General features: G+C 34.8%; 10 protein-coding genes across 12 annotated transcripts; 6 read left to right on the top strand and 4 right to left on the bottom strand.

The window, feature by feature from the left end:
- The first annotated feature begins 22,498 nt into the window (after positions 1 to 22,498).
- On the top strand, positions 22,499 to 24,113 carry LOC131605785 (MYB-like transcription factor ODO1). The gene is made up of 2 exons (XM_058878098.1): positions 22,499 to 22,938; positions 23,217 to 24,113. Exons 1-2 carry the CDS (start codon positions 22,676 to 22,678, stop codon positions 23,761 to 23,763), a joined length of 810 nt encoding a protein of 269 aa, XP_058734081.1. The 5' UTR covers positions 22,499 to 22,675; the 3' UTR covers positions 23,764 to 24,113.
- A 2,518-nt stretch (positions 24,114 to 26,631) lies between these two features.
- On the top strand, positions 26,632 to 30,391 carry LOC131632184 (uncharacterized). Its single transcript, XM_058902991.1, has 2 exons — positions 26,632 to 26,778; positions 29,822 to 30,391. The coding sequence occupies exons 1-2, from the start codon at positions 26,632 to 26,634 to the stop codon at positions 30,389 to 30,391; spliced, it is 717 nt and encodes a 238-aa protein (XP_058758974.1).
- A 6,658-nt stretch (positions 30,392 to 37,049) lies between these two features.
- On the top strand, positions 37,050 to 38,821 carry LOC131605796 (uncharacterized). Its single transcript, XM_058878108.1, has 4 exons — positions 37,050 to 37,204; positions 37,543 to 37,766; positions 37,860 to 37,975; positions 38,170 to 38,821. The coding sequence occupies exons 2-4, from the start codon at positions 37,647 to 37,649 to the stop codon at positions 38,651 to 38,653; spliced, it is 720 nt and encodes a 239-aa protein (XP_058734091.1). The 5' UTR covers positions 37,050 to 37,204; positions 37,543 to 37,646; the 3' UTR covers positions 38,654 to 38,821.
- A 6,015-nt stretch (positions 38,822 to 44,836) lies between these two features.
- On the top strand, positions 44,837 to 49,332 carry LOC131637274 (uncharacterized). 3 transcript variants are annotated; one of them, XM_058907859.1, is made up of 2 exons: positions 44,837 to 44,993; positions 48,621 to 49,332. In XM_058907859.1, exon 2 carries the CDS (start codon positions 48,651 to 48,653, stop codon positions 49,155 to 49,157), a length of 507 nt encoding a protein of 168 aa, XP_058763842.1. In that variant the 5' UTR covers positions 44,837 to 44,993; positions 48,621 to 48,650; the 3' UTR covers positions 49,158 to 49,332. The 3 variants fall into 3 exon arrangements, with proteins under 3 accessions (XP_058763842.1, XP_058763855.1, XP_058763849.1); XM_058907872.1 differs by lacking the exon at positions 44,837 to 44,993 and adding an exon at positions 45,019 to 45,143; XM_058907866.1 differs by lacking the exon at positions 44,837 to 44,993 and adding an exon at positions 45,612 to 47,096.
- An 8,701-nt stretch (positions 49,333 to 58,033) lies between these two features.
- On the top strand, positions 58,034 to 60,264 carry LOC131637263 (flavonoid 3'-monooxygenase CYP75B137-like). The gene is made up of 2 exons (XM_058907847.1): positions 58,034 to 59,260; positions 59,338 to 60,264. Exons 1-2 carry the CDS (start codon positions 58,349 to 58,351, stop codon positions 59,962 to 59,964), a joined length of 1,539 nt encoding a protein of 512 aa, XP_058763830.1. The 5' UTR covers positions 58,034 to 58,348; the 3' UTR covers positions 59,965 to 60,264.
- Positions 60,265 to 60,442: 178 nt separating this feature from the next.
- LOC131632268 (uncharacterized) lies at positions 60,443 to 80,135 on the bottom strand. Its single transcript, XM_058903072.1, has 6 exons — positions 80,108 to 80,135; positions 79,294 to 80,042; positions 61,954 to 62,354; positions 61,446 to 61,828; positions 60,707 to 60,795; positions 60,443 to 60,613 (listed from the first exon to the last, which is right to left on the bottom strand). The coding sequence occupies exons 1-6, from the start codon at positions 80,133 to 80,135 to the stop codon at positions 60,443 to 60,445; spliced, it is 1,821 nt and encodes a 606-aa protein (XP_058759055.1).
- A 16,021-nt stretch (positions 80,136 to 96,156) lies between these two features.
- LOC131637296 (UDP-glucuronate 4-epimerase 5-like) lies at positions 96,157 to 97,749 on the top strand. The gene has a single exon (XM_058907881.1). The coding sequence runs from the start codon at positions 96,289 to 96,291 to the stop codon at positions 97,597 to 97,599; it is 1,311 nt and encodes a 436-aa protein (XP_058763864.1). The 5' UTR covers positions 96,157 to 96,288; the 3' UTR covers positions 97,600 to 97,749.
- Positions 97,750 to 109,695: 11,946 nt separating this feature from the next.
- LOC131632445 (uncharacterized) lies at positions 109,696 to 115,529 on the bottom strand. The gene is made up of 8 exons (XM_058903218.1): positions 114,839 to 115,529; positions 114,316 to 114,757; positions 113,317 to 114,233; positions 112,001 to 113,221; positions 111,504 to 111,722; positions 110,566 to 111,423; positions 110,224 to 110,481; positions 109,696 to 109,799 (listed from the first exon to the last, which is right to left on the bottom strand). The coding sequence occupies exons 1-8, from the start codon at positions 115,527 to 115,529 to the stop codon at positions 109,696 to 109,698; spliced, it is 4,710 nt and encodes a 1,569-aa protein (XP_058759201.1).
- A 1,312-nt stretch (positions 115,530 to 116,841) lies between these two features.
- LOC131632531 (uncharacterized) lies at positions 116,842 to 119,789 on the bottom strand. Its single transcript, XM_058903298.1, has 12 exons — positions 119,652 to 119,789; positions 118,885 to 119,152; positions 118,708 to 118,798; positions 118,500 to 118,627; positions 118,327 to 118,417; positions 118,112 to 118,241; positions 117,847 to 118,004; positions 117,618 to 117,738; positions 117,363 to 117,533; positions 117,236 to 117,277; positions 117,089 to 117,148; positions 116,842 to 116,997 (listed from the first exon to the last, which is right to left on the bottom strand). Exons 1-12 carry the CDS (start codon positions 119,787 to 119,789, stop codon positions 116,842 to 116,844), a joined length of 1,554 nt encoding a protein of 517 aa, XP_058759281.1.
- A 1,569-nt stretch (positions 119,790 to 121,358) lies between these two features.
- LOC131632615 (uncharacterized) lies at positions 121,359 to 122,702 on the bottom strand. The gene has a single exon (XM_058903387.1). It carries the CDS (start codon positions 122,700 to 122,702, stop codon positions 121,359 to 121,361), a length of 1,344 nt encoding a protein of 447 aa, XP_058759370.1.
- Between the last annotated feature and the right edge of the window lie 5,417 nt (positions 122,703 to 128,119).

A 128,119-nucleotide genomic window follows, 5' to 3' on the forward strand; every position in this document is an offset into this window, starting at 1 on the left:
AAAAATATTTAAATCATTAATAAATTTTTTAGCCTATGCCATTTTTAAATAAATAATATTTGTATCATATATAGCATTTTTGGTATATAAAATATATAAATCTATAATAGATAATTTCCCGTATACATACTTCATTTTTGTTTACGTATCATTTACAAAAATATTTGGATCAATAGTAAATTTCGTATATAAAAATATTTAGATCAATAGTAAATTTTTTCCGGTATACTATTTTAGAATAAAAAAATATTTGGATCATAAATACCATTTTTCGTAAATAATAAATTTTTTCCGTATGTAAATATTGTTTTTGTTTAGGCATCATTTACAAAAAATATTTGTATCAACAGTAAATTTCATATATGAAAATATTTAGATCAATAGTAAATTTTTTTTCGTATACCATTTTTATATAAAAAATATTTGAGTAATAAATACTATTTTTCGTAAATAATAGATTTTTTCCCTAATTGAAGAAGAAAGAAGTGAGAAAGTGATGAAAGAGAAAAAAAAATAGAGAATGGAGAAAGATTTTGTAAGATTGAAAAAAATATGAGAATTATATTATTTTAATAATAAAATTAAGAATTTTATTGTGTAAAAACTACAAAAAAAAAATAATAAAATTATTGTAGATTTTTTCACATTTATTAATTTTCTTATATTATAAGTTTATTAGTTTGGATATTTAACTCTTATACTTTTATGTTCGTCCTTTAAATTTCAAATCAACATCATAATATAGGTATTGAAGACTCAAACTATAGGAGTAGCCTTGTTACAAATTTCCATGCTTCATGAATGCGATTGCCCTTCTTTTCTAACCACCAATTATTTGTGTTGAAGTTTTTGGTGTTATGGTCTGGACTCTAATCGAACCCTTGAAGAAATATGTACTATTAGAAAACCTTCTCAAGCATGCACAGGACTATAAGAGGGTGCACTAACACCTCAAGCAATTAGCACTAAGTGCAACTTTAATTAGTCACGTCACTTTTCTTGAAAGTTCCCTTAATGACAACTACATTACCCACTAATTACGCACTTACCTCTCTATATGTAAGTTAAATCACAATACGAGAAGTGTTAACAACACTCTCTTTTCAACACTCTCTCAAACACCCATTTTCTTATTGGTTGAAACATGTGTGGGTCCCTCACTTTAAAAATAGGTCTCACATAAAGTGGTAGGACCCACACATGTTTCAACCAATAAGAAAATGAGTGTTTGAGAGAGTGTTGAAAAGAGATTGTTCTTAGCATTTTTCATCACAACATATATAGGAAAGTGAATAATTTAAAAACAAAATGTATTTCCTTGTCTTACAAAATTATATGCCTAAATTAATGAATAAAATGTTAACTGAAATGAAGAAATTAACAATGTTTTAAGTCACCGACAACTACTTGTAGTTCTTCTCGGCCACACAAATTTTTAAGAAATCGTTTAGTTATATTTTAGGGATTTGGTATTGTTTTTAGTCTTACTCTATTTGCTTTGACTAAGTCAATTACCAATAGCCTTAATAAAGTCGTTGACTAAGTCATTTTATTGTGGTGGATCCTAGCAATCAGTGCCACTAAACCTATACTTATCTTTACTTGAAAGGGTTAATGTTATGAAGATAATTAAGCCCAAGAGAATTAAGAAGCAGCCCATGTGGCTGAAAGACTTTATCGTAGAATAAAGGGGTGCGATTAGTAGTATTTTAATTTATAATTGTAATATTAGAATCTGGCTGGCCCATAAGCCCATTTAGGGGATATAAACCCTACTATATAAACTGTATGCTGCAGCCTTTAATGAACAAGAAGAAAAGTTGTTTTGTTTAATTGTCTTTTTATGCAATTCTAGATCTAGGGTTCCTAACATTAATCTATCATTGGTGCTTTCATCAATATTACTCAATCCCTCCATGGCTCCACCAAAACCTCCAAACCCTTCTTCCAAAGAAATTTTGGAAGAGGCTATCCAAATGTCTACCCAACACTTTAACAATGCTATGGCTGAAACTCAAGAACAAATAGATGTAAGGTTTGCACAAATTTCTGCATCTATTGCTCAACAAATGAGTGAGATCCATACAAGGCTGAATTCCGAAAGAGAAGATGAAGATGCTAAGTATGAAGCTCTCATTGTTGCTATTCAAAAGGCTGGGTTAAACCGTGAGAAACAGCCCATGACAGCAGCAGCTACCCATTCAGCGTCACACTCAGCGTCACACTCAGGTACTGCACAGCATTCTGCTACTGTTTCTTTTGGTTCTACTCCATTCACACAAACCCTTACATCTGCACATACCCCTCTTCGAAACTCACCAAACCATATACACAGCACCCCCCAGCCTTCAGTTTTTACTACCCCCACACTAACAGCAGCACCCCCACCGCCCCCTTTTCACACATATTCCCCTTACAGTCAGCCACAAACTACTTTCATACCACCCCACACCATTCCCCACCCTTTCCCACAACCAGATTTTTACCAACAACAACCCCATATTCCTATCTTACCCCCCCCCCCCCCACGCTCCCCTAAACTCGAATTGCCTTTATTTGATGGATCTAATCCGTTAGAGTGGCTTTTTCAAGCAGACCAGTATTTTAGTTTCTATAACCTACCACCTGAAAATCGCATGTCGCTTATTTCTTTCTATATGAAAGGCGACGCATTAAGTTGGTACAAATGGATGCACCAAAATCGTTTGTTGACAAATTGGTTTAATTTCACACGTGAATTGGAACTCAGATTTGGTCCTTCTACCTTTGAGAATCACCAAGCGGAATTATTCAAATTAAAACAAATCGGTTCGGTTATGGAGTATCAAACTAAATTTGAGCAACTTGGTAACAAAGTGGTTGGGTTACCAGCTGATGCAATACTGAATTGTTTCATTTCCGGATTACAAATAGATATTCAAAATGAGTTAGCCATTCACAAGCCCACCTCCATATCTCAAGCAATTGGCTTAGCTAAGTTGATTGAATCTAAAATTAAGGATGCTAAACCCAAATTCTCCCCACACAGCAGCCTAAAGCCCACCCTCTACACAAAACCACCACTAGCCACTACTGTCCCGTCCCATTTAAAGACCCAGAATTCTGCCCCACAAAACAGCAGCCCCACACAAAAACCTTTCAACTCACAGCAGTCAAAAACCCCCATTCGGAAACTCACTCAAGCACAGTTACAAGAAAGACGTGCACAAGGTCCTTGTTTTAATTGCGACGAAAATTTTTTTACGGGTCACAAATGTTCTACGGGCAGATTTCTCATTCTCGTGGCAGATGATGAGATGGGTATTGAACATGTGGAGGTGGAAGAGAACACAGATTGTGATCATGAACAAGACTTGAACGATACTTATTTTCAACTTTCCCCTCAAGCTGTCACGGGGCAGTTCTCACCACAAACCCTCAAATTCAAAGGATCCATTGCTGGCTTACAAGTGATGGTTCTCGTTGACACAGGCAGTACACACAACATCATGCAGCCAAGGATTGCCCAACACTTAAACCTCAAACCTACTCCTATTAATCACTTTTCGGTTATGGTGGGTAACGGATCGCATTTACAATGCGAAGGAATTTGCCAACAAGTTGAACTCTCACTTCAAAATAAATCATTCACTCTTCCTTTCTATTTGTTACCAATTGAAGGAGCTGATATTGTTTTGGGTATGGCGTGGCTAAGGACATTAGGACCCATTCAAGCAGATTTTTCTATCCCTTCCCTCACATTTCATCATCAAGAAAAACCCATGACATTGACCGGTGATCCTAGTTCAAAACCTATGCATACTACTTTCCATCAGCTGAGACAACTTATACACACAGACTCTGTCGCATCTTTTCATTTATTATTTTTAGAACCCACCCAACCCACTTGCCCAACCAATGAAAAACCATCGCCTATTTTACCAAGCCAAATCACCAAGCTTTTAACCAAATTCCAATCTATTTTCCAACAGCCCAAAGGCCTCCCACCACCTAGACCACAAGACCATCATATTAACCTTCTCCCAAACACTCCTCCCATCAATGTTAAGCCATATCGATACCCTCACTCAAAAAAAGACGCCATGACTACCCTAATCCAACAGATGCTTCAGGATGGTACAATTATTCCTAGCACAAGCCCATTCTCCTCCCCGGTCCTACTTGTGAAAAAGAAAGATGGAACATGGCGTTTTTGTGTAGACTATCGCGCACTAAACGCAGTTACTATCAAAGACAGATTCCCCATCCCAACTATTGATGAATTATTAGATGAGCTAGGCTCAGCTACCATTTTTTCCAAGATAGATTTATGTTCTGGTTACCACCAGATCCGGGTTGCATCGAAAGACACATATAAAACAGCTTTTCGCACTTTTGACGGACACTATGAATTCCTAGTTATGCCATTTGGTTTGACTAACGGCCCTTCTACGTTCCAGTCGGCAATGAATGACTTATTAAGACCGTTCCTGAGACGATTTGTCCTAGTTTTTTTTTTATGACATTTTGATTTATAGTTCAAATTTTAGTGACCATGTTGACCATTTGCAGGTGGTGTTTAACTTACTACAACAACATTCTTTCTTTGTTAAGTTATCTAAGTGTGTGTTTGCAGCTAAACAGATTGATTACTTGGGGCACATAATTTCGGCGAGTGGCGTTGCACCCGATTCAGAAAAAGTAAAAGCAATAATGGAATGGCCGCAGCCACGTTCTCTCTCGACTCTCCGTGGATTTTTGGGACTCACCGGTTTTTATCGCCGCTTTGTTCAAAACTACGCCACACTCGCCGCTCCGCTCACCGATTTACTTCGTTCCACTAGATTTTCATGGAGTACAGAGGCTGACAGCGCTTTTACAATGCTCAAAAATAAAATGACCAACATGCCGGTCTTAGCGCTGCCAGATTTTACAAAGATATTTAATATTGATACAGATGCGTCGGGAGTAGCCATTGGCGCGGTGCTGTCGCAGGAAGGTCATCCCATAGCATTCTTCAGCAAGAAGTTGTGTCCTCGCATGCAAGCAGCGTCAGTGTACGTTCGGGAGATGTTTGCCATTACAGAAGCTGTAAAAAAATGGCGTCAGTATTTAATTGGTCATAAATTTCACATCTATACAGATCAGAAGAGTCTACGTGATTTACTACTACAAAGGATTCAAACACCAGAACAACAAAGATGGACGGCTAAACTTCAAGGTTTTGATTTCGATATTTCGTACAAACCTGGAAAATCCAACATGGTTGCAGATGCCCTGAGTAGAAAATTTGACAAAGCAGAACTGTTCCTTTTGACTATATCATCCCCCATTCCGGATCTGTTTCGCACCTTGCAAGAGTTTTACCGCATAGATCACAGGGGACGGCAAATATTAGAATTGGCAAATCATAAGAGTGGAGACTATTCAGTGTCACAAGGTATCCTACACTACAAGAACAGAGTATACATACCAGATTTGGAAAACTTGCGACAGCAGCTTCTGGAGGAATACCATCATACACCTGAGGGGGGACATTCGGGAGTAAAAGCATCACTCGCTCGTCTGCGCGCTTCCTTTTGTTGGCCGGGTATTTACCTTGCAGTCAAAACTTTGGTTAAGAAGTGCTTGGTATGTCAACAAAACAAGTACGAAACACAAAAACAAAAGGGTCTGCTACAACCTTTGCCAATTCCAGAAAGAGTATGGGAGGACATTACAATGGATTTCATAACAAACTTACCCAACTCTAGCGGCCACACAATAGTTTGGGTCCTGTGCGATCGTCTCAGCAAGTTTGTCCACTTTATCCCGCTGCCAACACATTTCACAGCTCGAGATCTGGCTACTCGTTTCACAGTGGAGATTTTTCGCCTTCATGGTATTCCCCGATCCATAATCTCTGACCGAGATCCCCTATTTTTGAGCAAGTTCTGGAAACATTTCTTCAAGCTACAAGGAACACAACTGAAATATAGCACATCATATCACCCAGAGACCGATGGACAAACAGAAGTGGTTAATCGTTCATTAGAAACGTACCTGCGTTGTTTTGTCGGCGACCATCCGCGCAAGTGGCATCAGTTCTTGCATTTGGCAGAGTATTGGTACAACACTTCGTTTCACACAGCAATCCATATGTCTCCGTTCAGGGCCTTGTATGGTCGCGATCCCCCGAAGCTTATTGACTATGTCACTGACGCAGCTACTGAGGAAGGGTTGAATCACACCTTGCAACAACAACACACGGTTTTAACAGAGTTAAAAGAACATCTGAAGCGGAGCAGAATCACGATGGAAAAACAAGCGAATCTCAAAAGAAGAAGTTTTACCTTTAACGAAGGAGACCTTGTTCTGTTGAAACTACAGCCGTATCGTCAAACCACGGTGGTCAAACGTCACTCCCAGAAATTGGCTAAACGGTATTTTGGCCCCTATCGGGTCATTAAAAGAGTTGGAGCTGTCGACTATCTGCTAGATCTCCCATCGTCCTCTCGTGTTCACCCAGTTATCCATGTTTCGTTACTGAAACCATATCACGGTGCAGATCCGGCATCAGAATTTCACCCCCTTCCACGCCCAGATCTGGTTGAGTTCTCCAACACACATGAACAACAGATCCTACAAAACACAGATCAAAGCTCAGATACCGTTACATTTCAACCACAGAATCTACTTACAGAGGTTGCACCGAGAGACATGACGAATATACCTCTTCAAGACCCCAGCATCGCATATCCATCATCAGAGGAAGAACAGGGAACTAGTTTGAGTGAAGTCAGTTTGAAAAAGGTGTGCGTTGGAAGCCCAGAGATTGTTCGAAACGCTGTGGAAAAACAGAGAGGAAAGAACCAAATGGTGGAAAGTGCAAAGAACGTGGTACTTAACTCTTCAGCAAAGTTAGTAAGTACACCTTCTTGTTTTGACCATCCTACCCTTGGGGTCTCCAACGACTCTTTGTCCTTTTTCAAAGAAGCCAGCAAATGTGTAACTCCAGCCAGCTGTAACGCACGCGTACGCGTGCCCCGAGGATCTCCCACTGCCCAAAGTTTTTCTTCTAATTCCAACACGCAATCTCAGCCGTTGCCTCAGATTTTCCCTTATCCTTCTGCGATTTCCCAATCCCCAACGTTATCTCCTCACCTGCCCACGCAAATCCTCCCCATTAGCTGTCCGGTTTCTCATAATGGGCCCAATACCAGTACTGTTTCTATGGACCCAACACCTTTGAACCTTGAGGACAAGGTTCCTTATGGGGCCCGGAGTAATGTTATGAAGATAACTAAGCCCAAGAGAATTAAGAAGCAGCCCATGTGGCTGAAAGACTTTATCGTAGAATAAAGGGGTGCGATTAGTAGTATTTTAATTTATAATTGTAATATTAGAATCTGGCTGGCCCATAAGCCCATTTAGGGGATATAAACCCTACTATATAAACTGTATGCTGCAGCCTTTAATGAACAAGAAGAAAAGTTGTTTTGTTTAATTGTCTTTTTATGCAATTCTAGATCTAGGGTTCCTAACATTAATCTATCAGTTAGAGTTTGGGTCATCCGAGAAAGTGTTAGAGTTTGGGTCATCCGAGTGCAGTTTGTGTTTTAATTAGGAGATTTTATTAGAGAAGCATATTATGCAACAGAAAAATGTTTGATAAGTGCACATCTTGTTGGAGAATTTTTAAAATATATTTGGAAAGTTATAATGGTTAAAAAAAGATCTTTTATAAAAAAGTATAATGGTTTATAATTGAAGCAATGTAACTATTCATGAACAAATTCTTTGGAAGGGTTGTTTCTCTTCACCAAGAGACATGACTTTCTCTATAAATAGTAAAAACACACGCTTTGGAATTTATTTTGTGCAACTTTTATCGTCTCGTTTTCATCTTCTTGTCCATGTTTTGCAGCAAACCTCAACACAAGTTCTAACACATCTCCCATATTTTCAATTAATGTTAGAAGTTTCGGATGGTGTTATTATATAAAAAGGGTTTTTTAATTTTCGTATAAGGTAAATGAGTCATATGGTGTGAAGCACGACTATCAAGTATTCAAGTGATGGTGTTTAGTAATTTACCACTCATTTTATCACGTGGACTAACTTGATTCCTTACTTGAATTCCATGCTTAGCGTGGCCTGAAAATGATCCCTCCGTAGCATTCTTTTTCTCTTCTTCTTGTGTAAAATTTGCACAATGGCCTCCTGTTCTGCCCTCTGCGTTGAGCTCTTCTAGGTTCCCAATTAACTGGATAACCAACAATCTCAAAGTACTTTATTTTGATATGCCCATTTTTTTCACAGTGATCACATTACAATTTGGAGTCATCTTTCTAGTTTGATTTCTCTTTCTTGGATGACAAGAAAGCATAACTCATTTCAATCTTGGTGTTTTTTCCTTATTTTTTATATGATGGGATTCCTTTATTCGTGTTTGATTAAAAATATGGCGTAAGGAAGAAAGAGGACCAGAGTTAAGGGTTGTTCCCTTTATTTGAGCAAATTGCTCATTGTCAAGACCTCAAAGAAACAAACAAACATGATGATCTTCTTCCCTTTGTATCAATTTCTTGGAAGCTCCACAATTACATTCCGGTAGAGGTTTCAATTCATAAAGTTCATCAAACAGAATTTTGAAGTTCGTATAATAATAAATGACACTCATATCCAATTATTTTCCCATCATGCAGACAATACGCCATACCTGATCAATTCTTGGTGCGTTGAACTAACCAAATCGTTCTTCAAGATTGAGCCAGATATCGCGAGCAGGAGATGCGTGTGAGAGGCTTCCTGGAAATTTCGGATTGGTAGCTTTGATTATCCAAGCCATCACCATTGAATCAACCTTTCCCAAATTTGTGAAATCTGCTGGTTCCTTTCTAGGTTTCTTGATACACTCATCGATAAAACCAATCTTTATCTTCACTCACAGAGAAATTTTCATTTATATTGCTCATGTACGGTAATGTGTATTATCATCATCATCATTATTATTTAGCATATTATTACTATTATTATTATTATTATTATTATTATTATCATCATGTTAAGAGTCTCACATCAGACAATATATTGCATAAAAATATGTTTATAAGTAAAGATAATCTTCACCCTACAAGTTGATTTTGTAGGGATGAGTTAGACACAACCATATTTCTTAGCATGGTATTAAAATCTCGTTTAATATCCGATGGATCACCAGGTAGGTTAGTTTTGTAGAAGTTGGTTAGGAAATTGTTTCTTTGTGGCCCTTTTATCTCCGCTTCTTACTTAAGAGGATATATTTTGGAGACAACGGGTCAAAACATTCTGGATGATAGATGGTGGCATAAACTCATTTACTCATTAATTACTTCTAGAATGAAGATAAACATGATTTCCTAGTTAAGAGATGATGATAATAATAAGATTTATACACAAGTAGGCCATTATTATTTAAGCTTTAATTACTTTTATGAGTTGTTTACTACTTCTAATAATTATTGTGAATCGGCTATCAATACCATGAAACCATGCTTATATGACTAATAGGATACGTCTCCCAATTGTTACAGTTTAGATGATGAGTTTAGGAAAATCATTTTCAAACAAATTCTAATAAAAGTTTTGGTCCTCATGGTTCAAACATGAGATTATTTAAGCATTTATGGGATCTTTATGGAGTTGGCATCTCTTTGGCTTTATGAATCTATGAATGATATTTACTCCATTTATTAGTTATACAATGTGGTATGTACTATTTTGGAAAATGTTTTAATTAATAGACGCTGTTGTGAAAAACGATGTCAATAATAGAGTATAATAAGGAACACAATGGGAAGTAAGAAGAACAATAATGATGGATTATAGTTGTTATTCTTTACTTTCTCTTTCAAGCAAGATTATAAGTGTTACAAGAATAACAAATAACTCTCTCACCCTAATTAGGATTTGCAATGAGTGTGCAATGATGACAGACTATTATGTTATTTATAATAAACCTAACATACTAAACTAATGGGGGTTTTTCATAAATACCCATTACAAGCTAACTTAGGGTACAAGCTAACTTAAGAAATTAGATATAACAAACATACCCAATTCGAAATACTAACAACCCTAGCATTTCGACCCCCCACATACTAGAACACTTTTCAACTACAGTATGTGGTTCTTTGACAACAGCATGCGAACAAGCTTCAACCTCATTCATATTCTCTATCGAACCAGAAACTACCCTTCGATCTAATACAGTTTTATACAATTCTCACAAATCTCCACCTTGGAAAAAACTCTATAGTATCAAAGACCAAACTAGCTTTCTTCGTGCAACTTTATCAACTGCATACAATGGAAATTTTGCAACTTGACAATTCCTTGGTAATCATATCAGCAACATTATGATATGTCGACACCTTCATCACTTGGAATTCTCCACGCTCGATTACTCCTCTGAAAAAATGCAGTCTTACATCGATGTGTTTGGTTCGCTCATGATATGTTGAGTTCTTAGACAGGTGTATAAAACTTTTTCTATCACATTTAACAGTGATACCTCGACCTTGAAGTTTCAGCTCCTTCGCAAAGCCTTCAAGCCACAATGCTTCTTTCATAACTTTAGTGAGGGAAATATATTCCGCTTCAGTGCTTGATAAAGCGACAACCTTATGAAGTGTTGCTTTCCAACTAGCAGTTGTGCCAAACATAATGAAAACATATATAAAAACATATTTTCTGGAATACCCATACAACATGCATAATCAGAATCAACATATCCTTCGATTACTGCTTTACTATTTTCACCCAAAGCTCCACCCTAAATTAGGACTCTGTTCAGAGACTCATTTATGTATCTTAGAATCCACTTCAATGCTTGTCAGTGAGCATTTCCAGGATTCGCCATGTACCTACTTACAAGACTTACTGCATATGCTATGTCGGATCTAGTACATATATACCATATCATACATAAAAAACCTACTATATTAGCATATGGAATTCTATTCATATAAGCTCTTTCGACATCAGTACTGGGACAATGATCTATACGCAGCTTGAATTGAAGGTTTGTCGGAGTCACAACAGGCTTCGAATTCAACATACCAAAATTTTCGAGAATCTTTCGTAGGTATGCCTCTCGAGATAAGCATAATTTCGACTGCTTTCTATCCCTTCGAATTTCAATCCCAAGAATCATGGATGCAGATCCTAGATCCTTCATATTGAACTCCTTATTGAGTTCAACCTTCAACCTCATCACATCTTTGACATTGTTGCTTGCTATGAGATTATCATCCATATAAAGCAACAAAATAACAAATGAATTACCAGGTCGAAATCGAAAGTAAACACAATGGTTGAACTGGCTTCTAACAAAACTTATGTGTGCCATGAACTTGTCGAATCTCCTATTCCACTATCGATAGATTGTTTCAATCCATATAAGGATCTATTCAGCTTGCACACATATTCTTCCTTCCCCTTTTCGACATACCCTTCAGGTTGTCTCATCAAGATTGTTTCATCTAGATCACCCTACAAGAACACAATATTCACATCTGTAACACCCCAATTCTATCCGCGAAATTTAAATAAAATCAGAGTATAAAAAATCACAAAAATAAGCAATTGATGTATCACATATTCATTCTCAATGACAAATCACCTCGTCGCATAAGCGGATACATAGCATTCACCAATTACGGAAGAACCGACAACATCAAAATAATAGACTTTACCATGAATCAACTTCCATACAAGTGCAACGGAAACTCAACAATTAATTCAAGGATTCACAACATCTTAATTCAACAATTAACACAATTAAAGTGGCAATCTCAAATAAACAACTCAAGTATTCGCCAAAACATAATAAATCAATAGCAAGTAAATTAACGCGTTCGTCCCCCCGAGTGCTACGTATCAGAGCGACAATGATTCAAGACCAACTCGGCTAACCTCCTCTCAATGCGAATCACCTGCACGTTACCAATATAAAGGCAACGGCGAAACAAAGAAAGGGTGAGATATCAATTCATATAATCGAGCGCATGATAAATTATATATTACAAATTAGACATATTCGGTTAATCGCATTCACAAGTATTAATATAGTCATTCTATCATTAAGTCACAAATTCACATCTTCACATAATCCCATCATTTAATAAGTCACAAAAATACAAATCACAACAAAGTCACAAACGTCACGCTATGAATCACATAGAAATATATGGGACATTACTCATGTATATGCATGTGGTACCAATCGGAGCTTCAGCCCCCGTCACCAATTGCCCAATTTAGAGGCACAAGGCATAAGCCTTCGTCACTAATTTGCCAATCCAGGCCGTCACAATAAATATGCAAATGCATGCGACTCGATGAACCGAACATCACACAACACCATCATCATCATTTACTTCACAAAAATATTTGTCACAAGGCACACGCCCATATCACAATTATTACCGATTATTAAAGGTAATACACTTCACACATAATACAACAACTTCATACAACAACGAAACAATTCCAACAATTCATCAAATCAACGGACGATGCCATCAGCAAAAGAATCACAAAGATATTCACAACAATCACATTCACGGTCAAATTCGCAAGATACCCTAATTTACCGCTAAACCGAATAGTTAATCTAAGTTCAATTTATTCTAACTAAATAGGCTTATTAAAAATTAATTCAACTATTCATTTAATCGACCGATTAATATCTCAATTTCGAAAAAGAACACCACCACGTTAATGTACTAATTAAACTTAACTACCACGTAAATTTTCATCAAATTCCGGACAACTAATTATACCGCTTAATTCGGCTATTTCGATCAAACGGGACTGTTGTCGTCAATTTTCATTAATCATTTATCATGATGCTAGCTTACAGTACCAAGATCTTAGCCCATTTCCAATTAATCTAGTTCCGCTACAGTAACAATGCAATTGGTATTTCTGCTATTCCTAAATTCATTTCAATTCTACCATGGTTATCCAATTATTAATATACCACAAGATATAGTTAGTTCATTTGTCAACCTGCTGTACCAAATTATAGTAACCAATTTAATATCACATTGTATTACTAAATGATTTTTAATTATATTATTACCCTGTAATAATACTACCTAGTATACTAGTATTTTCCCACTGTTTCCAATATATTATCCATTATATAATTACCTCATTTAATAGTATGCACATGACACATAAAGAAAAGAAACAGCACCCACAACAAGAACAAAGGAACAATTCACATTGGAAATGAAACGAAAAGGGGATCTAACTAAATGAGGTGACGCCACTCTCACATATTTTAATCCCAATTTCACGTTAATAGCACCATAGTGACAAACAGAATTATACATTCATATATTAATAGGAACGACAACAACATAATTTCATTTTCCAGAAAAACAGTCTACACGGCAATTTCAAACAACACCCATAAACATATTCAACACAACAAACTAATAACCTAAATTCTTAATTCCCAACATATAAGATTTCATAAACCCCATTATAGGAGGAGAACCCCACCCTTACCTTGTTTGGATTGAAGAAAACTCTACAATCTTGGCACTTGATTGGGACCTCTCTAAGCTTGCTTCTCCTCTTCAAGACCTAACCCCCTTTCTCTCCAAATGGTTCTATATTTCTTTTCTGGTTTTCTCTACTCTTCTTTAAACCTCTTTCTACACTAAAAACCTATTTTTCCATTTAATAACATATTTGGGCTTAATATACTAACACCACATTTCTATTCCTCACTTACATAAAATAGGCCCAATATTCTCCTCAACATAAAATAAATAAGTCAAATTACTACTTCTAATAATATTCCACTATTATTCCATATAAAAATAATATCTGATTATTTATTATACCGGGTTAATACTCAATAATTCATATTTACGGTCTAATCTCAAATACTCAGAAAATTCTCAAAACGCTACATATTAGCTTAATAATATTTCTAATACTAAAAATATTAAAATTTTCGATCAAATGTCGATCCGCTATCCCGAACTAATACCTACTAAATCGCTTCAAAACGCAAAAATTCAATAAACATCACAAACGTCTAAATTAAGCGAATAAATAAATTCCCGGGCGTTACAACATCCATTTGTTCCAATTCAAGATCGAATTGTGCCATCATGGAAAGAAACATTCAAATGGAATTATACTTCACAACGGGAGAAAACACATCATTAAAGTCGACACCTTCTTTCTGAGTGAAACCCCTTGCGATCAACCTTACCTTGTATCTTTTCAACGCCACTCCTTCGATTTCCTTCCATAACTTTGAAAATCAATTTATAGATGACTAACCTTGCTCTGGCAGTTTTCTTGATCAGTTCCCAAGTTAGATTGTCACGAAGAGATTTCATCTCATCATTCATGGCCTTCATCCATTGAGTCTTATTTCGAATCTTTATAACTTCCTTAAAGTATTTAGGTTCTTCGTCTAGAACCTCACTTGTAGAGATTAAGGTATAATCCATAAGATCTACATACCCAAGTATCTCAGGTAGCTTGAAAACTCTTCTCGACCAATCTCTTAACAATAGATAGTCATCGACAGTTTCCTCAACTTCCTCAGCATCTTCTACTTCTTCTTCGACTTCATCTGGGATATGAAATTCAACATCAACATGCTCCACATCAACATGAATCTCTACCTGTTCGAGCTCTTTGTCAGATATTTCTGCACTTCGACCACTTTCATCAGTTTTCTTAAAAGTCATTTCAGGTTCATTGAAAACTACATCTCGACTAGTGATACTCCTCCTGTGACCTGGCTCTAGGCATCATAGCCTATGAACTTTGACTCCTTTAGTGTATTTCATGAACATGTATTTTAGAGCTCTAGGTTCGACCTTGTCTTGCCTAATATGAGTATAGGCTACGCAGCCAAATACCCTCAATTTGTCGAGATCTGGTGGATGTCTCAATCATACGTCTTCAGGTATCTTCATATCTAACACAGTCAAAGGACATTTATTTATCAGATATGTTATTGTCGAAACAGCCTCAGCCCAAAACACCTTCTTTAACTCAGCACTATTCAACATGCATCTAACTCTCTCCAAAATCATTTTGTTGTGAAGTACTTACAGTAGTTCTACGCCTTGCAATACCCGAGATAGCAAAAAAGCTGTCGAACGCCTCATTGCAAAATTCAAGGCCATTATCGATTCTCAACCTCTTGACCTTTATGCGAGTTGGATTTTCGACCAAAGTCTTCCAACTTTTGAAATTATCAAAAGTTTTATCCTTAGTCTTCTGGATGAATACCCATAATTTTCTTGAATAGGCACCTACTATGGATAGAAAATACCTTGCTCCTGAATATGATGGACACCTTGCATGCCCCCAAAGATCAACATGGATGTAATCAAGGGATCCATATGTTCTTTGTTTGCCTTTGTTGAATTTCACTCTGCTAGATTTTCCAAGTACACATGGTTCACAAAACTTCAGCTTTTCGACTTTGTCTCCACCAAACTGTTTTTTTCCCAATTCGACCAGACCCCTTTCACTAACATTGCCCAATCTCATGTGCCAAATTTCTGTCTTCGACAAAGGTTTCATGGATGAAACATTGTCGAACCACTTACAACTTCAGCCTCAAGAGTATACAAGCCTTGTTTCTTCACGCCTCTCAAGACTTTCTTCGACCCCTTCATGACTCTTAGGACACTTTTCTCTCCTTAGAAAACATTTCCTTTCTTGTCGAATTCACCAAGAAAAATCAAGTTTCTCTTCAAATCAGGAAAATACCTGACTTCAATCAACAACCTTGTTGACCCATCATGGAGCTTGAATCTCACAGATCCAACACTATCAATCTTACAAGCTTTGTTATTTCCGAGCAATACAAATCCACCATCTTGATCACATAATTCCTTGAACAAGTCTTTCTTTGAAGTCATGTGTCAAGTGCAACTTGAGTCCATAATCCACTACTTACTATAGTCACTGCTCGAAACCACCAGAACATCAGATGAGTCAAAATTATCTTGAACAATGGTTACGTTGCCATTATCCATACCTTCATGATCTTTCAGGCGTTTAGGGAACAAATTTCTTATGTGACCCTCATTCTTACAATGATAGCATCAAATACCAAATGCTTCGCCACTGTAAGACTTCTGCTGACTTTTACCTTTCTTCTTGTCGAACTTACCATCCATCTACAAGAATTTTCCCTTAACGAACAAACATTCACAAATCATCGAAGGTTTATGCCCCTTTCGTTCGTTCAAATCCTTAAAAATACAAGGTTGGTTGAACTTCTTCTAAGGTGAGGGACTCCCTTCCATATAAGGGAGTTTCTTTAAATGAGCATGTGACCTAGGCAAAGCGCACAACAGTAACAACGCTTGATCTTCACATCAATATTTTCAAGGTTAAGAGTCAACTTGTTGAGCATATCCATTTGCTCAGCCAACATTTTGTCTTCAATCATATTGCTTCAAATAGAGTCGTTTTACCAACGATTTGGTCATGTATAAAATTTCAAGTTCACCCATAACCCTGATGCCACCGTCTCATTTGATACCTGTCAAAGAACCTTATCACCAAGGCTCAACAGAACTGCGTTGTAGGCTTTCTTGATCATGGCCGTCTTTTCTTATTCCATTAACGCAACGTCCAAAGTTTCTGCTCCCTTCAACGCTTCCAAACAACCCTGCTGAACCATTAGGGCTTTCATCTTCAGGCGCCATAGACCGAAATCGTCCACTCTAGTAAACTTTTCAATCTCATACTTTTTGAAGGAACCATGCTCACCGCACCAATTTATTATAAAAAACGATGCCAAGAACAGTGTATAATAGGGAACACAGTGGGAAGCAAGAAGAACAACAAAGATTGATTATAACTACTATTCTTTACTTTCTCTTTCAAGCAAGATTACAAGTGTTACAAGAATAACAAATAACCCTCTCACCCTAAATTAGGATTTGCAGTGTGCAATAATGAGAGACTAGTATGCTATTTCACAAATACTCATTACAAGCTAACTTAAACAATTGGACACAACAAACAGGTCCAATTCGAAATACTAACAACCCTAGCATTTCGACCCCCACATACTAGAACACTCTTTGACTACAGTATGTAGGTCTTCGACAGCACCATGTAGACAAGCTTCGATCTCATGCATATTCTCTACCAAACCAGAAGCTACCCTTCGACCTAATATAGTCTGATCCAATTCTCATAGACACCAACAAGTAATTCAGAAACTTGTTTCTATTGAATAACTAGGTTTTGGAGCAAGTCGCTTAATTCTAGAAAATATAATGATAACTTCAGAAGTTTTTCATTATTTTAAATGCAAGACAAGAGGAAATAAGGGAGGATAATCATTAAAGATAGACATTATCAAGGCGCACAGTCGAGTATAGTTTAATGATCTTTTTTTCTTTTTGAATCCTACGTGTGTTTTAGAAATAAAAATTCAGTTAAATCAGAATGTTTGTTACAACTGTTAGCTAAGTATTATGTAGGCCATATCACTTCACGAATGGGATGAGACACAATGGACCCATTATATCCTTGTTCACCATAAAAATTGACAAACAAGTGATAGTCTTCCTTAATGGCTACTTGCAAGATTGACTAAATGATCCTAAGACATTTGTGCATAAAATTTATGATGTTTCTCTTGATTTTATGTAAAATGATGTAGATTTCGGCATAGGCGGAATCTCTAAAATACAATAAAAGGACAGAAATATGAATGCAGAAAATGTAAACACTTCGACAGGAAGTAAAAATATAGAAAATGACTTAACATAAAGGACCTTGTATAAATAAAAGGTGATGTTTGAACACATACATTGCACTTAGTTGAACTTTTTCTCATTTTCGCTCAAATATTTTGAGTATATTAAGTTTTTGTATTAATTACAACACACGAAATCTCACTAAAATTTCCTATTTATAACAAAATTTAATTAACTTTCGCAAATGCTCCTTTCTTCAGATGCTGACATGTCAACGCGTGGATGTGTTTCGTCCTTAACTTGCTTCCACGCGTCCTTCAAATGCAGATAAGGTAAAAAAAATGGTTACATAGCCATGTTTTATATCTCAACTTCCTCAGTCCAAATACTCTTCAAAAAGATACATAACACATTTCCGGATGAATCGACACCATTTTCAACATAGTCCTCAAACTTCAATTTTTATTATTACAGCGGAAAAGAAATCATGTTCATCATTCAACATCATAACCAACATTTACCAAATAAAAGAGAGTTTACACACTCTCACAATTCTTCAAACAAAAAAAAACAACTAAGCAAAACAAGCAAGCGTTCATCCCGCCGACGTTATGTATTAGATCACAACACCGACTCAAGATAAACAACGGATAACTTCATCTAGTGTGAATCACCTGCATGTTACCCACGTAAAGGTAACATTCGAACAGAAAGGGTGATATATCTTAATAATATAAACGAAAGTATGATAATAAGTATATAAGATATAATAGGCATAATTATATTATTCATCTTTCACGCATCAACGCTGATCAACAACACACATCATATACACAATATTTACAACAAGTAATCATACAATTCTCATCTTATACATCAACAACATCATAAATTCCATGAGACCGACTACACTGACTCTATACATGTGGTACCATTACCATTAAGACCACATTGTCATTTTTCATTAAGGTCACGTCGACATTTGCTATTAAGGCCACATCGTCATTTGCCATTAAGGCCACATCGTCATTTTAAATGCATGCAACACCGACATGCTACAACAACTTATGCAATGACAATACATGCATATCAAGAAGACTCATTAATACCGACTACCATTCACATCGCCAGTTATATCACATCGCAAACATCATCACATCACAAACCTCGTCAATTCAAGTATCATTTTCACAAGTACACGTTATATTAAAGCATCAGAATCATATGGTTATTTCAGAAAAGTCATTCCCTACTATAATTTTTCTACTTAGAAAATTCTTTCCCATGACACCAAAATAGTTTTCTCACTCGTATGATTTGAACATAAACATTACTCAACCTTCTCATTCATTAATTAACCACAATATCATCGATTCCAAAGGATTTAACACAAGATATTCATCAACATTCACAATATCACATACACATAAAAAATCCAATTTCACACAAACATGAACATACAATTATATTAGCTATCTTTATCATAACTCATCATCATACAATCCCTCATAGTGTTAGAACCCCACTCTTATCTTTGTTGATGGTTCTCTAAGCAATCTTCTTGCCCTAGCTTGGTGTTCTCCCTTTTTCCTCGTTCTCCCTCTTCTCTGGTTTTCACGATCGTATAACAATTGTGATCTCTCTTCCCTCACTTATCCCAATATTAACCCTTAGACCTCTAAATCATAGTGCCTAACTTGTCCTTCATTATTTTTAAATAATTATTTAATAAAATTCATATTATTTAATTACTATTATTACTTGAATAATAATAATAGTAGTAATGATCCCAATAATACTATTATATATATGGTCTTCTACTAACGTCTTTTACTCTAGAAATCACATTATAGCACACACAACACACAACATCACATATTTTTTAATTATAAAAATAAATATGATAAAAAAAGAACGTTACATCAATATTAAGTAATGTGTTAAAAAGTTTGATGAATGTTTCCAGAAATCACGCTAATTATCTTTCTCCAAATAGAAGTCGCTCATGTTAGGGGGAGAACAATCAGGTTTGGATCATTTCTAAGAATTTTACAACAAACTTTGAGTCAGATTCGACGTCATGGGGTGAGAGTACTTGCAAATACCTCAAACACCCAAATTAGTAACAAGAAGAAAAGGGAGGTAATTTTAGTTGGAAAAAATATGTGCGTTGATTTGTGTATTCACTTTCTTTTTTTAGTCATAGGGTTTTGGAGGCCTAGATGAATATAAAAATGATATTGCTTAATTTTACTTTTGTAATAAAAGTTGTCTATCGTGTGTTTTTTAAGGCAATAATCCTTTGAGTAAAAAAACTCAATTACTTGTATATTGTGCAACCAAAAGCTATTTAGACAGGTAGAACCAAAGTTAATTGAAAGAGTAAGAAACTCGCAGTAACAACCGTGTTAGTGAATTTGACAATGAACTCCCAACTGCTACAGTATGGTTTCAAACATCTCCAACTTGCAAGCAATATCCAATATGTCCATGACACACACATTTAATTAGTTTATACATAATTGCTACATGCATGTATAACACACTACTACATCGTACCTAACTCCTAACATGAGTACTAAGTGACCACTATGTAACTCAATGCTGTCTTAATTTGTGTTCCAATTTTTCAATTGTTTAATTTTGAACTTCTACGTTTTTTATTTTTTATTGATTTGATCATCACAACAAGATATGTCGTGGTTTTGCACGACGCAATGGAGTATGATATGGTTTAGCTGAGGAACATTATACGACAATGTTGTTTCAAGGTTACTTTAAACTTTGTTGAAAAAATTTACCTTAAACTATTCGTATTCTTCAATATGGGGTAATTATACGTGTATAGTTTCTAGTGATCATGACTTTAGTGCCTTCCAAGTCAATGTATATAGTATTCGATTGGATGTTGGGATAAGATTAGACCCAATTATTCTATTTTGAAGATTGAATTATAGAATTTGATAATGAGAGAACAAAATTGTAGTACAATGTAAGGCAATGATTGAATTTTACAATACAGTTATTTTAATTGGGTAAAATTAAAAATAATTCTTTGGAGGCTAGCTAGCTTTAGGCTTGAAGCTTAGCAAATACAGTATTAGTTTTAACTTTAGGTCGGTTTGTTTCAGTTTAAAAAAAAAAATTCTTTAAATAAATTTTTTAAAACTATTTTTTAAAATATTACAAATTTTTTATTATTCGTTTTTTCTAAAATGAAACATTAATTTTGAAATCCTATAACATAAATATACATTATTGAAGACTAAAATTTAGGCAAAATTATTATTTTTTCAAAAAATTGTATTTTAAAAATAATTTTTATGAAAATCTATTTAAAATAGCTTCAAAATTAAATGATTTTTTGAAATTTAGAGATCCATGAAATTTACCCCACTTATTTGATGCCTTTTCTAACAAAACCATGTTAGCGATCCATGAAGGTTTTTTTACCTTTGTTGTGAAACTAGCGCTTATCTACTTCTAAACTTCCTCGTCAATGGTTGTTATCTTTTCATTGCGAACCTTGTGTTTTCTTTGAGACACTGGCTTAAGTGATGGAATGATGGCGGCTAGGCGATGACACACCAATCTAGTATCTATGATAGGCATATTTGAGGGAACCCATGCGAATAATGCGATGTTCTTCCTGAGTAGGTCGATCAAATATTCTTCTTGTTCTTCATATTTTGGATAATGAGATGCCTAATTTCGTGACGCAGTGGCTAAATCTAGACTTCTTTCAAATCTTTGATTGGGGTAAGCCTTTCATTTTCTGCCGCCAACATTTGGTCCCAGCTTATTGTATTAGCGTTATCCATTTCGGGACAAGGAATGGCAGCCAGGGTGAGGGGTTCCCTCATTACTTCCAAACTATTCAGGTAACATTCTTGGATGATCACCTGATCCCCTATGATCATATCCACACGCCCGTTAGGTAATGGATATTTTAGGCTTAATTGAATGGTAGAGAAGATCTCTCCAAACAGGTTGAGAGCGAGCCTTCCTAAAATAACGTGATAGGGAGATAAGTCTACTACAAGGTAATGCAGATTGATGGTTCTAACACCTCACCCCTGAGCTTAATGTTGTTTCCAAGACGAGCATAATCGTTTCTAATGAATAAATAAGAAAGTATAGGGAAGTTAGAGAAAGAAAATGAAAAGGATAACCAGTTTTTTAAATATAATACTGATAATTAAATTTTATGAGTTAGACTCTTAAAAATAAACCAAAACAATATATTAATATTGGCTAAAAATGAGGCATTTACACAAATAATATAAATATACTCCATGTCTCAAATATAATTACTCCTTAAAAAGGCCAACCTATGAAATAAACAAAAAATCTTTGTCATTATAAACTCCTTTAGTTCACCACTGTAGGATGAGTTATTTTGGTGCATCAAACCGCTATGGTTTCATCAAATCAAAGGGTCACCTTGTTGATCAAGATCATGAATAGAGTTCCAACAATCGCCTTCACCATAACATGAAGTAGACACATACGTAGTGATGACGCAATGATTGAGTAAGAGTGAAATCATGGCAGTGTCTGTAATGGGAAAAAAAATGTTAAAAAGCATAATCATTTTACGCATTATTATAACACATTTTTCACTTTACAAGATATAAATATAAATAACCTTACACAAATCTTTGCTATTGGGTCACACACCTTTCAGCATCACCAATTTTGCTCAGCTAGTAAACACCAGAATACCCTATATTAGCTCCCACATACCTTTCACAACCCATTATGGACCCCTCCAACCTTCTCCTGTTTCTCACTGTCTCCTAAAAAAAACTTTATAATTTTTAATTATGCACATTTTTATTTCTTATGATTTAATTAATTACAATACAAAAAGGTGAGGGCTATATATAAAGGCAGTGTTGGTGAGACTTTTACTTTTGCATTAGTTTGAAAGACTTTACAGTATTGTTGTGTGAGTTATTATGGGGAGACAACCTTGTTGTGACAAACTTGGTGTGAAGAAAGGTCCTTGGACTGCTGAGGAAGATAAGAAACTCATCAATTTCATTCTTACAAACGGACAATGTTGTTGGCGCGCTGTGCCTAAACTCGCTGGGCTTAGACGTTGTGGGAAGAGTTGTCGGCTTCGTTGGACTAATTATCTTCGTCCTGATTTAAAGAGAGGCCTCCTCAATGAAGCAGAGGAGCAGCTTGTTATTGATCTTCATGCCCGTCTTGGCAACAGGTAATACAGACACCAGACACGTATCTGATGATGCAATATATATATATTTATCTCTGTTTCTCTTATTCTAATTTCAAAATTTCATTATTATTTTGTATTTCAATATGCAAATCCTTTAACCAGCATGGTTTTCTTGAGGTGTAAGCAATTGAATATTTGCATTCTTTTCAATATATTAATAATATATATTTTTTAATATGATATTCTCTGTGTGTAAATGTAGAGATGATACGTTAATCTAATAATGGTTTTTGATATATGATTGATTGTTTTCACAGGTGGTCGAAGATTGCTTCGAGATTACCAGGAAGAACAGATAACGAGATTAAAAATCACTGGAACACTCACATCAAGAAAAAGCTAATTAAGATGGGAATTGATCCCATCACTCATGAGCCTCTGAACAAACAAGCATCATCCAATGATACTTCATCCCCTGCAGAGAATTTGTCACAGCCTGACAATAACCATGAAGTGAAGGAAACTGATGCAGCTGTGAACTCAGAAATGAATTCAAGCTCACCCCCTACAGAAAATTCTTCTGGAGAAGAATCTCTTTTGCTAGATAGTCTCTGTAGTGATGATTCTCTAATGAATAGCCTATGGTTAGATGAAACACCATTGGTGGAAGCACTTTGGGAAATGGACATAACACCTATAGCAAAGACAGAGACAGAGCATACAAAAACTGATATGAATTTTGTGCCTACTTGGGAGGATAATTGTGCTTGGTTATTGGATTGTCAAGACTTTGGTATTCATGATTTTGGATTTAATTATTTCAATGAGATAGAAACTCTAGGGACAAAGGAAAATCAACATTAGAATTATATGATGAATAAGTAAGTATATTTGGCATGTGACAAGAAATACCATGAGCTCAAATTGAAGCTTGAGTTTTATTTAGTTAGTATTTCAATGAATTGTTCTTGGTGAGCAAAATCTAAGAAAAAATTGATAGCAGACCAAAAATCTTGGAAATGCTACATAGTAAATATTTAATTTGTTTTAATTGGTGTAATTTTATGTGTATTCTAGTGACCAAAAGAAACGTGGGCAAGTGTCAAAGTGATATTAGAGGATTCTAAGTCTAACACCTATATATTGTACAAAGATGATTACTTTGAAAATAATGGTAAAATCTTATGTGATTATTTATTCTGCTATCTGTTCTGTTGTGTTATCTTCATTTTTCTATTCTCTGTCACATTAGATGTTGAGGTGCATTTGCTGATGACATGATAATATTTTGAGATGTTATTGAAATGAAATACAGGCTAGGTAGTGCCATACATACTGATTTATAAAAGTGATAAGCCATGTGCGCATCATCTGCTCTAAAATATCTTAGTGTATGGTTGGTTCCATTCTACAAGATTCAAAATCAATTTTAAAATTGATTTGGAATGATTTTGAGGTGTTTGATTTTTAAAATTGATCTACTTAAAATTAAAATTTATAATTTTTGTGTTTAAAATTGATTTTAGTTGACCAATTTACATATATTGAGTAAATTATATAAAGGAAGGGAAGAAAATAGTTTTTTTTTTTGGCATAAAGGAGGGCTGTCTAAAAGTTTAAAGAAAACTGAAATTATCTTTTAAGAAACTCTAACAAATTTAAGAAACGAGATTCTACATTATTATCAACAATTAAAATATTTTTATTCATTTTTATGAATTTGAGAAAACGAAGAATTTATATAGTAATTGCTACAATTTTCTTTTGTCTCTTATCTATATTTCAGGATTCATTTTAGTCTCTTACCTTTTAAAACGATCAAGTTGATTCCTTATTTCTTCAAACCGTATTATGCATATCTGAATTCCTCTGCCTCGTCATATACATTTGACAATCAAGGACCATTTTGATGATTTTAATGGTTTAGATATATGAAAATTGAAAATAAACTCAATTTTTTATTTATTAAAAAATACAAAAGCTCCTCTAGGAGTCATCACTACTGGTGTTATTGGTGGGTTTCCTTTCTTGACTTTAATTACACCATAGTTACAAGTTGGAAGAAGTGCACTGATGATAGTCGAAGTTGGCAGAACTCATGATGCAACATTGCTTAAACATATCAACAAATTCCTCATTTCTAAAGTTCTGCACAAAACCAGATATAACAGAAGTCCATGACGCCACATCAGGCTTAACGCCATCTTCAATCATCAACCCGAAAATTTGAGATACCATTGTTCTATCACATTTCTTAGCAAACCTAGAAATCAATGCATTCCAAGTCACCACATTCAGAATCGCACCCATCGACATCATATTTTTAACCAAACCCATCGCCTCATTTGGAAACCCTTGTTAATCATATCCAAAAACAACAACATTTAGAGACACCAAATCCTTCATATCCATTCCATCAAACACCTTATGTGCATCTTCAACTTTAGCATTCTTATAATACATAACAATCAACGCACTTGAAACAAAATCGTCAATCTCAAACGAACACTTTAAGATCAAGCCATTTATTTGCTCTTCGTAGATTTCATAAAAGCTGCAGCGAGCACATGTACCGATGAGGGCGATCCTACAACGAACATTTGTCGAAGGAATTTTGTCAAACAATTTTTGGGCAATGAGGAGTTAGCCACAATATGCGTATTAAATTCATATTCATAGGTTCCTCACAATGCACTTCTTTATAAAACAAATCTTTAATTTCAAACAAACAATCACATTGGATGATGTCTCCTTGCTTTTCCATATTTTGCTGGCAGGTAGTGTCTTCACCGCTCCTATCATTAGTCAAGAGACCGCATGTATGACAGTTGTACAATACTTGGGGTTTATTAAGGAGAAGGTAATAGAGGATTTTAAGACTATGAGGGGTGCTCGACTTCACCTATCTTAGTTGTGTTATAGGTACGATGAGCTAGTGCAACATAGTATGTATAAGGCAGCCGCTAAGGTATACATGCTACATCTAGTAGGATGTACTATCTTAGTAAATAAGTCTCATGTATATATCAATGTGAAGTACATGTGGCTGTTTAACAACCTAATGCATTGCAGCTAGGCATGAGGGTGTGTTGCATTGACAATTCTATATCCTGCACTTAGAGGGGCAACCATTTTTTTAGAACAAACAGCTTGCTAGTTATATGAGTTTGTTTCAGGTATAACTAAATTATCATTCTTATTATGTTAGTTCTGTTTATGACACTATTTTTGGTTATGTGAGTCTTTGTTATTATGTAGTGCTGGATATACGAGCATTTCTCGTCCATTTGTGATAGGTGGGTTATCGCTACCACTGCTGGGTCCCCATGGGCCAAGAGATTGAGGGACAGACATGCACACCCATAAGGTGTTGTAGTGTACATGTGGAGGGTTAATGCACTGATTGTAGACTATGTCATCTGGACACCCTACACTGGCCATAGAATGGGTGAGGAGGTTGATGACACTAATTTTTTCTAGTTACCTATGATAAAAAGGGTTAATGGCTAGACATTTACCTGAGAGGTGTCTGCGCCAGTATGGATATGTCCATGACATCCCGCGACCAGTCCCTACTATTCCATAGGAAGGCATTGATAAATGGTTTCGTGGTAACATTATGAGTTCTACACATGTCATTAAAGATCGTGCAATGGTGGTTCAGTTCCCTATGGAGTGTGTGGATGGGTATTTGGAGTGGTTTGAGACTGTATCACACCCATTATCCCACCTATGCAGCATAGAGATGATGTTAGACCATCTCATGTTGGATATTCACATGATGGATCTTCTCATGTTGATATTGGAGTACCTTCTGATAACATGGCGTCGCTTCCACATGGTGGAGATGACGCTTTGTGCTTGCAGTTTGGCACGCAGGTTTGTAGTTTGGCACGCAGGAAACACACATAGCCTGTGGGGGACCTATTTAGACATTATTATTCTTTTTATGTATTATTTGTATATTATGTGTAGTACTACTCATACATTTCCACAAAATTGTTTATTATATAATATTTTTCCACTTCCATTGATGCATGATGGACAAAACTTAACATTTGACAAATTGTTACATAATTTAGGGTATGTTTGGATAAATAAAACTAAGGAGCGGAATGGAACGGAACGGAATATAAACCTCATTCCATTGTTTGGATATTTTAAAACGGAACGGAACTAATATCTCACTCCACTGTTTGGAAATTAGACGGAGCGGAAAGCATTATAATTTTTTTATTTCATGTTTACCCTTATAAACACTTAACAAAAAGGAATTAATAAATACAATGTAATGTTCTATGCTCGTTCAATTGAAGCACTAGATATGACAGTATCATATACTAGTAAACTATACAATGTAATGTTCTTTCTCAGAATTTTAATAGTAAATCAACAATAATATACTAGTAATATAATAATAGTAAATCAATTCAGAATTTCAACATCTTAATTATGCCGTCCACATCTCTAAAAATTGTCGCATCAAATTTGATTGGTCCTTTAGTTAGTCTACGGTGATATGATTTACACATAGCTTTTAAGTCTTCATCTATCTCCAACTTAATAAAGTTGTATTTCACTCTTCCATCAGTATCAATCTAGTCTTTAGAAAACTTGATCTTTCTCACCTTTCTTTTATCTGTGTCGAGCAACAAATCGTTCAATTTTGATATCAAGACGGCAAGACATGCGGTGTCTGTCGGAACCCAAAACTCTACGGGAGTTTTCTCTCTGTTGAAGTACACTTTTATCTTAGACAAAAAACTAAGGAAGATGCATCGTAAGATGTTATTTTGAAGAACACCACATAACCCCTATTTATACAACTTTGGAGTCAACCAGATTTTTCAAGTATAGACTAAATATCCGGTAATTTCAACAACAAAAATTAAAAACCGATGTCATTGAAAAAATTCAAATATTTTTAAAATTCCGATGCATCGGATATTTCGCAACTATCCAATATTTCATCTAGATTTTTTACCTTAACTAGTCAGAGACCCGTGCTGTCGCCCGGGTGCATTATTTATGGTGTAATAATTTTTGAACGATATGAAAAATTTGAAGTAAAGAAGTTTGATCAAATTGCATATATAAAATAAAAATTAAATAAAGAAATTTGACCAAATTGCATATATAAAATAATGATCCACAAAAAAAGATTTTAAGATAGTCGTACTCCCGCACAAGCGAATTTATTTGCTACAATATAAAATATATTTAGACGTAAATTTGAAATGAGATATTTAATTGTAAAATAAAACATTATCGTAAAATTTAATTGTATTAAATAATCATATAAAATAAAAAGAAAAAAAGGGAAATTTGAAAATAAAGATTTTAGTTTTCAAATAAAAGTTATTGTTGATTAAAATAAAATAGATATTGTGTTGAAAGTGACCCGTAAGAGCAATCATTTTATTATCGTATTCATGTGTTGATTTTGTGTGTAATAGGTAATTTGGTCAATTAAATAGTAATTCTTTGGTCAATTAATAGGCAACTATCCAATATTTCATCTAGATTTTTTACCTTAACTTATCACAAAGACAACCTAGACATTATTGAAATATGGAGGATGCCAACTTTAAAAATAATAGTGGCAAAAAGATTCTTCTTATTGCAACGGCCGAAACAGAGGTGCGCAATCCAGCAGCCCAGGTCAAGAGCTAAGGGTTCATGTGTCCTGCTGAGAGAAACTATCAAATGCAATATCAATATAAAAATATTTAAAAATTGTGCATTGACAGTCAGTGTAAAACAATTATACACATATATTTAATAATTTTTTTTATATTTTTCATGTTATTTCAATATTTTATAAATAAAATTAAGATTTATTATAATACATGTCTCTCATCAATTAACAGTGTAAAAATATTATATAATTACACTACATTTTTTTTCCTCATGTTTAAATTTTAAATAGCGTAATTGTTAAGGTGCGTGTATATTTTTGAGAAATGATAAATTTAATTTCATAGAGGTCTTTTTGTTTTTTAGCTTATTTTTATATGGATATAAATAAGATGGAGATACGACACTCCACTATCCCATGAAGTAGAAGCTTGAAAACTAAAGCAATAGACTGTTTGATTATGGAATTGAAATATTTTAATGTGTCTGAAGAACTAGATTATAAATTAGTGGTTGCCGGCATCGCATTCGCCGATAATTCAAATCTTTAATTATATACATGTAGCTAATCTGTTAGCAAGAGTGACATATATTTGTTAGTCCTTAAAAGTCATATCTAATCATGAATTAAAATTATTTTGATAAATAAAATATTTAAGTTTGTTGTTGTAAAATGAAAGACTTAGTTAGAGAGTGATAGATAAGACTACGGTGTATTTTTATTTTTATTTTTTTATTAAAAGTAAAGTTTTAAAAATTGAGTTGAAATTGATGGTTCAACCAATTGAGTAAAAAAATGAGCATTTTCTATAATTATACTAGTACTACTCTAGTCTTAAATATAGGCAAAAATGATTTTAAAAAGTCACGACAAATAACAAGATATGCCATAATAGTTCAACCAAGATGGTAGTATTGTATGCCACAAAGTACGATTGTGCAAGGGCGTCTATCACTGATAATGCTCTCGTCGCAATGGAGTGCTTCCATTGAATGATGAAGAAGAAGAAAGGAAATAAAGGGGATCATGGTCATCAAACTGGATATGTCAAAAGCCTACGATAGACTATAGTGGGGATTTGTTATCAAGGTGCTCTCTTCGATGGGTTTCCCCGCCTTTTTGGTAAATCTCATTGAAAGATGCATAACTTCTGTGTCCTACAGGATCCTGCTCAATGGACAGCCTAGTCCAAATTTTCTCCCGGAAAAGGGGCTCCGTCTAGGAGACCCACTCTAACCCTATCTTTTCATTTTATGTGCTGATGTTCTTTTAGGTATTTTAAAGCGGGAGGTCAACACTAAGAAGATTCAAGGCATTCAAGTGGCGCGGAAAGCACCTGTTATCTCGCATCTGTTTTTCGCGGACGACTGTCTACTTTTTGCAAAGGCCAATCAAGGGAAAGCTGGTCGTATCATGGCTACACTTAAGGTTTACGAGGAGGCCTCTGGGCAAGTGATTAATTTGGACAAAACTGAAGTGTCTCTTAGCCGTAATCTCATGGAGGAAGAAAAGCTTTCTATTTGTTCTCATCTGGGAGTTGCCTCGGTGTTGAGCCACACTAAATACCTTGGTTTGCCGGTTATATTTGGAAGATCGAAAAAAGAGGTGTTTACTTTGGTTGTAGAGAGAGTCTGGAAAAAGATCAAGGGCTGGAGGGAGAACTTTCTCTCGAGAGCTGGTAAAGAGATACTAATCAAGGTTGTCGCTCAAGCAATCCCTAACTATATAATGTCCTGCTATAAGCTACCTGAGGGTATGTGCCAAGAGCTTCAATCTATGCTGGATGCGTTTTGGTGGGGGTCTAAAAACGGAGAAAAAAAAGGTTCATTGGATGAGCTGGGACAAGCTGTCTAGAGCTAAGGGGAGGGAGGTTTAGGCTTCAGAGGTATTAGTGAGTTCAACACTAGCCTCTTAGGTAAACATTATTGGCGGCTGCTTAATAGGGAAGACACCTTGGTTGGGAAGGTATTCAAAGGGAGATACTATCCTAATTGTTCTCTAGAGGAGAGTGGCGTTGGTTACGCTCCCAACTACGCGTGGAGAAGTATTTTAAGTGCGCGAGAGGTGGTCAGGAGCTCGATGGAGAGTTAGAAATGGTGAGTCCATAAAAGTCCTAACTAATAGATGGATTCCTAACAGCCCTGGTTTCAAAGTTGTAGGGGCTGCGAGAGGTATTGGCCCGGATACAAAAGTTTGCGATTTGATTGATCAGGACCTTGGTTCTTGGAAGAGGGAAACAATTACTGCTGTCTTTGATCCCGTTGTGGCTAAGAAAATAGTTAGCATCCCTATCCCTCTCACAAAACTAATTAATTTAGCACCACGAGAAGGACGAAAACTATCCGGTTTGTTCTGTTTATCATTATTGCGTGAATAAAAAATTTGCAAGTCTACCGGACCGTCGGTGTTCGGTATATATTGGATTTGTTTTTAAACAATCAATGAATCTTTTAATAAGATACTTTAATTAATTTGGTAAACTTTTATACCAAATTTTTTGATGACATGCTGGATTTTTCGCGACTGAATAATTTATTTTGTAAAATATGGTTAAGAAAAAAATGACAGAAATATTTTTAATATTATGAAAATACGCGGAATGTCGGGTCTAATAGAGAGAAGTCAGATATATTTCTTGTTTAAGCCTGATTGTTTATAAGCTATTATTCAGGGCCCATTAACAGTGGCCCAGCTAAGCATGATTAACACGTGAGAAGAGAGCCATTTGATTGAGAACACTTGGTAGGCCTTCACCGTCCTTTCCGCCGTTTCTCCTCCTTGCAACGATGCAGCTTACCTTGATTCTCTAATACATTGTTACTCCAAATTCGTCGTCATATAGTTATATTCGTGCATTTCTTAAACTTCCATGCTCAAATTTCTAGGGTTTGTTTCATTTCATTTATCTCTGGCTGAGCTTTGAATTTTCCAATTTTAGTTCCATAGAAAAATCAAATTGTTCTCAAGCTACTCACAACGGTGACAGTAGCACTCCAACTATCTAGTAGAGAAGACAAAAGTATCAATTCCCGTACCTCATCGTCAAACTCGATTCCAACTAAACTTAACTAGGTTGTGACGATGCTGAGTTTATTGAGATGTTGAGTAGTTGAAGCGCCTTCTCCCATCCGTAACATAAACAACACTCTCATCAAATGAACTTTATCTGACGATGATGGCTTTTCATACATGCTAGTGAGAGCTGTCATAAGACTCCCGGTGGTATTTTCCTTTGGAAATTTAAATGCAACGTTATGAGACAACTACAATCAGATAACACCGAGAGCTTATCTGTCGAGAAGCGTCCATTCATCATCTTTCATTCCGTTTGGTTTCTTTCATGTGAGAGGTTGATAGAGCTTTTTCTAACACAAATAATCCTCTATCTGCATCTTTTAAAAGCCAAAGTCAGCACCATCGAACTGTTGAATTCTCACATTTCCTTCGTTTGTGGTCATCACTCCCATTTGAATCTGACTTCCTTAGGATCGTTGTAACAAACCAAATCTCTTGATATCAGTTGTTAGGAAACTTTGTCGAATTTCCCCAAAGTCAGATTAGTGAAAAGTGATAAATGCAGAATAATAAAACATAAAGATAGATAACAGAGTTTGACCAAAATAACCTACGTCTCCGGGTTGCTGCAGATCTTTCTATTTAAAAGAAAAATTTACACAACGTGTTTACGAAAACTCACAATCTCTCACTACCCAAAACCCAATTACACCTAAGAATTTCTCTAACTAGAAATCTCTCTAATTCTCTTAAAACTCTCTCAAGTTGTAATGTTTTTCTCTCTCAATGTTGGAGTACTCTTGTGATGTTTCTTGAATCCTTTGCTCATGGTCCTATTTATAGGAGGAGTAAGCCAAAGGTGCCTTAAATGCATGAAAACACTTGTCCTTTGTCTTTCTTGCAAAGCACCAAGTATTTTTTGCAAAGCATGCATCATAACAAGTGTTACTCATGCACTATACCATCTTTTATCTTCCATGCAAAACACCAAGTATCCCTTACAAATCATGCATCATAACAAATTTTACTCATACACCTTGCTTTTTAGTTAATATTGCTTTCACAATAATATTATTCACTAACCAGAACTACTGCTACTTTAAAGATAAAATCACAATTTTTATAACAATTATATGAGTGTATTTAGAAAATAAGACATTAGAAATTATGGAACGATGTTGAACTTAACATGATTCTTTAATTTACTTTCTCTAATGGTCAATTTGGGAGTTGGTTTTTAGAGTTTTGGTAGGAAAGACTTTGGAGGGCTACGTTAATATCTTGAAATGTGTTTGATATTTTAAAATACAATATACTAATATTAGTATATAAAATCATATTATTTTTTATACTTTTCAAAAATATCAATCATATTTCAAAATATAGACATAATCCTGTAAAGTCTTTCCTTCAAAATCCTCCAAAAACCATCTCTCAAAAAGACCCTAAGTATAATGGAAACAGATTCGATGACTTTATTGCGGGAAAGTCACCATAACTTTAGTTACAATTTTGTTATTATGATAGGAAAAATATATAAAAAATAATATATAAATGTATCAAATGGTAACATAAGTGAAATAATGAACTAAAGTCATGGTGACTTTAGAGAGGCAAAGTCACTGAAACCTTACCCAAGTATAATGACTTTAGACATTTTTATAATAAAAAACGTGAAAAAAATTAGATAAAAAGCGGAAAGTACTAGTACATAATAAGAGAGGTAAAAGGGAAAGTTAGAGGAGGGTATCCCTTTTTTAAAGTTAAATGGTCCCTATTCATATTGAACAATGTATCATTTCAATTGATGTGAATCGTTAATATCATTGGTTGATCGTTAAGGGCTAATGATTTTTTTTTTTTAATAAATTGGTCTCCTTCCTTCCGTATCGGTTAATCTATCCAAGAGAATTACTGTCCTCCGTAGTCTCCGAAAATTGGTCCTAAACTCCTTCGATCTCAGGACCTCGAGGGGAACATATCCTTCAGACCCAAGCATCCTCCCACTAGACAATCAAATACAATATATATAGATGCAATAATATTTAAAGATCAAAAAACACAATTGTTAAGGTGCATGTATATTTTTTTAGAGATGATAGATTTATTTTTCTATAAATATTTTTGTTTTTTTCTAATTATTTTTACATGGATATAAATAAGATGAAGATACGGCATTCCACTGTTCCATGAAACGGAAGCCTGAAAATTAAAGCATACATTTGATTATATTTGATTATGGAATTTGAATTTCTTTTTAATGTGTTTTGGAACTAAATTATAAATTGGTACTTTTATAAAATCACTTCAATTGATAGTTATGTAATATACGAAGCGTGAGTTTGAACTCGCAAATTTTAACTATTAAATTATGAGAAAAGGGGTGATACACTGACAGTGTAAAATATTTTTACACTGTCAACCAATCATCACCATGTATCCAATTAAATTACTCTTTTATTTAAAAAATAATTTAATGACATGGCTAATTGATAGCTTTCTATTGGATGACAGTGTAAAACTATTTTACACTGTCAGTGCACTACCTTTTAACTCTTAAATTATTTGAAAATAAATAAATTGTAAATTAGTGATTGATGGCATCGCTGATAATTTAAATATCTAATCTAAATTTGATATTAGTTTATATGTATGTAGCTAATTTGTTAGCAAGAATGTTAGTTATTTGATAGTCCATAAAACTCATATCTCACTATGTATTCATGAATAAAATATTTAAGTTATTGTTGTAAAAAGAAAGACTTAGTTAGAGAGTGATTTATAACTCAAAGACTATATTTTATATATTTTATTTTATTTTTTCTTAAAAGTTAAGTTTCAAAAATTGAATTGAAATCGATGGTTCAACCAATTGAATAAAAAAATGAGCATTTTCTATAATTATTCTACTCTAGTCTTGAATATAGACAAAAGAACTTTAAAAAGTTGAAATATTAAATCTAAGTTTTAAGTTAGGAGTAATCTCCTTTAGTTATTGGACTAGAGAAATAACGCTATAATCCACAATAGTTCAACCAAGATGGTATTGTGTTTTGAGAGAGATAAAATTTTGAGTTTATAAAATAATGCTACTTGCACCCCGCCATTGGAACAGGTACCCAAAGTATTTCCTAATTTAATTATAATACTTTTATAGTTAAAAAATGTAATTTCTACTGTTGACAATATTATTTTTCGGAGTTTCTAAAAACACAGATTTATATTGACAAATTTGATAAGATATCGGATATTTTATAAAAACTATATTTTTTATCAAATTTTTGAAATATTAGTATCATATTTATGAATTTATAGCTACAATTTTAAAATTTTGTTTGTATTTTTATCCTTAATTTATGAGCAATTTCAAAATTGCCGGTAAAGTTACAGACATATTTAATTTTTAAAATAGTTGGTATACATAGTGTGACCAAATAATTTAAAGATTTTATAGATGAATTTTTTTTTTTTCACTCAGGGTTACGACCATTCAAAAATAACACTATCTGATATTTAATAGATGTGAGAAATATATGACTTATTGAGTTGTTTGAAACATTAGGTAAATCTTTTGATATGCACCAGATATTTTAACTAATATTGGAAATTTTGATACCAAATTTTTAGTAAAAATCAAAAAAAAATTTACCTAACTTTTTAAATCACCGATAACAAAATTATGAATTTATGCCAACAATTTTAAAATATCAAATAAAATAATATATTTTATTAGAATCTTTATCAACAATTTTGAAATATGTTGTATGCTTGTATGAGTTTTTATCAACAATTTATAATTTTTAGCGAAAAGACATACAACCCATTGAAAAATAATCAATAAAAATCTATACAAGCATACTAAATTTTTAAAATTATCAATATAGGTATATATGTAAGGGGTGGTCAAGTATTAAAAAAAAATTAGTTGGTCAATTTTTTTATTTTTCTTTTGTATGCATGGATATGGTCATTAAAAAAAATGGTCAATTTTTTATTTTTCTTTTAAAAAAAATGTTCAGAAATATTTGATATATTGGATTATTTGAAATACTCAATAAATTTTTTTGATACTTCAAAAAATTTGGTAAAAATCTATACCAAAATTTTTGTATAATTTACCAAATTTTTTATGTATGATATTTTTTTAATAAAATGTGATTAATGAGAAAAATAAGAAAAATATCTCTGTTATTATGAAACGAAGTGGGGTGTCAGCTTTATTCGAAGGATGTTAGTTAGATTACCCATTTAAGCCCAATTAGTTACAAACTACTGAAAATTATATTTCGTATCCCTACCATTATCCTTCTACCCTATATTTTTTTTAAAATATTCCAATTCTATCCTTTTAATTTATAAAATAGTTTTATTATTTAATATTTACCATTTTACACCCCTACAAAAGTGCATCTGATAACTTATAGTCAAGTTATCTGGTTTGTAATTTTTCTTTACCGGATAACTTGCACAAGTTATCCAGTTTGTAATTTTTCTTCACCGGATAACTTGCAGTCAAGTTATCCGGTTTGTAATATTATAGATAACGATTTTATTTATTTTTGGCAACGGTTTTTCCTTGTTGCCTTTTTTATTTTTTATTTTATTTATTTTTTGCCACGGTTGTTCCTTGTTGCCTTTTTTTTTAATTTTCGAATTAGTTAAAATCTATGCACCATCATCATTTTTAAATGGTTTTAAATTTTTTCCTAACAAACCTTTCATGTTTTCATTATATTTTGACTTCATTCAAGATTATTGACTGACCCAACAACATATGATGAAAAGACTCGTGTTGGTTTGTGGGGTTAGTCTGTAATCCTGAAAGTAGTTTGGGGCGTTGCAGACACTACATTTAATCTTGATGAAGTCAAGATATGATGGAAACACAAAAGGGTTGTTAGGAAAAAAAATCTAAAACCATTTAAAAATGATTATGGTGCATAGTTTTTAACTAACCCGGAAATTAAAGAAAAAAATAAAAAGTTTAGACAACAAGGAACAACCGCGGTCAAAAGTAAATAAAATAAAAAATAAAAAAGTTTAGGCAACAAGGAAAAACCGTTGCCAAAAGTAAATAAAATCGTTATCTATAATATTACAAACCGGATAACTTGACTGCAAGTTATCCGGTGAAGAAAAATTACAAACCGGATAATTTGACTGCAAGTTATCCGGTGTAGAAAAATTACAAACCGAATAACTTGACAATAAGTTATCTGGTGAAGAAAAATTACAAACTGTATAACTTGACTGCAAGTTATCCGATAAAGAAAAATTACAAACCCGATAACTTGACTGCAAGTTATCCGATGCACTTTGGTAGGGATGTAAAATAGTAAATATTAAATAATAAAATTATTTTATAATTTAAAAGGATAGAATTGGAATATTTATATAAAAAAAATGTAGGGGTATAGGGATAATGGTAGGGATACGTTGTATAATTTTCAGTTTGGCCCATTAACAGTGGCCCAACTAATCATCACTGTGACGTGAGAAGAGAGCCATTTGATTGAGAATGCTTGACGGAGGTGATTGCTTCACTTTACCTTACCGTCTTGCTCCGCCGTGTCTCCTTCTTGCAACGACGCAGCTTACCTTCATTCTCCGATACATCATTACTCCATGTTCGTCGTCATATAGTTATATTCGGTACGTTTCTTAAACTTCTATGCTCAAATTTCTAGGGTTTGTTTCATTTCATTTATCTTTGGTTGAGCTTTGAATTATCCAATTTTAATTCCACAGAAAAATCAAATTGTTCTCAAGTTTGCATATATGAATTGCATCGTATATCTATTAGACTTTTCGTTCCATTCATGGATTTTCAATTTTCTCCTTGTTATGGTAGAACTCAATGCTGTAATAAGTTACCAATTCATAAAGTTTTGGTAGAACTATAAGAGTTTGCATCATCAAAATTAACTGGAATATATAAGCACCAATATTTTTCCAGCATTATTATGACTTATTTTTGGTTCATTGTGCAGGAGTTACCATATCTGTAGCAGAAGGAGAGGGTTTTGACTGGTTGCAGTGAAGCAAGTAGAAAGAAGGGTCAGTTTATTTGTGCTACAACGCAGGGCTGTGGTTAATGGGAAGTAATGGACAAGGAGAAGTTGTGGTTGGCAAAGAAGAGGTTATTGCTAAACTCAAGGATGATGGCGACTTCGATAAGCTTCGTTTAAAGATCATTCGGAAGCTCAAGGACAATGTAGGCTTGACTCCATTTAGTTTATGAGTTTGGGGATTTTCTAATTTAAAAAAAAAAAAAAATATAATTTCTGAAACTGATTATTCATGACAGGAAGAACTACGACAACATATTATTTCAACTGTGAAACAGTCACAGGCGCTAAATCGTGCTGGAGCAGAAAATATGAAACCTAGACAGCTTTCTGATGTCATATATGAAGAGGTTGGGTAAGTTTTTCCCTTACCTAGTGTCATTGTTAATTGCATTTCCACACCTGTTCTCTTGATTCTTATGTTTCTACGAAAATTGCATTTTATTTTCAACCATGCTGTGAATCTGTGCACACCTTCCTTCGAAGTAGTTGGGTCAATTGAGGTTATGTGGGAACTGTATTTTTATTTTGCTTATAATTTTTTTTCAGGGAGAATATAATGAGCCGCATATCAGATAGTTTATGGCAAATAATCAGATCAGATGACGAGATGAAAGGCGAAATCACAGAAACGGTGCAATCTGTCTATAATAAACTGGTAAACCCCAAAGGGAAAGATGAAGTTCTGTTACCAACATCTGATGCAATGCCTAGTCAGACTCAAGGTGAAACAGCTTCAGCTATGGAGAATGATGGCTCTTTGCGTGAAAATGAGCCACAAGAGCCGCCAGGTTTCACTCTCTTACTGAATCATCCTAATAATAACAGCCACGCCGATCAGGATAAAGAGAAGGCACAAGTTCAGAAGCAAAGATCCACTGCAGAGTGCAAGGAAGATTCCCACCCTTCCCAGGATACACGTGTTGAAGATGATCATAACTTTACGCCTCCTGGATTTTCAAAAGACACGGAGCATAGTCCGCTAGCTGATAGTAGTGATGAAGACCCTGAAGTACCGCCTGGTTTTGGTTGATGAATGGGGAGGTGATTTTTTTCTTCTTCCTGTTATGGGTGTCTCTTTACATCCCAATCTAACTTAGGATGTATCATTTTTTTCTGATTCTCACAGGTCAACAATTATCTGTAATTTTTGTACAAACTCATCCCAATTTTTTCTGAAATAGATGCTGAATTTTCATAATGAATTGTGTTAAAAGCAATTAACCAATGAAAGCCCTTTCAATGAAGAGTGTCTGGTTTTCTACATAAGGGTAAACTAGGACATAAGATTGACAGATGAAATCCTTTTGATCTATAAAACATAACTCAGTGAATCCCGTACAGAATTTAGTTAGTCAGGTCATTTAGGTAATGTCTTGGAAGAACTTTTTGAAGTGAATTCAACTAGTTCGAGGTAGATTAGCATTTTTGCAATAAAAATTCCCAAACTAAATAAACCACATTCCCCATTATGATAGCTTGAGAGTTAGTGCTTATGCATGCACAAATTAGCTTTTGAAAATTTTAACCCTAATCGAAGGACACTTGATATTTTTCAATCTAACTTATGTGTATTCATTACTTTTCTAAAGCAGTGTCTCCACTCAGTAAACCACAAATTGCGAATCAAGGATTCTAAATCATGATAGATTAGGAGTAAATGCGTTCCATTCATTTGTGATGCTCAATAATTAACACTCCAAGAAGAAAACAACAAGATTAGGTAGCAAACTAAACTCAAGGCTTAATAACACTCATATGGATTGTATTTTTCGTTCCACTTGTCTATGATTGACTGTTATAGATTTATATATCTGTTGCCATGAATTTTCTTGTGATACACGTTGACAGACATTGAAACTCAAAAGTGGTCACCAACTAAATCTTGTGGCAAACCGAATAATGTCTTAATACATAAATAAATTAATAATAGAATCCATGGAAATAATGAAGTGTCGATTTGTTTAGCATTATCTAGTACTTATAGAGATTGACACATTGGTTGCCACAAAATACACATAAGGAAAAAGGTGGCAGAGGATCCAACAACTATAATTGTTTGGATTGACAATGTATAAAATTGATTTTGAGATTGTTTAATTTGATAGAATTGGTTTTGAAAGAATTGAGATTAGCAAAATGGTTGAAAATTTTACATTTATATAAAAATGGTTGAAAAATTAATTTCAGGGTAAAAATCACATTTTAACTCAAAAGTTACAAATTCTAACTAGTAGAACCAATTTTAGAGACAGAATCAATTCTACTTTATAAAAACCAAACATCTCAAATCACTTCAGAATCTATTCTATACCTCTAGAATTGTTTTTAACTCTTTTAAAAGCTAAATTAAACATACACTAAGGCTCTGTTTGATAAGTTTTATTTTGAGCTTATAGCATATAAGCTCGTATGATAATAAAAGATCTGTTTGGTAACACAAACTTTTCATCACGAACTTATAGCTTATTTTTCAGACGATATTTTAAATAGCATTTTAGCTTATAGCTTATCATTTTATCTTTCATTATTACCGTTATAAATTTTAATTATTTTAAATATACATTTAATTATTAATTAAAAAATATTTTTTTTATGTCATTTTACATTTATTAGCTAGTTAAACCGCTAATTTTAGCAAACACTTTAATTAGCTTATAAGCTATTAGTTATCATCCATCAACTATAAGTTATAAGCTATATGCCATCAATCATAAGTTATAAGCTATCAACTAGTTTATCAACCAAGCACTAATTTTACCAAAAAAGAGTCTAAGACTATTTGAAAGTTTGGAGGGGAAGGAAATACTTTCGAAAATGAATTTTTTTAAAATTATTAAAAAAAAATTGACATTAAAAAAAATAATTTTATATAAAATGATAAAAGAGTGTTTATCCTTACTATATTTTTAATTTTCATAATACTACAAACATAAAAGATATTTTGAAAATTTATGTAAGCCCTGCAAAATTCTCATTCGATAAAAAATTTGAATTCTTTCAAATTAAAAAGTTTTTGATGTTATGAATAAAAATATATCCTCCAAAATTTTTTCAATTCTTTTCACTTAATCCTATTCAATTTTTAAACCCTCACCTCCAAACTCCAAAATAGATATTAAGCCGGTCATCTTTTAATGTTTGCTAAAAAAACAAATAGTCACTTATAACCCCCAAGTCTAAGCAATATAAGCATCTCTTTGCAGCATCTCTTTGCCCAACACTTTCGAAGGATGAATTTTGACAAAGTTGAAATCCGGGTAGATTCAAGCAAGCTGGTGCAAGATGTGAAGGAGAAGAAGAGAATTATGATGCATGGGAGGAATTTGATTACTAAGATCCGAAGTATCTGGGATCTGGATTAGGAGATTGAGATTAACCATGTGTATAGTGAAGAGAATAATCTAGCTCACGCTATGGGTAGCTATAGTTTCGTCTTGAAGAAGGATTTTTCCTTCTTTGAGGACTGTTTTAAGGATATTCTTAGAAATGATGAGAGTGAGATTAGCATCCCCAAAGTTTTATGTGGGTAGTTCTGTTTGTTTAGGCTTTAGCGCTCTGTAATAAAAAAAACACATAGTCAAACTAATCCATTTGATAGCTTAATTCATTTGTAGAGATTCTTATGAATCCTTCTTAAATTTAATAAGGAAAATTCATTTTAATTGAATTTAAATTTAAGTTTAGATTTTAATTTTTCTCAATTACAAAATACAACAGATTGAATAATGAAAATAATAGTACCCGTCTCATTTGATTCATTATGTATTTTATTATTTTATTTAATTTTAGTAATTTATATGTTTATAATTTAACATAAAAACTATAATGCTATAATTATCTTAGGAGAAAAAACTAATATCACAGTGGATCAATGACTTTAATTTACGGAGGTCAAAATCGCTTTCAGTAATAAGAATAATAATGCATGTTTAATTATAAAAATACAATTCTTTTATTGTCTATAAATATATAATTTTATTGACAAAATACACTAACTATATAGTTGTATTATTATTAAATTGATTGACAAATAATATTGTTTTATTGTTTTACAAGTTTGCAAATTACTCAAGAATTTTGTTTATAATTGTAGGTAAATGTATAATAAAATTAAAGGTATGTTGGATGCTAGGAATCTAATATCTGAACCTCTTTTGTAGAGTCAACTTCCAAATTGCGATGTTCGATATGGAAGGAGCTATTCTCTAGGATTTGGTTCTGACAATAAAGATCGTCCATGGCAGCACGCATCTATGCTATGGCATTTTCCTCGTTGTCGGATTCCTTGCTAGCCAAGGTTATTGTTTTTTTGTTCACCATGCCAGATAGAGAGGGTGAACGTGGAACAATAATTTGGGTGACTGTTATAATTGTGGTCTAGGTAAATTTTACAACACTCTATGGTGAGCGTCAATTGTACTTGCCAAAAATATAATATGTGACAACTCTTAGTGATTAAGAGTTGTCAGAGGCTTTATGGTTTATTGTCGGGTTTAGAGTCAGTTCACGTATAAAAGGGAGAAGCTATATGTATCTGGTATTTGTGTGAATATGAGATTGTCCTTCTAAAACTTCAATTTGAGGTATTTATAGGAACTTTTGGGCCTGGATCTCCGGTGTCTAGGAAGTAACAACTACCTCTTAAAGAATGTGGGATCAAACACTTAATCTCCTATTACGAAGGAGAGTGTGACTAATTTTTTTCATTGACTTCTTCCACACCGTTGTGAATTAGAGACACATCATTTATCATGTTTTAGTGCTTCGGGTGAGCTATCCCAAAGGTAGGCGACAAATTTGAAAAGGGGCGCCACATCTAGTAAAAGGGCGATCATTCTAACTTACGAGAAATCAAGACAATATTGAGGGCAAGACGTCGCACCTCTTGCTTCCCACACTGTTCCTTATGAGTTATTTACAAATATACCAATACAAGTTTAATTCTAAGAAATTCGTACTCATAGGTCAATGTGGTCATTCTACTCTTTTTTACATTGGTTATACCTTTATGACTGACTTGAAGTGTGTCCCACATTTCTTTTGAAGAATTACGATGAGAAACACGAAAAAAATCATCAATACCGAGTGCGACAATGATAATAGGTTTATGTTTTTTGTAACAATGATAATAGGTTTAGCTTTTAAGTTGTACTACACATTTTCTTTATCCTCTTTGATCCAAATATCTCTAGGTTTATTTTTCATAACACCACCAACTTGATGTGTGGGAACAAAAGGACATTTTTTTTAATAATACCTAGATATCACAATTCGTCTCATCTATAAAGATTTTCATCTTCTCTTTTCAATAAGTATACCACTCTCCATTAAAAGATGTGGATTTGTTTAGTGAATTTTTTGAAACCATCCTACCTCTAAGACGATTAATCTTATAACATGAGTTAGACTCTCATGTCACTTATTGACTAAGTGACTTTAGACACAAGAATGCGGTGAATTGTGTTATTTGGTTTTAAAAAAAAATTTGCTAAAAATTAATGTTAAGGTTGGTCGATTTTAAAAAATAAGGTGAAATATATAATTACGAGCAAATGATAAATTACACAAATATAAAAGAGAATAGATAGAGATATCACACCGGTGTTTATAATAGTTTAGCCTTAGACCTCACAAACCTATTCTAGTCTCCACGAGTTTCTCCTTGACGATTCCAATAATAATTTAAGCTTTTACACCGGGTTTAACCCACTACCTCCTTACATCAAGCTTTCACATAGGTTCAACTTGCAACCATTATACCACTTACAATGCTACAAGAGAACAAAGCTCTTGAATTACAACTACAACACGATCTGATTAGAACAATGGATTTACACAAATCTACTTTGAGCTCTTCACTCTCTCAACACTAATATAATGACAAGTGTATAAAGAATTTATATGAAGATAGTTAATAAGGAAGTAAAGTAATAAATTAGATTTTTGTGCTTTGGAATTGGAAGAGTGCAAAAGACTTCTTAAGGAGAAAATTTTTTACTAAAAAGGAAATAATCCATGGAATATGGTCACTCTCTAATCGATTAGCCTATGATGCTAATTGATTATACCTAGCAAATATGAAAACAATTAAATCATGTTCGCTTCCTAATAGATTAAAAGGCTTCCTATTCAATTATGTGACGAGTTTACTCCTTAATCGATCATATACAAGTTCTAATATATTAGAATGCGAGATTTCACATTTTGAATTGGTATAAGATGCTTCCTAATCGATTAGTCAGAGGGCCAGAAGCAATTTTCAGAAAGATATAAAATGTTGTAAAACATTTTTGTGTATGTGTGCGCACTCCTTTAATTCCTTGAGAGCTAGTTTTGCTTAATTACATATTATTGATTCAAAAAAGGTATACAAATAAAGCATTTGATCAGACAAACTTTAACAATTTTATCTCCTTTCAATGTTGATCTTTGCATTTGACTATTTTTCTCTCAATACTAGAACTTTCGTAGTTCCGCTCTTTGATTGCTTCTACATTGATGATGTTCATGATTATTTTAGTTTTGTTCTTTTGTCATCAAAACGACATATGATAACATTATAACTTACACAACACATAGAGTCACAACCCCTGTCGACGATGATGCTTATGAGACCCAACCTTCCTTGTTGACGCATTTGATGAAAAGAAATAAAAATACCTATCCTAGGCTTGATATCCATACACTAACACATAATCTGAAAACATCCTAATGAAAAGCCAATTGTTTAAATGAAGTTGAGAGAAGGTGACGTTGACGCTTTAAAAAAATAATCAATTTTAAAATTATAAAATTAAAATGAATTTAAATACAAAATACACGAAATTAGAAAATTTTAAAAAACTTAACCTTTATTTTTCATGTTCACTTAAAATTTTATAAATGTATATAGTTTTTCACACCCTATCTATTAAAATTAAATTTTAAATTTTAATAGTCTTTTGAGAACTTCAAAGTCATTAAAATTTTATATGATATTTTAGAATTTATATATATTTTTTAAAATTCTAATCTAATATACCTCACAATTCTATATTTTATTGTTAAAGATTAAAAGAATGCTTACGAGAAGATTATATAACCTCAAATCACATTTAATTTTTTCAAAACATTTTTTAAACAAAAATCCCTATCCAAAATCCTTTTGCAAAATAGACCTAAAAACTAAAATAACAAAACTAAGCATCTAAGCCAAATAAAAAAAACAAAAATAAAAAAAGCCAAATAAAAAAACAAAAATAAACAAAATTCAGGAGCTGAAGCATTGCCCTTGTGTCAGATAGAAGTTGGAGTCGCACTGATCTCAACGCAGCCGGAGTTCGGCGTCGTGGGAAGGAAGACAGTCGGAACCAGTGCCAAATCAATCGAAGGTTTTCCTCTTTCTTTCTTCTTCTTTTTTCATCCTTTTCAGATTTATCTTCCCCTCTCCCAGTACGGCCCACGCGAGGCTGAGATTCCATCGCAATTTGCATACGGCACCACACCGCTGCATAGCTCCCGCTCTGCACTGCGAATCCGCGGTAATGCGATTGGCAACATATGAAAATTCTTTTCTACGCTTACGGATATACTTTTGAGAATGTATTGTGTAGTTCAATGTGTTTTAGGTTTTCTAATGGCACATACACATGTTAGATTTTTCATAAACGTAACTGCTTATGTACATTGCGCAAGATTTATAAGTCTGAATGCTTAATTAGGTGTAGCAAGTAAAGGGATTAAGTATGATTGGTGAGGGTTAAGTGTGAATTAGGATTTGTTATGCCAAATTCAAGATTGAATCACTTTAAATTTTGAAAGCTAGTTTTTATTTGACTTTTTAAAGTTGAAATAACTCGAAAAGAATTCTGTTACCAGGTTAGTTTTAAGCTTCAAGTTTGTTACTGGATCTAAGAACTGTTTACTTTTCAAGAATTATTTTTTTCTTTTTTCGTTTCCTCTCTTGTAGTATGAAAGAGAAAACAGGAAATGAAATAGAGAACATTTTCTCAAGGTAAACGGAAATTTTCGATTTTATCACACCACAACTATTGTCTCAATTTACATAATGATAACGTCATAGTTAGAATGAAAAGAATTGACAGATATAGAATACAATGCTTTGTGTTGTAAGTGATTTCAATCAAAATTTTAAGCAAATTAAATGTTTTAGAGCTAGTTCAGGGGATAACCTACTGAAAAGATATATTAGCCTAGGTAGCGACATAGTTAGGTCCATTGGTGGTTGCGGAGAGGAAGAACCAGGGAGACATTTGTTCTTTGAATGTTCTATAATTTTGGACGTATGGAGAGGAATGTTAAGATGGATGGGGATTTGTGCTGTTATGTACGCCAATCAATAAACACATTTCTATCAAGTTAATGGTTTATTGTGTGTGGGTATGGTGTGTTTGGTAAATACGTTAAGTGGTGAATAGGAGGGTGTTTCAGAATAATTTTTGTGAGCTGTAAGCCTGTAAAACGTAGTGGAAGAAGTCAAGAGGCTTTCTTGGAACTGGGTCTGGCTGATCTTTAGAACAAAAGGATTCCAATACTCCTTCTTCAAGTGGGAGGCCAATCCCATTGCGTGCTTTGGCATGCCTTCATTTATAAAGATTAGAGGAATTGTTTGATACTAAAAGTTTGTTGGCATGGAGGTTGTATGTGCTGATTACTGTTGGACATCTTTGCAGTATAATTGATGCAGCGAGTGAATGTATTAGGTGCAGAACTGGGTTGCTTACTGATAGCAGAAGGTGAGTTGTTGCCAGATATGTGGGATGGTTATGCTACTTGATGACCTGCAAAGGGTCTGTAACTCTATTGCCAAATTAATCTCTCCAAGTATATAAGGGGATATATGGGAGGGATTGGATGGTTTGGAGCTGAGCCAGTGTTGTTAAATATCGGTTATATCGCCGATATACCGGTTTTTCATATCGGAATTTGCCTATCCGATACGATATCCGATATTCCGTTTCAATTTCGCGACGCTCCGCATTTCGGCCGTTTTCTAGTATACCGGTATACCGGTTTTGAAGTTCATATCAGAATTTATATTTTTCTGATCATTTTTTTAATAAGTTATATTAAAAAATAACTGAAATATTGAATGTGAAGAGGTGGAAGGAAAAAGTAGGCTACGAAGAGGTGGAGAGGTGGCCAGTAATAATTAGTAAGTAGGCTGTGAAGTGTGAAGAGGTGAAGAGGTGCAGACTAATCAAGTGAAAATATGAAGAGGTAAAGTAATATTCCCTCCGTCTCAAAATTGCAAAGAGGACACCTATTGTGAGATGGAGGGAGTAATAAAGTGGAGAGTTGTATGGATATTAACATAATCTTGGTAGTCTCGAAAATAGAAGTGAATGTGAAGAGGTATATTAATTGGTGTGATTATATATAGGACTAATAGGAGTCATAGTCCATCACCATAAATTTCTCTTCACTATTTTCTTTCTTCACATTCATTCTTCCTGGTCATTCATCTCGTCTAGGTAATTCTTATTTATTTTATGTTTTCTTCTCAATTTTGTTTTTTGGTTTCATTTCTTCTAGTTTTCTCAAACTAGTTTCTTTTCATTCCATTCCATTGGGTTCTCTGTTTTCAAGTCCTTAAACCCTCTGTTTTTATACATTTGTTATAGTATGGAAAGTGGCGGGAAGCATCAAAACTTTTTTAATAATTGTTTATGTTAGAAGCTTTTATATGTGTTCTATGTTTTATTTTATATATAAATATTTATTTTAACCGCCTTTATGGTTTCCGCTATTTGCCCGTTATGATATCCGATATTTCTCATATCGGGTTTTAGGTGATCCGATATTTTCCGCGATCCGATATTAACAACACTGAGCTGAGCTTCTTTTGGTGAATATTAGTCATTTTAATACAATTGAATGGGTGTCTTGCTTTGAAATTTGATCAATTAATTTGTTGTTTATGATGTTATAGTTGCAGAATTAGTATGCTGCTTATAAACTTGTGCTTAGTTCATAGTTGAATCTCGTGTTGTGTATGTTTTGGGTTAATTGGTTTTAATGAAGGCTTGGATTCGCAAAGATAATAGCTATTGTGATGGGGAGTGCTGTCAATGATTATTAGGGAGTATTGTCAGGCTTGTAAAGGCTGGTGCAGATATTATAGTGGGAAGATTTTTGGTTTTCATGTGAGGATGAGCTGTCTTGCGAGTTGGGTGGGACAAAAATTTCAAAAAGCATATGATTGAGGTATTATATAAAATGAAATGTAGGTGTCACTTGCTGAATTTGTGGTCATTTGGCGGTGATGGGATGAAGGTTCACCAAACACCTCGTTTAAAAGTATTTTATGAGGGCTGAGAAAAACTAACTGGACCTGAAGTGATGAGTTTCTCTGCATAATGCCTTTCCTTTTCTAGGGTATCTCTGCTAACACAATGGCAATATTTGTTACTTTCCATTAGAAATTCTTTCTTGACGTGAATTGAAGTTAATTGTCACCCAATTTCACTTTTCTCCTCTTTATTTAGGAACTTAATGAAGGAACTAGTTACTAATTTACAGTATAAAGATAATCTGTACCTCTTATGTAAAGCAAAGAGTCTGAATCTATGTAAGGTTTGAAAGATATCTAGAAAGTTTGAAAGAAGAAAGAATCTAACACAGCCAATGGCTGGTTCCCGTGTAAAAACAAGGAAAGAATAAGATCTCTTGATGATTCTGGCTTCAATAGTAAGTGAGGATCTGCCATACACAGGTTAAGTTTTAGCTTCTAACATCCTTGAAACAATTAACCTGAAATCTAGTTGCAAGAAAACAACTCCCAAAACGTTATGCTCGACTCTCACTACTAACCCTAGCTCATCAAGAGTCCCCGGCCTTTAAAATTTGACACTTGAACACTTGTCATAAATCTGGCATAAAATGTCAGAATATCTTGAATGTATAAATATCAAACCCCTATTTGGTTTAAAATATTTTCTACTGTATAGTACCAATATATCTCTAGCTTTATCACTTATGTCTGGTAAATTGTGCAGGAGTTACTGTATTGATATCTTTCTAGCATTATGGGTGAATTCACAATTCAGATTAGCAATGACCTTGTTAATAAGCTTGTTGATGCTCCAGTGATAAAGAAGAAAACTAGAAGGGTCAAACGTAAGGTGGCAAAAGAAACTGAAAAGCCCCAATATAATGTAGCTGAAAAAACCAAGATTGCACCTGCTCCAGCATGGCCAGTGCAGGCCCCTTTGTTTGTACCTGCAACATTGCCAGTACACCCTTCCCAGTCAGAGTTAGAAAGCATTCGGTCTGTGCTTCATGAAAGTGAGAAGGTTTTGGAAAGATTGCAGAAGCAGGAGGAGCAAATGTTGCAGGAAGTAACCGAAAAGGCCAAGGATCTCCATGAGAAAGAGTATAAGCTTCCAGACCCAAAGCCTGAACGCTGCATGGCCGAGAGGCTTGCTTCGTTGACATGTTACAAGGAACATATCAAAGACCCTTTGAAGTGCGCTGATTTTGTTAACAATTTTGCTGATTGCTTACGTAGACTTGGCCCTTTAGGTGGCAAATAAGATATACCGGGAAGTCGTTTAGAGGAAAATTCATATGAATGAAATGCAAATAAACTTGTAAACTACATATTGATAAACATTCTGTTGCTACCAATTTTGTGTAACATTTTCTTCCCAACATTGAACTGTTTTCTAGTTCAATGCAAGAGACACTGTCAGTTTGGAATTTCCGTTATATTGTGTTGTCTACATGCTCTAGTTATTTCTCCATGTCAATGTTATAAAGAAAATTCAATTCTGTTCCAAAGAAATAGATATTACAAATTACCTTTAAATTGCAGATTTTTATACTGCTGTCTTCTTTAGTGCACTTGCTCAGAAAGGAAATATTTTCTGTTTTTTTTTCTTTTTCTACTAGCCTAATTATCAGAAAGTGACTTTTCCTGCATATTTTCTATTTTATTTTATAATTTATAAATAAAATATTTATTTTAAAAATTATAAAGTAATTAATGTAGTATATTTGTCTTTTACTTAAATTTGGAAAAAAATTTGTTTAACTTAGTAATAGTAGGTAAATTTTAGTTCACCATCAATCTATGATGGACCATCAATAAATATGGTTCACCATATTAATCTCCTTCACTTCTGAAGAAATCGCAAGCAATTTTTATTTTATTTGTTTTATTTAATTTTGTTTTGGATTAAAAGCCCATAAGGCCCAATAGGGTTTATTTGCTTTATGTATTTAAAGACCTTTGGCATAGCCATAAGGATTGTCTCTTTTGTTATAATAGAATCCAAAGTTTTATTTATTCCTGGTGGACTCCAGAGCTTATCTATAGGGTTTGCGCTTGCAACCCTGTTTTCATTCAAGGTTTAGCGCTTGCTATTCCTTTGGAAGGCTTCCGACTGCGTCAGTTGATTTGTAGGAAGAATGATCGAAATGTTCTAAACATTTTTTTCCCAAAGGTACCAAATACTTCCGGGTTGCCCTTGGGCTTCTTGTATATAACAATTACTTGAGAAATAGAATTTTTAACAGAAACTCTTAATCCACCCCTTTGGCTTCTTAGCCATCACACGTGTTGTAAAAAATGCCCCTATTTTCAGAGGTACATCTCTGGACGCCCCTTTTTTTTCTTCTCAAATTTGATTTGTTCCTTAGATGCATCTACTAAATGTTTTCAGTTATGCACCTCCAGAAGCATTTGATCTTATATTCGCGTCAGACTTTTCTCTTCCCTCATTCTTCACTTTTCATCTTCTCTACTCTCTCAACCTCAAAAATCAATCTTCCACCAAACTTCATTGTTTTCTCACGAGTTCGTTAGGGAACATCAACATCAACGATCAACACACTCTGACTTGTTCAAAGCTCAATACAATCGGTAAGTTTTCGAGTTATTTTCGAGTATTTCCCGTAATAGAGTTATAATTCAATTTTAGGTGTAAAAATTATTGGATAGTTTTAGAAACATAGTTTAGAGACAATGTAGGTATTTTTTATGTGTAAAATAGACGATCAAGCCACCTAAAATAGGGTTTTCAATGGTTGGAACAGCAACAGACGCCATTGTTGCATTTTTGAAGCTTCAGAATGTTTTGGAGGTGTATCTACGGAACAAGTAAACGATGTGTGCTTCCGTAGCTGCAACTTCGAAACAAACAAAGATTTTGAGAATGTTGGGTGCTTCCGTAGCTGTATCTACGGAAGCTTTCCACATTTGCATCTATGGAGTTAAAATTGTTTTTTTGTTTTTTCTTTTGTTTTTATAACTTAATTGTATCAAATTCGTATTTATTTGTTATAACTTGCAGACATTATGGCTGATGAGATAGACCGACTGATACATGGGAGGGTTGCCCAACATGCTTCCGTACGACGTGCACAGAGCCAAATAGTCCTAGAGGTAGTTGACACATCTATTCCAAAAGAGGGGACAGCTGAGGCCACACCTTCCACTTCTACTTCTTCATCCCGGAGACGTCGAGATGATGGTGAGGGTACTTCATAGGCGCCCTCCACCCGCAAACGTCGTCAGGATATTTCTGCTCCTCCTGTACCACCTCTAGCCGATGCTGCATCTCCTTTGCCACCTCTTGATGGTGCTGGTTCTCCCGTACCACCTCCTGATAATATTAACTAATTGCATGAGGGTGCAGATGTTGATGTTGATCCTCCTGAGGCTTACCCAAGGGGTCCCTCCGATTTATCCCCGTTGACAGGGTACGCTGATCATAACGCCAGACATGTCTAGAACAGGGAGGTAACGCTACTTGGACTTATTACATTTTGTCCTCAGTGGAAATTTATTATTTCTAACTATCATTGTTATTAGCCGTGCTTTTTTTATCTTGAAACTTTCTTTTTTACAAAAGATTTGTTGTCATAACTAGGAAGTTTTGCTGTATGTAAACTTATATTTAAATTGATACAAAGTCAGATATAGAAATTCAACTATCTTAGAAAGGATCTTACAATTCAAATGTTTGAAAGCAACTTAATAAATTTATATCATGACACAATAACTCTCGACAAATTGACAGTTATAGTTTTTCATGAGTTCTTCAATTTTTTAAAATTATAATTTTATCTTAAATTTCACATTTTATTTTTGTTTGGTCTTTTCTCTTTCTTTTTATAGATGTTTATCAAAATAATATAATGGAGACATATCTCATATGATTTTGTTTATATTAATATTATCATTTTAAAATAATCTCTATGCTCTCATAGATAATTGTTCAAACCTTCGTTGTCTTTTTTAGAAGTGACTTTAGCATATTTTTGGCAGCTTAATTATTTTAAATGAAGTTCTCTTTGTAGAGTTAGAGATATGAGTGTTAAGAATGTATTTGTTAGCATCTTAGAGGAAATATTTCTACTACTCAATTAGCCATTTGAAATATATGTACTATTTAAACGGAATTATGCTACGATCCACTAGTTAAACAAGTGACTCCAAACACAATAGAAAGGGGATAAATTATGGTATTCAAAATTCGCGATCATTCTCATCTTCAGTTTGGTTTGTGGCTTATGATGATGCGGATTTCCACGTGAATTTTGAGAAACCAATTTGTAAAAGTACTGCAAATTAACACCGATTCTCAACCATTTTGGCAAATTAAGTGACTACGATTTAACTTCATCTTCTTTGAATTTGATATACAATTTTTTCTTTAAAAGATCAGCATCTTGAATCTCTTCAACATCTCCAATACCTTCTTTATTATCATTGAGAACTTGCATTAGAGTATTCTTTTAGGTCGATTTTGAGTTTTCATATTTTAGAGGTTGATCCTCAACTTTGAAGGTACTCTAAAATTATAAGAAAAAGAGTTTAAACGTGAGGACAATTTAAAAAATATTTTTCTTAAATATTTTTATCAAATAACCTTTTTTTTTAAAATAACTTTTTTCTTTATTTTAATAAATCACTCAAACGTAGAGAAAAAATAAAAAATAAAAGATAAATGAGATAATACACAAGAAAAATAAAAACATACAAATATTTATGCACTAGTTTACAACACTGTTTTATTATATCTAGACAATTTTTTCTTTTTTTGGCTTTTCACCACCGGTATAATCCGATTCATAGGTTAGTTATGGCATCAAGTAGTGTTTACTCTTTCTCTCCAGAATACAACAATAATCTCTCGCATGTCACTTCAAGAAACACACTAGCACTCATCTAGTCATCTCAACATCGAAAAATAGTTTTGTTGAGGAATCAAGTGTTTATCCATCTCTTCAAATTTTCTTTTTCACAAAAGATTTGTTGTCACAACTACGAAGTTTTATAGTATATAAACTTATATTTAAATTGATACAAAGTCATATCTAGAAATTCAACTACGTTAGAAAGGATCTTACAATTCAAATGTTTGAAAACAACTTAATAACTTTATATCATAACACAATAACTCTCAACAGATGACAGTTATAGTTTTTCACGAGTTCTTCGATTTTTTTAAATGATCATTTTATCTTAAAACTCACATTTTATTTTTCTTTTCTTCTCACTTTCTTTTTATAGATGTTCATCATAATAATATAATGGAGACTTTTGTCATATAATTTTATGTATGACCAATATTTTCATTTTAAAATAATCTCTGCGCTTTCATAGATGAATGTTCAAACCTTCGTTGTCTTTTTTAGAAGCGAATTTAGCCTATTTTTGGAAGCTTCATTATTTTAAATGAAGTTCTCTTTGTAGAGTTAGAGATATGAGTGTTAAGAATGTCTTTGTTAGCATCTTTGAGGAAATATTCCTACTACTCAATTTTTCATTTGAAATATATGTACTATTTAACCGGAGTTATGCTATAAAATCAACCTGTTAAACAAGTGACTCCAAACACAATAGGAAGGGGATGAATTATGGTATTTAAAATTCGCAGTCACTCTCATCATCATTTTGGTTTGTGGCTTATGAGGATGAGGATTTCCACGTGAATTTTGAGAAACCAATTTGTAAATGTACTACAAATTGGTACCGGTTTTCAAATATTTTGGCAAATTAAGTGACTACGGTTTAACTCCATCTTCTTTAATTTGATATACAATTTTTTCTTTAAAAGATCATCATCTTAAATCTCTTCAACATCTCCAATACATTCTTCAGTATCATTGAGAACTTGCTTTAGAGTATTCTTCTAGGTCGATTTTTAGTTTTCATATTTTAGAAGTTGATCCTCAACTTTGAAGGTAATCTAAAATTACAAAAAAAAGAGTTTAAATATGAGGAAATTTTTTAAAAAAATTCTAAGATTTTTTATCAAATAACTTTTTTCTTTATTTTAACAAATCATTCGAACATAGAGAAGAAAATACATTAAGAAAAATGATAAATAAGATAAGACACAAGAAAAAGAAAAACATACAAATATTTATGTACTAGTTTACAACACCGTTTTATTTTATCTAGTCATTCTTTTCTTTTCTTTTTTTTTTTTGCTTTTCACCACCGTTATAGTCCGGCTCAGGAGTCAGTTCTGGCATGAAGTGGTTTCAGCCATTTCCGATCGCAGTTGCGGGGGATCAACCAAAAACTTAATTAATCCAATAAAATGAAGTAGTGTTTACTCTTTCTCGCCATAATACAACATTAATCTCTCCCATGTCACTTCAAGAAACACACTAGCACTCATCTAGTCATCTCAACATCAAAAAATAGTTTTGTTGAGGAATCAAGAGTTTATCCATCTCTTCAAACTTTCTTTTTTATCATGACACAATAACTCTCGACATATTAACAGTTATAGTTTTTCACGAGTTCTTCAATTTTTTAAAATGATCTTTTTATCTTAAATTTCACATTTTATTTTCCTTATCTTTTCTCTTTCTTTTTATAGATGTTTATCATAATAATATAATGGAGACTTATGTCATATGGTTTTATGTATGATTAATATTATAATTTGAAAATATTCTCTAAGCTCTCATAGATGGTTGGTCAAGTCTTTTTTTAGAAGTGACTTTAGCCTATTTTTGGCAGCTTCATTATTTTAAATGAAGTTCTCTTTGTAGAGTAAGAGATATGAGCGTTAAGAATGTATTTGTTAGCATCTTAGAGGAAATATTCCTACTACTCAATTAGCTAGTTGAAATATATGTACACTATTTAACTGGAGTTATGCTATGATCCACTTGTTAAACAAGTGACTCCAAACACAATAGGAAGAGGGTGAATTATGGTATTCAAAATCTATAATCACCTTTAAAATTCAAAATTAATTGGCAGAGCATATGATTGGAGAGAGAGAGAGAGAGAGAGAGAGAGAGAGAGAGAGAGAGAGAGAGAGAGAGAGAGAGAGAGAGAGAGAGAGAGAGAGAGAGATCCTCTTGGTCTAATCCCCTCCCCAAGAAACAAACTTCTTGAGAGTTTCATTATAATAATTATTGAGCTTTTACCTAGTTATCCCCACAAATCTTATTAGAGTGTACTGGTAGATTTTACATTGACTTATTCCTCAAGTAAAAATGGAGATTTATTAGGCTAAGTTCATGAATCAATAACAAGAATTTAGTCAACTAATCTCGAAAAGTAAACAGAGATTTTGTTAGACAACCTCCATAAGCAACCTGTAACACCCGAGACCGAAGAGGCCGAGTAACATGTAACATCCGAGGCCGTAGAGGGCGAGGAGTGATAGCTGAATTCACATAGGAATGAGATGGATCCTAAGAATGTGTAGGGATATGATTGCATGGTTGAATGAAGTCTTATAAGGATTGATTGGTACTACCTATACCAATAAGGTGCATCATCTTTTCGGTAGCCTAATTGATAAGAACTTCATAGTTAGGATATTTGACTTGGAGTAGTATTAGGATGGGTGACCTTCTTGAAAGTTTCCTATAAAGTGTGTGAGTGAGGACAAAGCATGTTGAAAAGATCTGTGTTGGTTTGTGGTGTCAGTCGGTAATCTTGAAAATAGTATGGGGCGTTACACAACCAAGAGAAACTGAAAGAGAATCACAATCTTGATCTAATAGTTGAACACCAGTACAAATAAAACCGCATAAAAGTATTTCACTCACAAAAGCACTAAGATAACTTTTATTGAGAGAAAGAATATAAGACAAAGAGGTTAAAAGAGAGAAGAATAATTTAACATCGAATTCTAGTGTAAGAAATATTGAGGAGGCGCCCTCATTATATAGGAGAAAATGTAGCTCAAAAAGTAAAATGTTCCATGGGCCTTTTAATGCTCATAAGTAATTATGCGTATCTAGTAACCGATTATGTAGCTAAAGTAAAAAGTTTTCAATTGCGCCATTATTAAATGACTATAAACTCCAATAGTCGATCATGTGGTGAGATAATCGATTAAACATTGAGGATAATCGATTATCCAAAGTGATTTTCTCTCATAATTGACTTAGACTTGCAACCAATTAGCTATAAGCGAATACATTTTTTTTACTGATTTTATCAAAGAGAAAGGGTCCTTAAAAACATTTTGTGAGCGTGTGATATTTTCCTTATTAACTTATTAATTACTCTAGTATTTTACAATACTTTGGTCAGTCAAACACTGTGTTAAGTGCACGCATGATTAAACGAGCTTTCACACTTTGTGCCACTAGGCAAGAAATTGATTTCCAAAATATTTCCCACATCTCTAACACGTGTAAGGAACCCAGTTCGATTTAGCTCTAATCCCGGGAGAGTTAATACGGGAAGAGGATCAGAGAGTTCAACTTAGATTTACTTTTAAAATGGAAGTGGGGGATCATGGGGGAGAAGAAGACTTTGTGGTTGGATGTTTTGAATGCTAGGTACGAGAGTATCAAACAAACCATCATAACTAGGTTTACTAAAATCCACAAGAAATCAAAATCAACATGGTGGAAGGACTTAATTAGCATCAATAAGGGAGTTAGTGGACCTGTTTCTCTTTTTGCAGGTAACGTGAGGTTTCTAGTTGGGGATGGAAAGACAATTCCTTTTTGTTCTGCTGTTTGGGCTTATGAAAGTAGTTTGAGGGATTTATTCTTAGACCTGTACCAACACATCATCAAAAAGGATTAAGTTGTGGAAAGAATGGGGAACTGATCTGATATCAATTGGCATTGGAGCGATTTTGGTTTGGTTGGTTCAGAGGAAGAGATTTCAAAGGACAAATTGCTTATGTTTCAAGATGTGTTGAACAACACGTTGTTGGTGTTTGGAGCAACAGACATTCCAGTTTGGCAATTAGATCCAATAGTTGGTTATTCAATTAAATTTAGTTATGAGTGTCTGGTAGCAGATAAAGTTATCGAAGAGATAGACGGAAACAAGAATGAAGTTTTTAACAAACTTTGGAAAGCTAAAATCCTGTTCAGAATTAGAGCTTTTGGGTGGAGAAATTTCCTTAACAGACTTTCAAGTATGGACCAATTAAGCAAAGTAGGTATTATTTCTTCTTCTCATGATCTCACGTGCGCGTTTTTCTTTTAGAAAGAGAAAAACTTGAGTCATGTTCTCTAAGGTGGATGGTCTAATTTGGCAGAAGGTGGGGGTTTGGGTTGGCATCCATAGGAGTGATGAAGAATTAGTTTGAAAGAATTATTTGTGTTGGGTCAATTCGGTTAAGAATAAGAAGATGAAAAAAAAAAGAAAGGAAGGAATTGTGTGGATGGCGGTCATTTGGAGCATATGGAATTTTAGAAACGATATTTTGCTAAACAATGATTTTTACGTTGTTTAAAAATTGTTATCAAGTTGACGGCGTGGAAGTAGTCTTTTATAAGAAATACTCCTCATTTTAACTATAACTTTTAGGGAGTTTTGTAAAGATCCTTTGAGTTATTTATCTTAAGTTGCAACTGGTTTAAATTTTCTCCTTTCTCGATTTTATACCGTGTTTTTTTTTAAAAGTGCAAGAGTACTCCTAATACTCATTTTATATAATTCCTAGCTTAAAAAAATATTGTCATTAATAAGACTACTATGAACCTAGACACTTTGGTTTTCACTTGTTATGTGGGAAGGATTATTTTAATTCTGTTAGCTATAGTTTTTGTGGCAATTTTAAAAATAACATTAAAAAAAAACTATATATTTGTAATCAGCATAAAAAAAGGGGATAACTTCTCTACCCATCACAAAAAGTTGGGTAGTGTACCTCCAACCAATCACATCATTTCATCTCTTTTAACACATTTAATTATTTATTAAAATACTATAAATGTTTGTTGTTTTCAAAGCATTTTACAAAGGATGTAACCTTACCCAACTTTTTAAGTTGGGTAGATAAGAATTCACCATAAAAAAAAAGAGTTCTTTCTTTGGAATAAGACTAATGAAGTCGTACTAATATTCTCAGGGCAGAAAACGCTAAACGTGACTTTTTGCAAATTTTAAAATTATTGGTTTTAATATAAATCTTGTACCTTTTCTTCTTTAACTTATGTTTTAGGGCACTTGTTACAATCATCATCACCTTGATTATGTTTACTTGTGAACACAATTGTCCTCCGGCACTCGCACTTTAATTGTATTAGATTCTATTTCTTGGAGACTCCACTTAAATTGTCCTTCCACCGTTCATGTATAATCCATATTGTCGTTTTTGGAGTATCCATCCACCGTTCTTGCAAAGTACTTATTGTCGTTTTCCCAATATCTATTGCAGTTCTAGCTCTCACGTTATTCTATCTTCATTATCTTTACCTACATAATAACATCTTCTACTATTTCCTTTCTAAATCTCAAACACATCAACAATAGCAATACACAAATAGAATCATGATTCTCTACGGTGTTGACAGCACAACACTCATCGTGGCACTCTTTATAATAACCGCAGTAACTTGGTATATTTACCTCTTCTTCTTCAAATCGAAATTCCAAAATTTACCGCCAGGCCCATCGGGCTTTCCTATCTTCGGGAACCTTCTATCTCTACAACCAGAACTCCACACTTACTTCGCCGGGCTGGCCCAATCTCACGGCCCGATCTTCAAGCTCTGGCTCGGAAGCAAACTCGGAATCGTGGTGAGTTCACCTTCCACGGCGCGTGAGGTTCTTAAAGAACACGACACCGTTTTCGCCAACCGCGACGTACCTGCCGCCGGCAGAGCAGCAACTTACGGAGGCTTGGATATAGTATGGAGTCCGTATGGAGCAGAGTGGAGGATGCTGAGGAAAATTTGCGTTGTGAAGATGCTTAGTAATACGACTCTTGATTCCGTTTACGAGCTCCGCCGTGGTGAAGTTCAGAGAACGATTGGGTATATTCATGATCAGGTTGGTTCGAAAGTGAATATCGGGGAGCAAGTTTTTTTAACTGTGTTGAACGTGATTACGAACATGATGTGGGGTGCGGCGGTGGAAGGGGAAGAGAGGGAGAGTTTAGGGGCGGAATTCAGGGAGGCGGTGGCGGAGATGACACAGCTTTTGGGGAAGCCGAATCTGTCGGACTTTTTCCCCGGGTTGGCTAGATTTGATTTGCAAGGTGTGGTGAAAGAGATGAATGCTTTGGTTCCTCGTTTTGATAGGATATTCGAGAAGATGATTGGTGAACGTATGAAGAAGAAGAAGGAAGAGGAAGGAAAAGAGAATGAAAGTAAAGATTTTCTACAGTTTTTGTTGAATTTGAAGGAAGAAGGTGATTCCAAGACTCCATTCACAAGCACTCATGTTAAGGCACTTCTCATGGTATGTTTCTTTCATCAACTTTCCATTTTTTTTTTAAGTCTCTTTTTTAAGATCAAAATTGTGATGATTGGGAACAGGATATGGTAGTGGGTGGATCAGACACATCTTCCAACACAATTGAGTTTGCCATGGCAGAAATGATGAACAAGCCGGAAGTGTTGAGGAAGGTTCAAGAGGAGTTAGAATCTGTAGTTGGAAAAGATAATCTAGTAGAAGAGTCTCATATTCATAAGCTACCCTATTTACATGCAGTGATGAAAGAAACCCTTCGTTTGCACCCAGTGCTTCCGCTTATGGTCCCTCATTGTCCAAGTGAAACCACAAACATTGGAGGCTACACGATTCCAGAGGGATCTCGTGTGTTTGTTAACGTTTGGGCTATTCATAGAGATCCTTCTATTTGGAAGAATCCATTGGAATTTGATCCCGCAAGGTTCTTGGATGGGAAGTGGGATTACAGTGGGAATGATTTCAGTTATTTTCCATTTGGTTCTGGAAGAAGGATTTGTGCTGGAATAGCAATGGCTGAGAGGACTGTTTTGTACTTTACAGCTACCCTGGTGCACTTGTTTGATTGGTCAATACCCCAAGGAGAAAATTTTGACGTTTCAGAGAAATTTGGTATTGTTCTCAAAAAGAAAACGCCTCTGCTTGCTATTCCAACGCCACGATTGTCCAACCCAGATTTTTATAGAGAGAATTGAACTAATTATATTATGCCAGTGAATGCTACGAAGGTGGATGGTTGAAAATGGTTCAAAAATATAAGTTGCGTTTTGAGATGTTAATAAGCTTCTCTTACGCAGAGCAACATTATTAGAGTTTTGAACTATTTTCAATTCAAGCATCAGTCCATCAAGAAATCATCTAGTATATGTATTCTTGTCAGGCAATCTGGATTCACTACTCAATGCCAATTTTTATGTATCAAGTTTTTTTCTTCTTTTTTGTTTTGAAAATCTGTATCAAGTATTTTTCTGAGAGGTCATTACTTTTCTTTTAAATGCCTATATAAACCTTTTTTTTTTTTTTCAAAGCCAAAGGAAATGTAATATTGAATAATTGCAAACACAAGCAGTGTTGCAGCTAAATTTAGAAGTACAGTAAACAAAGGCACACCAAGACTGATTACAAAATTAAAGTAGCACCAAAACTACTAATGAGAAAACAGAAAATTGTTGTCTAAACATAATGTACTTCCACCCTCCCTTGCCAATACTCCAGCAGACGTTCAATTCCAACCAAATCCGTTCGAACCGCCTCCAAAATTACCGAAACACCGATACACCATGATACTACCTCAGAAACATTGAGTGCCGACACGGCCTTTCTTTCGCCAACTGCCAGCACTTGCTTCGGACACAATTCCATAACGATAAAGCATTGCTACACTCCACTTATACAGGAACACTCTCTATAGCCCAACTGTCTTGTATCAACACATACCCTAACCAAACCAGAACCACACTCTAACATCACCCTTCCTAATGTCTTTTCACCAGCCCTTTGCAGAAACCAACTCTGCAGAACCCACCCTACTCAAAACCAATCCAGCCAGTATCACATTCAGGAAATACTCAATGCACGCCGCACAACAACATTCTACACCAATGCTCATCCTACACCGAAGCTTAATCCACAACGCTTATATACTCCGCAGAGCCATCTCGAGAAAGTCCCTGATAGACTATTCACGAACACTGTAAAAATTCTGAATTGGTAATCACACCCCCTCCCAAAATTCTGCGGTTTTATACGATCATCTTCTCCAAGTATATAAAGATCTGCCATAGCCATACAACTAATTGCTGAGTTAAGTCATAACTAAAATCTTTCATCTTAGACTTTATCCATCTCCATGACAGGGCCTGAAATACCATAAGAAAATATAGCATCAATTGGACTGAGAACCAAATCTCCAATTCCTCCTTGTTTGGTTGTGAGAGCTGACACAGCCGCCTAACAAACTAGGTGAAAACTCTAAGCGGCTCCTAAAAAGTCATTTGTCACCAAAATCTCCTCGGAACTGCCCTCTCCTACTGGCAGCACCATCCTATGCAAACTTTCGGATTCGAAATAAACTGATTTAGTGTGTAACAAAAGCCCCCGACCTTTGACTTTAGCCACTTCCAAGAGGTCTCCTAAATATCAAAAATGCTGGGACTTCTACACCGCTCCGGAGTACCGAAAATCTCCTCGTTCCTCCTTTTCCAGATTGTCCAAAGACACGTGAACCAAATGACAGAAAGTCTGTCTTTCAGCACTTTTCCGCCACTACTGATACCTGCAAAATGATCGAAATTCTGCAATGCAGAGTTATGAGAAACATATAAAAAACCGAGCCATCTCAGGACCTCGCTCCATGCATTCCAAGCTAGCGGACATTCGAAGAAAATGTGAGAGACACTTTCCTCTTCGTCGCAGCCAAATGGGCATGAATTTTGAGAGTCAACCAAGATGCCTCTCTTAACAAGATTATCTCTAGTGGGAATTCTGTTTTGCCACACTCTCCAAGCTAAGACCGAGACCTTCAAAGGGATTACGCCGCCGCCAATTTCATATCGTCCCCTACAAGGGTGAACAGCCCCTCCATGATTAATGAGTATGCTTCTTTACTTGTGTAGACGTTCTTGTGCCATCTCCACGAATCCTTGATATTGGCCCTCAAGGAGACTCTTTGAATCATTTCTAACAGTTCATCCACTCGAATTTGATCTTCGCCTTCTAAGTTGCATTCCCAATTGTAGTTCAAAACTAAATTCCCGTCCTCATTTCTAAGCGCCTCCCTCACCGAAGATTTCTTATCACTAGCCCGCCTATGCAGCTCCGGGAATGTATTTTTAATGTTTTTTCCTTCCAACCACTGATCATCCCAAAAAAGTGATTCTGATCCATCTCCTACTTCTCTGACTAAATTAGAATCAAACCAATTTTGCCTAAATCTTCCTTCCTCCTTGTCTAAGGACTGTAAGTCTCTCCACCATAGAGAACTAAATTTGTCAACCCTGCCTCCTCCACATCCGATCTCCCCGTACTTACATTCCAGAACTTTTACCCACAATATCTTCTTTTCAGTAAGAAGCCTCCATTTCCACTTACCTAGCAAAGATAGGTGATAAGTGCCAAAATGTCGATGTTTTGAGTATGTAAATAGTGGCACTTATCGATACTTTTGTTAATACCGTTTGAATAATTCCCCGTTTTGTGTATAAATATGTATACTTTGTGAATAGTTGTATTTTCATATACTTTTATACCATTTGATAGTTTTTCCTTTGTTTTTATAGGTATTCATGCTTATTGGAGCCTTGAGGAATAAAGTGTCAAAGGCACGGCTTCGATTTCGCAATTTCGGTGAAAGCCCGCTTAGCCACCGTCAAGCGGACTTCCAAAGACTCAAAATAAGGATGAACAAAATCATCATTTTGGTTTCCATTCATTCATTATTGGATAGAGCATTGAATAAGCTTTCCAACGCTTCGAACCGGGTGCAATTCGGAGTTACGGTTCTCTAGTTATGGCGAAAACAAAATCTGATTTTTAGCAGACTCCGCTAAGCGGAGGGGGGTCCGCTGAGCGGAGCTCCAGCGGAGCAAATCAGCGTCTGAATGTAATTTTGAGTCCGCTGAGCGGAGGGGGTCCGCTAAGCGGACCTGCTAAGACAGCAGCTCGTTAAAAGGGGCAAAAATCACATTTTTAGGTTATGGGTTGGGTATTTTTGAGTCCCAACACCATCAACTTCATTCTTAGGGTAGATTAGCTTAGAAAACAACTTCGGAGGTTGCATAAGGATGATCGGGGGTGGATTGAGCATCGAATGGAGCTGACAAACCGGGAGATTTTCTGTTCATTTCTCTTCTTCTTTGTGTATTTCTCTTTGGTTGGGTTTTGTTTGTATATTTACTTGAATCTTATGTATATTTACCGATTATAATGTTATGTTTAACTTGCTTTACAAATCTGTGTTAATATTATCCTGGATTTTTGCTCTATGATGGGGATTTGGGGTGCTTTAGAGATAAACTTCTTGAATCCTTATCTAGGATGATTATCTGTTGGTTCTGAACTCTAGAGATAGATTTAGAGCTAGCATTCACTATTTGTATCTGTTCTTAATGCTTTCGTGTTTGAGCGGCGCGCGAGAGATCGCCGACGCGAGAGCACGGATGTTCTCGTGACTTCGCGTTAGAGATAACCTTAGTTGTGAGATGATCTCGTTTGTGCTCCAGAGATGGACGCTTATGTGAGAGATACGTGATAACATAGATGAGTATCGTAGGTTGAGTATAACGGGTTGGTAAGTGTATGTTTGTGAAGAGTGAATATATTTACATTCCTGATAAGTTATTTCTCTTCTAAGAATGTGTTTATTATTTTCCTGTCTATATCTTTGTTTACTTTTTGCTCATTCAAACCCCAGCTCGAAACCGTAGAAATTGTTGAATGGCATCTCTCCATCTCTGAGGACGATAAATCCCGGATCAATATTTCCAAATCTTGTTTGTTGCTTGCCCTATACTGCATTCAACAAAATGGCGCCGTTGCCGGGGATGGTTGTGATTGCATCGCAATAGTTTTCATGGTCTTGAGCTTTGTATATATCGTATATATTGTATAGTTTCACTTGTATATATATTTACTTGTACATGTTTACTTGTTTATGTACACCATATAAGTTTACTTGTATATGTTACATATAATTATACTTTTATTGGTGAATGTTGGTGAAACATGTTGATCTTGGATTAGCTATTTCCTTACAATTCTTCACTTTTCAACTTGTGCATCCAACATTCACCAACTTTCTCTTTGTGTATGTTAATAGTTATATGTGTTTCATGTTTGTATATATGTGTTTGTTCATGTACATATTTGTATACTTGTGTTTTCCTTTATGTTCGTTTAATCATTGTATATATTTGTACCCGTAACGTTTGTTGAGTGGTTGGTTAGGACACTTTCTTTAGGCTTGTGCGGTGAGACGTCACCATGGCATGACGAGAGGAAGCTACTTTCCAAACACCAAAACAATAAAGGCGTCGAGCTAACGACGTAAAATAAGCGCTTGTTGGGAGGCACCCCAACGGTTGTAAATTTTGTTTATTTTTATGTTTATGAGGTATTTAGGTGAAGTGGAGGAAAATTGGAACAGCTGTTTCTGTTCTGACTTTTCTGGTTTTTCTGTCATCCGCTAAGCGAGCCTAGCTCCGCTGAGCGATGACAGTAAAATTTTGTTTTTCTGCTTTGTACCAGTGGGGCTTCCATTCCACTTGGTTCACTCATTTTTCCCACTCTCACCAAGGCTATTTAGTAATAGATACTAGTTTTGTTTTTCTAATTCTTTTGTGGTTGTTTGTACTCAAATTTTGTTCGGAGATTCGAAGATTTTTGAGGTGATTTTCCAAAGCTTGAGTGTTTCAACTTGCGGATGTATGGTAGGATATTGTTTTTGAAGTTGTATCATTCAAGGTACTCATTTATCGCTTTCTATAGCATAACATGTTTAAGAAACTTTTCATTTGTACAATTACCATACAATTCATTCTTTTGCATTACTTGCTTGTTGATTGAATCACTTTAGTTCCCAAACCATAAATGTGAGGAAGCTTTCCATTATTCACATATGCTGGAGGCCACAATCTTTGTTTTAACTGGATTTTATTATGCTTAATCTTTTGTTTATGTTGATTTTATGAAAGCATGAAAAGGATCAAGGCATTTTGTTTCATTTTGAGCACAACCACCATAACCAAATAGTCAATTCACCTTGTGAGTGTGTGATCATTTGTTAACCCTTTTGAGCTTTTTTTTTTCAATGTCCATGTTTTTGCTAAATACTTATCTTTGAGTGTTTAGTTCTCATTTTTGCATGGATGATTGATTCTTTGTTTTCTTGAACCCTCAACCATGATTTTTGGTATGAATTTTTACCTTGCCTTAGAAAGTAGGGAGTATTCACATGATGATATGGTTGAATTCAAGTTGGGGAGAGTAATGATTATGTACTTATTTGGTTGTTTCTATGAGGTTGGAAAGAAAAAGAAAAGAAAAAAATGTGAAAAAGAAAGAAAAGAAAAACAAAGAAAAAAGTGAAAAAGTTTTGAAAAAGAAAAAGAAAAGAGAAATGAATAATTGTGCTAATAAGTATTGTGATTGGTTTGAGAAACTTGTGGTTAAGGAAGAAGTTTAATCGAGATTTTGTTGTTTAAATCTTTGGTGGATTGATCACTCCCTCGGGTTTAGGCAAGTTTTTGTTTCGATTAGCCTTAGGACATATCCCTTGTTTGTTAACCAATCCACATTACAACCTTGAAAAGTCCTTGTGATTCTTGCTTTTGTATTTTCAATGTGATTTTTGGATGAATGCATAATTTAATCTTTTGTTTGCAAGATTGTTGGATGAGTGTTAAAAGTCCTTCACCTTTGTGTGTTCTTCATCCATTGATGAAATTTTTGCTAGGTGTGATTCATGAGATAGCATGTATTGTTTTAGAATGTTTTGCATGATTTTTGTACTTAGGATTCGTTTCGTTTACATGTTGTCGTTGTAGTATAGTGGTAAGTATTTACTTTGTTTATACGTTTTTGTGTTGAGCCATACATTTGTTTTTGGTTTTCAAAACTTGTTGATTCACAATTCTTTGGTTTATTACTTTTGATTCTTTGATTTATTTGACATTGTTTGAGAACAAACAAAGTTTTAAGTTGGGGAGAGTTTGATAAGTGCCAAAATGTCGATGTTTTGAGTATGTAAATAGTGGCACTTATCGATACTTTTGTTAATACCGTTTGAATAATTCCCCGTTTTGTGTATAAATATGTATACTTTGTGAATAGTTGTATTTTCATATACTTTTATACCATTTGATAGTTTTTCCTTTGTTTTTATAGGTATTCATGCTTATTGGAGCCTTGAGGAATAAAGTGTCAAAGGCACGGCTTCGATTTCGCAATTTCGGTGAAAGCCCGCTTAGCCACCGTCAAGCGGACTTCCAAAGACTCAAAATAAGGATGAACAAAATCATCATTTTGGTTTCCATTCATTCATTATTGGATAGAGCATTGAATAAGCTTTCCAACGCTTCGAACCGGGTGCAATTCGGAGTTACGGTTCTCTAGTTATGGCGAAAACAAAATCTGATTTTTAGCAGACTCCGCTAAGCGGAGGGGGGTCCGCTGAGCGGAGCTCCAGCGGAGCAAATCAGCGTCTGAATGTAATTTTGAGTCCGCTGAGCGGAGGGGGTCCGCTAAGCGGACCTGCTAAGACAGCAGCTCGTTAAAAGGGGCAAAAATCACATTTTTAGGTTATGGGTTGGGTATTTTTGAGTCCCAACACCATCAACTTCATTCTTAGGGTAGATTAGCTTAGAAAACAACTTCGGAGGTTGCATAAGGATGATCGGGGGTGGATTGAGCATCGAATGGAGCTGACAAACCGGGAGATTTTCTGTTCATTTCTCTTCTTCTTTGTGTATTTCTCTTTGGTTGGGTTTTGTTTGTATATTTACTTGAATCTTATGTATATTTACCGATTATAATGTTATGTTTAACTTGCTTTACAAATCTGTGTTAATATTATCCTGGATTTTTGCTCTATGATGGGGATTTGGGGTGCTTTAGAGATAAACTTCTTGAATCCTTATCTAGGATGATTATCTGTTGGTTCTGAACTCTAGAGATAGATTTAGAGCTAGCATTCACTATTTGTATCTGTTCTTAATGCTTTCGTGTTTGAGCGGCGCGCGAGAGATCGCCGACGCGAGAGCACGGATGTTCTCGTGACTTCGCGTTAGAGATAACCTTAGTTGTGAGATGATCTCGTTTGTGCTCCAGAGATGGACGCTTATGTGAGAGATACGTGATAACATAGATGAGTATCGTAGGTTGAGTATAACGGGTTGGTAAGTGTATGTTTGTGAAGAGTGAATATATTTACATTCCTGATAAGTTATTTCTCTTCTAAGAATGTGTTTATTATTTTCCTGTCTATATCTTTGTTTACTTTTTGCTCATTCAAACCCCAGCTCGAAACCGTAGAAATTGTTGAATGGCATCTCTCCATCTCTGAGGACGATAAATCCCGGATCAATATTTCCAAATCTTGTTTGTTGCTTGCCCTATACTGCATTCAACAAAATGGCGCCGTTGCCGGGGATGGTTGTGATTGCATCGCAATAGTTTTCATGGTCTTGAGCTTTGTATATATCGTATATATTGTATAGTTTCACTTGTATATATATTTACTTGTACATGTTTACTTGTTTATGTACACCATATAAGTTTACTTGTATATGTTACATATAATTATACTTTTATTGGTGAATGTTGGTGAAACATGTTGATCTTGGATTAGCTATTTCCTTACAATTCTTCACTTTTCAACTTGTGCATCCAACATTCACCAACTTTCTCTTTGTGTATGTTAATAGTTATATGTGTTTCATGTTTGTATATATGTGTTTGTTCATGTACATATTTGTATACTTGTGTTTTCCTTTATGTTCGTTTAATCATTGTATATATTTGTACCCGTAACGTTTGTTGAGTGGTTGGTTAGGACACTTTCTTTAGGCTTGTGCGGTGAGACGTCACCATGGCATGACGAGAGGAAGCTACTTTCCAAACACCAAAACAATAAAGGCGTCGAGCTAACGACGTAAAATAAGCGCTTGTTGGGAGGCACCCCAACGGTTGTAAATTTTGTTTATTTTTATGTTTATGAGGTATTTAGGTGAAGTGGAGGAAAATTGGAACAGCTGTTTCTGTTCTGACTTTTCTGGTTTTTCTGTCATCCGCTAAGCGAGCCTAGCTCCGCTGAGCGATGACAGTAAAATTTTGTTTTTCTGCTTTGTACCAGTGGGGCTTCCATTCCACTTGGTTCACTCATTTTTCCCACTCTCACCAAGGCTATTTAGTAATAGATACTAGTTTTGTTTTTCTAATTCTTTTGTGGTTGTTTGTACTCAAATTTTGTTCGGAGATTCGAAGATTTTTGAGGTGATTTTCCAAAGCTTGAGTGTTTCAACTTGCGGATGTATGGTAGGATATTGTTTTTGAAGTTGTATCATTCAAGGTACTCATTTATCGCTTTCTATAGCATAACATGTTTAAGAAACTTTTCATTTGTACAATTACCATACAATTCATTCTTTTGCATTACTTGCTTGTTGATTGAATCACTTTAGTTCCCAAACCATAAATGTGAGGAAGCTTTCCATTATTCACATATGCTGGAGGCCACAATCTTTGTTTTAACTGGATTTTATTATGCTTAATCTTTTGTTTATGTTGATTTTATGAAAGCATGAAAAGGATCAAGGCATTTTGTTTCATTTTGAGCACAACCACCATAACCAAATAGTCAATTCACCTTGTGAGTGTGTGATCATTTGTTAACCCTTTTGAGCTTTTTTTTTTCAATGTCCATGTTTTTGCTAAATACTTATCTTTGAGTGTTTAGTTCTCATTTTTGCATGGATGATTGATTCTTTGTTTTCTTGAACCCTCAACCATGATTTTTGGTATGAATTTTTACCTTGCCTTAGAAAGTAGGGAGTATTCACATGATGATATGGTTGAATTCAAGTTGGGGAGAGTAATGATTATGTACTTATTTGGTTGTTTCTATGAGGTTGGAAAGAAAAAGAAAAGAAAAAAATGTGAAAAAGAAAGAAAAGAAAAACAAAGAAAAAAGTGAAAAAGTTTTGAAAAAGAAAAAGAAAAGAGAAATGAATAATTGTGCTAATAAGTATTGTGATTGGTTTGAGAAACTTGTGGTTAAGGAAGAAGTTTAATCGAGATTTTGTTGTTTAAATCTTTGGTGGATTGATCACTCCCTCGGGTTTAGGCAAGTTTTTGTTTCGATTAGCCTTAGGACATATCCCTTGTTTGTTAACCAATCCACATTACAACCTTGAAAAGTCCTTGTGATTCTTGCTTTTGTATTTTCAATGTGATTTTTGGATGAATGCATAATTTAATCTTTTGTTTGCAAGATTGTTGGATGAGTGTTAAAAGTCCTTCACCTTTGTGTGTTCTTCATCCATTGATGAAATTTTTGCTAGGTGTGATTCATGAGATAGCATGTATTGTTTTAGAATGTTTTGCATGATTTTTGTACTTAGGATTCGTTTCGTTTACATGTTGTCGTTGTAGTATAGTGGTAAGTATTTACTTTGTTTATACGTTTTTGTGTTGAGCCATACATTTGTTTTTGGTTTTCAAAACTTGTTGATTCACAATTCTTTGGTTTATTACTTTTGATTCTTTGATTTATTTGACATTGTTTGAGAACAAACAAAGTTTTAAGTTGGGGAGAGTTTGATAAGTGCCAAAATGTCGATGTTTTGAGTATGTAAATAGTGGCACTTATCGATACTTTTGTTAATACCGTTTGAATAATTCCCCGTTTTGTGTATAAATATGTATACTTTGTGAATAGTTGTATTTTCATATACTTTTATACCATTTGATAGTTTTTCCTTTGTTTTTATAGGTATTCATGCTTATTGGAGCCTTGAGGAATAAAGTGTCAAAGGCACGGCTTCGATTTCGCAATTTCGGTGAAAGCCCGCTTAGCCACCGTCAAGCGGACTTCCAAAGACTCAAAATAAGGATGAACAAAATCATCATTTTGGTTTCCATTCATTCATTATTGGATAGAGCATTGAATAAGCTTTCCAACGCTTTGAACCGGGTGCAATTCGGAGTTACGGTTCTCTAGTTATGGCGAAAACAAAATCTGATTTTTAGCAGACTCCGCTAAGCGGAGGGGGGTCCGCTGAGCGGAGCTCCAGCGGAGCAAATCAGCGTCTGAATGTAATTTTGAGTCCGCTGAGCGGAGGGGGTCCGCTAAGCGGACCTGCTAAGACAGCAGCTCGTTAAAAGGGGCAAAAATCACATTTTTAGGTTATGGGTTGGGTATTTTTGAGTCCCAACACCATCAACTTCATTCTTAGGGTAGATTAGCTTAGAAAACAACTTCGGAGGTTGCATAAGGATGATCGGGGGTGGATTGAGCATCGAATGGAGCTGACAAACCGGGAGATTTTCTGTTCATTTCTCTTCTTCTTTGTGTATTTCTCTTTGGTTGGGTTTTGTTTGTATATTTACTTGAATCTTATGTATATTTACCGATTATAATGTTATGTTTAACTTGCTTTACAAATCTGTGTTAATATTATCCTGGATTTTTGCTCTATGATGGGGATTTGGGGTGCTTTAGAGATAAACTTCTTGAATCCTTATCTAGGATGATTATCTGTTGGTTCTGAACTCTAGAGATAGATTTAGAGCTAGCATTCACTATTTGTATCTGTTCTTAATGCTTTCGTGTTTGAGCGGCGCGCGAGAGATCGCCGACGCGAGAGCACGGATGTTCTCGTGACTTCGCGTTAGAGATAACCTTAGTTGTGAGATGATCTCGTTTGTGCTCCAGAGATGGACGCTTATGTGAGAGATACGTGATAACATAGATGAGTATCGTAGGTTGAGTATAACGGGTTGGTAAGTGTATGTTTGTGAAGAGTGAATATATTTACATTCCTGATAAGTTATTTCTCTTCTAAGAATGTGTTTATTATTTTCCTGTCTATATCTTTGTTTACTTTTTGCTCATTCAAACCCCAGCTCGAAACCGTAGAAATTGTTGAATGGCATCTCTCCATCTCTGAGGACGATAAATCCCGGATCAATATTTCCAAATCTTGTTTGTTGCTTGCCCTATACTGCATTCAACAAAATGGCGCCGTTGCCGGGGATGGTTGTGATTGCATCGCAATAGTTTTCATGGTCTTGAGCTTTGTATATATCGTATATATTGTATAGTTTCACTTGTATATATATTTACTTGTACATGTTTACTTGTTTATGTACACCATATAAGTTTACTTGTATATGTTACATATAATTATACTTTTATTGGTGAATGTTGGTGAAACATGTTGATCTTGGATTAGCTATTTCCTTACAATTCTTCACTTTTCAACTTGTGCATCCAACATTCACCAACTTTCTCTTTGTGTATGTTAATAGTTATATGTGTTTCATGTTTGTATATATGTGTTTGTTCATGTACATATTTGTATACTTGTGTTTTCCTTTATGTTCGTTTAATCATTGTATATATTTGTACCCGTAACGTTTGTTGAGTGGTTGGTTAGGACACTTTCTTTAGGCTTGTGCGGTGAGACGTCACCATGGCATGACGAGAGGAAGCTACTTTCCAAACACCAAAACAATAAAGGCGTCGAGCTAACGACGTAAAATAAGCGCTTGTTGGGAGGCACCCCAACGGTTGTAAATTTTGTTTATTTTTATGTTTATGAGGTATTTAGGTGAAGTGGAGGAAAATTGGAACAGCTGTTTCTGTTCTGACTTTTCTGGTTTTTCTGTCATCCGCTAAGCGAGCCTAGCTCCGCTGAGCGATGACAGTAAAATTTTGTTTTTCTGCTCTGTACCAGTGGGGCTTCCATTCCACTTGGTTCACTCATTTTTCCCACTCTCACCAAGGCTATTTAGTAATAGATACTAGTTTTGTTTTTCTAATTCTTTTGTGGTTGTTTGTACGCAAATTTTGTTCGGAGATTCGAAGATTTTTGAGGTGATTTTCCAAAGCTTGAGTGTTTCAACTTGCGGATGTATGGTAGGATATTGTTTTTGAAGTTGTATCATTCAAGGTACTCATTTATCGCTTTCTATAGCATAACATGTTTAAGAAACTTTTCATTTGTACAATTACCATACAATTCATTCTTTTGCATTACTTGCTTGTTGATTGAATCACTTTAGTTCCCAAACCATAAATGTGAGGAAGCTTTCCATTATTCACATATGCTGGAGGCCACAATCTTTGTTTTAACTGGATTTTATTATGCTTAATCTTTTGTTTATGTTGATTTTATGAAAGCATGAAAAGGATCAAGGCATTTTGTTTCATTTTGAGCACAACCACCATAACCAAATAGTCAATTCACCTTGTGAGTGTGTGATCATTTGTTAACCCTTTTGAGCTTTTTTTTTTCAATGTCCATGTTTTTGCTAAATACTTATCTTTGAGTGTTTAGTTCTCATTTTTGCATGGATGATTGATTCTTTGTTTTCTTGAACCCTCAACCATGATTTTTGGTATGAATTTTTACCTTGCCTTAGAAAGTAGGGAGTATTCACATGATGATATGGTTGAATTCAAGTTGGGGAGAGTAATGATTATGTACTTATTTGGTTGTTTCTATGAGGTTGGAAAGAAAAAGAAAAGAAAAAAATGTGAAAAAGAAAGAAAAGAAAAACAAAGAAAAAAGTGAAAAAGTTTTGAAAAAGAAAAAGAAAAGAGAAATGAATAATTGTGCTAATAAGTATTGTGATTGGTTTGAGAAACTTGTGGTTAAGGAAGAAGTTTAATCGAGATTTTGTTGTTTAAATCTTTGGTGGATTGATCACTCCCTCGGGTTTAGGCAAGTTTTTGTTTCGATTAGCCTTAGGACATATCCCTTGTTTGTTAACCAATCCACATTACAACCTTGAAAAGTCCTTGTGATTCTTGCTTTTGTATTTTCAATGTGATTTTTGGATGAATGCATAATTTAATCTTTTGTTTGCAAGATTGTTGGATGAGTGTTAAAAGTCCTTCACCTTTGTGTGTTCTTCATCCATTGATGAAATTTTTGCTAGGTGTGATTCATGAGATAGCATGTATTGTTTTAGAATGTTTTGCATGATTTTTGTACTTAGGATTCGTTTCGTTTACATGTTGTCGTTGTAGTATAGTGGTAAGTATTTACTTTGTTTATACGTTTTTGTGTTGAGCCATACATTTGTTTTTGGTTTTCAAAACTTGTTGATTCACAATTCTTTGGTTTATTACTTTTGATTCTTTGATTTATTTGACATTGTTTGAGAACAAACAAAGTTTTAAGTTGGGGAGAGTTTGATAAGTGCCAAAATGTCGATGTTTTGAGTATGTAAATAGTGGCACTTATCGATACTTTTGTTAATACCGTTTGAATAATTCCCCGTTTTGTGTATAAATATGTATACTTTGTGAATAGTTGTATTTTCATATACTTTTATACCATTTGATAGTTTTTCCTTTGTTTTTATAGGTATTCATGCTTATTGGAGCCTTGAGGAATAAAGTGTCAAAGGCACGGCTTCGATTTCGCAATTTCGGTGAAAGCCCGCTTAGCCACCGTCAAGCGGACTTCCAAAGACTCAAAATAAGGATGAACAAAATCATCATTTTGGTTTCCATTCATTCATTATTGGATAGAGCATTGAATAAGCTTTCCAACGCTTTGAACCGGGTGCAATTCGGAGTTACGGTTCTCTAGTTATGGCGAAAACAAAATCTGATTTTTAGCAGACTCCGCTAAGCGGAGGGGGGTCCGCTGAGCGGAGCTCCAGCGGAGCAAATCAGCGTCTGAATGTAATTTTGAGTCCGCTGAGCGGAGGGGGTCCGCTAAGCGGACCTGCTAAGACAGCAGCTCGTTAAAAGGGGCAAAAATCACATTTTTAGGTTATGGGTTGGGTATTTTTGAGTCCCAACACCATCAACTTCATTCTTAGGGTAGATTAGCTTAGAAAACAACTTCGGAGGTTGCATAAGGATGATCGGGGGTGGATTGAGCATCGAATGGAGCTGACAAACCGGGAGATTTTCTGTTCATTTCTCTTCTTCTTTGTGTATTTCTCTTTGGTTGGGTTTTGTTTGTATATTTACTTGAATCTTATGTATATTTACCGATTATAATGTTATGTTTAACTTGCTTTACAAATCTGTGTTAATATTATCCTGGATTTTTGCTCTATGATGGGGATTTGGGGTGCTTTAGAGATAAACTTCTTGAATCCTTATCTAGGATGATTATCTGTTGGTTCTGAACTCTAGAGATAGATTTAGAGCTAGCATTCACTATTTGTATCTGTTCTTAATGCTTTCGTGTTTGAGCGGCGCGCGAGAGATCGCCGACGCGAGAGCACGGATGTTCTCGTGACTTCGCGTTAGAGATAACCTTAGTTGTGAGATGATCTCGTTTGTGCTCCAGAGATGGACGCTTATGTGAGAGATACGTGATAACATAGATGAGTATCGTAGGTTGAGTATAACGGGTTGGTAAGTGTATGTTTGTGAAGAGTGAATATATTTACATTCCTGATAAGTTATTTCTCTTCTAAGAATGTGTTTATTATTTTCCTGTCTATATCTTTGTTTACTTTTTGCTCATTCAAACCCCAGCTCGAAACCGTAGAAATTGTTGAATGGCATCTCTCCATCTCTGAGGACGATAAATCCCGGATCAATATTTCCAAATCTTGTTTGTTGCTTGCCCTATACTGCATTCAACAAAATGGCGCCGTTGCCGGGGATGGTTGTGATTGCATCGCAATAGTTTTCATGGTCTTGAGCTTTGTATATATCGTATATATTGTATAGTTTCACTTGTATATATATTTACTTGTACATGTTTACTTGTTTATGTACACCATATAAGTTTACTTGTATATGTTACATATAATTATACTTTTATTGGTGAATGTTGGTGAAACATGTTGATCTTGGATTAGCTATTTCCTTACAATTCTTCACTTTTCAACTTGTGCATCCAACATTCACCAACTTTCTCTTTGTGTATGTTAATAGTTATATGTGTTTCATGTTTGTATATATGTGTTTGTTCATGTACATATTTGTATACTTGTGTTTTCCTTTATGTTCGTTTAATCATTGTATATATTTGTACCCGTAACGTTTGTTGAGTGGTTGGTTAGGACACTTTCTTTAGGCTTGTGCGGTGAGACGTCACCATGGCATGACGAGAGGAAGCTACTTTCCAAACACCAAAACAATAAAGGCGTCGAGCTAACGACGTAAAATAAGCGCTTGTTGGGAGGCACCCCAACGGTTGTAAATTTTGTTTATTTTTATGTTTATGAGGTATTTAGGTGAAGTGGAGGAAAATTGGAACAGCTGTTTCTGTTCTGACTTTTCTGGTTTTTCTGTCATCCGCTAAGCGAGCCTAGCTCCGCTGAGCGATGACAGTAAAATTTTGTTTTTCTGCTTTGTACCAGTGGGGCTTCCATTCCACTTGGTTCACTCATTTTTCCCACTCTCACCAAGGCTATTTAGTAATAGATACTAGTTTTGTTTTTCTAATTCTTTTGTGGTTGTTTGTACTCAAATTTTGTTCGGAGATTCGAAGATTTTTGAGGTGATTTTCCAAAGCTTGAGTGTTTCAACTTGCGGATGTATGGTAGGATATTGTTTTTGAAGTTGTATCATTCAAGGTACTCATTTATCGCTTTCTATAGCATAACATGTTTAAGAAACTTTTCATTTGTACAATTACCATACAATTCATTCTTTTGCATTACTTGCTTGTTGATTGAATCACTTTAGTTCCCAAACCATAAATGTGAGGAAGCTTTCCATTATTCACATATGCTGGAGGCCACAATCTTTGTTTTAACTGGATTTTATTATGCTTAATCTTTTGTTTATGTTGATTTTATGAAAGCATGAAAAGGATCAAGGCATTTTGTTTCATTTTGAGCACAACCACCATAACCAAATAGTCAATTCACCTTGTGAGTGTGTGATCATTTGTTAACCCTTTTGAGCTTCTTTTTTTCAATGTCCATGTTTTTGCTAAATACTTATCTTTGAGTGTTTAGTTCTCATTTTTGCATGGATGATTGATTCTTTGTTTTCTTGAACCCTCAACCATGATTTTTGGTATGAATTTTTACCTTGCCTTAGAAAGTAGGGAGTATTCACATGATGATATGGTTGAATTCAAGTTGGGGAGAGTAATGATTATGTACTTATTTGGTTGTTTCTATGAGGTTGGAAAGAAAAAGAAAAGAAAAAAATGTGAAAAAGAAAGAAAAGAAAAACAAAGAAAAAAGTGAAAAAGTTTTGAAAAAGAAAAAGAAAAGAGAAATGAATAATTGTGCTAATAAGTATTGTGATTGGTTTGAGAAACTTGTGGTTAAGGAAGAAGTTTAATCGAGATTTTGTTGTTTAAATCTTTGGTGGATTGATCACTCCCTCGGGTTTAGGCAAGTTTTTGTTTCGATTAGCCTTAGGACATATCCCTTGTTTGTTAACCAATCCACATTACAACCTTGAAAAGTCCTTGTGATTCTTGCTTTTCTATTTTCAATGTGATTTTTGGATGAATGCATAATTTAATCTTTTGTTTGCAAGATTGTTGGATGAGTGTTAAAAGTCCTTCACCTTTGTGTGTTCTTCATCCATTGATGAAATTTTTGCTAGGTGTGATTCATGAGATAGCATGTATTGTTTTAGAATGTTTTGCATGATTTTTGTACTTAGGATTCGTTTCGTTTACATGTTGTCGTTGTAGTATAGTGGTAAGTATTTACTTTGTTTATACGTTTTTGTGTTGAGCCATACATTTGTTTTTGGTTTTCAAAACTTGTTGATTCACAATTCTTTGGTTTATTACTTTTGATTCTTTGATTTATTTGACATTGTTTGAGAACAAACAAAGTTTTAAGTTGGGGAGAGTTTGATAAGTGCCAAAATGTCGATGTTTTGAGTATGTAAATAGTGGCACTTATCGATACTTTTGTTAATACCGTTTGAATAATTCCCCGTTTTGTGTATAAATATGTATACTTTGTGAATAGTTGTATTTTCATATACTTTTATACCATTTGATAGTTTTTCCTTTGTTTTTATAGGTATTCATGCTTATTGGAGCCTTGAGGAATAAAGTGTCAAAGGCACGGCTTCGATTTCGCAATTTCGGTGAAAGCCCGCTTAGCCACCGTCAAGCGGACTTCCAAAGACTCAAAATAAGGATGAACAAAATCATCATTTTGGTTTCCATTCATTCATTATTGGATAGAGCATTGAATAAGCTTTCCAACGCTTTGAACCGGGTGCAATTCGGAGTTACGGTTCTCTAGTTATGGCGAAAACAAAATCTGATTTTTAGCAGACTCCGCTAAGCGGAGGGGGGTCCGCTGAGCGGAGCTCCAGCGGAGCAAATCAGCGTCTGAATGTAATTTTGAGTCCGCTGAGCAGAGGGGGTCCGCTAAGCGGACCTGCTAAGACAGCAGCTCGTTAAAAGGGGCAAAAATCACATTTTTAGGTTATGGGTTGGGTATTTTTGAGTCCCAACACCATCAACTTCATTCTTAGGGTAGATTAGCTTAGAAAACAACTTCGGAGGTTGCATAAGGATGATCGGGGGTGGATTGAGCATCGAATGGAGCTGACAAACCGGGAGATTTTCTGTTCATTTCTCTTCTTCTTTGTGTATTTCTCTTTGGTTGGGTTTTGTTTGTATATTTACTTGAATCTTATGTATATTTACCGATTATAATGTTATGTTTAACTTGCTTTACAAATCTGTGTTAATATTATCCTGGATTTTTGCTCTATGATGGGGATTTGGGGTGCTTTAGAGATAAACTTCTTGAATCCTTATCTAGGATGATTATCTGTTGGTTCTGAACTCTAGAGATAGATTTAGAGCTAGCATTCACTATTTGTATCTGTTCTTAATGCTTTCGTGTTTGAGCGGCGCGCGAGAGATCGCCGACGCGAGAGCACGGATGTTCTCGTGACTTCGCGTTAGAGATAACCTTAGTTGTGAGATGATCTCGTTTGTGCTCCAGAGATGGACGCTTATGTGAGAGATACGTGATAACATAGATGAGTATCGTAGGTTGAGTATAACGGGTTGGTAAGTGTACGTTTGTGAAGAGTGAATATATTTACATTCCTGATAAGTTATTTCTCTTCTAAGAATGTGTTTATTATTTTCCTGTCTATATCTTTGTTTACTTTTTGCTCATTCAAACCCCAGCTCGAAACCGTAGAAACTGTTGAATGGCATCTCTCCATCTCTGAGGACGATAAATCCCGGATCAATATTTCCAAATCTTGTTTGTTGCTTGCCCTATACTGCATTCAACAAAATGGCGCCGTTGCCGGGGAAGCAGATATTTTGTGAGGACCGCTTGGCGGCCGTCATGGCGCTAAGCGGCGGTACTTTTTCAAGTGGCCACTTTTAGGCACTTAGAGATATTTTGTGGATCTTATCTTGTTATCTTTTCATTCTAACAACACACACACTCTAGGGCAAGAGGAGAAGAAAGAAAAACTCATCCATATTCAAGATTTCTCAAGCATTTTTCTTCATCATCTTTGAATTTCTATGCTAGGAGGTCTTGTGTTGATGTTTGTTGTTGAAGCTATGGATAGCTAAACTCCTCATGTGTCAAGATTAGAGGTAGTTAGCTTGTAGAGTATGTATTTAGCTTGATCTTTTGTATATGAACCTTGTTGGTGATTAATATATAGTGAATATCTTTGTATTCATGTTTATATGTTGTTTTGATACACTATTGAGAGATATGTTTCAAATCTTGACCAAAAGGGTATTCATCTATCAACAATCAAACTCTAGAGATAGATTTGTGAGTTGATAATCACTTGTATCAGACTTTAAAGGTTATTATGTCAACTGTCGGCATGAGAGATCATCTGACGGTTAATATAATAACAATCACGACACTGCTTTAGAGATAAACAGTATCGAGAGGATACGTGATTGTATTAATCATTAATATGTTCATATACATGATCAGCAGAGTATATACAAAAGCAAGCTGGCGAAAACTAATCTTGACACAGTTTTACCAAACCGTTTTTAAATCCTAAATTATTGTCGTTAATTTCTTTTCATGCTATTTATCTTTCATGACACTAAAAACATCCCGAATCTTAACTCAAAATACACTAAGCTGTAGAACGGCGATAATATCGCATCAATCCCTGAGGAGACGATACTAGAAATATTTATCCTATACTTTATTTTGTTGAATGTAGTATAGGGCAAGCAACAATAGGTTAAAAGCCTCTAAGTTTTTTATTCCTAAACCTCCTTTTTCCTTATCTCTGCAAATTTTGTCCCATTGCACCCAATTCACCTTTTTCTGTCCACTCCCCCACCCCACAAGAATTTCTTGAACATTGATTCCAGACTAGATATAACACATACCGGGGCCTTAAAGAAGGAGAGGTAATATACTGGTAGAGAAAGCAGAACTGACTTAAGAAGCACGATACGACCACCAATTGACAGCTGATTATTGTTCCAAGATGTTAATCTGTTTCTAACTATGTCGATCACCAGTTTCCATATGCCTTTCCTACGGTGATTACATCCGACAGCAAGCCCTAAGTATTTAAACTGAGTATTTCCCACCTTGCAATTAAGAACCGATGCCGCCTCCTCCAACCAATCTAGAGAGACATTGATACCAATTAGTGAACTCTTGTGAAAGTTTACCTTTAATCCCGACACTAGTTCGAATAGTTGCAAAGTCGATTTGATTGCCAAAACGTTCTTCCAACTCTTTCTGCCCATCACTATAGTGTCGTCAGCATATTGAATATGAGAAACTTTCACTTCACCATTCCCGAACTCATAGCTATCAAAGAGATTTCTTTGTACACTACTGACCATCATTAGATTGAAGCCTTCTGCTGCCAGCATGAAAAGAAAAGGAGACAAGGGATCTCCTTGTCTCAATTCTCTCCCTGCCGAAAATTCTTCTGTGGGACTCCCATTGACCAGTACCGAAATTTTTGAAGTTCTCAAACATTCTGAGATCCAATTTCTCCATTTTTCGCTGAATCCCATTTTCTCCATCATGTAATCCAAGAATTTCCAATCCACTGTATCAAATGCCTTTTCAAAGTCCGCTTTAAACAATAAAGCTTCCCGTCTTTGCCTCTTGGCATCATCTATTAATTCGTTTGCTATAAGTATACAGTCTCCAATTTGCCGCCTCTTGGCATCATCTACTAACCTCTAATGTTATAGCTGATGATCTTCATTTATGCACCTTTGCTCCTACTCCACTTCAATTCTAATACCCGTTCACCCTATATTTTTCCTTACTCCTCTCGCCTTCTTCGCGATATTCTTGTCTCTGATTTCATTGTTAACCAATGCCTCCAATACTTCCGCTTCCCCCCTTCATTGTGAACCCCAATATCCTTGCCAAATTCCAAAATTCCTTGTGATATCTCTTTAGCTTCTCCATGTGCGGAGGTCCATGCCTTAAGTTCATCCCCAGATAGTGAAATAGCTTGTGGGAGAGTAGAATTTACCTTGTTTTTGATTGAGCGCTTTTTTCTCCGAGATTCCACCCTCGATAATTTTTCCTTTCGACTGAGTTTCCTTTTCTCCTTTAGAATTAACCTCCTTCGTTTCCTCATCTCTTTACTTCCCATCTCTGTTGTGACTTTTGGGTCTTGTAACTTGTCTTGTTCATCTTCTTCAACCTCAACTAAAGGTTCTATATACTGCCCTGATTGCTCGTCCATGTCCTCTGTATCCAGGTTTTTGTCTGGGGTTTCTGGTTGTTGATTGTTTAATCCTGGAGAAAACTCGACACCCGATTGCTCTTGGATTTGCGACAATCTTGATTTGAGACCTTCTTGGTGGCGCTTCTTCGGTTCTCCTTCTCTAATATTTTTTTTCCCGTTTGCCTTCTCTGATTCTGTTGTTTTATTACGTTGGGCTTCAGTTCCTGAGTCATGTGTAATATTTTTTAGGGTTGGTGATACTTATTCCATGACTTTTTTAGGGTTGGCAATACTTATTCCATGACTTTTTTAGGGTTGGCAATACTTATTGGCAATACACATAATCACCAAGAAAACAAGAACCCAAATAGTATTGGCAATACTTATTCCATGACTTTTTTAGGGTTGGCAATGAATGTCCGCCCCGTTTAAATTTGTCATGTAAAAGCCTGTAAAAAAATAAGGTAGGACATAGCGTGTATATTTAAGGACGCGGACCTAAAATCTTGATACGCCTCTCGCTAAAAGTGAGGGAGGAGAGGGGCAAACCTGCGGACAACACTCTTTTTAGGTCTAAAAATACAAAAATTCATGTAAATGCATGTGCCAACATAAAAAACGAACTCATTTTTTCACCCCTACTTTTGATTCTCTAGTAGAGGATCAAGCTCAGCCCTAACATATTATTGTTGGATGAAAATTCAATAATTTAAGTGTTGTTACCGGTTAACACAAGGGTGTAACTGGTTATAACGGATGGAAAATTACTTCTAGAGCCTGAAAAAGTTGTTTTGGAGTTGTGTTAACCGGTTAACGAAATGTATTAATCGGTTACACTTGACACTTGTTACATGTTTTGTTTGTGTAATCGGTTAACCAATTGTGTTATTCGGTTACGCATTCGAGTCTTTACCTTTTCTTATGTTTTAAGGTTACGTTTTAGGTCCCAATTGTTGCACATTACTTGTGTAGTTGTTGCACATTACTTGTGTAAATGCCTTGGAGGCATCTCATCTCAAAATTAATGAAAGTTTTGATTCTCACCCTAAATTATTCTATCTCTATCTCTCTCTAATTCTCTATTCTCTCTCACCATATTCTTCTCCTCATACCATAACATCCATTTTTCATCAATTGTGTGATCTTATGTTCCTACATTTGACATCAAGAGCCTGGTTCTTATCCATAATTGGTTGTGCAAACATGAATATTGTCTGCAATGATAGAGTCCCCACAAACCTACCAACACTTGAAGCGAAGAATTACGACAAATGGTGCAAGCAAATGAAGATGTTGTTTGTAGCATCCCGATTATTCTTAGTTATTTTATTAACTATTTTATTTGATGCTTTATTAATTATTTATTTAATTATTATGTGGTATGATAATTATTTAATTATTTAATTATGGTTGTATTTGTGTTATTTGGGTTAATTATGTTATTAGAGAGATATAACTAGTTGAGCCTAAATAGTGGTGATATGAGTATTAAGGAAGGTGTAAGTGAGTAAGCTCATTAAGAATAGAAAAGATAGTAAGGGTTGAGAAAAGGAAAAGTATCATTTCATTTTGGAGAAAACAAGAGAAGAGTCAAGAGGAGTAAAGAGAAGAGAAAAAGGAAGGAGAAACTAGAAGAAGAAGGATTTAGAGAATTCAATTCTTGAGGTAAGGGTGAGATTTCAATTGATTATGGGAAGTATAATCTATGTAATGTATGGGTTAGATATCATGAACTTAGGATTTGAGAATTTGTTATATTATATTTTTGAAAACCCTAACATGAATCTATGTTTCAATCCATGAAATTGGTGATTTATATATGCTATGATGTTTCTATATTGAATTCCATGAATGGGTATGTGTATAGAACATGATTTAGTGCATATATGTATGTCTGAGTTTCACTTGAAAATGGTTGATTTTGGATTTTGGTGAAAATTAATGAAGCTTAGAATCTTGTTTTTATGATCCTAATAGTTGATATATAATGTATATAGGTTGTAAAACTATTTATTTCATGAAAATGATGGATTAACATGGTTTTATGGTGAAAATTTTGGGCTGGACCGTAGCATTTTCGCAACAGTAGTTTTTCTGGTTTTTGACAATATTTTCGCCACAACAGTTTTTTTGGTTTTGACAGTATTTTTGCAATAACCGTTTTTTTTTACAGTATTTTCGTAATTGCAAATTTTCTGGTTTTGACGGCATTTTGAAAAACTTGTAAATTCAATAACTTTTGACTCGGGTGTTTGTTTGACGTGCCGTATGGACCGTTGCGAAGTAAAAATATTTTCTACAATGTGGTATTTATTTTGATAACAATAGATTAATATTTTATTAAAAGAATCCTAATGTGGATGCATGTTGTATGTGTGGTAAATGTGAATGACATGTTTTCTATTATTTGGCGTGTATTGGATGGTTTTAGATGGAGTTTGTAAAGAAACATAATACTTGAAAATATGTATGTGAGGATGTGAATTGGTGAATTTGATGAATAACTTGAATTGACTTGTTTGCTATGTGTTATTATGTTGTGATAAGATGATAAATGATAGGTGGTGCATTGTTTGGGATTGAAATCATGTTATGTGTTAGTTGTGCAATTGTATGAGTAATGGGTTGTGGTCGTCTTAAATGCATGAGTCTTATTGTTGTTGTTATTGTATACTACACTAGCATGAGTCTTTGAAAGAGGCAATGTTAAGTAATCCGCGTAGATTATTTGCTTGTTCCAAACCTAACACCGATATGAAGTTTGAAAGCTTAAGGCCAAATCGAGCTTTAGAGGTGGTTATCTAGTCTATTTGAGAGACGCTCGGCTTGCCAAAAATGATAACAGATGGGATCCACATGCCTATCGCATTAAGTCACACTTGAGTCGCATGTGTCGATTTGAATTGTTAATGTTGTGTGATTTATGTGATATGATATTGGTGGATATGCATATACATGGATTTAGTGATGATGTGTGAATATGTGCATATTTTTGATGGATGTGACGTGTTGGTGAATTGTATACATTGTTGAAATAAATGAAATATGTGTATATACATGTTAGGTGAAGATTGGAATTGATGATGGATGATAATGTGCACATGAAATTTATATATTGTGGAATATGATTGTGTACATTTGATTAGTACCTGTAAACGAATACTTTTGGATGGTTGAGCTATGTCGTACGATTATAAACATGTGATTCTTTGATAAGATGATATGATGCATGTTTTGTGTGATGTGTGATGTATTCTTGCGACGGATGTATGTTCGTTATACATTTCATATTATTATGCTTTTCTATAATGATTTGAATTCTCATCCTTCTGTTGGAATGATGTTCTATTGCGACATCGCTCAGGTACCGAAGATAGTGGTGCTTCACATGAGACTTAGGGGAGGCTAGTTCTTGTGTTGTCTTGACTAGGTAGTATTTAATTCTCTAGTCATGTAACACTAGGATTTTCGAGAATATTGTATTTGCTTTGATGTTGAGAGATATTTGTTTACTCTTTCTTTTATTTTCCTATTTGAATATGTTGAATTTGTTGTTGAGTGACCTAAGTACCCAAGATTATGATGTATGGTGGATGATTTATGGGGATCATCTATATTCACCATTTATGAGATGAGATATGATTCCGCAATGGTTTGCATGTTGGTTTTAGTTTTGAATTCGTGTTAATTGTTTATGACCATTGCATGTGATGTTTTTCGAAGAAGTAAATGTGATACCTTCGTGAGATGCATGCTTTATTTTACTCTGGTTACCAACATGTTCTTGAAGTGATCAAGAATGGGGTGAATCCCCTTGTTGAAGGTGCAACAAATGCACAAAAGGCTGCATTTAAGGAAGAAAAGAAGAAAGATTACAAATTGTTATTCTTGATGCATCAACGTGTTGATGGTGACAATTTTGAGAAATTCAGTTTCAAATCCAAGTGGTCTCTTGCCTCTCTCACTTTTAACGGAAGAACAACAACATCAACACTTCTCATACATCAATTCATTTCATCCCTCTTTGAACCCTAAAGCCCCAAATGCAATTTTATACCCCAAATGTGAAGGAAAATTATCAGGTAAAAGCAAATAGTGGAGGCGAGTAATTTTGATTATTTCAAAAAATATCAGAATAGAAATTTTGGGATTTACACCATGGTGAAACATAAGGAACGATATGAAAGAAGAATTTAATGGAAGGGAAACTATACATGGTAGACTTTTTCTCCTGAAGTATGGAAAAGCGTTATCACCAAGTACTGTTAAGGTGAAGGTAAATGTGGATTTGGGAGTCAAGCGGAGAGTACTAAGTTTTATTATATTCATTATGTAAGACATACAAACAAGTGTGAAGTGGTGTAAGGGTTTGATATGTTGTACAACAAGCAATTGTACCTGTGTTCGAATCCTAGATACAAAAAGTTTTTTTAGAATTTTTTTGGGTATTTAATGACCTCACATGCCATGCGTACAAACAGGTGCCACGTTAGATGGCACTAGTGCAAAAGTTAACACCGTTTCAAAAAATTGGACGTAAAGGACTAATGTGGATCTTTTTGAATAATTAAATGACCACTTTGGAAATTTTTAAAGATAAGGGATCAGAATGGATCCCGGGGTAAACATAAGGGACCAAAAAGAGTATTTAGCCTAAATTATTTGTTTGCAACTACTTGACATTCATCACTCCATTTAAGATGCAATGTCATGTAGGCTTCAACAAGGACATCATCGATAAGTCACCATCACTAGTATTACCATTATCAATAGGAACTTATGAATTTGATCTTACGCGAGTTGTGAACATCACCACATTGTTTGACCGATCAAGTACACTTTCTTCACTTACTCATTATCGGGGAAAATGACATTGTAGCCCATTTTCTATTTTCTAAGAAAATTTGGACATTCATCTTGAATATGTACAAAACCTTTACATTCATGACATTAGACTCCCTTTCCATTGTTCAATTTTTTCCATCTTTTCCTTTATCCTGAAAGTTGCCACCATTTGAGTTTTAATGCTGGTTGTTTTTTACATTAGTAGAGACAATATTTGAGGACCTTTTATCAAGTATTCTCATGACTTTTCCTAAGATCGTAGCTAACATAGAAATGGATTTAATTAGATTTTCATCTATATCACATTCTATCTAGTCATCACAAAATTTAATATCTACTTTGAACACCACACCCTTACTTCTTTTCTCAGATTTGTCATCAATAGTCATCTCAAATATGAGTGAGGACCCTATTAATTCATAAACTTTCATTGGGGAAACATCTTGACTTTTTAAATGGTTGTAACCTTCATGGAAAACCTAATGGGTAAAGATCTTAGAATTTTTCTTACAAGCTTTTCTTTAGACATTTTTTACCAAGAACAAATAAGTTGTTTGAAATGCCACAGAGTTTGACATTAAATTCAGAAATATTTTTGTCCTATTGCATCTTTAAATTTTCAAATTTTGTGGTATGAAGTTGAAGTATTGACATACAACTTTGGATGTACCTTCATGAGTAACTTCAAGAGCCTCCCAAACTTCCTTAGCACTAGTGCATGTATTGATGATCCTGAAGATAATCTTATCAATTCCATTATAAATGACATTAAGAGCACAAGAGTTTCCTATTTCATCTTCATCTTTAACAGATAACCAATCCTTTTTAGGCTTCACTATTTAATTCATAGTTGTCTTTAGATATGATCTTTGGTGGAGTCCATCCTTTTATGATTGCTTTTTAGGTCTGGTTGTCTATCTATTCAAGAAAATAAACCATGTGAACCTTTCAATAGTCATAATTTATACCATCAAGAATTAATGGATGACTAAAATATCCTCATTCTTTAGTATTGCCCATCTTGCACAGAAAACCCTAGAGCTCACCCAACAAGAATAAGGTGTCTACTCTGATACCCATTAAAATTTTGTTAAATCAGTGCTAATATGTCGTAGACAATGTTGCGAAAATGTGTGAGACAATATGATTATAAAAGAACGAAGAACATAAAAACAACTTAAATAACACAAATAATTTGTAATACAATTTGATGCAACATCACCTACGTTTAAAGGGAAACAAACCAATGAAAGAAAGTTCACTAATCAGTAATCAATAGTACACGACAGTCTTATCTGAAAATTTTCAATCCAGTGCCTTTTTCCTAATACTACCTGTGAATTTTGACACATATTTCCCCTGAATATAAGACCCTTTTTACTTTCACTCAAACACTCTCACAAGTGTTTGCAAGATGACAATTAAATGTGGCAAGATAAATAAAAATTACAACTAAATACCCTATCCTTTTAAAATAAGAAAGACATTTAAGAATAGAGTATTACAAAGAAAATAATACAAAGACTCAAAGAAAAGTAAATCCAATTACGTCACACAAGCATTCTTTCTTTTAATATGTGAGTCTTTAAACCAGGAGAACCATATCCTTATATAGGAAATATGATCCATCCAAAAAAGCCAATTATGTGCACTTCATAAATCAATCGAATCAAATATTTAGCAAATCAAATCTTCAACAAATCATATCTTTTCAATAAAAAAATCCAATTTTTTAATTGATATTTATGATTAAATAGATATTTTCTAAATTGATTTGGATTAAAAAGAACTTTTCTCAACAAAATCTTTGAAAGCTTATGATTGAACTAATTCTAAAACAAATATTATAATTAAATAAATTCTAAATCTTTCAATTAAGTCATATCAAATTAAGTATTCTTCTTTCAAATTTATGATTTAATAGAATATTTTTCAAAATGATTAGGATTAATAAATTTTTCCCTTCTCATCCATCTAAAACTGAAACATATCTTCTAATTAAATAAGCTCTATAGTGACGTGATTTTCATGCCACAAAGTAGAAAATCACGTCACAACAAAAAATTTACGAGGTGAACATATATGTCACTTGGGAATGCGTGGCAACTCATTTGTGTCATGATTTTTACGTCACAACTACCATTTCTTAGTCACATGTGAGCCACGTCACAACTTCACGTGGCTGGGGAACATATTTCTTGTAGTGACAATAGTTTGGCCAATAAATTATTTTTGTCTAAAATATTCCTTTTACATGTCATTTTACATTTGTTACATGTTTTATTAGTTTAATATCTTAAAAAAACTCATTTTCATATCAAAATTATTTTAAAAAAGTTAAAAAACTATAACTGTGAAAGAAAGTTTAATTAAATATAATTATATATAAAAAAAGATATTCGTAACTAAAAACTATTATTCTATTCTTTAGCTAAAAATTACAAATTTAAAAACAATATAATACAAAAGTTTATTCGTACCAAATGTCGATTTTTTTTCAATAACCATTTTTTTTATAAAAAAAATTCCAAAATAATCATATTTTTCAAAATAATTACAAAAATGTCCAAAAAATGCTAAAATTAACACGTTGTCGTCAAAGGGGTGGCGAAAACAATACCCCCTTAATGAACTCGCCAGTGGGCCGGGCGACAACATGTAAAAAATGGGCCAAGTCGCCACCCCCCGGCGACAACACCCCTTCTTTTTTTTTTTCAATTTTTTTTAGTTAAATAATTTTACCTATTATATTTTAGGCAAAATATTCTTTTTGGTCCCTTATGTTAACCTCGGGGTTCATTTTGGTCCCTTAACCTCAAAAAGTGTCATATTGGTCCCTTAACTCTTCAAAAGGTGTCATTTTAGTCCTTTTTGTCATATTAGCGACTGATTTAGCGACCGGTTTTTGAGTTTTTCCGTCGCTAATGTGACAAAAAGGACTAAAATGACACCTTTTGAAGAGTTAAGGGACCAATATGACACTTTTTGAAGTTAAGGGACCAAAATGAACCCCGAGGTTAACATAAGGGACCAAAAAAAGTATTTTGTCTATATTTTACTATTTTGGCCATTATATTTATTTACTTAAATTTTTTATGTAAAAAAATAATATAAATAAAAGAAACTACAATTTTATATTAATAAAAAAACTATAATTACATTAATCATAACAATTAAATATTGGATGACTTAGTGCAGGTGACCCTGGTACGACGCACGAAGGAGGTCTAATAACTCATGTAGATGGCTCACGAGTTGGTAGTGCTCCCCTATTCCGACGCCCCCCCTTCTATTTGGTTCATCTTGTGTTTGGGTTGATGACCCTTCAATGCACTCCGGGTCTACAAAATCTGTCAGCCGACCTTGATCTCTAGAATTTCCGCTATAGGAAAGGCGGGTGCCCGCGGCGCCTTCAAAACTTTGTCTTGATGGGACAAAATGGCTCCTGGTGGGTGCGTCCTCAAATTTTGGTCTTTGGTAGTTGGTGGTCCAATCGGGTTGGTTAAAATACAATGGTTGTGGTGGTGTGTTGAAGTCCAATGGTTGGTTGGGGTACTGTGATGTTTGTTGGTCGAATGAGTTGTATGACTGGTATTCTTAAAGTATGCCTATGTCGGGGGTAAGTGGCAGGGGCGGCCCTGGGCCAGGGAAGCAGGCCCACAACCCAGGCCTCATAAAAATGGGGGCCTTATATGAAAAGGGTTTAGGCTTTAGAAACTATAAACTAAAATATCTATATAGTATATGTAATGCGCAACAAGTAACACAACTGCAACTGTAACTCGGTGGCTGTGTGTTCTATGAGTTTAGCCACTTAGGTGTCTGTTCGATCCTTGAACACATTTTAAAATATTTTTTCATTTGATACAATTATATGTAATTTTATTTTTCAATTGTTTTAAAATTGAATAGGTAGTGTGCTAAACAACCATGGTCTTATTAAAAATTTATTACAAGTATATGTAATTTTATTTTTCAATTGTTTTAAAATTGAATCATGGGTAGTGTGCTAAACAACCATGGTCTTATTAAAAATTTATTAATATTAGTATTTTTTTAATATTAATATTATTTTAAACTAAATTATTATGATTAAATATATATAATTAGATTTATAGATTTAATGTATTTTTGAATAAGAATTATATATATTAAAATCTATATTTATTGGGGTCCATTTTTATTATTTGTCCGGGGCCTCTAAAATGTCGGGACCGGCCCTGGTAAGTGGTGGTGATCTAGAGGAGCCCTCCACATTGGGATCTTGGAAGTGTTGGTGGTGGGGTTGAGTTTGAGGTTGAGGTTGAGTTTGTGGTTGAGTTTGGAATTATTGTTGGTGGTGGTATTGTTGGAATTATTGTTGTTGTTGGTAATTTGATTGTTGTTGTTCGAAATTTTGTGGTTGTTGTTGTTGGAAAATTTGTGGATGTTGTTGTTGGAAAATTTGTGGTTGTTGTTGGAAATACGGTTGTTGTGCTCGCAGGTCTGCCAAATAGAAAGGGTCAACGCCATAGGTAAATGTAGGACATGGTTGGAATGACGGGCCCATAGTCACTTTGATGCATTATCATTGGTATCACCCATTTACAAGGTATCAACGTTGCTTAACGTATGTGACAATTACTTTCTGGTGGTAGCGAACGAGGCATATTGGCCAGTGTACGACGGGAAAATAGTTTGGCACAACGATTTAATGCGCCGGAATAAAAGCGGTAAACCAAACAACAATCGTATTAGAACTGAAAAGGACGCCACTGAAAAAATGCAAAGGAAGTGTAGTATATGTCGTGAGGTCGGACATAATAAGAACAAGTGTCCCAATCGTGGATCTAGTTCCACAACATAGTTGTTAGATTCAATGTTATTTGTAATTTATTTTACCAATGAAATGGACTTTTTTTTATTAGTCAGATGAGTTACAACATACATGGAAAACCACATAAACAATAACACAAAATAAAATTTCAACTAAAAGCAACAATTGAAAAAACAACACAATGACTAAAACAACAACACAACAAACAATTAAAATCTAAGAAATTACAACGGTTAAAACAATGTCATCTGTTCCATCCATCATTTGTTCAGTATCAAGGTCATTTTTCACTTCAATCCACCAACGTACCATGTTTTCGGTCATAAGAGAGACCCTTGTTCTAAGCCTCTGGATCCTTTTGATTTCTTTTCTGAGACTGTACTCCCCCTCTAACGGTGACATTAGAGTCCTCTTCAGGTTGTTGCAAATACGGATGTTCCAAAACGTAATCGACACAGGGGTTTGACCGGAGAGAAAAGAACATGCCCACAACTTCTACGGTATTTTTCGGTTCCGGCACGGGACGGCTGAATGATGCTCGCTTCTATGAACATGGCCTTATGCGAGACATGAACAATAATGTGTAGGGAATATGAGAAAATTTGTGGAGAAACTAATGAATTTTCATGGAGGAATTGACTGTTATTTATAGGCAAAAAAAATCCTCAAATGAGTGTTGTCGCCAACCAAAGAGACGACTTGGGCCCACACATGAAGATAACTCGCCAGCTAGAGTGGCGACATGGTCCAAAAATAAGTGGGCCCACATATGAAGAAAAAAGTAAAATATAATAGGTAAAATAATTTAACTAAAAAAATTGAAAAAAAGAAAGGGGTGTTGTCGTCGGGGGTGACAACTTGGCCTATTTTTTACACGTTGTCGCTAGGCCCACTGACGAGTTTATTTAGGGGGTATTGTTGTCGCCACTCCCTGGCAACAACATGTTAATTTTAGTAGTTTTTGGATATTTTTATAATTATTTTAAAAATATGATTATTTTGGAATTTTAAAAAAAAATATGGTAATTGAGTACAATGCCCCTAATTTGGTCGAAGGGGAAGTTCTAATTGAAATTGACGACCAAGATGTGGATTCTGAAGTGCGTTTTGGGGAAAACACGGTTATCATGTATGTGCTCGGGAGGGACCTTAGCATGAATGCTGTGAAGTTGTTTATGGAGCGCTTTTGGAATTTTGTGAAATTACCTGACCTATTTTACCATGAATAGGGGTATTTCCTTATGAAATTTAACACACATGAGGACAAGGAGACGGTTCTAATGAGAGGACCTTATTCTATCCATAATGTCCCGATGATACTTAAGAATTGGTGTCAGGAGTTTAATTTTAAACGAGATATGATAAGAACAATTCCAGTGTGGGTGAAGCTACCGAATCTTCCTTTACACCTATGGGGAGCATCGAGTCTTGGTAAGATAGGAAGTGCGATTGGTGTCCCCATGTTTACTGATGAATGCACAGCTAACAAATTACGTATCTCCTTCGCGCGAATTCTGATTGAGGTGGACATTACAAAGAAGCAAAAAGAGAGCATATTGATTAAAGATAATGAGGGGAGGAGGTTTGAACAGAGAGTGGAGTTTGAATGGAAACCGAAGTACTGTGGTCAATGCCAACGGGTGGGTCATACATGCCAAACGGAGAAACCTGTGGTGGTGAAACAATGGAAACCTGTGATCAAGGAAACTTCTCTACATATAACCAATTTTCAATCTGAGGTAAGCACCCCAAACAACCCTATTGAGAATAACAAAGATAACTGGACACTGGTAAACAGAAAATTAAAGGGCAAAGCTGTGTTGCAGGATGCATCTAGTGAAGTGAATTGTAGTAATGGGTTTGAGCTGTTGAGGTCTGAGATTGTGCCTCCGGAAGACACATGCCATGTTCCATGATCACATCTTGGAATGTGAGAGGGTTAAATAACATAGGGAAATGTAGGGAGATTATGACCCGTCTCAATAGCCTTAACCCTATGATTAGTATCCTGTTAGAAACAAGAGTTAAAGAAAGGAAAGCTATGGATGTAAGATCCAAAATGGGAAATAAATGGGATTTTTTGGATAATTATAGTGAGCATCATAATGGTAGAATCTGGATCCTTTGGGATAGAAGACGAATTAGAGTGGTGAAGTTGTCTAGCTCTGATCAGTTCATTCATTTCGGTGTGTATGACACCAATGGGAAACTCTATATGTGGTGTACTGCTATCTATGGTTCAAATTTGTTGGAACATAGGAAAAGATTATGGCTGGACATAGAGGGACTAGCGCAGCAGACCAATGAAGCGTGGTGTTTATTGGGTGATTTTAACAATGTGCTGTCAGTGAATGACAGAACTGGTGGCAACCCTGTTCATGAAAAGGAATATAAAGATCTGATCAGTATGATGGAGAACATTGGGCTGTTTGAGAAAGACAGTGTTGGAGATCATTTCACCTGGTCTAACAAGCATACTCAAGGGACCATATACTCTAGAATCGACAGAGTCATTGGAAATATGATGTGGCATCAAGGTAATGTGGACACCATCCTGAAGATTTTGGAACCAGGGGTGTCTGATCACTCTCTATTACACCTGCAAAGCAAGGAAAATAGGTATGTCAATACTTTGTTCAAATTCCCTAATGTGGTGACTAGCATGGAGGGCTTTATGAAGGCAGTGGCGGAAAGCTGGAATAGGGAGCTCGATGGGCAGCCTATGTTTAAAGTCTGGAAAAAACTGCAGAGGCTACAACCTGTAATTAGAAATCTGATGAAGCCTAATATGGGAATCAAGAAACAGATTGAGGTTGCGAGAGATAAACTATATATTGCCCAGCAGAACTTGAAGGGGGACAGATTTAATGTGAATTCTATCGAGTGCGTGAAGAGGTGCACTTTGGAGCTGCTTAATCTGACCAACATTGAAGAGAACTTGCTGCAGCAGAGATCTAAAGTTGATTGGATTCGTTTAGGGGATAATAATAACGCTTACTTTTATGCCGCTTTGAAGAGTAAGTTCAGCCAAACTCACATAGAGAATCTGAAGAACTCCAATGGTGAATCAATCACTAATACCTATGATGTTGAAAGGGAAGTGCTTAGATTTTATGGAGATCTTGTGGGTACTGCAGCGGCTACCTTAAAGAAGATTGATATCCAAACTGTGAGGGCGGGGAAACAAATTAATGAAGAGCAAAGCATGAGGCTGACTGAGCATGTATCTGAACAGGAAATTTATGAGGCGTTAAATAACATTAGTGATCTGACTGCCCCTGGGGTGGATGGTTTTGGTGCGAAATTTTTCAAATGTTCGTGGCCAATAATCAAGAACGATATTGTGGCTGCAGTTCAAGATTTCTTCATGAACGGTCGGTTATACAAAGCTGTTAATAACACTCTAGTCACCCTCATCCCAAAAACTGCTGATGCTTGTATGATCAAAGATTTCCGTCCTATCTCCTGTTGCACAACTGTGTACAAAATTATCTCTAAGGTGCTGGCTGGTAGACTCAGCAAAGTCCTTGGAAGTATTGTCCATATGAGTCAAGCAGCGTTCGTACCGGGGCAACAGTTACAGAACCATGTTATGCTTGCGTATGAGCTGATAAGAGGTTATGGAACTAAAGCTGGAGCACCTAGATGCATGCTACAAATGGACCTCCAGAAGGCATATGACAGCATAGAGTGGAAGGCAGTAGAAGATATTCTAGCAGAAATGGGATTTCCAAATGTGTTCACCGGCTGGATCATGATGGTAGTTCGGTCTGTTTCGTACAGGTACAAAATCAACAATGCTATTACTAAGTGTCTACAAGCGAAAAGAGGGTTGAGACAAGGAGATCCCTTGTCCCCCCTCCTGTTTGTGATTGTTATGGAATACCTCCATAGGGTGCTTCATAAGCTTGAAAACAATACTTTATTTAAGTTCCATTCCAAATGTAAAAAGGTTGGCATCATTGAACTTAGTTTTGCTGATGATATTTTACTGTTTTCTCGAGGAGATAGGATATCGGTCAGATTGTTAATGAATAGTTTCACTAGATTTTCTGATGCTACAGGCTTGAAGGTGAATCCCAGTAAGTGCAAGGCTTACTTTGGGAATGTGAGTCTAAGGGACAGAGAGGAGATTCTGAATATCACTAGCTTCAGTGAAGGCCCCTTGCCTTTTAGGTATTTAGGCATCCCTTTAACAAGCAGAAGAATATCTGTTCATAACTGTGCAGGATTGGTTGAGAAAGTAGTGAGCAGAATTCGACATTGGTCTTCGAGGCTGCTTAGCTATGCTGGCAGAACTCAGTTAATTAAGAGTGTTTTGTTTGCTATTAACAATTTTTGGATGCAGAGCCTCCCTATACCGAAGCAGATCATAAAGAAAGTGGAAGCGATTTGTCGGACATTTCTATGGATGGGTAAAGACACTATATCTAGAAAGAGTCCTGTTGCTTGGAGAAAAATTTGCATGCCTAAGAGGAATGGTGGACTGAATATCACCAGCCTGCTGGAATGGAATAAAGCTTGTATAGCAAAGAATCTTTGGAATTTAACAGGTAAAGCCGATAGTCTCTGGATTCGTTGGATTCATGCGTACTATGTTAAAACGTCTGACATCATGAGTCTGCTACCCAAACAATCTCACTCTTGGGTTATGAAGAAAATTTTGAAAACGAGGGATGAGGTCAAGCTGCTGCCGGTGTGGATCGATATGCACAAGGGTAATGTGTTTCATACTAGAAGAGTTTATATTGCTTTGATTGGTAATATGCAGGATGTGGCATGGAAAAAGCTTATGTATTGCAACTGGGCAAGGCCAAAAGCAATACATACGCTTTGGATGGCTTGCCATCGCCGCCTAGCAACCAAGGAGAGAATGAAAAGGTTGGGTTTTATAGATAATGATAAGTGTAGTGGCTGTGATTCTATCGAATCCCTAAACCATCTTTTCTTTGAGTGCCCTCAGATAAAAACCATTTGGCAAAAGATCCTTGACTGGTTACAATGGGACCATGTCCCAACAGAATGGGATACGGAGAGCAAATGGGTGCTGCAGAACATTGGAAGGAAAGGCTGGAAAGGAAAAATTCTCCTTAGTGCCTTTACGGAAACGATTTATGAATGTTGGAAAATGAGGAATTGCTGGTGCTTTGGTGAAAGTCGAAGCAGTAGTGAGGTAGAACAGAGGATTACTGACGCTGTTGTGTACAAGAGCTGGACAAACCCCAAGTTACGGGAGCAAATTAGCAAAATCCTCATGCCGTAGGTTTTGGGTTAACTGTTTTGATTTGTCTTTTTGATCTAGTTGGATCCTTTGATCACTTGATGTAATAGTGTTTTTTGAATATTAATAAAAGTATCTTTATTAAAAAAAAATGGTTATTGAAACAAAAAATTCCCAAATGTCACCATATAGATATATATAAAACAAAAATGTGGCGCATGATGCTACACAGGTTTTTAGAACAGATAATGTTACAAGATGCCCCACCCACTGATTACGATTATACATACCACAATGAAAAACCCACCCACCGTTACAGCACACACACATCTGTGGTGCAATATAAAAAATAAAGTTTTTAAAAAAGAAAAAAATCAAATAAAATTAGTAAAACATTTAAGCCATATCCAAACTTTTCTTGCACTCAGTATATTCCTATCAATCCCTTAATTGGAGTTATTTTTTTTTTTCTTTTAAGTCTCTTAAAGAAATGTCATATATATATATATATATATATATATATATATATATATATATATATATAATTTACTACTGTATCATTAGTGTTGACTAAGACTAATTAATTTTTACCTAATACAAATATTTAGGAAAGATACCAAGTTATCCCACCGCATAAACGTGTACTATAAAAATAAATAAAACGCGTCGATACTTTATACCATTGTAGGCACTTTAATTTACTGGTTACAGTGTTTATAGTGGAAGAAGAAACAGTGAGGGTTTTATAGAAAAACCAAACAAAAAAACAAAAAAACCCCAAAAAAAAAGTGAATGAAATGGTGCAGCAGATGAATGAAGGTTCACCACCATCAACTCCGGGGAAGCTAAAACCAGAAAAACCTCATCACATTCATCGCTTCAGAATTCATTCTTCGCATTCTAGGCTCACTTTATTCACCTCACTCTTCCTCGCTTTTATTCTCCTGTTTTTCCTTTTCACCTTCACTTCTCCGCCGCCGCCAACCACCGCACCCCGCCGTGTATTAGGAGATTCATGGGGCGGCTCTCAATGGGAGCGGCTTGTCTCGAAATCCGCTCGCCGGAACTCTGCCTCGGGTCACACCGTTCTTGTTACCGGCGCCGCTGGATTTGTCGGTACTCATGTCTCCCTCGCTTTAAAACGCCGCGGTGACGGTGTTCTTGGAATTGATAATTTTAATCGGTATTATGATCCTAACCTAAAGCAAGCACGGAAGAAGCTTCTCGAACGCGCCGGAGTTTTCGTCGTTGACGGTGATATAAACGACGGCCGTCTCCTCAAGAAGCTTTTCGATGTGGTTCCGTTTACTCATGTGATGCACCTCGCGGCGCAGGCTGGTGTTCGTTACGCTATGCAAAACCCTGGCTCGTACGTTCACAGTAACATCGCTGGTTTTGTGAATCTCCTGGAAGCTTGTAAATCGGCGAATCCTCAACCGGCGGTTGTTTGGGCTTCGTCGAGTTCTGTCTATGGGCTGAATTCAAAAGTTCCGTTTTCGGAGAAAGACCGAACGGATCAACCGGCGAGTCTCTACGCCGCGACGAAGAAAGCCGGTGAAGAAATCGCGCATAGTTATAACCATATTTATGGTCTTTCGATCACCGCGCTGCGATTCTTCACGGTTTATGGACCTTGGGGTAGACCAGACATGGCGTATTTCTTTTTCACGAAGGATATTTTGAAGGGGAAGGTGATAACAGTGTATGAATCACCGGATGGTGGAAGTGTGGCTAGGGATTTCACTTACATTGATGATGTTGTGAAGGGTTGTTTAGGGGCTTTGGATACTGCAAAGAAGAGTACTGGTAGTGGTGGAAAGAAAAAGGGTTCAGCTCAATTTAGGGTTTTCAATTTGGGGAATACTTCACCTGTTCCTGTGAGTGAGCTTGTTGCTATATTGGAGAAGCTTTTGAAGGTTAAGGCCAAGAAGAAGATTCTTCCTATGCCGAGAAATGGCGATGTTAAGTTTACTCATGCTAATATTAGTTTGGCTCAAAGGGATCTTGGTTATATACCTACCACTGATTTGGAAACAGGGTTGAAGAAGTTTGTGAAGTGGTATCTTGAGTTTTATTCTACTGGGTTTTACAAGAAGGGATCTTGGTGATTCTTTTGCTTTGTTGCATTTGTTATTGTTTCTTTTTCTTTTACATTTTCGTCTTCCATTGTATGCCTGTCTTTTAGATTAGTCCATGTACATTCTTCAATTGTGATTTGAGAGATCAAATTGGATATGATATTACTAATTATGTGTTTATGTTCCTTTTCTTTTATGTTTTTTTGAATTTGAATAGTTGCGCAAAGTAATCTAAAACTGTGATTGGATACACAATTTAATTAATCATATAAATAAGCTAGTATTGTTGAGCATTTAACTTGATATTGCGGAGAATTGTAGTCAAATGTGCGCAACATGGCCTCAATTGGGGCTGCGTTGAGGTTTCGAGAATTTCTAAATTCATAACATGGCGAGCATTACCTGTAACCTTGTTATGCACTTATTCATTAATTATTTCAGGAACTTGTTAAAATAAGTTCAAATTAACTTATGAAAATCTTGACAGATTTATGAGTGTGTAGGGGCTTATGTCAAGACAGTATGAACTCTTCCAAACACCCTTTTAGTTTTGATGAAGTTGTTTTGCTTTGTTTTTTTTAGGTTTAAACTAGCCTGTCAGCTGGTGACCAATTAATTGTCTGCCTTGAGAATACAATGAAGGTATTGTTGCTATATGATTCTGTATATGTTTGCTTTAGTTCTCACCAAAACTCACGGTCAAAAACCGTTTTTTCATTTCTAACGCAGAACCAAACAAACTATTTGTTGTTCTTAGTTTTCAAAGTTAAATGAGTTTGCTACTACTTGCCATCCTGCAGGTATATGCAATGGACTCTTGCCTTGTTGCAAATAAGTTTCTGTCATAATTAGTGCTGTTTAATTTTAGAGTTACAATTACTAATACCATATAACCTATTTGGTTTTACATATTAATGTGGTTTGGTGGCAGCTGAGTTTAGGTTGATAATAATCAACTACTTGACAAGTGATCATTGCTATTAAGTTGTACTTGAAAAGAACAAAAATGATAAACATGGATTTGGTCATGTCACTCTGTAGTCATGTGAATTATAATGATATAAACATTCAAGGAAGTTTGATGATAATAAACTTTTGAATCAAATACTTGCCAGAAATTTATGTTTCCTTCACATTTCATTGGTAGTTTGGTCTGGATCTTAGATCATATATACTGTATGAATTGATATTTTTGGTGCAGATATCAGTTTTTTGGGTTTGCATAGGTTTCCTCTGCCGGAAATAGTCCTATTTGAAGCGTCTCAGACACTAAACATGTTCAAGTGCATGTGAGAGTAACATGACAGAGAACCTGCTGCAGCAACCCTAAAGGGGTGGAAATGCATAATTCCTTTTGATTTCTGGAACTTCCATATCAGGTAGACAGTTGTAATACCAAAAGGGTCACTATCATTTGTTTGGAAGGCAAACTTGTTGCTTTCAAACATAAAGTGACTTAAAGAAGCATTTGGTTATACATTAACTGCAGTACTAATTTTGAAAATGTTTCAGATGTTCATAGTTATTCATAGTTAGTACCACTTCATTTTTCTGGTACAGATTGATTGGTAACATGTGATCTTGTTGCAACTCTTAGGTCGTTGTCAGATAGGGATTGAAGAAGCTTCATACCTAACTCACTAATGACTTAACTGATTTTTATTCTAAAAATGGGTCAAATGGCTTTTTGTTGAAAGATGTAATAAGCCAAACATGTAAAATGTCACTTGTTAATAATCAAACTTATGGGACCTGAAATTTAATTCATTTAAGAAATGAGTTGAAGTTTGTCCCTCAAGCTTTGATTGCTCATTAGATACCTCACTCACTAATTACTGCTTGGAAGGTCATCTATTACCCTAATATTTCTTAGGGGTGGCAAACGGGCATGTCCGTTTCGTTTAGACACGCCCCACAAAAAAACGGGACGGGGAGGTCAAAGTTAAGAGTTTGGGTCTAAAAACTTGACCTGCCCCATAAAAAGTGAGGGCGGAGCGAGCGGGTTAAGCCTGCGGGCACTGTAATTTTTTAAGTCTAAAAATGTAAAATTTATGTTAATGCCCATATCCGCATAAAAAACAGGGCGGGACGGGGTGGTCACACTATAGGGTGAGGGCCTAAAACTTTGGCCCTCTCCGCACAAAAGTGCGGGCAAAACAGACATGCCCAACGGGTCGGACTCGTTTTTCTAGCCCTAATATTTCATACTACCTCCGCCCCAAATTATAATTTTATGGGTAAGTGAAATGATGTATAATTTTACAAAAATGCCCTTCAATAATTAAATTGGAAAGCAAAATTAAAAGAGTACGAAAAAGAGTAATAAATGATATAGGGCATATTAGAAAAAATTGTATTAATGTTGCAATTGTAAAGTAACTTATAATGTGGGACTATTTTTTTTTACAAAGCATCTTATAATTTGGGACTGAGGAAGTATAATTTGGGACAGAGGGAGTATAACATACGCTTCCTCACTCATAGCTAGACAATTAAAGCATCTGAGCTAGTTCCAAATTCGGATAAGAGAAGAGAGTTGTGTTAGACAATTTCAGTTAACAAATTCGGATAAGAGAAGTGAGTTGTGTTAGACAATTTCAGATAACGTAAAAGTTTGTCAAATCTTTATTGACATAGAACAACTACAAAATAAGAATATTAGGTAAAACTTTGTCAAATCTTTATTGACATAGAACAACTACGAAATAAGAATATTATGACAAAAATTGATCTATGTTGTCAATTTTATTTTGAGTGAGAGGAGGAGATGGAGGAGGAAGGATAATTTTTGATTATTTTGTGACAGAATATAATATTTGGGACCTTAAATTTTGATAATGCTAATATTTCTTTTATACAAAAGAAATTTGCACCAAGAAGTAGCTTGCTTCATCTACTTTGTTTTCTTTTTTAATGGAATCAAAACTCATTAAGGAAAATAACTGGTTAGACTTAAATATCAACGGTTCCGTAGATGTATCTATGGAACAATTCAACGTTAAATAAAAAAATATTTTTTTATTTAACGTTGATTTGCTCCGTCGGTGCATCTACGAAATTTTTATTTAACGCTGTCTAAATGGTTTCGTGGATTTCAAGAGATACAATTGTACGTGTGTGAGGGGGGAGGGGCAAAAATGAAATTTCGCCAAATGTCTAAAATTATTATGGGGGTGGATTGAGATATTATCTGTTCCGTACTCGGGAATGTTTATGAGGACGCGACCTGGAAAGTGTTATGGATAGAAAGGCGCTTGTATGAACTAGCCGAGTATTACAACTACGCTGTATCCTAGTGTCTAAATCGGCTAGTAAGGAGTAGCCGAATACCCGTGTAGGCTGCATACTAGGGCATGTGAAAGGTCATAGCTCAGCTCGGGTGTAACGCCTAACTGTTACGTATAACTCGACCCTAAACTGATACTTTAATGCGTCATTCATGGATTGGTAATAAAGATGTGAGAAATGTCTGTAGCACTAAGAATCCAAGAGACACTTCTTAAATGAGGCTTTAAGGATTAAGGTTGAAGTTATAAATAGAGGTTCCCGCAAGAGGGTTAAGAAAGACATTCATCTTGGAACAAAGTGCCTAGTTCACTGCTTCCAATTTTCCAAAACTAATTACAACATCATTCAGTCTCCAGCTTCCCTCACCTCGGAGGGAAAGCTCTGATATGCAAAGTTTTTACACAAAAACATTATCTATTATCTTGGTTGTTTGAATTAAATAAAACAGTCAAACAATTAAATTTAGTATATTTTACTAATTTAAAACTAATTAAAAAATATATTCAAATTAGAGTCGTTCAATCTTAATCCAACAATTAAATTAATTATTGTCTCCACAAGAATTGTCTATGTTTTAGAAATGGTTCAATATATTCTATTACTTTAATTGTTGGTTTATCATATTGTTGATTGTTTGTGAAGTATTTGAAATGTAAAATAGTAGAGAATTAAATTAACAAACACTGAGAAAACTATGTTGAGGTTAAATTTCTTTGACCCATTTTCATGTAGCATCTTTTACCGATGATATTCAAGTCTAACCATTTATTAATAATACCTCCCGAAACTCGCATAGCAACTTATGTTTGAGTCAACGACGTGAGATCAGTCGTATTATCTAATAGGCAATCTCTTAAATCATTGATCAATACGTCAACATTAAGTTTCAACAGTAAATGCAGACATTAAACATAAATTTATGTAGAGATTTTAGCATCCAAAACATTATAGACTTGGATCTAGTAATGACCAATACCTTTCAAATATCAAGGCATACCATAAAAAATGTTTTAGGTAGCTGCTATCCAAAATAAATATTAAGAGAAAAGAAAATCCATCAATACTAAAACTTATGAAGAATTACATATTTACATAGAACGTCATGGTCGGGATCAAAACCTAAGTACTAAGACAACTACGTCTAACTCCAACACAAGAAAATTACCCACACTTACTTTTCATAGCTTTAAAATCAAGCTCTAGACAAAAGAAGTTGAACAACATTTGTTGACGATTTCTTGGAAAATGCTTACGCCTTCTTTCTCCCTCTCACATTATCTCTTATTATGATATGTGGTGAGAAACTAGTTTCTCTAGGAACTTCCTCAAATCTACCGATATATCTAAATGAACTTCTTGTCACCCGTATTTATAGGGACTGAAATGATTGGCTCGCTAAACGCGCCATTTAGACTCACTTAGTGCACATACTTTCTTATAGATTAAGTAATGATATCATATACCTACAACTATCCTTTTAACTTATGCTTGCTAAGTGGTGGCCCACATCCGCTTAGCCACCAAACAATTTCCTCATCTTGAAGTAACTTAACCCTGAAATTATAAACTACCTTTGCTTGCTAAACACCCATGTGTTTCTTGGCTTAGAGAGGTTGCACATTTGCTCTCTAAAAGCATCTATGTTTTTGGCTTAACGAGTCTTGATTTGTAAGGAAAGTACTTTGCCTTGGTCTCTTGTGTTTCTTTGGTGATTTCTTGATCTTTTTTGTTTATTTTTAGTCAATGCATAGTTAAAATGTTCAAACAAGTATTTTATCACTATTCTTTGATAAATCAAGGATTTTCCATTGATTAGCTTTTTGTTTGTCCTCAAACAAATTCATTCAAATAGTTCAGAAGAAGTTTACAATGCATGTTTCAAATGAAGTTAAATGACTTGATCAAGAAATTTTGAAAAAGCGTCGTCTTATGACATGATTTTATTTACAATGCAAGTTCATAATCAACATATAATTATCGTCAAACCATAACACGAAAATGAAAAACTTTCTTTCCTAAAGTAAGATTTCAAAATTGTCTGGATCAGTAATCAACTAGTCATTAGAATTATATTCTAACTGGTTATCTCTTAAAAAAGTTACTGTATCTCTCATTATATTAGATAATGCATAAACTGTAGAAACATTTTGCATTTCATTTAAATAATATCACAAGATACATCATCAAACATGGATCACTAAGACCATTATTTTGGTTGTAGGTGAATGTGCTAAAAAAAATATTGTTTTTTTTTTTTGGATTAAAACAATCTAAAGACAAGGAAGCAAAAATCATTGTGGTATATTATTTTGTTTTTCAAAATGTCTCATTTGTTTGTTTCCAATTTATAACATTTTCTTTTTTATGATTATTTTTATTTGTATGCTTTGACATTTTGATTTTTTTATTCTCTTTTTTTTTTTTTTATGTCAAAGAACATCCTTTTCTTTCTATTCACTATTTACTACTTAACATTTTTTTTCAAAAAAAGTTCTTTTCTTTTCAATTTTATTGTTTGACATACTTATATTTTTTTAGTGCTCCCCTATCTCTAGACAAAATAGTGAATATTATTTTTATTTTAAAATTGTTCAAGGTTTACAATGTTGAAAAAACAAAAATTTCATCTTTTGATCTCAAAAGGGTTGTCAAAGATCACACCTTCATAAAATATGGTTTTTGGTTAAATAATTCTCACACGAGGTCACACATAATTCTCCTGGTTAGCCTTATATGATTCTTGACTTTTATTGACATGTTTTCACTAGACAATAGTAAAATCAACTTTTTTGTAAGAAATTAGTTTATCGTCATGATATAATTCACAAATAACCAAATATCAAATATTAATGAAGCATTCAAAAGAAAAAAAAAACATTTTTATCATGCCATTCTTTTCGACTTTTGTCATTAACCTACCCTTTTGTGATTCCTATGCATTTGGCTTTTGAAGTCAATTGAACCATCCATGGACAAACAGTTTAAAAATGGAAAAAATTCAAAATTTTCAAACATACACTTAATCATGAAAACAATTTAAATACAACAGGTTTTGTGAAGGCTTCAACTTTGATCATCTTTGCATTCCATCCCCTATAAAAATGTTTTGTTTTGTCCCCAGGTCATTAGAATATTGATGGTGTTGCATATACCCTTGCTTAGTCAGAGGAACTTTTGCTTAGCCACCAATGCGAAGCAGCGCGCACTAAGAGAACAAATGGCTCACTTAGCCAACCATGAGCAATAGAAAGGGATAAGCGTATATCAGAGCTTACTTAGCTACCTTCCTGCAACATTCATTGTATATGTTGTACTTGTTTGAATTTCAATCTCAACATGCCACATATATGAAAATCATATATTCATTTAGTCATAGATTAGATTCTAAGGATACTTAAGTGTTTCAAGGATTTTCTTAAGGTGTACATTTTCCATTGCTCAATTCTAACTTCATATCCAAAAAACTAGTAACAAACCCGTGCGTTCGCACGGGTTCTGGTGGGGGTTGCGCATTTTTTTCAAATCCCCACTTGATAATATTACCTAATTCTTATATAAAGATTATCAAAAAAAAGAGATTATAAGTAAAAAAAACATTTAAGGTGTACATTTTAAAACATTAAATATCGATTAAAATGAAGCGGTGTCCCAAATAGGACTTATTTTATTAAAAGTCAAAAAAACGTATAAGTTGTACAATTGATGGATTTACAATGAATATAAAGTGGCATAAGAAAGTTAGTATAACCAAAAAATAAGCAACAAAATAGTAGTAAAGTTAATTATGATATCAGAATTAAATAAAAAATAAAAAACTGCAATAACAAAGTGAGTATAAGTAAAAAAAAAAAACATTGTAGTAAAGTTAAAAATTTACTTTTAAAAAAAAACATACAATAAGTAGTAGTAGTAGTAATAATTAATTAAAAAAACAATTTAAATAAAGAATTGTGGAAAAAGTATAACAAACAGGTTGTGAAAAAAGTCTAACAAAGAGGTTAGTTATAGTTTATAAAATAATATAAAGAAATATAATTTTATTTAAAAAAATGAAATATGCGGTTATTATAATGGAATGGAATAATAAACGGTGCAAAGAAATAAATGTGGAAGTAATTGATAGTAATGAGTAGGATTTTGGAAACCTAAAGCTTATTAGTTGGAAACCGCATATTGTGAGTTCTATAACCCATTCATTCGACCTTCAAGGAAGTCACACCACCCGCTGTCTCCCTCAACCCTTTGCATCAAAAGTAAAATCGGAACCCACAACAGTGAAACGATGGCAGCGAAGGACCAAACAACCACCGCGAAGACAAACAAAGGAAGGTAAAGTGATCTTCCTTTCGTTTATCCGTGAATAGATGCATTGTTTTTTATTTCAAAGATTTTGATTTCCGACAAATAGTGTTATACCAAAACCTGTGTGCGAAAAGTTACATAAAAAGACTATTTAGACTTTCATTTTCTATTGCATGTGATTGTATGCGTATTAGATTGGTGTTGACAGTTTATCTGTCTTTTGTGCATGTATGTATGTTGTTGAACATTCACCGGCGTACGTTATATGAGAGACGTAAAACTGTTTGATAATGGTTTTTGCTACTGTTTTTATGCAGAGATGAAGAAGTTGGTGCTCCAACACGAGTGACTTTCAAACGGACACGCAGTTATGTTCTGAAAGAAATGCTGGAAGAGGCGCGTCGTGTGAAAAAAGAAACTATAAGTGCGATTGAAGAAATTGAGGCAACGAAGGTGAAAACGGAGCCTGTTGTTGAGGAAGACGATCCGCGTGGATTGGCAACAGATGTTTTGGGGCGTGAAGAGATTCCAGTAGTCAGCAAGAAAGGCAAAGAGAAACAACAGAATCCGACCATTGCTGCAGTGCATGAACGCAGAAGCTATCATGCTTCTGTCTACCGGGCATCGTTTCAACCATGTGGTTCTCGAAGGTATTTATTAATTGTGGATTTTGTTAGCCATATTAATTAAAGGATGTATTATCTGCTCGTGTAATAGATTCAATGGATGATAACTTAGTTGTCATATATGTTGTTGTATGTTTCTAGCAATGGAAGAGCTGATAGGTTGTCGTCGAAGTTGAAAGGCAAGAAAAAAGCTGTTGGAAGGTAGTATTTTATTGTCATATGAATTAAGTGGTTAATCTGTTGAATATTTTGACTACTACCGAAAAATATATTGTTTCTGAATGTATAATATTTTTTCTTTCATGTTTTATTTATGTAGGAATTCCATTCCAAAAACAGTAGGAATGAGAGAAGAAAGCTGGACCAGAGTGGTTGAGAACCCAGTGAAGCTGAGAAACAATGTCCTTGTTAGTTACGATGCCTTTTGTGGAACCAATATTTAGCAATGATGGTCAGTCTTATGCAAACTAAGTTCGGTGTTTTTTTTTTTGTTTCAGCATATTCCGAGAGCAGTTATCCGTGCATGCATACACGGTAAGATCCCAAGGATTAAGCTTATTGATCGCGACAACAATGTTCCTTATTATTGTGAGATGACAAAGAGGGAAGACACTGTTGACCGGTATATCTTTGGTGGTTGGACTGACTTCTGCAAAGACCGCAACCTTCAGAAAGGTGACACCCTACGTTTCAGTATCAGCTATCCTCCGGTGGAAGAGATCTCTGTGGCGGTCCGACGTGGAAAAGCTTAGTGTATAAGTTGTTTATTTAACTGATCGAGCTTCATAGTTTAATACTTTTTGGACAGATGTTATGTCATTTTGGTTGTTGTCTTGTTTTGGGCAAGACTTAGTCTTTTGAGACTAATTTTTATTTTGTTCTGACAGTATTATGATGAGGTGTAATGTTTATGTTGCAAGAAGTCTGAATATTATTTAACATGCTAAGTGCTCTATATATTAGTTGTTGTAATTGTTTGCACGTGTTTCGTATTTAGGTGACATGCATGAGTTTCCAGTTATAAGTTTATATACGGCAAGGCATGTATGATGTAAGAACAAAAGTTCAATATCTGGTTTGTTGGGTAAATTGGTTCAGCAGTGCCATTATTGTATCAATTTATGGGATTTATGGAAAACATAAAAGTAATGTTTTCATGACTTCAATAATTTTATGCACAATGTCATAGTTACCGACAGAAAGACAAAGATATTAAGCTGCAATGTTCAGCAATTATCATGTATAGATATAAGGATGAATCATTTCATTAAAAAAAAAAGTCAGTGTTAATTCCTTAAACCACCGCTTTCATATTAGTTTTTTCACTTTAATGCGTATAAGATATTCACTTCAAAATATAAGTAACATGGCAAATCAAAGAGTGTGTTCATGAGCTCATTTTCTGATAGTTTTGATCATGTACAGAGAAAAGGTGGGAAGTTGAATGTATGTGTTAAACTGAAACACATGAGATGGTGTACGTATAGACTGTGATCTTATCTACTACTTTATGCAATGACACCACTCAACACATGTAAATATATTGATAGTACTTTATTTAAAATCAATAAAATAAAAAATTGTACTTTGGCACCCAAATAAAAGAAGTGCATTGTTTATTTAACTGATCGAGCTTCATAGTTTAATACTTTTTGGACAGATGTTATGTCATTTTGGTTGTTGTCTTGTTTTGGGCAAGACTTAGTCTTTTGAGACTAATTTTTATTTTGTTCTGACAGTATTATGATGAGGTGTAATGTTTATGTTGCAAGAAGTCTGAATATTATTTAACATGCTAAGTGCTCTATATATTAGTTGTTGTAATTGTTTGCACGTGTTTCGTATTTAGGTGACATGCATGAGTTTCCAGTTATAAGTTTATATACGGCAAGGCATGTATGATGTAAGAACAAAAGTTCAATATCTGGTTTGTTGGGTAAATTGGTTCAGCAGTGCCATTATTGTATCAATTTATGGGATTTATGGAAAACATAAAAGTAATGTTTTCATGACTTCAATAATTTTATGCACAATGTCATAGTTACCGACAGAAAGACAAAGATATTAAGCTGCAATGTTCAGCAATTATCATGTATAGATATAAGGATGAATCATTTCATTAAAAAAAAAAGTCAGTGTTAATTCCTTAAACCACCGCTTTCATATTAGTTTTTTCACTTTAATGTGTATAAGATATTCACTTCAAAATATAAGTAACATGGCAAATCAAAGAGTGTGTTCATGAGCTCATTTTCTGATAGTTTTGATCATGTACAGAGAAAAGGTGGGAAGTTGAATGTATGTGTTAAACTGAAACACATGAGATGGTGTACGTATAGACTGTGATCTTATCTACTACTTTATGCAATGACACCACTCAACACATGTAAATATATTGATAGTACTTTATTTAAAATCAATAAAATAAAAAATTGTACTTTGGCACCCAAATAAAAGAAGTGCAACTTTTCCTTTTAAGAAGATAAGTCTGTAATACGATTCACTTGTGTTGTGCTGTACCATCACAGTTTGCATGTGGTTGTAAGGAATATATTCCTTTCCTTCTTGGAAGTATTATACACTGTGCACATGTGATTCAATGCTGCAGATAAGGAGAAAGCATGGTAACTTTATGGTAAAGGGTGAAAGTACCACGTGGTGTTGCAGCTAATCACACATAATAAATAGGCATCACTAATGTATGCTTGTGAAACAACAAACTGAAAGCTTGTATACCCATTGTTCATCACCTCTCCATCTGCAGCATTGCAAAAAACCCAGCTTGAATTTCCACAGCATTAAAAATGGCTCTTTGTGGGATTCTGAAGCATTCAGAAATGATAGATTATTTTCTAATTGCAAAGATCTCCACACAGGTTTGGTTTGTCTTTTTCTTTGATTGCACTTACATTAACAATGGATTTGCAAGTGTTTAATTTCATGGAATCATTTCTAAATTTGAGTGTTGCAGTCTTACGCAGAGGTTCAACCTGGATTTGTGAATAGCTATGGGAATCAAATTGGGAAAAATTGGATCATAATGAATAACCAGGGGGTACACCATGACCTGATCTTCAACCAAATTGAGATGCATCCGCTTATTTTAAGTGGATGGCCTTGTATGGAATCGTATTACAGTCTTCCTTCGGATGTAGTGTTGACGGTTGGATATTATGGTAACAACAACTATTCCATTTTATCAATTAGTGAGGTGGATGGACATCAGGACTTACCGCGTTTTCATAGCAGAAACGTGTTCTACAAAGATCTCCATTTTTTTGATGTAGATCTACTTCCTTTCAGTGTTGATCTGCCTAAATTAGTTGAGTATATAATATCCCATCTTTTTGATCTTGAAAGGTTTAGGCAATGTAGAACCAATAACTTATTTATGATTTTCCTGTAGAAAATACCGGTGGAATTTGCAACTGTCCTCAAAGACCATGGATACGAAGACGTTGTGCTCTGCGGCGACAACGGGAAGAATAAATTAATGTCTCCCTTAAAAATTGAAGATCCTCGCCGCACAAAATTAGGATACGGATGGGACGACTTCTGCAGGTCCAACAACTTCAAATGCGGGGATAGGATTCGGTTTAGGTTAGATGTTACTTCCTTGGACAAAACATGTTATGTGTATAAAATTGCATGAGTTTCGTAAACAATGAACATGCCCATGCTACGTTTGTTCTTCGTTGACTGGAGTTTGTAGTTAATATGTTATATATTTAAGCTTTCTATCTATCACAAGTCATTATGGTACTGGTAGTTGGATATTGTAGATTTAGGAGTTACTAATTAACTAATATTTATAACCAAAACATATTGAACAATGTGTTAACAGTAGCTCAGCAGTGTTATTCCCTTAGAATATACATAACCATAGAATCATTTAGGTGGTCTATCAGATTCAACCAATTGAAAATTCACGTAATCCACCAGTAGAATCATGGTGTAGGTCACGGATGCACTGCGTCTCATTCCAAGCTACTGCATGTTTTTCCTTGTAGTGACCTGATGTATAAAAGCATTATCCCCAGTTAGGCTGCAAATCGCTAGAAACGACAATATAAAACAAAAGTTAAAATAAGCTTTAAATTACCATTATCATGTCCCAGCTATATATTGTGGAAAACCTCCTTATAGACCACATTCGCAGTAGTTGACTTCAACCTGTCGTTCTCGTCATATACCAGAATTTTTATTCCCTGCTTGGTTGTGACCCTCGACAGGGCAACATATATTTGGCCATGAGTGAAGACGTCTCGTGGCAAAAAAAGTCCCACTTTATCCAAAGATTGTCCTTGAGATTTATTGATCGTCATTGCGTATGAGACAATTATTGGAAATTGACGCCGTTTGAGCTTGAAGGGCCAAGGGGATTGCGAGGGAGACATATCCATTCGAGGGATGTAAACCAAGTTTCCACAACACTTACCCGCCATTATTTTAGCCTCTATGACGTGGTTTGCCATCCTAGTTATCATTACCCTAGTTCCGTTACACAAACCCTCAGACTGGTCTATGTTACGCATAAGCATAACAGGTGTTCCTACCTTCAACCTAATGAGATGGTTAGGCAAACCCGAAGTGGTTAATGAACTGAGAAACTCCGGTGTGAGTATATCGACTACATTGGTGTCATGAATTTCTGACCTATCGACGGTATTTGAGCTGTAGTAATCCTTGGTTTCCCCTAACGATGATATGAAGCTGGATGTTAGTCACTGTAATAATTGAAAAATAGATTTAGAAAACATGATAGGAAAACGATGAATACCTGGCATCAGATCAAGGACGTGATTGTTTATTTGATCGACAACTTCCAATGTAGAAGCAAGTATCGCCTTACTCTTTAAGTAGTCGTTAGATTGGTAGTTTTCGATAAAATCAGGATAAGTACTATTTACGATAGCAACAATTGGGTCTGTGTAATCCGTGATCAAAAGTTCTTTTGGCAGTTGAATATCCGCAAATCCATCATTTGGCTCGGAAAGTTTGCCTTCACCAATTTGCAACAGCCATTTTGAGAAGTCGGCAATTTCCTTTTTTCCTGCTTCATCTGGGCCGGATTGAAGTCGCATGTTATGCGTTAAAGTTAAGACTTCAACATTCCGCCATATGTAAGAAGCATTTATGGCAAAATGTACAATATCCGAACGACTCCCTCTAGGTACAACGGGCAAAATCTGTCTAAAATCACCACCAAAAACAACTACCTTACCGCCAAAGATCTCCTCTGAATTACTGTATGTAGACATGACATCCTTCAATGTTCGATCCAGTGCTTCAAAAGCATGTTTGTGTGCCATTGGTGCTTCATCCCAAATGATAAGCTTAGTCTGCCTTAGGAGGTCTGCGACGTCATCATTATATTCAATATTGCACGTTGAATTGTCCATTGTTGGAACAGGTATCTTGAATTTAGAATGGGCAGTTCTACCACCGGGCAACAACAAAGAAGCTATTCCACTTGTTGCAACGGTAAGACAAATATCATGTTTGGACCTCAATGCACTTGCAAGTGTTCGCCACATGTAAGTCTTACCGGTTCCACCATAACCATGTAGGAAAAAGACACCACCCTTTTGCGCGTTAACAGACGCCATAATTTTATCAAAAATTAACCTTTGCTCGTCTACAATGAATGGAAGAAAAATTTATGTAAGCGACTGATTTACATGTTCTAAATGTGAGAACAGTTTGTTTTGTACGAACCTGTCAGAGCTGTGAAAAGCGACGTGAATTCTGTTCTCATTGTAGGCACATCGTAACTTCGTTCGTCATAAACCAACCTGTTCCCTAATTGTTGTAGAACGTATCCATCAGGATATGGAATTGGTTTAAAGTCGCTGAGGCTTCTTCGATTTGCCTGCAGAAGTTTCTCGATTTCCGTCAAAGTCAAATTCTTTAACTGATCTTCAGTGAGCACCAAATCTGTTCCATAACATTGTACACAACATTATTGTCATACAAATTTAACGTGTGCTATAATATTAACTACATTTTTACATGTTTAGCTGTTTATATGCAGAGTAAACGACACACTTTTTAAACATGACCTTTTTTAAGCAGCTTGTGTTAGACAATAAATTGGCATTTCAATGGCTTCACGCAGCAGACATCATATTAACATTTAACTGTTGGGTTATATATGGACCAAAACATTAATTTCAACCTTCACAGTCATATTTAATGTAGTACTTTATTCAAACCTTTATTGTGAGCCAACTGTCTTTGCTGATGCAGCAGACCTTCAGATAGTAGATCCCACGTCTCGTTCCAAACATGAGCAGGCCTATTAACAGCCGAGGATAAAAGCATCACTACAAAAAGTTTGCGGAGGAAATGGCCAGACCCCCATTCACTGGCCTCCCGTATTGCCCGAATGTATTCTCGGTCATCTTCTAGGAATCCCATTGCAAAGCATGCATCCCTAAAAGTATCAAACTGTGTGTCACCTACTTTGCGAATTTCTTCGTAAGTTAGTGGTCCCTTCACTACGGTCAACATCAGTCGTAAGTAAAACAACTCTCCAGTGGTTGGTGGAACCCAGATCAAACGACCAATGGTGAACCCCTTTTTCCGCGGTTTCCATGTTCTGGTTTTTTTGTCATAAACAAATTTTGACACAAACTGACCATATGTAAGTGACCGTGCCTCCTCGTATTTCCCATTAGCAACAAACCAAGCAGTGAACATAGACTCCGTTACACTTGCTTTTTCCAAGATATTTTCCATTCTTGCATGATCGGGGTAGTAAACAGCCTGCTCACCTACTAAATGATAATACATACGTTCGACCGCCGGTTTCCTGCCATGAATGTTGTAGGAATAAATTCTCCAACACGCCTCACTCGGGGACACATATCTACAATCCAGATACTGTTTGATCTCATCAACAGGCTCTGTGTCGTTTCCTGAGCCGTTACCAGAAGTTGAAATTGTAGCTCCGATTCTATCAAACCCTTTGTGGATATACTTGAATAGATATTTGATTGATGTGCTTTGGTTACACCACTCCATGTTAATATGAGCATGGTATTTCAGGAGGAATCTTGTATTGTAAGGTACAACATGTCGATTATCCAAAGATACACCATTTTTCTGGATAACATGGGTATTTGATCGCCTCCTATAGAGGGGATAGCCATCCGCATCAACAACAGTATCTTCTTGGAAGGGCTTGGGGAAGAATTTGGTGCATTTTCTATTTTTCATGCAGCGTGAAGTCATCCTCGACGGACCGCACGGACCATGCATCATGTGGGCGGAGACCAATTTATATAGTGTTGGATGTAAAGTGGGGTCTGGGATTTCAGCACAAATGATTTTATCTATATCTGCTGGTGTCGGATATTTGCTTTGAGGGTGTAGGAAGACCAATATATGAGCATGCGGCAATCCTCGTTTTTGAAATTCAATAGTGTACATAACTGTAAGTTAAGAACACATGTTAAATAAGTTTGTATTGACAAAATTCAAAGAGTATGGATATCTACAATAAATATAAGGTGGAAATAATCCTTACATGCAATAACCTTCCCGAGCACGTGCCGTTTTGTTATATCAGTCATGAGATCATCAAATTTGATTTTGAAAACTTTGGTTATGAGATCAGGTCTATCATGTGGCTTTAAATTAGTACCAGATAATGCACGTTCTATTTCAGGCCAAGCAGGATTACAAGTAAACGTTACAAACAAATCTGGGAAGCCCAACTTACTTGAAATGGCCATACCATCAAAATATAGTTGGTCCATGTAACGCTTGCTCCCAACAAAAGTAGATGGCAAAACTACCCTTTTTCCTCGCTTTGGTGCTGTGTTCGCCTGTGCCCCGCGAGTTTGCTCATTCAACCGATTATATTTTCCAACTCGTAACTTGGACTGGTTAGTCCTCAACCAACTGAGACGTTCTGATTCCATCATTGCGAACCCATCGACCAAGAACTGTTGAAAAAGCCGTCTTGAGTGAAGCAATGTCTTTGCCTCGGCTTTGCGCTCCTGCAAACGAAAACACAGCCAATCTTTGATTGATTGGCGGTTCTTCCTGTTAACCTCAGTTTCGTGTTCATACCTGTGCAGTATATTTTTCCTATATCCATCCTCCCCATAAACAAAAATGAGCGGGTATTGATAGGCCAAGTAAGCAGGATGAAATTCGGTAATTTTTTGCAAATGGCCATTGCGTGCATGGACGATGATGTCTCTCTCTGTCGTGGGATCAATATCACCAACGATCAGAGCAGCCACCTCTGACACAGTTGGTGTATTGTATACACGGCCATCTTCAGCCCTATCACTGATTAGTCGTATCTTCAAGTCTAAGAACTCATTTCCTCTCAAAAGATCTCTTGCCATTCGAAATGCCCTTGCATGGGGATTGCATCCATCCAACATATCCTTTAACTTAAGAACAATATCCCTGCTGAGAACATCACTGTCCCTGCAAAAAAAATGTCATTATTATTCCAATTTGGCAATGTTATATACTGAAACTGTGTGCTTTTCGTAATAAATACAATTACCCGAAGCATTTCATCCTGTTATCGACTTCATTGTCGGTGTCATATATATATAGTTGAGCATATTGGGGATGCTGTCCAACATTCGGCATCAACGTCCCTATACGATGACATGTTTGACCGTGAAGTCGTAAAGTAGGTGGTCCTCCCCCATGTGCAACGGTGTCGTCAAATTTCATCCCTGGAAAAGTAAACGAAAACATGGCGTTATAAGTGCGAAGGTTGCTTTGGTAGTTCTTACTCTCTGGGCCATTTTTATCATGTAGTAGACGCTGCAGCAATGGGGGGGGATTTAAAAGTAACGGCAATACAACTTTTCCACTCCGACAACACCGGTGAAACTTAGGAATAGTCGTATGCCGTGATTTGTCTCTGCGTTCCTGATACCACATGGATGCATGACAAAATGGGCAATCCCAAACTCTATCTCCTATGTCAGAGTACTCTGTACCAGCAAATACAACAATATCAAAAAACATAGTTATTGGTTTTAAAACATAGACAACTAATAAGAAAGAGGTCATACGTTCTAAAAGGGAGTCGACAACATCATCATTATCGAGGCTTTCATCATCATTAGAAGAAGAATCCCCCAGGTTCACATCATCTTCAGAGTTAGAGTCCGTATCAAACGTGTTATTGGCAGTGGTGTCAACATGCGATGTTCTATTAAGTGTTTTGCTGCCTGCATTGGAAGTAGAAGCATGGTTAGTGTTAAATGGCAGTGGACTGGTTTGGTCAAAACGCCTCAGTAGGTTATTGCCATGAGTGGGGAGTGTTCTCCTCCTTTTTTGGAGTGATTGTCGATGTATAAGTGTATTGGACGGGGCAGTGAAGCACTGGTTAGATAGGCTGTCCGATAGAGGGGTACGATGATGTGAATTTGGTGTATGAGTTGGGACTAATCCAGGTTGTTTGACTAAGGGTGAATTTTCTTTATTTGGGTGATTACAACCATTGTTCCTGTTATCCAAAATGATCTTCCTCCTCTTCCTAGCAATAGAAGCAGAATTAGAAGATTGCCCAGTTTCAAATATAGTAGGATTCTGCGCATGTGTTTGTTTACCCATGGGAACTGGAGCTGTTTGTAGCAAGACAGTTGGTAGCTTGCCTGTCCAATTTTTACGCGTGCGTCGACGTTGAGCTAAAATAAGCTTTCTTCGCCTTCTAGCATTTTTTGCAGTTGCATTTCTTGTTGAAGTAGAGTTTGGTTCCATTAAAGAAGAAAGGTGATTTGAATGCCTTCTGCTTCTAAGAGTTTATCACAGGGTTATAAAATAAAGGCATGTGGAAGGAGGAAGTAACATATAATGCTGGTATTGGTGTTGTGAAAACAGAAATATTTGTTGCCTGGTGCTGTGAAAGGGTATTAAAAAAATGAGAGGGTAATTTGAAATTTTGTTGTTTCCCGCAAAAAGTATGGGTTTTAAAATATCCATTTCAAAAAAATATTTGGCCTTGGTTGAGGAAGATTAAAATATTAGCAATAATTAAGATTAGTAGCCTTACCAATTTTTGCTCACGCAAGAATGATTGCTTTTTTTATATGATATGCTGTGAAGAGTTATTGGAAAGTGGAAAACTCTGAGATCTGACATTGGGTCTTTTCCATAGGATGGCTGCAATATAGTGTATAGGAATGATACTACAAAAAGCATGTGATCTTTAACATGACATATTTGAAAAGGTGTTGGACACTATATTTAATTAGTTTACTTTTCCAGATGAACCAATGAATGTATATAAGAGTTTTATATTCCATTATATATATATATGTATATATTATTACATTTCTCAATCTAATAACCCAAAGGATGTGTGGATGCAGCTATTAGTTTTAATTCTTTAAGTTTCTGCCAAGTCTTTTTCCATAATAATAAAATATATTTTTTTAAAAAGCAGTAGTTTCAACTTATAAGTTCACATGCTCGTAATGTATTATAACCTGTTAAAGTTATAGGTGCATATATTTATTTAATTAAAATTAGTAGATAAGATCCAGTGCTATTTGTGTTCTATTTTGTTGGTTAACATTTATAGACAGTCTGTTTTAAGGCTTAGTAAGACTATCAGTTGTATTGATATAAGTTGAGTGATCTGTTCAACTTAAAGGTGTATATATTCCTTTACTCAAAACTTATAGATCAGATTTAGGAAGTGTTTTTTGAGATGTACTTTGCCAATTTTTTACATGTGTATCATCAAAAGTTGAAAAACCCCCGTTAAATTGGAAAAAACATATTTTCTGAGAAGGATTTGATATAAGGATACAGTATTAAAGGAGTAATACTACAACTAAAATGCAAAAGTAAAGTCAGCATATAAGAGAAAAAAAAAAGTTAATCAACAATAACATAATAGTCTGCAGAACCAAAAAGTAAGAGCAGAAACGCTCGACTTGAACTGTATCAAAATAGTTGATGCAAAAACCTTCCAACTAAATATTAGGACTACAACTATCTCTTGTTCCACAACACCGGGTTCTAATTCAATTTCGTCGAAGATAGTCAAGGCAGACGCAAAACGACCCTATTTGTTGTTCTCCAACTTGATGATCTTCTTCAGTTTGGTTGAAGACAGTTCACCATCACGTACAGATGTTGATTCACTGGAGGCATCATGATTCTGCCTTTTTGCGGTGGGTGTTAAAGGCTCCGGGTTGTGCTTGGATGTTATCTCTAGGTCCTGTAAACATAACACAAAAAATGCTTTATGTGTATGTCGTGTTGATTAGTTATAGCATACATGTCATGCGTATAAGATGGGAATTGATTACCGTAACAACGTCACAATCATCAGCAGCATCAGTTTTAGCCTCATCCACGCTCTCTTTAATCTGCATAATATAAACAGGTTCTGGTTGTTGTGTCTCAAATCCATAACCAAAAACTTAAATTTGCAAAATCTGAGCATTTATATATACCTGCAGTGGAAGGGGTGTTGCGGATGGTTCAGAACTCACAACCTACAGTGTATAAAGAAAATCGGTTATAGTATACATGTAGATGATGTAAAGAGTAATGACAAATCCAAGTTGAGCCTTGTGATACCTGACTGTCCGTCCAAGGCGCCTTGAATTGTTTAACGAAGTCGCTATCTTTTATGAACATGACAACTGAGGCGCTGTCCCAGCTAGGCTGCCATTTAACCCTTAAAGCAAGATCCAGGCCCAACATTTTATCGAGAGCTAACGGGAATTCCAATGGATCTGTGATACCAGCCTATTCAACAAATATACAACGTTAGCAACGATCGGCGGAAAAAAATAAATAATGTATACATAAAAGTTATATGAAGTTAAAAACCTTTATCATTGTTTCCCGCATCTGAGCAGCTGACAACTCTAAGATTTCAGTACATTCTCGATCCCAGAAAATAAATTTGCAAGAAGTTTCCCCATGGAAACCTTCAACTTCAATCTTATACCTATTATTATCGGTTTATTATATTAGAAACGACAGTTGAACAAACATAATGATAACAATTAGCAAATAGTTTGTGTGACACACAGGAAAAGGTCCCAACAAACCGTACTTATAGATTTCAGCCTCAGTAGAATGTCCATTATCACATTTGTAGGGAGGTTTGTCACCGCGAACAGATTTAGTGCATTCATGGCAGCACTGGTAGTACCATCCGTAGGAAGACGCAATTAGTTTTCTCGTTTTTGCATACGTAGCACAGAAAGTATTCTGCATGAGAAAATTAATATGAATCAGTGATATGCGATATATACTCATGCAGCTTCACATTTCAGAGCTCGTACGTCACGGTATTTTTTCATCTGAATTAGTGGTACAGAAACAGCCCCGTGCAGCAACTTATGTGCAAGACTATGACCAACACTGTCATTTGTGGAACTGCGGGAGTATTGTTGAGACTGAGAGGTCTGCTGTGTGGAAACAATACGCAGTGATTCCTTTGGGAAACTGCATGATATGAATTCACAATCAATATTTACAATATAAGATGAATATAAAAGCCATTGTACACTATTAATATAATGGAAGCCACCTGTTGAGGAAGTCCTTGACACAAGGCAAATCTGGATTGATAAGGAGCTTGGTAACATGGAATGTGTTGGTAACAGAGAGTGGGTAATGGCCTTCACAAAAAAAAGAACAATGCAAACAAATCATGACACCATCAGACGTAAGGAAAGTACAATAAAGAATACAATAACATACCAGCCTCCTTAACTTTTGCATACTGAAGCAAAACAACGGTCGGGTCAGTTGTTGCAGTGTTTTTCTCGTTAAACTTAAAAAAATCGTTGGCATAGTCCTCCCAAAGGGTGCAATTTATGGTGTTGTTGCTGCAGACAGTACAACGGGGCTGTTATTAGACACGAAATAGACACAAAAGGGATAAACAAAGCATGCTTGAACCACTGACCTCGAATCTCTGAGCAGAAAATTAACCTGAAGTTTTTTCCCCCCACTCTGCATTTGTTGATACCCAATACTCTCGAGCATACCAATAACGTCTAAGTAATTGTTGAAAATGAAGCACATAAGAAAGTGAGCGACAATATAATGTGAAAAGAAATGAAAATAGGGAATGTAGTGTTACCAATGAGCACGTTCTTTTGAAAGTTTCCGGTTATGATGTCAGAGAAACTGGTGAAAGTTCGGGGTTTTGGGGGTATCTCATGTTTGTCAACATCACCAACAGCAGTGCCTCCCGTGAATTTAACCAAGAACTTGTGGGAGCATGGTTTGAAAACTAAGTTATTTGGGTGAACCGCAAAATTTGACACGGTATAGGTATGGCCCACCTCAAATTTGTCATGGTATGCGGCCATGCATGCAGTTGGAACAATGACGTGAATATCACAACCCTGGGAAGATACAAAAGGTTAAATCGCATATGACTAACTCAAAACAATAGCTTATAGTCACCTAAAAGAATATAGTACACAAAATCCAGCAAAAGAGATAGACAAAAAGCCAAACTCAGAATCAATAGCTTATATCTCAATGACAGCATATCTAAAATACACGAAAGGACGAAAAACATGAACCAAAATAGTTGAAACATATAAGGCAAAACATGTAAAACACGAAAAGCATGAAGAAGAATTACAAAAAGCCAGAAAAAGTAAAAAACTGTAAATATATAACAGAAAACATGGGAGACGTTAGTTAACTGTAGGTTGTTGAACACAACACATAATCTTAAAAACACATATCAAATACAAACAACCAACTGTTGAAGAGGACGATAAACAAAGAACCAACTGTTGAAGACGACGATAAACAAACCAGAAGCTAAAAAACCCTACGATGATTTAGTGTCCAAAAACGAAAAGATTGAAGTCAACAGAGTTGTTCATTTACCTCTTTGTCTTCAAATATCATCTCGAAGTGCTCCTTATTATTGGACAGTACCTTCCATTTATGGGACACTCTGACCGCCACTTTCCACAGCTCTTTTGTGTCGTTGATGTCAATAATCTTTTCCATCGGACGAGCCATTTAGGATCGGATGTTGAAGATAACAAACAGAGGTTGAAGACGGCAAAGGGTTGGATAAGAGAATCGAAAGGTGGGAGAAAAATGAAAAATGAAAACGGAGGAGGAAGAAAGGTTTAAGACCGAGTAAAGTGGAAGGTGGTTTAGGGTTAGAAAAGAGAAATGGAAAGGTAATGACCGATAGGAATTGAAAAGACTTTAGAGTGTTAGTAGGATAATAGCCATATTTCTGTTTCCAAGAAAGATAGTTCAAATATTGGGAAAAAGGCAGTTGTTGGATTTGCTGATATATCAGGTGTGTTGTTATTTTTTTTTTAGGAAGGCAGATGCAATGCAAAGTTAGAACAGGTTTTGTGAAGGCTTCAACTTTGATCATCTTTGCATTCCATCCCCTATAAAAATGTTTTGTTTTGTCCCCAGGTCATTAGAATATTGATGGTGTTGCATATACCCTTGCTTAGTCAGAGGAACTTTTGCTTAGCCACCAATGCGAAGCAGCGCGCACTAAGAGAACAAATGGCTCACTTAGCCAACCATGAGCAATAGAAAGGGATAAGCGTATATCAGAGCTTACTTAGCTACCTTCCTGCAACATTCATTGTATATGTTGTACTTGTTTGAATTTCAATCTCAACATGCCACATATATGAAAATCATATATTCATTTAGTCATAGATTAGATTCTAAGGATACTTAAGTGTTTCAAGGATTTTCTTAAGGTGTACATTTTCCATTGCTCAATTCTAACTTCATATCCAAAAAATACTGCAAACTTTTTCAAATATATTGCATATATTCTTAAACTAACCAACACTTGATCCACTTACATATTATTGCCATACACTATAGCCATGAGAAGGCTTGAGTTCACAAGTAAAATAAAATCTTACCTATTACTTTTATAACGCCAATTCCTAGTCCAATAGGTGAGAATATAAATACCATTACAGGTGCAATAAAGCAAACATAGAACTAGTCCCATACAAGGTCATATATTGGTTGCAATTGTGATGATCAAAGCTAATAAGTGAGACGACCCACACACCTAAAGTCTTAAGGTGTTAGGTGAAATACGTGAATCCTTGAAGTTTTTAGGTGAATATGTGATATTTTTCTCACTATTGTCATTGTTATCAATCTAATGTGATTATCCAACCAAATTAAGTCTCCTCTAAAAATCCTAATGAATATCACTCTCACCATTCATTTATCGTCATCAAGATAGATTGAGTCATGAACAAGAAAAAAGAAAAGTAAAGAGTTTTTATGATAAATGGTGTTATTGGTGTGGTCCATTATACAGTCTGTATACCTTTGGAGATGCCATCGCAATATCTAAAATTTCGATATTATGATTATATACTCCAACAAAAAATTCCAATTGTGTAAGATATATGTTTAAAAGCAATTATTGAGAACATATAAACATCAAATAGCATAAAAGCAATTATTGAGAAACATATAAACATCAACTAGCATAAAAGCAATTATTGAAAAACACATAAACATCAAGTGCATGCATGTGTGGGCGGTAAATTCTCAAGCTGATGTAATCTTGCAATTTTAGCAAAGTTATATACATATCTTGTTAAAACCTGCATCCCATAAGTCCTTCAATAACTTTGGAGCCTCAATGGAGATCATGCTCCTCATCTCCGGATGACCTCTAAATTCAAAGGATGAGAGATTCAAAGCATCAATGGAGATTATGCTCCTCTTCTTTGTACGACCTCTATCTTTGGATGAGAAATGCAAAGCATGAATACCGACATTGGAATGGAAACAATCAAGTATGCTCAAATGACGCAACTTTGCACCAATGATTTTGAAATCACGCGTGAACCAACACATGTTAATGGTGATATGTTCCAATTGGAGACATTTAGAAAACAAATGAGTTATGACATCACCATCTTTGAGTCCATCCAAGAGAATTGTTGTCACATTCTTGAGTCCAGAAAAGTGAACAAGATTAGAAATTTTAGCACATGTGTAGCTGAACTTGGATAACTTAAGAGGCTTAATATTCAGTGTGTGTAACAAACTTTTAGAGATACACTCGGAGGAATATTCAATGGAGGAGAGATTTGATGCAATGATATCAATATTAATCTTCTTCTGAATGATTTCCCCGCAGTTAATGTTCAAATGAAGCAATGTTGCACTAGTTATTTTTATGTCGGATTTGAAGGTACATTCATTAAGAGTCAAGTTCTCAAGATGGATGCATTTAAGACACATATCCTGAAGCATTTTCTGCTGGACAGGAACTAGATGCAACACAAGAGTTGTCAAATTCTTCAATCCAGAAAATTCCATTATGTGGCAGTTCTGTAGGTGTAGATATGTGAGAGAATTAGAGTCAGACAAGAAAGGAGGAAATAAAAAATTGTATGGCTCTATTTTAAAATAAGTTTCTTCATATGCCAAGAGCATTTCAAATGTTATTTCAAAATTAGTTTCTTCATAGGCCAAGAGCGTCTCGTTTTCAAAATCAACTTCTTCATATGGAAAAGGCGCAAAGAGTAGCTCAATACGATTGACACCCTTAAGAATTCCTTTGCGAATCAATGTATCAATGACTCGAGTATTATCCCAACCTAATGGAAAATTGATTTGGATTGAACTGATCATGTCACCATGATATTTCTGGATGAAATTATTCAATCTTGTGGCAAATTGAGATTGAAGCTGTTGAAAGAGTGGGAGGGATTTTGGTAACTCTGGAATTGTATCAAACATGTTATGGAGATCAAAAGTGAGGTCCTTCCTTAATCCCCATTCGTGATACCATTGTTTGGACAATGCACTCGTTTTCACCAAATTCTTCAAACTTAACTTGGAAAAGATATGTGATATAACACAATCTGGTAACTCACTTGGTTCACTCTTCACCTTTTTCACCAAATTCTTCATTCTGAATGACAAACTCTTCAAGCTTTGTATTCTGCGAAGAAAACAAAATTGAATGACAAATTCTGGAAGCTGTGTGGAAAACCTATACAAGTAGTAGGATTTAAATCTCTAGAATTAGGGTTTTTTTTCCTTTCACTTTAGCCTTTTGTAAACCATAATTTCCTATTTTTTAGCAATTTGAATATGAAAATCGTGGGGTTAGGTTAAATTGTTATTTTGTTATTTTTTTAGCTATTTGTAATTACTACGTTGTTATTTTTTAGCAATTTAAAAACTGTGTGTTATTTTTTAATATTATTAGTATTATTATTTAATTAATTATTATTTTAATTATATTTTAAATGTTCGGTTAAGAAATATATTTAATTGGATGTTAAATCTAACTTTACCTAAAAAGGAAGTCGCCACAAGATTTTTTAATTAACAACTTCGTAATTATTTTTGTTTTTTAACTGTAGATGAAATTGAATTGCTATTGTTATTACTATCATTATAAATTTTTGGCTTACTATTTTTTTTAACAATAGTTTGTTACTCTTATTTTTTTTTTTAGCAATTGGAAAGTGTGGAAATTGGGTTTAACTGCTATTGTTATTTTTTTAGCCACTAGTAAAGGAGAGCCGTGAGTTCACACGGGTCGCAGTATAGTTAAAAAAATCATAAATAAATATAATATATTAAAATATTCTACTTTACTATAAATGAATAAAAAATTATAATTGATATCATGTATAAATATTGATGTATAAATATTGAGACATTTGTCTTCACAGATCATGCAATGTTGCTATAAATAGTAAATAAATATAAATATAAGATAATAGTAGTTAAGAAATATATATAAAAGATATACAAATTAACTACTCTCGTTTTGTCGAAAATGTATATTTTAATAGAAAATAAAAGAAATAATTAAGTAGTCATCTATTTGTGCGTTTGCACGGATCACATAATGTCGTTATAAATAGTAAATAAATATAGTATAATGATGGTTAAAAATATATATAATATATACAAATTAAGTAGTCTCGCCTCGTTGAAAATGTATACTTTAGTAGAAAAATAGTTAAGTGGTCATCTACTCGTTTGTTCGCACGAGTCGCACAATGTCATTATAAATAGAAAATAAATATAATATAATAATAGTTAAATAATATATAAAAAGAATAACAAATTTATATTTCATGCAATATTTGTGTATTCACCAATCATAATTATTTTATTTTTTATAAAAAAAATATATTTATATAATTTTTTTATGTTAATATTTTATTATAAAACGTTGAAGTATATACTTTGCATATGCTTGATACTTATAGAATGCAATAACATGCTTACAAAGTAAATCTTAATCATATCTTTAATTATTTATTGCAAAAAAATAAGTAAAAATAACAAAATAATAAATAATATTGCTTGAGAAAAATAAATAATCATATTAAAAAATAATAAAATTTACTTATGTTTTTTTTATTCATGTGAAAAGTTAAACAGGTGCAATTAAAAAATAATGGAAAAAATAAATTTTCTACTCTTCATATAATTTTTTATTTATACTTTTACAATACACTTACTTATCATCAAATGATATATCTATTTTTGTTTGTTGTGCTAATAAATAAATATGCATTATTTACAAACGAATAATAATGTTGAAATAAATTTTAAAAATGACAATTGAAAAAAACAAATTTTTTCTCTAAAACAATTAAAATGAAGTGTACTATTAATTTATTCTAAAAAAACTCTTTCATGACCTCACAATAGCTATTTCCAACCATAGTGCACTCGCATCATCGTTTCATTTAAAAATTAAATACTTTTTAAGTTTATTGTATGCATATACATCCCTTAAAATTTTGTAATGCTTATTCCATTCTTAATTTGATAATCTAGGAATAAAAATAGTAGGTGAAGATAAAAGGGATGAAATTGAAAATAATCGATTATTTTTGAAGTTGGTAACTAAATTATTAATGAGCAGATTTTCTTGAATATCATGATGGTGTAGTGCTTTCATTGTTTCTGCAATAACAAAATCCACTTCATCAGAGCATTCCATGTATTCATACATCCTTGTAAACTTGAACGGTTTCAAAAGCGGGCCTTGTAAATTTGAACGGTTTTTAAAGTGGGCAAGAACGACCAAAAACTTCAAGAGAACTCTTCCATAAGTTGCACATTGAAATGTCCAACTCCTCTATACACTACAAAAAACGCGCCTGATTGAGGCGGTTATTTTGCGGGGGTTTTTGTAAACCCCCTAAATTTGATTAAAATGTCAAATTTCTTATTTTATAGAATAAATAGTAATGTGATATAAGGAGGTTTCAAACCCTCCCAGTTTTACGAAAATTTTATCATTTTTATTATGCTCCTCTGTTTTTGGTTATTAGATTGACTGAGTTTTCTTGTTTTTTTTTTTTTTAAGAAATTGAAAACAATTAATTTAAAACATATTGTTCCTATTTATCCTTATTAATTGTTAAAAATAAAAAAATCTATGGATGTAGCTATATTGTATATTGTATATTATAAAAAAAATAATGCTAAATTATTAAAATATAAGTATTATTGTTTATTTGGAATCTTTTAAACGTTTTATTAATCAAAATTATAAATATTATTAAAAAGTTATGCTAAAGTAAAAAAATAAAAAATAAACTATTTTCATAAAATGAATTTTTTAAATAAAACTGTATAAATTAAATGTAATAACCTACTAGTATATATTTTTTCTAATATGTACTGTTTATTCAAATTATAATTTTATTTTAATTTAACAATATATGTTTTGAGTGAATATAATCTTTTTATGTGTAGTACTGATAATGTTGAGATTGTGTGATTGATCTATATGTCAAAGGTACTTTTTGGCTTTTTAAATCTATGTTAAAATATATTTTGAGAGTGAGGATCTGATTCTTAACACAGCTTGTCAAGCTTAACATACTTGCAATTTCAATATCTTGTTGTAGATTGAAAATTAACTAATACGATCATAGGTGCTTTTGTCAAATGTTTTATCTATTTTCTTGTGGTTGCAGGTGTCACTGCAGCTGAGAGGCTTTTGGAATTGTATCATGGAAAGTGGGAGCAAAATGTAGATTAAGTCTTTTAAGAAATGGTTTATTAAGATTTTTTGTGTGGGAGTTTAATTGGGTAAACCATCTTTTTAGATATAAGGAAATAATATGTGAAGTGGTTTTTTTGCCCTGTGATGTTGAAGACAATAGTGGGAAGTTTTGTTGGTATTAAAAGTTTTCATACTATTTCTTAAATGTGTTGTTATTGTGCAGGTTTTTCACACTATTATCTCAACTGTTTACCAAAAAATTGAGCATTTTAATTATTTATTTTTTTAAAATATTTAAACTTTTTGCGGAGGTTTTAAACCCCCTAAGTTTATATGGCAGGATACCAGCGGTCAACAAAAACCGCCGCAGATACACTGTGGGAATCGAATAAGCGGCAGTTTTCATAACTCCCGCAAAACAATTTGCGGAGGTCAGAACCCCCCGCAAAATGGTTTAATAACCCCTGCAACTCAAACGCGTTTTTTGTAGTAGAAGTCTTAGCTTGTGTCTAAGGGGTTGTAACTAGAGTGATCACGTGGTGGTCAGGATACTCTAGAAAGTCTTAGCTTGTGTCTAAGCAATTGTTCCTAGAGTGATCAGGTTGTGATCAGGATACTCTAGAAGACTTAGTCGTGGGCTAAGTGGAAAACCATTGTAATCTGTTGAGATTAGTGGATTAAATCCTCAGGTGAGGTAAATCACTCCAAGGGGGTGGACTGAAGTAGTTTAGTTAACAACGAACCAGGATAAAAATAACTGTGCAATTTATTTTTATCATTCAAGTTTTTAGATTACACTTATTCAAACCCCCCCCTTTTAAGTGTTTTTCTATCCTTCAGAGCTCATTAATAAAAACCTTTTCTCTTTCTCCTTCTCTTAATGCATTCTTTCATACCCTTTAGCCAGTAAGCTTTAGATAACACACCCTTTTGATTAGAAACAACAAGAGTGGATCCCGTTAACCCGTAGAGTACTACGCATGCGAGGGGTAATAATACTTTCCCCTTGCGAAACTGACTTTCGTACTCTTCTATTGGTTGCAAGACCATCCATTTTCCCTTGTTTGAGGTTTGCTGGATATTTTCTTTCCCTTATTGGGATAAATAAAGTTCAGTGGCGACTCTATTGTTGTTTCTTCGCGGTAGCGACAACCTCCCCACTCTTTTTTATAAACAAAATAACAACAATTAACTTTAAACCATATACCTATTTTCAAAGAGGTTCGTATAGAGTACAATAAATACATAGGGTGCTAATACATTCCCTTTGTATAACCAACCCCCGGACCTATAACTTTGTTTGTTTTAAAAAATTTCTTTGGGATTTATTTCGTTCTTTTCCCATTTCCTTTAGAAATAATAAAGCGCAGTGGGGAGTTTCATTAAAATACAAGTTGAGTCAATCAATGGCTTAGTCTCAATTTTTCACCGCTACAAATACTTCAAAAAATTTTGTTGAGTTGATTACAATCTATGTGATTGTAATTGGTTTCTTATATCAACAAAATCCAAATAAAAATCTTGTTTGAATCGACCGTACACATAGGTTACTACTGTGTGATTTATATTCAAACACAAATTGTTGAAATTATGTTGGTTATCTTTCTCATCTTGCGTACTTGTTTGATAATGGTTCGAGATTGACGATTGTCGATCTGAAATTGTTTCCGTACACCATTTGTAAAACTTTTTAAAACACAATTTTACTAAGAAAATATCATTTGCAATCTATTCACCCCCTCTTGATCATAGTCTATTGTCTAACATAAACTACAATAGATTTTCAAACAAAGTTGCAAAAGTTCATGTACATATGTCATATGATTAATTAGTTGATCCTGCATGTAACCATTTTCAAAGATTAGTACTTGTTGACTAAATTTCACTGTAAACACAACGATCTCATGATTTTTCACTTAATTTTCATTGCATATGTATTCAAACATTTTTTATAAAATGTTTTCAAATTCTGATTCCAAAAACGATTTTGTTTTATTAATAATTTTTAAACCTTCACAATTCAAACCCTCGTCTCTTATGTATGGAGTCACATGTCCAACACATACAAATTTTGTGTTGATTTAATCACCATTGTACATTTTAGGAGGTTGAATCTTTAGACTAATGTATTTGTAGTGCAAAATAGTTGGATGTCACCTTTAAGAAAAAGGTCCTCTACAATACTTCAGAAAAGATGGCAAATCTTCAACAATTTAAAAATAGTGAATAGTAGAGTTTAAAACAATGATAATAAACATGAATTAAGAAAACAAAAATTCCCATAATAACAATAGATAAAGGATGACAATGCAATTTAAAAGAGGACATCTAGAAGAAAGGT

The sequence above is a fragment of the Vicia villosa genome, linkage group LG1 (genome assembly GCF_029867415.1).
Source record: "Vicia villosa cultivar HV-30 ecotype Madison, WI linkage group LG1, Vvil1.0, whole genome shotgun sequence".
Taxonomy (NCBI): domain Eukaryota; kingdom Viridiplantae; phylum Streptophyta; class Magnoliopsida; order Fabales; family Fabaceae; genus Vicia; species Vicia villosa.

Coding starts and splice junctions, on each gene's coding strand:
- LOC131605785 (XM_058878098.1), top strand. CDS start 22,676: ATGGGGAGACAACCTTGTTGTGACAAACTTGGTGTGAAGAAAGGTCCT. Junction 22,939..23,216: donor CATGCCCGTCTTGGCAACAG/GTAATACAGACA, acceptor TTGTTTTCACAG/GTGGTCGAAGATTGCTTCGA.
- LOC131632184 (XM_058902991.1), top strand. CDS start 26,632: ATGCAGCATAGAGATGATGTTAGACCATCTCATGTTGGATATTCACAT. Junction 26,779..29,821: donor GCTTGCAGTTTGGCACGCAG/GTTTGTAGTTTG, acceptor GGTATTTTAAAG/CGGGAGGTCAACACTAAGAA.
- LOC131605796 (XM_058878108.1), top strand. CDS start 37,647: ATGGGAAGTAATGGACAAGGAGAAGTTGTGGTTGGCAAAGAAGAGGTT. Junction 37,767..37,859: donor TTCGGAAGCTCAAGGACAAT/GTAGGCTTGACT, acceptor TATTCATGACAG/GAAGAACTACGACAACATAT. Junction 37,976..38,169: donor GTCATATATGAAGAGGTTGG/GTAAGTTTTTCC, acceptor ATTTTTTTTCAG/GGAGAATATAATGAGCCGCA.
- LOC131637274 (XM_058907859.1), top strand. CDS start 48,651: ATGGGTGAATTCACAATTCAGATTAGCAATGACCTTGTTAATAAGCTT.
- LOC131637263 (XM_058907847.1), top strand. CDS start 58,349: ATGATTCTCTACGGTGTTGACAGCACAACACTCATCGTGGCACTCTTT. Junction 59,261..59,337: donor ATGTTAAGGCACTTCTCATG/GTATGTTTCTTT, acceptor GATTGGGAACAG/GATATGGTAGTGGGTGGATC.
- LOC131632268 (XM_058903072.1), bottom strand. CDS start 80,135: ATGAAGATCATCAGCTATAACATTAGAG. Junction 80,043..80,107: donor CATCAGCTATAACATTAGAG/GTTAGTAGATGA, acceptor ACGAATTAATAG/ATGATGCCAAGAGGCAAAGA. Junction 61,829..61,953: donor CAAATTCGAGTGGATGAACT/GTTAGAAATGAT, acceptor TCACCCTTGTAG/GGGACGATATGAAATTGGCG.
- LOC131637296 (XM_058907881.1), top strand. CDS start 96,289: ATGGTGCAGCAGATGAATGAAGGTTCACCACCATCAACTCCGGGGAAG.
- LOC131632445 (XM_058903218.1), bottom strand. CDS start 115,529: ATGGAACCAAACTCTACTTCAACAAGAAATGCAACTGCAAAAAATGCT. Junction 113,222..113,316: donor GCTCGGGAAGGTTATTGCAT/GTAAGGATTATT, acceptor CTTAACTTACAG/TTATGTACACTATTGAATTT. Junction 111,723..112,000: donor ACAGTTGGCTCACAATAAAG/GTTTGAATAAAG, acceptor GTTATGGAACAG/ATTTGGTGCTCACTGAAGAT.
- LOC131632531 (XM_058903298.1), bottom strand. CDS start 119,789: ATGGCTCGTCCGATGGAAAAGATTATTGACATCAACGACACAAAAGAG. Junction 118,799..118,884: donor TCAAAAGAACGTGCTCATTG/GTAACACTACAT, acceptor ACAATTACTTAG/ACGTTATTGGTATGCTCGAG. Junction 117,739..117,846: donor ACTGAGGCTGAAATCTATAA/GTACGGTTTGTT, acceptor CGATAATAATAG/GTATAAGATTGAAGTTGAAG.
- LOC131632615 (XM_058903387.1), bottom strand. CDS start 122,702: ATGAAGAATTTGGTGAAAAAGGTGAAGAGTGAACCAAGTGAGTTACCA.